General features: G+C 57.8%; 4 protein-coding genes across 6 annotated transcripts; 2 read left to right on the top strand and 2 right to left on the bottom strand.

Annotated features, from left to right (window-relative positions):
- The first annotated feature begins 24,132 nt into the window (after positions 1–24,132).
- Positions 24,133–32,120, top strand: GBGT1 (globoside alpha-1,3-N-acetylgalactosaminyltransferase 1 (FORS blood group)). The gene is made up of 7 exons (XM_069477042.1): positions 24,133–24,139; positions 24,410–24,609; positions 25,163–25,228; positions 29,087–29,137; positions 29,218–29,253; positions 29,845–29,979; positions 30,838–32,120. The coding sequence occupies exons 2-7, from the start codon at positions 24,539–24,541 to the stop codon at positions 31,520–31,522; spliced, it is 1,044 nt and encodes a 347-aa protein (XP_069333143.1). The 5' UTR covers positions 24,133–24,139; positions 24,410–24,538; the 3' UTR covers positions 31,523–32,120.
- Positions 32,121–51,245: 19,125 nt separating this feature from the next.
- Positions 51,246–77,627, top strand: RALGDS (ral guanine nucleotide dissociation stimulator). Of its 3 annotated transcripts, none has more exons than XM_069477040.1 (18): positions 51,246–51,422; positions 66,400–66,510; positions 67,431–67,624; positions 68,166–68,261; positions 69,006–69,199; positions 69,384–69,808; positions 70,038–70,253; positions 70,535–70,638; positions 71,062–71,146; positions 71,369–71,437; positions 71,815–71,901; positions 72,234–72,266; positions 72,558–72,679; positions 72,880–72,975; positions 73,262–73,463; positions 73,653–73,895; positions 74,936–75,050; positions 76,678–77,627. In XM_069477040.1, exons 1-18 carry the CDS (start codon positions 51,246–51,248, stop codon positions 76,851–76,853), a joined length of 2,745 nt encoding a protein of 914 aa, XP_069333141.1. In that variant the 3' UTR covers positions 76,854–77,627. The 3 variants fall into 3 exon arrangements, with proteins under 3 accessions (XP_069333141.1, XP_069333142.1, XP_069333140.1); XM_069477041.1 differs by lacking the exon at positions 51,246–51,422 and adding an exon at positions 57,607–57,789 and having other exon boundaries at positions 68,202–68,261; XM_069477039.1 differs by lacking the exon at positions 51,246–51,422 and adding an exon at positions 57,607–57,789.
- A 6,051-nt stretch (positions 77,628–83,678) lies between these two features.
- CEL (carboxyl ester lipase) lies at positions 83,679–91,180 on the bottom strand. Its single transcript, XM_069472173.1, has 11 exons — positions 91,115–91,180; positions 89,017–89,167; positions 88,795–88,917; positions 88,326–88,523; positions 87,607–87,737; positions 87,349–87,456; positions 87,076–87,193; positions 85,787–85,973; positions 85,374–85,577; positions 84,295–84,492; positions 83,679–84,027 (listed from the first exon to the last, which is right to left on the bottom strand). The coding sequence occupies exons 1-11, from the start codon at positions 91,178–91,180 to the stop codon at positions 83,679–83,681; spliced, it is 1,833 nt and encodes a 610-aa protein (XP_069328274.1).
- Positions 91,181–96,484: 5,304 nt separating this feature from the next.
- GTF3C5 (general transcription factor IIIC subunit 5) lies at positions 96,485–113,210 on the bottom strand. The gene is made up of 11 exons (XM_069474786.1): positions 112,870–113,210; positions 110,599–110,818; positions 108,584–108,782; positions 103,438–103,633; positions 102,252–102,356; positions 101,049–101,163; positions 100,471–100,551; positions 100,167–100,264; positions 98,864–98,946; positions 98,057–98,199; positions 96,485–97,173 (listed from the first exon to the last, which is right to left on the bottom strand). Exons 1-11 carry the CDS (start codon positions 113,020–113,022, stop codon positions 97,013–97,015), a joined length of 1,554 nt encoding a protein of 517 aa, XP_069330887.1. The 5' UTR covers positions 113,023–113,210; the 3' UTR covers positions 96,485–97,012.
- Between the last annotated feature and the right edge of the window lie 949 nt (positions 113,211–114,159).

Below are 114,159 nucleotides of genomic sequence, written 5' to 3'. Positions count from 1 at the left end.
CTGCAGTCTACTAACAGGTGAACTACAGTTTTTCTTCTGAAATAACTTTTCTTTTGAAATACAATTTTTATCTACTGTTATACTCATTTTTCCCAAAGATATTAAAAATAAGGCCAATTCGTTTGGTCAATACGTTTAGCCTCATCAAATTTGGCCTGATTATTTACATAAGTACGGCAAGGCTAACAACTGACCACACAGGAATCTCAGCTTTCAAAACCTGTTTAAGGTTAGGAACCCATATCAAGGCAATTTTAGACTTTGTCTGCAATACCTATAAATAATTTAAATATGACATCCCAGTGAAATCTTTGTGAATATAATCAATATTGCCAATTGTATCCTGTTAGAGCAGACTCCTATTGAACTTATGCTCAACAACTATTTGCCATATAAATAAAAATACTCATGAATAATTTCCAGTTCTGAGGGAGTCAGATAGAGAGCAAAGGTAAATGTTTCAAATTTGTTCATGAAAGTATACTTTACCAAATTGTTGGAAACTATGGATAGCTTAAGAGAAAAAGTTTCCTTAAATCTGGAAAACAAAACATTGAAATAAAGAACTGACAAGATTTTGAATAAAAAGTAATAAACACATTATTTTCATCAGTTATTTAGTCTCATGTAATCAATTCTTGCTCTGCTTGATCGTGGTTAGCAGCTCTCTGAATCCAACTGTTTCTTCGTTAGAGTTCTGGAAATTGTTACTTGCTCCATTGATCTTAAAGTCATCAGAAATCGATATTCAAGAGAACTTGTCAGGGTCTTTTCCATGCTTTCCATGATGGAAAACGCAATTTTGGACTGTAATTTGGACTGCAAATGCATGTAGAGAAGAATCAAAACTGTAGATAACAAAAACTTAGGCTGGCCACGGTTAAAAAACTGAGAATGCATTATACTAATGACGCAGCTGACAAGGAAACGCCACTGCATACAGGTGTGTACACTTATTGCTACTATGTACAGCGTTGAAGGATGGCAGCCAGAATCATGACTGCCAGTGTCACACCAGGACCATCAACTCCATAAATTTTATATAATCTTTAGGACATTCACATCAATAATGTATCCATATAAATATAACTTTGAAAGATTTAGCATCACCTTAGCATTTGACAATGCTTCCCATGCAATTCAGCACATCAAACAAGCCTAATTTGTTTACTATCTCTCTTTTACAAAGTGAGAGGCGCATCATTTGGGGTTTACAGGGGTCCAACAGAAAAATACTGAGGTCAATTCTAGGTTTAAAAGATTTCATTTAGAATTTGGTTTGCGGGAAGTTTGTCAAAATCTCAAAAGGTCTAAAACATTTGATCAAAATAGGATCACAAGTCACTATGAAGAAATGCTTAGTTATCCAGTTAACCGAAGTGACAAAAGATTTTAAAAGCAAATCCAAAAATTATATAGATGTTAAAAACAAAATAAAACAAATCAAACAAAAAAACTCCTTAACTCTCAAAAGGCTCAGTGTTCCTAACTAACCAAAAACCTAATAAAAACAGCACATAGCCTAAGAAATTATATTATATCTTCACAAAACATAAAATCTTTGTTTCCTAGGGAAGTTATTTAAGAGGTAATAAAAAAACTCCAATAATTTTTTATTAAGAATAGTTAATACTCTACTTGGGAGCTGGAGAAGCTCAGACGGGAGGTTCACATGAGCCCAGGAGTTTGAGTCCAGCCTGGGTAAGACAGCAAAGTCCTGTTTCTACAAAAAAATTTTTAAAAAGAGCAGTCAATATTCCAAGAAAACCTTGTTGCTCTTTTAACATAGAAAACCAAAGTTTCATTTTGCATAAATGTACTTTTGCTTTCAAACGTTATTTTTGGTTTAGGTGTTGAGGAGGATGAAGACAGGTACAGGTGCTGAGGAGGGTGGGCACAGGCTCAGGACTCAGGATGGTGGGGACTTGTGCAGACGCTGAGAAGGGTGGAGACGGGTGCAGATGATGAGGAGGGTGCAGACAGGTGTAGCTGCTGAGGAAGGTAGAGACAGCTGTACGTGCTGAGGAGAGTGGAGACAGGTATAGGTACAGAGGGGAGGGTACAGACAGGTGTAGGTGTTGAGGAGTGTAGAGAGAGATAGTGGTTGAGGATAATGGAGGCAGGTGTAGGTGCTGAGGAGGGTGGAGACAGGTATGGGGGTTGAGGAAAATAGAAACAGGTGTAGGTGCTGAGGTGGGTGGAGACAGGTATGGGGGTTGAGGAGAAGGGAGACAGGTGTAGGTGTTGAGAAGGGTGGAGACAGGTTTGGGGGTTGAGGAGAAGGGAGACAGGTATAGGTGTTGAGAAAGTTGGAGACAGGTGCAGACACTGAGGGTGGTGGAGATCACGGGTAGATACCGAGGATGATGGGGACCACGTGTGACACTGAGCAGCCCCCAACCTGGCAGGGGTTACTGAGCTCCGGCCAACCATGCCCTGTGTAATATGAACTGACAATTGCAAATAGTTTGATTTTTAAAGAGAAATCAGAAATCCATACGTTCGTGTAGACCCTCCCGAGTTCATAAGCACTACAGGGGCACGAAAAGGAATTGCGGGTGAGGTCTGAGCTACAGGTTGAGCGCACCTGAAGTCAAGGCTGCCGGGCTGGGGCCGCATGTCCTCCAGCGGCTGCCAAGGCTAAGGCTGGTGCCTGCACAGGCTGGCCCTCGGGAAGAGCCCCTGGGGACAGCTCCAGTGAGGACTCGGAGCCCTCTCGCCTCTCAGTGGAACCGTGTGTTGTGCCCTGAGCCCTGCACAGGCAGAGTCCCCTCCCAACCCGCCACACGTGCCCACGGACAGCACCTGCCATGCCAGGGTCCTGGGACAACTGCACATTGTGTCCAGTCTAGTCTCAGAAATGGAGAAACAGTGAGGAGAAAAACATTTACATTTTATTTGCATGGTTCTGTCCTAGGTCTTATTTAAAAAGTAAAGTATGAACGAAACGCTGGACTAGTTTCGGCCGGATAAAGTGTAGAAAACTGAGGACTGAGACACACGTGAAAGGCAGCGAGTGTCCGGGCATCGTTTGCAGCCACGGACGTCCCCGTCCCCAGGAGGCCCCAATGCGCCTGTCCTTGTCCACCAGAAACTGTGTCCTGCTCAGATTCCGTCCGGTCTAGTGTCTGGCTTCTTATCTGTTACAAAACCATATGGATACATAGGGATGGATCACGCATGGTATTGCATTCTGACTGGGCGACATACTTATTGCAGAGAGTAAGAACACTAGAAATGCACAGTAAGAACACAGAAATGACCCATAGTCCCACCACTGAGAATCTGCCGCCCCAAACTCCCAAATTTCTGGACCTTTGCATTTGAATGTGAATCCGACTTTGGAAACAGCCTTTGCCCTTTGGACGGCCTTTCCACCGCACCCCCGCCCTGCACCGTGTAGCTGGGAGGACTAACCCGCTAGCGGTGACCTGGTTAATTCAACTCTCCTGTTTACAGATGGGCAGGACGCTGAGACAGGGAGTGGGAGGGACCCCAGGCCTCTGGACTCTTCCTCCCGCCCCGCAGCATCAGTCTGGTCTGCTCCCCCCAGCCCGCACCTGAGAACGTCTCTGGAGTCATCAGCTCACTCTCTTCACCACCCCCCACCCCGGGCTACAATCCGGTATCTCCCTAATCCGCTGAACAAAGCACAGCAAAGACAACCACGGGAGCCATGATTTCTGTGTCTTGCTGGCACAGGACTAAGTCCTCCCAGAACTAGGAGCGAGGTACCATAATCAGCCCATTTTACAGATGAAGAAACTGAAGCTCAGAGAGTCACTTGGCCAAGGTCTCCTAGGGAGGAACAGGTTAGGTCCAGGATATGAATCTAGACGCTGCAGTTCCGGGGTCTTGAACCAACCACTGTGCTATCAGGCCTTGAGAAGAGACACGAAAGGGTGTTGAACCGTATGTTGTTTCTGCATCACTGGCATCACTGGGGGGTTTTCTCCTTCATTCTGCCAATGTGATGTGTACAGATTAATTGTCGTATGTTGACCCATCCTCAGGGTATACTCCCGTATGTCCAGCTTCCTTTGTTACCCTTGCAAGGTTCACACGGGGCGGGCTCCATTCTCAGCTCTGTGTCCGTGTGTGCACCACGGCCTCCCTGCTTTGACGCCTGTGGCTTTACAATAAGTCTGAATATCCGGTACCATCAGTCCTCCATCCTTCTTATTCAAGATTCTTCTGACCCTATTTTGGCCTTTTGCGTTTCTACATAAATTTTGCAATCAGCTCGTCAGATTCCACAGAGCGATATCTGCTGTGGTATTTTCAGAGAGATGTCTTGAGCGTGCAGACCAGTTTGGGAAGAATGCAGCTCCACCATACACGGTGGGGCGAGACCACACCGTGAAAGGCAGGGAATGAGTCACTGGGAACAAAGACTGGCAACTCGTATCTCAAATAACATGCCCCAGACCCCCAATATATAAAGAGCTCCTAGAAATTGATAATAAAAATATCAGCCACACAGCAGGAAAATGAGCAAAAGACATTATCAGATGCTTCACAAAAAAGAAATATAAACAGCCTTAAACATATGAAAACATGTTCCATTCTCAGTCACAATATTCAAAATTGCCAAATCCAAAGGTTTGGAAATACACTCTGAGGCTGCGTTGCTGATGGAAACACAAGTTGCCCTCCATGGGAGCAGCTTGATCATACCTACCCAAACTGCAACTCTATTTAAGCTTTGATGCCGCAAGCCCAGTTCAGGGAATGCAACCCACAGAAACACCTCTGCACGTGACACATGTGCCCGGTTATTCCCTGCAGCCTTAGTCGTAAGAGCAAATGACTGGGAACAACCCAATTTCCTCCATCAAAGGTCTGGCTAAATAAATGACCACTATCTACGTGAAGTACAATGTAGTCGGGAAAGAAAGTAAGTACAAGAGTGAAGGGAGGAAGCCCTCCATGCACTAACCCATAAAGGTCTCTGGCAGGACCCAACCGCCAGCGAGGCCGACCCTCGCTGGTCCGCGTCACAGACACCCAGCTGGCTTTCGCAAGCACCTTGAGGAGCTCCTCTGCCAGTGTGCCTCAACACCTGGGTCACCGTGGCCACTGAGCAGCCGGCTCTAGTGCTCCCAGCACAGCTCAGCCACTGACCAGGAGGGAGAGAGTCACCAGTGCCCTGGAGGAACATCACCCAGGTCCCCCCCTGAACTCTAATCCTGGCCCTCTGGGGCTACCTGAAGGGGGACAAACCACAGCAAGATCTACTTTGTGTGTCTGGAAGGATCCAGACCACATTTATTATGGAACCAAGGAATGGATTTCCTCACACGCCCATTTTACAGATGGGAAAACTAAGGCCCAGCCAGGGGCCAGCCAGTGGGGACTGTGGGTAGCCTGGCCGTTCAGACCAAGGATCCCACATCCCCTCCACCACAGCACCTCCCCAGGCTGGCCCTGAGCTGCTGCATAAGCTCCCACTGAGCTTGGACCACATGCCCGAGACCTACACTCCCTCAGTTAAACTCTGCAGTCAGCTCCAGAAGGGGGACGCTAACTAGTCCCCTGGGGGGGACATAGCCCAGGTCCCTCAGCGAACTCAAATTCTGGCTCTTTGTGGTGACCTGAAGGGGGACAAACCTCAGGGAGTTCTGCTTTGTCTGTCTTGGAGGATCAGGGCCAACTTTAATAGGAAACCAAGGAGTGGATTTCCTCACACACACATTTTACAGATGGGAAAACTGAGGCTCAGTGAGGGAAACAGCCAGTAGGGACTGGGGGTGACATGGGCATTCAGACCAAGGATCCCACATCCCCTCCACCACAGCACCCCCCCAGGCTGGCCCTGAGCTGCTGGACAAGCTCCCACTGAGCTCAGACCCCATGCCTGAGCCCCATGTTCTCCCATTTCAACCCCGCTCAGGTCGGCTCCGTGCCCGCGGGGATTGTGCTCATCCACTGCTATATTCCAAAGCCTCTAGAACAGTGCCCAGTACACAGTAGGCATTTAAGTCATTATTGAATACATAGATGAATGAATCGATATAATCCATCCAACAGCCCTATGAGGCAGGCGCCGTTATTTTATAGAGAAGCCTGAGAGACAAAAACACATTGGGTTCATTTATGCACGCATTCTGCACCCGTGTCCTGCACCTGAAATTCAACGGTGAAGCACAGACCGCATCCCTGCCCTCAGTGCTTGCAGCCTAACACAACGTCTCGCAGCCTGGGTGGGGCTACGGAGCTGGCGCCATCTCCAGTGCCAGGTCTCCTTCCAGATGTGGAGGCGGAGCTAGGACCTGGGCCACCTGAAGAGTCACAAGCACCTCTGCATTACATGTTGCACCAGCCGTGGAGCTAGTGCTGCTCCGGACCAGCTGTACAGATAGAACTAGGGACAGCTCCGGAACTAGAGCCACCTGCAGCTCCAACACTTGGACCAGCTCCAGAGCTAAAGCCATCTCCACTGCCAGTTCTCACACCAGTTCTGGCACCACCACCAGGGTTAAGGTCAGCCCCAGAACCAGAGCTAATTCTAGAGCCAGCTCCAGCACCCGCTCAGGCCCCAGCTCCCGTGCCAGTTCCAGAGCCAGAGCTCCGTGGCTCAGGCATGAGCCAGGGCACTGGCGCCGGCGCTAGAGCCAGCTGCTGCCCACAGCCAGCGCCAGCCCCCGTGCCAGAGCTTTGCTGCCCCACCTGTGATGGCAATACTTTTTAAAAAAAATTTTCTATTTCATATTTTTATGGTTTATTATATTTTATGTTTTAAAATTTATATACAATAAAATTTAAGTTTTTAATCATTATAAATCATTTTAAATTATATAATTCAGCAGCATTAACTGCATCCCTAATGCTGTGCCACAATCCGCACTATCTCCAGCACCTGTTCTGTACAACCTCAAGAGCCGCAGACACAGTGACAGACCTAAAGCCTGTCTCAGAGCCAGAGGCACTGCCACCATGAGAGGGAGTGCCAGCCATCAGAGCCACCATGAGAGCCGGCTTCTGCACCAGCTCCAGGAAGAGAGCTGGCGCCAGCCGGGGCCCCTTTGTCACTCGTGGCGCTACACCCAGCTCTGGCACCGGCACCCCTGCTGGAGCTGACTCCTATAAAGCCAAAACCAGCTCTAGTGCCAGACGTGCCGGCAGCCATGGCGCCCGCGCCAGCTTCTGCGCCAGCTCCCGAGGGACAGCCGGCGCCAGCTCAGCACCAGAGCCATTGTCCTGCTTTCCCGTGATGGTTTTTCTTTTTTTACTATTTCATATTTTGTGGTGCTTTATACTTTAAATTTTAAATGTTATTTATTTATTTATAAGTTACAATTTTTATGCAGTGGTGTTTACAACTAATTAATCACCAGTTACAGATTCCTTTGTTCCTTCTCTACTCCCACTGCTTCACTTGACTAGCCTTAAGATAAAAATATTTTTAAATTGTAATCATTTGAAGTTATCCAATTTAGGTGCATTAAATGCACTCACAGTGCAGTGCAGCCATCACCACTGCCTAGTTCCAGAGCATTGTCATCCCCCCAAGCGGACACCCTGTGCTCACCCAGCAGTCACTGCCTCCCCCCGCCCAGCCCTCACACCACTCATCTGCTTCCCGTCTGTGCAGCTCATCTCTCTGGCCTGCAGCACATTCGCCAGCAGAGGTGACCATCCCTCTGCCCCTCTCCTCCAGAGCTGAAGACCCCCTTACAACATCAATGTCTTCTAAACCATGGACTCTACCACCCACCATGACTTTGTCCAGAAACAGTGACCTTTACCCAGGGGCACAGGTCAGGCATGGAGCCAGCTCAGCCCTCCTTCACATGGAGCAGAAAGGACTCAGGAGTGCTACAAGCATCCCCTAAGCAGCCTCCAGTACTGCCCTCCCCAGGGTGGCTAAGTTCTTACAGACCATGGGGGACCAGGCCAACCCAGGCCACCCAGACTCCAGTGTTACCTGAACCTCTCCTGCCGCCGGGCATGACGCCTGCCAGTGAGCAGACTGACCCACCCTGTGTAGACCACTCATGGCCACAGGCGCCTTCTGTGCTCTGGGAAGCAGAGGACTAGCAGGTGGGGCATCGCCTTGGTCCCCTCACTCAGACCTCTCTGGATCCAGATCTCTCTTCAAGGGCTGTTTCGACAGGCGGCCAGCTCTGGGCCATCCAGGCAGACGGCCACCACAGTCCCCACAGTCCACAGGAGAGCATGGAGGCAGGCCTCACCTAGAGCTAAAACCAGCTCCCAACACAGTGGTAGAATTGGAGCCAGTGCCAGATACAGAGCTAGACCCAGGTTCAGAGGAAGAGCCCACTGTGGCACCGGCTCTAGCACTAGACCCAGAGATAGAGCCCAGGCCGGCACCAGCCCCTGCACCAGCTCCAGAGCCAGAAATGGCTCCAGCAATAGGTCTAGCACTAGCAGCAGCTCCAGTATGAGCTCTAACAACCAATCCGGAGTTAGAGGCAGCTATATCACACCCCCTGTGCCGGCTCCGGTAATAGTTCCAACACCAGCTAGAGAGCCAGAACCAGCTTCAAACAGATTCCAGGATTAGAGCCAGTGCCGGGTCATTTGATGACCCATTGCAGAGGAAGAGCCATTCCAGAACCAGTTGTAGCACCAGTTCAAAGCTAGAGCCTGTGTGAGCTCCAGAACAAACACCAGATACAAGAACTCTACCTCTAATGCCAAAGCCAGAAACAGCTCGCGTGCCAGGATCCCCAAAACTGCAGAGAGAGGGGCAGCTGTCTCACCAACTCTGATCCCAGCTCCAGCGCCAGAGCTAGCACCGGTTCTAGAGCTCTGACCTGCTCTAACACCAATTCCAGAGACAGAGCCAGTGCAAGTTTGAGCTAGAACCAGCTCCAGAACCAGCTTTCGCAGTGCCTGCTGACCAGCACCAGTTCCTGCACCCGCTCCGCGGCGAGGGCCGGTGCTGTGTGCAGAGCAAAAGGCGACTCCAGCGCCAGCTCCAGCCCCAGGGCCAGAGCAAGAGCCACAGCTGGAGTGAGCTTGACCAGCAGCCGCAGGGCGAGAACCAGCCCCCCACCCCTCCGTGCCACCTCTGGAGATGCAGCCAGCGCACGTTCCAGACCAGACGGCCTTCCTGCCGCTCACCTATGAGCACGTCCTTTTTGTTTTTCTCTGACTGGTTTTTTGTCTCTTCGTACACTTTCTGGTTACCTGTATTTTATGTTATAAAATTCACATAAAATAAAGTTTGCCTTTAAAAACCCTGTAAATTGTACAATCCAATGGCGTTGACTACATTCACTACGCTGTGCACCGTCACCCCTGTCCAGCTCCACAACGTTTTTATCAGCCGGACAGAAACCCCATACCCATGAAACCGCCACTCCCCACTCCCCACTCCTGGGCAGCCACTAACCTGCTGCCGATATCTGCTCACTCGGCTATTCTAGATTTCTCACACACTTGGAATCATAAAATTCGTGGCCTTTTGTGTCAGGCTTTTTCACTTAGCATAATGTTTTCAGGTTCAGCTACGGTGCCGCAAGTGTCAAGACCCCACTCCTTCTTACGGCCGAATAACATTCCATGGCACAGCTATGCCGCATTCTGTTCAGACACTCCTCTGTTGACGGACACTTGGCTTGTTACAACCTTTCGGATATTGCGACTAATGCTGCTATGGATATATACGCACAGGTGTCTGTTTAGATATGTGTGTTCAATTGTTTTCACTATACGCCTAGGGGTGGAATTGCTGAGTCATTCATAATGCTATGCTTAAATTTTGGAGGAACTGCCAAACCATTTTCCATGGCGATTCCGCCATTGGACATTTCCCCCAGCAGTGTATGAAGCTTCCAATTCCTCATCTTCCTTTCTGACAGTTGTTATTTCCTGTTTGTTAAATTACAGCCATCCTAGTGGGTGTGGAGCTGCAGCTCATTGCGGTTTTGATTTGCATTCCCTAATTCCTAATGATGTTGAGCATCTTTTCATGTGCTTATTGGCCATTTGTGCACCTTTAGAGAAGTGTCTATTCAGGCCCTTTGCCCACTTTTACTTGCATTGTTTGTGTTTTTGTTCCTGAGTTATAGGAGTGCTTCATATGTTCTGGATATAAGACCCTGATCAGATTTATGATTTGCAATTATTTTCCACCACATTGCGAGTCCTCTTTTCACTCTGGGGAGTGTCTTTTCATGCTAAAAAGGTTTTTAATTAATTTTTTTGTCAAAGTTATCTTTTTTTCCTTTTGTTCTTGTGCTTTTGGTGTTATATTTAAGAAACCGTTGCGGCCAGGCGCAGTAGCTCACACCCGTAGTCCCAGCACTTCGGCAAGCCAAAGGCGAGAGGATCACTTGAGTCTGGAAGGTTGAGACTAGCCTGGGCAACATAGGGAGACCCTATCTCTACAAAAAATTTAAAAACTAGCCAGGTGTGCTGGTGTGGCCCGTAGTCCTAGCTACTCAGGAGGCTGAGGCAAAAGAGCCCAGGAGTTCGTGGCTGCAGTGAGCTATGATTGTGCCACTGCACTCCAGCCTGGGTGACAGAGGAAGAACTTGTCTCCAGAAAAAAAAAAAAATGCCAAATCAAAGGGCATGAAGATTTGGATTTGCCCTTGTGTTTTCTTCGAAGAGGGTTATGTAATAGTTTTCTTTCTCAAATTTAGGTCTTAGATTCACTTTGAGTTAATAATCTGTAGGGCATTAGGTAAGGTTGCCTGTGGGTATCCGGTTCTCCCAGCACGACTTGTCCAAGAGCCTGTTTTCCCTGCCTGAACAATCCCGGTACCCAGGTTCGAAATTGATTGACATTCACACACGGGCTGATTTCTCGAGTCTCAGCTCTAGTCCTTGCTCCGTAGGTGTCAATCATCTCTGCTGAAACTCTGCTGAAGCTGTTTATTAGCTCTAGCAAATTCCATAGGATCTTCCACATGTAAGTTCTTGTCATCGATAAAGAAATAATTTTACTTCTTCCTTTCCAATTTTGGCGCCTTTATTACTTCGTCTAACCTAATTTCTCTGTCCCCACCTGCATTACAAAGTCGAAATGAAGTGGTGAAAGTCGGCATTCTTGTCTTGTTCCTGGTCTTAGGGCAAAGGTTTCCGCCTTCCACCCCTGAGTACATGGTAAGTGTCACTGTCTCATAAACATCCTTTGTGCTGTTGCGGAAGTTCCTGTCTACTTCTATTTTGTTGAGGGCTCTCATTAGGAAGGGATTTTTCCACATAATTTTCCTGCATCCATTAAGATGATCACGCAGGCTTTTTTCTTCACTTCTTTGATGTGTTGTACTACACTGGCTGATTTTCCAGTGTTGAACATCTCTTGCGTTCCTGGGATACACCACATTTAATGACCATGCATAGTCCTTTCAACGTACTGCTAGATTCTGTTTGCTGGTATGCTGTTGAGGAATTTTACATCAATATCCATAGTGGATTGTGGCATGTAATTTTCTTTTCTTCTGAGGTCTATTCTTGTCTTTGGTATCAGGGTCTGACACTGGCCTCATGGACTGAGTGAAGAAGTGTTCCCGCCTCTTGTATGTTTTTACTTTTGAAGCACATCAGAGGCTTGCTGTTACCTCTCACATGCTCGGGGGAGTCACCAGTGAAGTCATGTGTCTCTGCACTTCTGTCACGCTGCTCTGGATGACTGACTCCATCTCCTTCCTTATTACCGGGCGGCTTAGATGCTCCCCTCTTTCTCGAGTCAGTGTGACTTTGTGTGCTTCTGGGAAACGGTTCGTTCCATCTAGGCTACCCAAGTGGTTGGCATACCACCGTTCACAATGTTCTACTGTAATTCCTTCTTTTTTTCCTGAAGTATCGTTAGTGACATCCTATTGACATTTCTGATTTTAGCAATTTCAGTCTTCCTTTTTTCTCAGTAAGTCTAGGTAAAGGCTCGCCAATTTTGTAAATCTTTAAAAGAAGGAGCATTGGGTTTCGCTGACTCCGAGTGCTTCTGTTCCGTATTCTGAGCCTCTGCCCAATCTTCACTCTCCCTCCACCTGCCAGCTGGAGGTTTGCCTGGCTCTTCTTTCTCCAGCTCGCCAAGACTGTTTTCTCACCGGCCCCTGGCAGTTCAACCGGTGGCTGAGCCCCTACAGACTGGAGGGAACCAGACCAGCAGGGCACCTTCCACCTACCGGCCACCCCAGTCCACCCCAGCCCGTGTCACCTGAACCTCTCCAGCCACTGGGCCACTCGCAGCCATAGGTGCCTTCTGTGCTCTGGGAACCAGATGACTAGCTGACTTTACCAAGGAGCTCTGCCCACCACAGGGCACTGCCCTCCGGACACTTCCCTCACGCCCTCCCAGATGCTAGCCACCGCCACCCATGCCCATGGGCATCCCAGAGCTCCCACTCACCCAGCGGTCTGAGCACTGCAAACCTGGCCCTTCCCTCTGGCTTCCATGCCCCCAGCATGGAGCCCAGCACCAGTGGCAGCTCACACTGCTGGGACCAGCTCTGGTGTGGCCCCTCCCTTGGGGGGGACATTGATGACACGCTCAGTGTGCACTTGGACAGCTCCTCCAGCTCTCATGGAGAAGATCAACATGAGCTCTGTCCTGGAGTCTCCCGATGGCCAGGAAAACAAGGTGACTGCCACCCTTCCCCGCAACACCCTTCCCTAGCCCTCCATCCCAGTGCCAGCTCCCCACTCTGCACCCACACAGGAGCCAAGAAGCCCCAGTTCTGAGAAGCCTCTGAAGCCGTCACTGTCCCGGGTGCCCTGCAGGTGCAGGACTTTTGTTGATCTTGACGTTCCCCAAATCCTTGCCGTCCCTGCTGAATCTCCTGCAAAAGCTCTGCCTCCAGCAGCACTTCCTCCTGCTCAGCGCCCACCAGGACAGTGACGGCCTCTGCAACCATGGCTCCTGGAGGCCGAACCACATCCAGCAGGTGGATGACGCTGCATCATCTGAGTCAGCCTGGACAAGGAAACCTGCAACATGTATGCGAGCACCCTGGTGAGCTGGGTGGGCGGGGCATTCCCTTGGTCCCCCGCTCACACCTCTCTGGGTACAGACCTTACCAGAAGGGCTACTTTGACAGGTGGCCAGCTCTGGGCTGTCCAGCAGGGTGCCCAGCCTGGGAGAGGCAGACAGTGCCACAGCCCCCACAGTACACAGGAGAGGACTGGGGCAGGCTCCTCCCTGGCTACTGGCTCTGATGAAACCACGGGGATTTGGTGCCCTGCCCCCCATGGCCCCCAACTCCTTGCCCAGCATTCAGACCCTGTGTGATCTGGTCCCCCACACCCAACTCCAGCCTCCTGGAGCCGTCCTCAAGCTGGCACCCCAGCAAGCCTTTGCCCCCTCAGGGCCCCCTGCAGCAGTGCCCCTCCCCACACCCCTTCCACGACAGACTCACCTTCAGGGCTGGGCTCAGAGGCCACCTCCTCAGGGCCCCCGTGCAAAGCACAGCCTTTGGGGTTAGTTCACCTGGGTTCAAACCCACAGCTGGGCCACGTCACAGCCCTGTGACAGGCAAGCTCATGCAGTGACTTCTCAGAACTTGAAAATGGGGTCAGTGACTCGGACCCTGTAGAATGTGCTGGGCTAGAGCTGCAGAGGAAGGCGCCCCAAGTGCTGGACTCAGGGGGTCCCCGGGCTGGGGAGGCCCCAAGACAGGATGAGGCCTTTGATGACCAGCGCCAGGATGTGTGACAGGAAGAGCAGTGATGCTGGGGACCCACCCACGGTCGGGGTCACTTGGTCACTTGGAGCCCTGTGGCCTGGGGTATGGTGCCCCTGCTCAGGCATAAAATGGGGCAAAATCCTTGAGGGCAGGGGGCTCGCTAATAACAGCGACCACCCAACACTGGCTCAGCCCCTGTTGTGGGGCCCCAGGCTCCCTGTGGCCCCTCCTACACCAGCCAGGGGGGCAGCCAGGGACAGGCTGGGCCTTGTGGAAGACAAGGAGGGGGCTGGGGAGGAGGAGGGGAGGGGCGACCTGACCTCCCTACCCAGGCTCATGTCTGCTGTCGCTTCACGTCCCCTGATCCCAGGGTCCTCAGAGTAGGGGGCAGATACAGGGGACATGCGGGAACGGCCGTGCTTGGAGCAGTTGGTGACGGCGCCGGCACGCGGAGAGGCGGGTCATGTGCATGCGCAGTCCGCGCTCCCGCGAAGGTCAGGTGTGCGGTCCAAGCATGGGAAGAGCCCGCATGCGCCCGCGTAAAGGAGACCAATGCAGGGAGCGGGCGTCTAACCCCTCCTGAGACCATCGGTAAACTGAGGAGGCAGGGACTTGCTGGGGCGACAAGGTGGGCAGAGTCCAGAGAAGGGAGGGTTCGGGGTTCCTAGGCCAGGGTCAGCCCTCCAGTGGGGTTTGCTTTGGGAATGAGAGCTCCTAAGGTCCTGGGGACCCCTGCCCACCATCTCTGATGAGGTCTCTTTGGGCATCCCCACGCACGCACAGGCGCACACAAACCGCAGGCTTCCTAGCGATGAGAGGAGGACTGGACAGTGGGGAGGTGACAAGGGGGAAAGAAGAGAGAGGCTGGAGACAGCTCTGCCACGGTGGGGGCATCCCAGTCTCCTAGCCTCGTGCCCAGGACCCACAGCTGGGAGGGGGAGACATGCCAGGCTGCTGGGCAGGGGAGCCCCAAGGTCCCCAGGGTCTGCCTGGGCGGGAGCCATCCCCAGGGCAGCTTCCAGAGGACAGGGCGGGGGTCCTGCGTCCAGCACTCTGGGCACCGGGAACTAGGCTGAGCTTCCCTCCTGAGCACGGAGGGGGCTGAAGGAGAGAAGGCCTGTTTCCTCCTCTGCAAATTGGGGTGCTTGGCCTTGGTGACCCCAAGGGTCCCCCAGGCTCATGGACGTATGTGTTGGCCTGATTCTCCATCGATGACTCACTGCCCACTGAGGTCCTTGGAAAAGACTTTCCCCTCCCTGGAGCTCCTTCTGAGCAGAGAGCAGCCTGGGGTTTGGGGGACGGAGGACCTGGGGTGGTGCAAAGACTGGCAGAGCACTGAATCACTCCTCTGGGTCCAGGGACAAGACTGTCCTTGTTGGAGCCTCGGGGTCCTCATGTGAAGTGGGGTGGCGGTCATTGCCCTGGTTGGGGTGAGGAGCCCTCATGGGTGAACTGGACACCCCAGAGCCATGAGAAGGAAATAGGGGAGCAAGGGAGGCTTCTGACGTTCCTTGACTCACTCCTGGAGCCTGCTGGTCCCGCTCTTTGCCAGTGGGAGCCCCACTGCCCTGAGGACCCACCACAGGTGTGTGTTTTGTTTTGTTTCCTGTCTGGGGCTGCAGTGCTAGCCCTGGCCACCAGGGGCGGCAGTGCCCGTTGTGCTCCGTGGAGCAGCTGGAGCCAGGGGAGAGCCCCAGGGTCGCCGTGGGGTCCCCTGCCTCCGCCCAGCGAGTACCACCCCTTGCTAGCAACGGTCTGCACAACGTGAGCTGCTTTGTGGTGGGGAGGGGGCTCCGATGTCCTTTCATCTTAGCATTCAGCATGTGTCTGCACGCGGCCTGGATGAGGGGAGGTTAGAGCTGGCGGGGTGGGGGGTGGGGTTCCGTTAAACCCAGGTGGGGTGAGCCAGGGGAAGCCTTCCCCAGGGGAATGGCTGCCTGGGGCTGGGTGGTTCACAGTGTGATTTTCCTCTCCCCCAGGAAGAAGCTCTGGGCCTCAAGCCTCATTGTGCAAGGCCTGTGGCAGGGCTGTTTTACATTTATAAAGCAAGTTCCAGATTCCATCTGAGGGTCCTTGTACAGGTCCTGGGAGTAACCAGAACAGGGCCCCCTGGGGAGGCTGAGGGGCCCAGGCCTACACAGATATCTGGGAAGGAGCTGGCTGGGGCCCATTCATTCAACAAACATATGAAGCACCTACTGTGTGCAGGCACTTAGCTAACTCAGGGAACAGACAAAAATCCCCACCCTCCTGGCTTCAGTCCAGTGGGGGGTTGGCCAGGCCCACTAGACACCTGGCAGGCAGTGGCCCTGGATGTGCCATCCTCCTGGCCACTCCAGGTGTGGGTTCTTCCAGCCTATGAGGCCTGCGACCAGAAGAGGAGAGTGGGCTTTGGGTCAGGAGGGGGCTCCTGTCTCCGTGGTGGGGGCATCTGGGGTTGGGTGGGGCTGGGCAGAGCCTGGGCTCCCAAAAGTCTCCATGGTTCCCGTTAGAGAGCTAAGATCTGGGACTTCACCTGCAGGAGGAAAGGAAACAGAGAACTGGGGCTGGGGGCCCAGCCAGCCCCGTGAGGATCCCTTCTAACCAGCCCCGCCCATCTCTGTCCCGTGTGGGGCCGGCCTCTGGGGGACCCCCAGGGGAGCCAGGAGGGCAGGGAAGGGGAGGCCAGGCCTCTGACTATACCGCCACCCGCCTGCCCCAGCAGGCCCCTCCTCCGTCCTGGACACCTGTCTGGACCAGTGTCCGGGGATTTCTGTCAGCCCCAGACCTCCCCAGCTCCCCATTCATTCATTCACTCACTCATTTGTTCACGTACTCAGCAAATATCCACTGGTCCCTGCCATGTGCCCAGCACTGTAGCTTCCTCAGCAAGCCTGGCCTGACTGTCCTGCCCACAGGAGGCTCAGGTCCACTCTGTGCCTTAAAAGGGGGTGGTCCACAGGTTAGCAGGGATGAAGGGCACCAGGAGTCAGCCACTTTATTAAAAGAGAGGCTTGTATTTAAAAGAAGTAACAGAGAAAAATCTTGCTTGGCACTTCATCTTGAGAAATAAAATAATTGAAAGTTACAAAGAATAAATGTATCTTCTATTTAACAAAATATAGGTCATGATTTTATTATTTTTTAATTTTATTATTTACTTTAGAGACAGGGTCTCACTTTTGCTCAGGCTGGTCTCAAATTCCTGAGCTCAAGTGATCCTCCCGCCTCGGCCTCCCAGAGTGCCACGATTACAGGTGTGAGCCTCCATGCCCAGCCTATGATTTCAAATATATACTCATTCCTAGAACCAACAAAGGATAAATCCAGGCCAGGCACAGTGGCTCAATCTACAATCCCAGCACTTTGGGAGGCCAAGGTGGGAGGATCATTTGATGCCAGGAGTTTGAGACCAGCCTGGGCAACATAGTAAGACTCCATATCTACAAAAAATAAAAATAAGTAAAAAGAATAAATCCAATGTTGATTGGGTATTTGTGAAACAATCTTTCTCCACAAGTTACAGCAGGTCATAAAAATCTTCTAGGGCCTCATTAATTTTCCTGAGGGCTCTTCAATCCTCTGATGCTTAAATCTTTCTCTTAGGAAACCTCTGTCCTCTCCTCTTTGTCTATTGTCTAACCACCCGGTAGCTTTCCACACTATCTGGAGATGCTGCCTGCAGTCCTTCCTCTCGGGGTTGAACTCCTGTCTCTTCCCACGGTTTGCATTTCCGTTTCTCAGTGAGTTTGCATTTTGCCTGTGCATCACTATGCATGTTCCCGCTGTGTCTCTGCTGTGACTGTATAAGATACAGCCTTTGTCTCCATTTTACAGGTGAGGACGCTCAGGTCAAGAAGGCAGACTGACCTGCCCGAGTCACATAGCAATGTGGAACCAAGAGCAGACAAGGACCTGGGGGCACGTGGTTTGCTGCAGATGATTCCAGCTAGCCCGAGTGAGGTGTGGGGAGGGGAACCTGGAGCAGGAAGGGCCAGGGAGGGGCCCTGATGAGTGGCCCTGAATGGGCACCTGGGCTCAGGCTCCCTGGGAATCATGTCTCACCTGAGTGGCTCTGTCCTCATGGGAGGAAGGTCGTCCCTGGGGCATTAATGTTCTTGCGCTGGTGGCTGGTGCCTGCATACAGGAGAGGAAGCTCCCGGGTGCTTGAGAGAGCCCTCAGACAGAGAAGAGGGATGTAGATATTCCAGGGGACACTGTGGCCTGCAGGGGACCGACTCCCCCAGCTGCAGATGGACCCAGGTGGGCCAATGGGACATGCACAGGTCACAGCATCACGGGCACCTGAGGCTTCCCAGATCCAAGGCCAGGGCCATTCGCCCCAGTTTGCCTGGCCACTCCTCTTTCTCAAGACAGCCACTCCCACCTGCATAAGCCTTTGCAGCTTGCAGCCTGCTCTATGCAGACACAATGCTGCGCCGCCCAGATGGCATGGTCACCACTTGCATCCCCTCTGTTGTAAACAGAGAGGGCCAGAGTTGTCTCCAAAGTCGCTCAGCCAGAGAGTGGTGCACCGACTTTCCCACCCAGCTCAGGGTGCCTCCAACTCAGGGCCTGGAGCAAATGCACTGGGAGCTTGGCAAGTAGGAATCCCCCCATCACAGCCAGGGGGATGCCTCCCCTCTGCCACCCTGGGTCTCCACAGGCATCCCCCTTGTGAGAGGCAGGACACAGCCTGCTGGGGCCAGGACAGCTCAGCTGGGAGGGCACCTGGTGCCTGAGAAGTAACCATAGCACCAGGCCAAGCTTGGAACAGCCAACCCCGTGAAGTCACTGCCTGGTACAAGGGTGCAGTCATCTACCAGCTGCCATTAGTTGTGCCAGGAGCTGCAGGGCAAACCAAAATTCCTCTGCACAGGAGCCTCTGAGGTCCCCTCACTCCAGGTCTCCCATGCTCTAAGTGGGAAATGGAGGCGCCGAGATCCCTCTGTAAGTAGCAGTGCTGGGGCTCAAGCCAGGTCCCTCTGGCCCAAAGGCACGAGGCTCCCTGATCACCCAGGAACACACCGTGCTGGGAAGTCGGAGGCCAGGACGCATCACACAGTGTCCTGGGCTACTCCCACCCCTCCCCGCACACACTAGACACAAGTGGCCAGTGTTAGCTGTCACCTGACCTGTCCCTGGCCTTTCTCCTGGCCTGTCCCCATCTGGAACTCATGCCCCTCAGCCACTTCAAGGGTTTCTAATTTCAGGGGTGTGATCTTATGATTTATACACATGTGTGTGTGTATTTTTGTCTGCGGTTCCTGACTCATAACTCCCATAGCCCTTGCTAATGTTGGGACATTTTAGGCCTCAGAGATAGACCTTAGAAAACAATCTCTCTCTCTCTCTCTCTCTGACCTCCTGCCCTTCTCTCCCCTGCTCCTTTTTCTCCCCAAGGCAGCCCTTAGAAACTGCAAATACAATCTTCCCCTGCCTGTGGCCATAAAGAAACTCTCTGACTTACCTGGTCGGACCGTAGGTCACAATTTCACGTGGGGTCCTGCCCCATACCCAGGAGGAAGGACACTGCTCAGAGAGGCCAAGAAGAATCTGAACACACAGGCCTTGCTGGGTTTCCACTCAGTCTGGTAGTGTTAGATCCAGCTGTTCTGTCCACTGACATTTCTACACGGTTGTCAACCATGCCTGTCCGATGCATTCTCCATAGAAGGCCCAAGAGGACAGGGTTTGGGAGCTTCCAGATACTGAACACATACTGGAGCTTCCGGAAGGGCGGCGCCCAGCGAGGGCATGGAAGCTTTGAGGCCCTTCCCCAGCTCTTCATCTGCATCTTGTGAAGTATCCTCTATAATAAACCAGCAAACGTAAGTAGTTTCCCCGAGTCCTGTGAGCCGCACTAGCAAATTAATGGAACCCAAAGTGGGGTCGTGGGAGCTCCAGTTTGAAGCTGGTCGGTCAGAAGTTCACGGCCTGGACTTGTGACTGGTGTCCGAGTGGGGGAGGCTGCCTGTGGGACTGAGCTCTCTCCCCGTGGGGTCCGAGGCTATCTCCAGGTGGACAGCGTCAGCACTGAATCAAATCAGAGGACACTTCGCTGGTGTCCACTGCTTGGTGTGTGGGGAAAAACTGTCACGCATTTGGTCGCAGAAGTCTTCTGCATTGACTGTTGTTGTTGAGAGAATAGAAAAAACCCTTTAAGTGTGTTTTTTTCACTCAAGGGGTTTTGGGGGAAATAGCTGCAGGTTGGGTAGGTGAGCTATTATGTCTAATTCACTGTCTTATTTCATTGTCCTAATGAGGAGGCTGCATTTTCATCTCTCACCGTTTCACGAGTGCAGCCCATTCCGGCCTTGGGGGAGCCCGCTGAGCACGCTTTCTCCGGGCGTCCCCAGGGTCGAGGTCCGGGTCTGGCATCCAGCACAGCCAGGAAGCTCCTCTCCGGTCTGCTCCAGGAGCCAGAGCCGAGCTCCTGGTTCCAGCAAGCGCTCAGCACATTTGTTCCCCAGCGCCCGGCACCTGCTGGGACAGGGACGCAGTGGGTGCTGCCTGCACCTGGGCCGGCCTCAGCCAGTACAGAACGATGGGCTTGGATTAGAGACAGAATCCTGGATCCTGCTGGGCTCTGGCTGGGCCAGGTGTGTGGTCTGTGAACCCACTCGACCCCCTGAACAACCAGGTCAAAGAGGAACAGAGCGCAGGGGGCCCAGAGGGGCAGGGCTGGCCCAGAGCCCACTGAAGCCTGTTGTCTTTAAATCTCACGTTTCGGGGGCAGTTACACGTCGTTCTAATGATACATGATTCAGACCCCAGTGTGTCAAACACAGAAAAAGAGCTGTTCAGGGTGAAGCTGGGATAAGGCCTAGACCCCCCAATCCCCAAACACCCCAGGGTCCCCCACACACACACTCCCGGGGCTCCAAGGGGCACAGTTTGACATGCACTGAAGGGAGCTATTATCTCTTTTCATTGCAGGGAAACTGAGGCTTTGTCCAAGGTCACCGAGCAAATCAGGGGCAGAAGCCTGGGTGGATGGGCTTAGACTTGGAGTCTGTCCTTAGGACTCCCCTGTTGCTGCCCACCCCCAGGTACCAAAGCCCAGGAGAGCTAAAATTGGTATCTGGGTCCAAATGGAGCTTTGCAGAGATGTCTGCTTGTCACCTGGGAGAAGGCTGGCTCTTGGTCCAGACAGAAGTTTCTCCCTAAGGTAAGGAGGGTGAGGCCCACAAGGTGGCTGCAGGGCCTGCCTCCACCCTGCCCAGCCCCCCGACCCAGCTCCATGGCCCGGGAAGCTCTGCACACTCCCCCACCCACCTCGGAGATTAAAGGTCCAGAGAGTCCTGCTGCACCTGCACACTCCAGAGCTCCCGGACGTATTGGGACGTGGCATCCCTTACTTTCTCTGGCATCCCAGAGGGAGGTCATAGCTGGGGACCAAATTGTGGAGGGTCTGTGCATGGTGGGGAGCCTGAGGACTGGGTTTGCTGTCAAGGACTCCCAGCCCAGCTCTGCCACTAACCAGAAAGGGGACCTTAGCCAGTTCCTGGGAGGACATTGCCCAGTTCCCTTCATGAACTCAAAGCTCAGCCCTCCAGGGTTCCCAGTGGGAAGACAGGCCACTTCTGTTTCTGCCTTGGAGGACCAAGACCAACTTCATGGAGGAACCAAAGGATGAATTTCCTCACATGCCCATTTTACAGGTGAAAAACTGAAGACCAGTGAGGAGAATGGCCACATAGGGATACTGGGTAGCCCGGCTGTTCAGACCCAGGATCCCACAACCCCTCCACCACAGGCCCCACCCAGGCTGATCCTAAGCTGGTGGACAAGGACTTGTGTGCGACCTGCAGATCCCGGCAGCTGCTCCCAGTGAGCTGGGACCACATGCCTGAGACCCACGTTCCCTCATTTAACCCCTGCTCGGGTTGCCTCCACACCAGCAGGGACACTTGATGTTTATCGGATAAATAGACGGATGAATCAGTGCAACCCTCCCAGCAGCCCCAGGGCAGGTGCTCTTATTTTACTGCTTTGAGCTATGATTGCGCCACAGCACTCCAGCCTGGGTGACAAAGCCAGACCCTGTCTCTAAAAAAAAAGTCTTGGGTTTGTTCATTAATTCATTCATGCATGCATGCATCTAGCAGGCACCTAGCATACAACAGCGAGCCCCAGCCAACATCCCGCCCTAGGAGCTCACAGCCTAACAGGGAGGACAGGGCCTGACTTCAGTGACCCACCTTCCAAAGATATTTATTTAGATAATATCTAATAAGAGTTTTTAAAAAGTCATATATACACACATAGACAGAGAGAGAGACAGAACTGGAAAACTGCTCCCCTCCCCGGGCTTGGGTTGGATTTGTCCTTCCCAGTGGGTCCTCCTGCTGGTTCCCCAAACACTCCAGGTCTCTGCCCAGCTTCCCAGTCCAGCCCACTCACACTCGTCGCGGAGAAAGGTGTCCGAATGCACCAAGTGTGCTTTCCCCTATCTTGCTTTTCCCTCCCAGTTTTTGATTGTGATATTTTGAGGTCATAGAGGCCTCTTTTGTCTTCCCTCACTGTTTCACCCAGCGCCTTCCAGGCCAGGGCTGTCACTAGGCTGAATTTGTCCTCCCCTAGGGGTGGGGGCCAGCGATGGGCCAGGAGAGGGCTGTGGCGGTGGCAGAGCACCCTGGGATTGCCTGCAGGGCCATCGGGCTCGGTCTATCCTGTCTTGCTCAGCACTTATTAGAGAACAGTTGCCAGGGAGGCACCAGTGTCTGGCAGGCAGACCAGGGAACGTTGTAAACATAAACCAAGTTTGGAAAATGAATCAGTAGGTCCCAAACCAGGTCCCAGGGAACCAGTGTTTGCAGCTACAAAAATGGAAGCATGGCCTTTCAGCCAGCATTCACCAGCTCTGGGGGCCTGTGCCCAGGGGCCAGGCGGACCTGGGTTTCCAACTTCAAGCTGCACTGTGACCTTGAGCAAACTCCTAAGGTCTCTGAGCCTGCTTGTCCACGTCTCACTGGGTCTGCCACTCTGATCTCATTCTACTCTCGCCTTCCCTTAGGGCCGCTTCCTTCTGCCCTCTCCCCCCAGCCCTCCCCTCCTTCACCCTGCCTAGCAGCGGCCTCTGCCAGGGAACCCTCCACCCCCTGGGCTTGGCAGACTGCTAGTGAGCTGTAGGAGGGTCCCTCTCAGGGTGCCCGAGTCCCCAGGGTGGTCCCTAGGGTGGTCCCCAGGGTGAACAGGGGCAGCCCGTAGTGGAAGGGCCCAGGCTGCCCCTCCCGCCGTGGGAGGAAAGTATGGCCAACCCGATTTTACAGAGGGGGAGCCCCTGGCTCTTGGTGGCCTAGCCAGCAGAGGTGCCTGGCCCGGAGGCTCAGAGGCTCGGAGCAAGGAGGACCAATCACAAACGCCACAGTAGGTGCGACGTCCAGCTTGTTCTTCCTCTCCGCGGCTGCTTCTAGCCTCTTCTAAACACAGTAGTGTTTTCCCCTTACAGTTTCTCTCACTTGTCTGTGCGCACCCCGCTCAGGACCCTCGGACCCGCGCTTCTTGACTCTGAACTGGGTCGGCACCGCGGGCCCAGTCCAGGCAGCAGCAGAGGCCCGAGCCCGGGTTCAGGCGCTCGGCCCCCGGGACGGGTCCGCGGCCTGTGGGCGGGGCCGTGGCTGTGGGCGGGGCCATGGCTGTGGGCGGGGCCGGGGCCGTGGGCTGGTCCTCGAGCTGTGCGCGGAGCCGAGCGGGGCCGCGGGCGGGCCTGAGGCGGGGCGGCCGGCGGGCGGGGCGCACCGCGCCTTTTCCCAACTGACTTCCTGCGCCCGCCTGCCGGCTGCCTACCTGCTCCACGCTCCTGCCGGGTACTGGGGAGACCCAGGCGAGCCGAGCCCCTGCTTCCGGGCCGAGGTGCGCCCCTCCATCCGTCCTAAGGTCGGCCGGGCCGCAGGGAGTGAGTCTGCACCACGCCCCACCCCGCGCCCGCCCGCGCGCGGGAGAAACGGCGCGAGCCCAGGCGGAGCGGGTCCCCGCCCCAGGCTCCCGGGTCTCCTCTGCAGGCTGGGGTGGGCGGGGCTCGGGCCTGGACTCGGCTTCCGTCGAGCGGCCCCAGCAGCCCGAGCCCCGCAGGAGGCTGGGGCTGATGGGGCCCAGATGGGGAAACTGAGGCTCGAGAGGGAGCTGGCTTGCCAGAGACTCCCGGGCGAGCAGGGGCCTTACCTACAGGACCCTGGCCTCAGGTCTTTCTCTAGTCCGGCAGGACTGCTGGGGGCCCGCGGTCACTGGGGCCCGGGCACTGTGCCAAGCGCTTTACAGCCATTCGCGCGCGTCATCCTCATGGGCAGTGCGTGCTGTTCCCCCACCCGACTCCAGCCCCCTTAGTCGAGAACAGGGAGGCTGAGGGAAAGGGGATTATGACTGGCCCAAGGTCACTGAGCCAGGGAGTGTTGAAGCGCGTTCCCGCCGTCCCCGAGAAGCCAGGCCCCGCCCCCCGGAAGAGTGTACTGCTGCCCCCTCTTTCCCTACGGGAGCCCCGGCGGGACTGGGTGTGTCCCGGCTGTGCCTCCGGACTTGACGTCTGGCGTTCTTGCTGTGGCCCAGGGAAATCCTCCTGTAAGCCCTGCCCATGCACCCTGCCCTCCTGCTGCTGTTCAGCCCTGGGCTGGCCTGGGCGAAGTGCGCCCCAGCCCCTCTCCCAAAAAGGACAGCTGGAAGCTCCAGCAGAGCACTGAGCCACTGCCACCCTTCTGCCTCCCAGAGCTGCACCTGAGGTCCAGCTGGACTGAGAAAGACCTTGGATCCACATTATCCCGTGGGCAACTGAGGGGAGGCCAGGGCTGCAGGAGTGGGGCCACTGCCCCGGATAAACGCATTCCTTTGCAGGTGTTCCCCGGACCTCAGAGGACCTCAGAGACGCAGGCTCAGAGCCTGACAGCCCTGGGAGGGGAGAGCCTGATTGGCCCAGGCCTGCAGAGTCGCTGCAGGTGCCCACGCTCAGGTGCACCCTCAGCAATGCACCGCAGGAGACTGTCCTTGAGCCTGGGGTTGTGCCTATTGGCTGGCGCAAGCCTCTGGGTCCTGTGGTGAGTCTTCCCTGTGGAGCTCTCCCTCCCTCCCCACCCGAGATTCCTCCCTGCCTTCGCATGTCAACCCCAAAACTTTGCTCCCTTCACGGGATTTCCAGGTCCTACTAACCTCTCCTGGCCACCTGTTCCCCAATCCCAGCCCCAGCAAGACCAAACTGGTTCTGGCTTCTAAATTTTGCCTTCTGCTGGCCTTCTGGCTTTTGACCTGCTCTTTCCTCTGCCTGGACCATCTTTCACCTGGTGTTGAGGAACTCTTGTTCATGCTCCCAAATTCACCCCCTGTGTCCTGTGAAGCTTCTGGGGCTGCCCTTCACCCTGCTGTTTTTGTGAGGGGCTGGCATCAGGAATATGCATGCCCCAGGAATGAATGACTGCATGCAAAGCCCTGTGATTCAAGGAATTCCAGGAGACTCTGTTCTCCAAGGTCAGCCAGACCCATAGAATGACAAGGGACCCCCCCCAAATGCATCATCGGGGGGCCTTCACTCCCAATGATGTGTGCCGAGTTTCAGCCTCTAGAGTGGAGTCAACAGGTGTTTTTCCTTCCCAGGGTGTCTGTTGAAAACTGGCTGCCAGTCTCCTATGTCCCCTACTACCTCCCCTGCCCAGAGATCTTGTAAGTACAGATGGGACTAGGGGAGTTGGGGGCCTTGGGGGCTGCTCACAGCTGGGGAGACAGAAAGGTTTTTAAGGTCACTTTGTCTGCAGTTCCTGAGTGATAAGCTCATGGTTTTGTTTTTTCTTTTCTTTTTTCTTATTATTTATTATTTTTTAATGAAGGGGGAGTGAGGAGGGGGTTCAATTTCCTTTTTTTTTTTTTGAGACAGAGTCTCAATCTGTCACCTGGGGTAGAGTGCCATGGCGTTATCATAGCTCACTGCAGCCTCAAACTCCTAGGCTCAAGCGATTCTCCTGCCTAAGCCTCCCGAGTAGCTGGGACTACAGGTGCACACCATCACGCCTGGCTAATTGTTCTATTTTTAGTACAGACTGGGTCTTGCTCTTGCTCAGGCTGGTCTCGAACTCCTGACCTCAAGCGATCCTCCTGCCTCAGCCTCCCAGATTGCTAGGATTATAGGCGTGAGCCGTCGTGCCCAGCCAAGCTCATGGTTCTGATAAATGAGATAGAGTTTAGGTAATTTAAGGGCTGCCACAAATGTGGAGTGAAATCCCCGTTTCAGTCTTGGAGCATCTTTGCAGCCCCCTGCATGGTTTGACCTTGGACATGTTGCACAGCTCTGAGCCTCCCTTGCTACATCTGTAAAATGGGATGGTAGAGGTGCCCTACGCAGGCCACTGGAAGCATGGAGTGCACCGTCACCTACAAATGGCCTGATGTTGCTCCGGGGGCATGGTGGGCATTCAAGACACAGTGCTTTTAGGTCTTGACCTTTTTGCTCAATTTTGTGTTCGATGTGGATACAAGGAACAACTTAACATGTGACCAAAGACTTCTTCACATAATGAGTCTGACTTTTTGACAGTTAATGTAAAGAAATGGATTGAGACAGTCTCAAAGGGGCGTCTGGCCCCTTGGTCTTTGTTTTTCATGCCAGCTAAAGGAAAGTTAAGCCTCTGGATCACAGACTGCTGCTAATTAACTCTGAGGCGTGTTTTATCATTACAAATATAGAATATGGTAAACTAGGAAGCCAGAAAATGGAAAAGATGAAAGAAAAAGGAAACCCTCTCAGGTCCCACCTGAGCTGTACTCGGCTTCTCAAGCGTGTCACCGGGTTGCTTGTTTGCTGTTCCTTCTGATTGAACAGATTCTCCATTTACATGGCTCTAAAAGCAAAAAGCCTGCTTGCCGTTGAAAATGGTGTAATCATACTGTTTTTTGCAATTTTTATCCAGTTTCCCCAGAATGGACTTTATGTCCCATGTGTGTCCCCACTGTTCACGGGCTCCGGCATCCCATCCCATCCAGGCGCTGGCTCATCATTCCTGAGCCCCCCAAGCCCCCGCCTTTCCTGCCAGCAACTGCTGGGCATTTAGGTTGTTCCCAGTTCTCCAGGGGCATAACCCTTTTTCCATTTCAAAGATCATTTCACTCAGATATGTCCCCTTCCTGGGCCAGAAGGTATAGATAGGTTGCGATCCATCTCACTAGGTTGTTTTCCAGAAAGGACTTCGGCACAGCAAACACTCGCACTCATGCATACACCTGTGCCTGCGCAGTGCCCAGCGAGGCCACCCTGGTATTGCACTTGGGCTGGAGCCGGAAGTACCAGGTGTTATAAAAAACAGAAATGAACCCACCTTGCTGAGTTAACAGATAGGAGATGCGATCTCTGGTTTAAATTTAATTTCTTTGATTACCAGGGAGACCCTCAGTCCGCGTGTCTTCTCATTGACTTTCCGCTCCTGTGAAATGCTTACTCTGCCGCTTCTCTCTTTGGTCTGCTCGTGGCCGAGCGTATCTGTTACACTTTTTTTCTTTCCAGTTTGTCTGTCTTTCAGTTCTACTGAGTTTTGCACCACCATAATATTATTTTTTTAATAGAATGAAGTTGAAAATTTTTGTTTTAGGTGGTCAAATCTTCGCCTCTTTTCCTTTGAATATCTTCTCTTACATTACATTTACTTTCAGTTTCATTACCTTCAGAGGTTTAGAAATGTTCAGTTTCTTTGTTTGGCTGTGGCTCTCCTGTGGCTTTTGTATTCTTGTGTCTGACTCTTGAGTGCAGCTGCAGCGTGTTTGGGCTTGTGGAGAAAAGAGGCTTCCGGCTAGGGAAGCAGACTCAGGCTGGCTGGGGCCAGCATCCCAAGGCTGTGTCCCCTTCTCACCCCTGACCACCTGCCTGGACTCCCGTCGCTCTCTGAGCAGGGACCTGAAGTACGGCTGCTTGGAAGCAACAAGGGCAGATGGCCGATGTGATGAATCGCCACTAAAACTTTGTTGATTCAAGAATAGGGACAAATCGCAAAAGGACAAAGACTGCATGATCCCACTAAAATGAGGTGCCCACAAGAGTCAAGTGCACAGAGGCAGAAGTGGAAGAATCGTTCCCAGGGGCTCTGGGAGGGGCAAGGGCGAGCTATTGTTTATTGGGGACCCAGTTTCCTTTTCGGATGATGAAAAAGTTCTGGACACGGAGAGTGGTGATGATTGCACGACAGTGTAGATGGATTATACTTAATGCCACTGAACCGTATACATAAAAATGGGTGAGAATGGCAAATCTTATGTTTTATATATTTTACTACAAATAAAAAGTAGCAAGACTAAAGGTGGGAAAACTGAAGGAGGCCTCAGCCGTCCCATCACATGTGACACATTGAAGCACACGAGTAGCTGACGGTAACTGTGTCATCAGGTGGCCAGAGCCTTAGGAGCTCCTGCCTTGGGACAGTCAGGCCTCTTCTGAGCCACCTCTGGTGCTGGCTGGGCCCCCCCTCCCCCGCAGAGAAGCACTCTGGAGTGGTTTGGTTGTCCCCAGTTTATGGATGAGGGAAGTAAAGCCCGTGGAGTCAAACGTCGGGTGTCTTTCCAGTTGGTGGCAGAGTCAGAGGCGAGCCCAGGGGTCTGACCCTGCAGCCCTGCCACCTCCTGCTTCAAGGACTCCCTTCTTACCTCCCCCCCTGGTTTGACCTTTGTTGAAGCTAGGAGACGCTGACCACACAGGCTGCCTGCAGAGATGCGGCCGGGACGCAGCCTTACTGCGCACTTGCCTCGTGCTGGGCGTGGGCTCAGAGCCGCTTCCTCACATACCTCATTTAATTGTCACTTCAACTCCAGGGCTCGGGGTGGTCGCCCATTTTGCAGATGAGGAACAGTGGATGTGTCAGGCCGAGTTCCACTGGAGAGGCAGAACCAGTCAGAGATGGGTAGGCAGGTGGTAGATAGGGAGACAGAGACAGATCTAGCCCCGGGCGTCTGCTTGCGTGATTGCAGGGGGCCAGCCAGGCTGAAGCCCCCGGGGAACACTGGATCTGGTAGGTGGGAGCTGGTGCTGTAGTGCACAGGTAGAATTTCTTTTTCCTCAGGGAGACCTCAGCTCTGTTCCTCAGGCCTTTCTGCTGACTGGCTCAGGCCCACCCAGGGTCCCCAGAATACTCTCCTTTACACAAAGCAACTGACAGAGATGTTAATCACATGCACAGAATCCTTTCACAGCAACAAAACCAGGTACTACAGCCTGGCCAGGCTGGCGCACAGCTGACCATCACAGGGGCTCACTCAGGTGCAGTGACTCCCCCAGGTCCCTGGGTCACCAGGCCTTTGCAGCTTCTCAAACCTTCTACCCACTGCCAAGGTTCTGCAGAGCAACCAGTTTTGGTAGCAAGCGACACTCAGTTCGAATCACAGCCCTGTTGCTCACTCAGTGACCTGGACAGACCCCTCCTGTAGAGGGTGGGGCTATGGGGAAGGACAGGGGGTACCTGTCCATGGGGGCATCTGAGTCCTCCTGTGTTTATAACCTCTGCCCTCAGCCCCACACTGACGGCTTTTTCTTGCCTCTGCCACCAGCAACATGAAGCTGCAGTACAAGGGACAGAAGCCGTTCCAGCCAGTGGCACAGTAAGGAGACTCGTTTCCCCCTTTGCACCATGTGGGGGTGGGGGCCACCTCCCCTCACCACTGGCCCTTCTGGGTTGCAGGTCACAGTACCCTCAACCCAAGCTGCTGGAGCACGGGTAGGTGTCGTGGAGAGACCTGGAGGCGGGTGAGGGAGGGGGCCAACAGAGCTCTGATTTCTAAGTTGGGGTGATGGAGGTGCCAATGTCAGCGTGGCCTTGGGGCCCAGGTAGTCTGGGACTGTGGAAAGACACAGGCTTGGAGTTAGGAACCCGGGCTGTGTGACCTTGGGCAGGTTACTCAACTGCTCTGAGATTGTTCTGTACAGGTGAATAATAATAGTACTCACCCCTAGGAGGTTGGAAGACCAGATGAGATGGTATTTGTGACACGTGCATGGTGCCCGCAGGTAGCAGGTGCTCAGTGTGTTAAGGATGATACTGTTTTGTCCTTATCGATGGTGCTCGTTTATCAGGCACTCAGCACACACAGGACCTGCCGGGCTCCCCGGACACTCGGTGTGCGTTAACTCCAGGTCCTCCCAGCCCCGCTGGAGGTAGCTGCTGTTATCCCCACTTCCCACGTGAGGAAACAAGCCCAGAGACAGGGACGAAGTTACCCTGGGTCCCGTGGCATGAGAGGCAGGGCTGGGATGAGGCCCGGGCTTTCACAGGGGAGGGTCTCAGCGCCCACGGCCCCCGTGCCGCCAGGCCCACAGAGCTGCTGACACTCACACCTTGGCTGGCGCCCATCGTGTCCGAGGGGACCTTCAACCCGGAGCTTCTGCAGCACATCTACCAGCCGCTGAACCTGACCATTGGGGTCACGGTGTTCGCCGTGGGGAAGTGAGTAGCGGGCTGGGTCGGGGGAAAGGGTCTCCCTGAGCTTACAGTCCGGGGGAGAGAGGGCCCTGGTGCTGAGCAGATGGAAAGCACACAGTGGAGTGTCACTGTGGGAGGGGTCTTCCAGAGGGAAGGGGGTCTGGCCCTGGCATGGAAGGGTGATGGACACAGCCCAGGGCAGGGAACGGTAGCCTGTATCAGGAGGCCCCCGTGCCCCTCCCTGCTTCCCCGGATCCCTCCTCTGCCTTCCCTGACCCCACGTAGCCTTTCCTCGAGAAGCTGCCACCTGGCAGCTTCCCTCTGGGCCCCTTCCTGGGACTCCTGAGAGAGGGACCATGATGGGACCCCAAGGCCTAAAGCACTTGCCAGGTGATAAATGGCCCACTTGGGGTCAGGTGACACCCTCATCCAATCAGTTATGACCTGGGGACAGGCCCATGCCATCTACTTCCCACTCCATGCCCCAGCATCGGCACAACTCGCCTTCCCTACCTGCTTCTCGGCTACTCTCCTCTCCCTGATCCTCAGTGTTCCTGCCTATAGAATGGGCAAACTTAACAGGCAGCCTGTGAAGATCAAAGACAATCAGCGTTCCTTAGAATGCTGCCTGGCGCCTAGCAAGTGCTCAGTGCGAGTTAGCTTGGTTTATGCATGTTGACAATCACCAGTAAGCATCATTCTTACAACAGTCCCAATGGGATTTTGGGAATTTGACAGATGAGGAGACAGGAGTGATTTCTTGAGGTGGGGAGCTGGGAAGTGGACCCCAGACCTCATGCCCTGCATGGTGCCGGCACATAGTGGGGACCCGGGCAGTGGCTCTGCTGGGGTAGCAGTGGATGACGGGGTTTTTATCACCAGGTACACTTGCTTCGTCCAACACTTCCTGGAGTCAGCCGAGAAGTTCTTCATGCGTGGGTACCGGGTGCACTACTACGTCTTCACCCATGACCCTGCAGCCATCCCCAGGGTCACGCTGGGCCCCGGCCGGCACCTCAGCGTCATCCCCATCCGGGGGCACTCCCACTGGGAGGAGATCTCCATGCGGCGCATGGAGACCATCAGCCTGCACATCGCCAAGAGGGCGCACCAGGAGGTGGACTACCTCTTCTGCCTCGATGTGGACATGGTATTCCGGAACCCGTGGGGCCCTGAGACCTTGGGGGACCTGGTGGCTGCCATTCACCCGGGCTACTACGCTGTATCCCGCCAGCAGTTCCCCTACGAGCGCAGGCATACTTCCACTGCCTTTGTGGCAGACGGCGAGGGGGACTTCTATTACGGTGGGGCGGTCTTCGGAGGGCAGGTGGCCAGGGTATATGAGTTCACCAGGGGCTGCCACATGGCCATCCTGGCGGACAAGGCCAATGGCATCATGGCAGCCTGGCAGGAGGAGAGCCACCTGAACCGCCGCTTCATCTCGCACAAGCCGTCCAAGGTGCTGTCCCCCGAGTACCTCTGGGACGACAGGAAGCCCCAGCCGCCCAGCCTGAAGCTGATCCGCTTTTCTACACCGGACAAGGACACCAGCTGGCTGAGGAGCTGACAGTGGAGCCAGGCTACCGGGGATGGGGACCCACAGCCCCGCGGCCAGCTCCCCAGTGCTTCAGTTCGCCAAGCCTTACTCGGAGCCCAGCCCTGTCCTGCCCACTCGGTCTGTAAGGAGGACCTGATGGAAAATGGGTGTGGAAAGGCCACCGTACACTGTAAAGGGCGGCGCACACACACGAGGAAATCACACAGTAATGCAGCATAAAAGCAGACAGGAGGGGAGACTGGAGGTTACCAGGGCGGGCCTGGGCAGGCCTTGCGGGTCCTGCCAGCGTGTCTTCGTCCTGCCGGGGCAGGCTCTGCAGTCTCAGCCCATTCAGAGTGGTGCACGCCCTTTTGCTGCGTAGCACCCTTTAAGTTGCACTTCTAACGCCCTGGTGGGTAGGCGCCCCGGGCCCCTTTTGTCTGGCTGCAGGGGTCTCAGGTACTATGCTGTCCCCCAGTGGTCCTCACTCAGGACCCCTGAGCCAGCCTTTGAAGTGAGCTGGTCCAGACTCCCTCTGGTTCCCCGCAAGCCAAGGTGAGCGCACTCTCTGGGACGAGCTGCCTCCTTTGTAAGAGGGTTTGGAGCAGTTTTCTTTAATAAAGGTGGCATGTCAGGCCCTAACCAGGGTTTTGTTACCAGCACATCTGAGTGTCTTCTGCCGGGCACGGGGGATACAGGCAGACTGGATTTCAAACAACCAAGCGGGGTGGGAGTGCGCAGTTACTCTAGAAAATCCGGGCTAAAGCTGGCCACTGCAGCAGACAGGGTTCATTCCGATTCTTCAGGGAGCCTGGGTGAAGTGGGGTCATGCTGACGGATTTGCCGCACCCCCGCCTGAGTGGAGGGAAGCAGGGCCTGGGGAGCCCCGTGGGCACTTAGGCCCCAAGCACACGGGGGATGTGTCTGTCTGCCTCCCCATATCGAGTGTCGCCCCAGCCCTGCAAGGCCTCTTGGTGTGGGGCTCTGAGGCCGTGGTGCGGGCCAGGACTAGAGGGCCTGCGAGGGTGGCTTCTCCAGCCTGGACCCAGAGGGACTCGGAGGCCCATGGTGGTTCTGTCTGCCTGGCCATGCAGGGGTGCCCACTCCCCTGGAGGCAACAGAGTCTTTTCCATGGAAGGAAGGGACCCAGGGTAGGTTGGAGTGTACTCTGTGGTTGCACCAGAATGGGTAGACACCCACCTGGCCCCCCTAGCAAAGCTAGGGCCGGCCCTGAGTCCACTATTCCTGCAACCTGTGATTTGGCCAGTGAGAAGGGACAGATCCCAAGAATGTGACCAGTTGGAGGAGACAGACTGGGCTGGAGAGGACTGCAGGTGCTTCCTGGGCAAAGGGGCAAGAAAGGCCCCATGGCCTCTGTGTCCCCAGGAGGGAGCAACTGCCCAAGGCCCTCTGGGCCTGCCCCTGTGGAAGGAGGGTTCTGTAATGAAGCAGCCAGCCCTGCCTTCAGGAAGCTTCCATTTAGAGCAGACAGGCCCCTGGATGTGCAGACCAAGGAAGTGGCCCTGAGGCCTGGGCAGCCTCAGCCTGGCAGAAGAGGAGGTTTCTCTGGCCTCCTCCCCAGTATACCCTCGAGGGGTTGCAGTTGCTGACCCATTTTCAACTGAGGGCACTGAGGCTCTGACATGTCATCACATGAGCTTGCCTGTGACGTGGCCCAGCTGTGGGTTTGAACCCAGGTCACAAAAGCTGCTTTTGACCCAAAAGCTGTGCTTTGTGCAGGAACCCCAAGGAAGTGGCCTCTGAGCCCAGCCCTGAAGGTGAATCTGTGGAGGGGGTGCGGGGAGGGGCATTGCTGCAGGGGGCTCTGAGGGGCAAGGGCTTGGTGGGGTGCTGGAAGGACAGCTCCAGGAGGCTGGAGTTGGGGTGTGAGGTGCGCACTAAGGAGGGCCTCTGGACAGGCAAGGAGGCAGGGGGTCACGGGCAGGACTGTCCCAGCAGGGAGATGAAGGCGCCTAAAGTGCTGGACTCAGGGGGTCCCCGGGCTGGGGAGGCCCCAAGACAGGAGGAGGCCTCTTATGCCCAGCGCCAGGATGTGTGACAGGAAGAGCAGTGATGCTGGGGACCCACCCACGGTCGGGGTCACTTGGTCACTTGGAGCCCTGTGGCCTGGGGCACGGTGCCTCTGCTCAGGCATAAAATGGGGCAAAATCCCTGAGGGCAGGGGGCTCGCTAATAACAGCGACCACCCAACACTGGCTCAGCCCCTGTTGTGGGGCCACAGGGAGCCTGGGGGTCCTACACCAGCCAGGGGGTCAGCCAGGGACAGGCTGGGCCTTGTGGAAGACAAGGAGGGGGCTGGGGAGGAGGAGGGGAGGGGCGACCTGACCTCCCTACCCAGGCTCATGTCTGCTGTCGCCCCATGTTCCCTGACTCCAGCCGTCCACCCAAGTCCTGCAGGTGGCATGGGGGTACCTAGGCGACAGGACGACGGTATATATTTGGTGACGCCCACGTCTCCAGGCTCTTCACGCCCTCGCAGCCCAGCAGCCCACGCCTAGCTGGAGTGAGGGTGGCTCTAGGTCCTAGGCGGGTGGGGAGGACAGAGCAGGAGGCTGAGGCGGAGGGACACGTGAGATCGTCCGCGCAGAGCACTTAGTGCGTGAGCGCGGCGAGACGGGTCACGTGCACGCGCTGCTCGCGGTTCCGCGCAGGCCCCGTGTGCGCGCCCGGCCGTGAACTGAAGGCCCGCGGGGTCCGCTCGCGTCCGGGAGGGAGGCTCGAGCGCGCCCCCGAGCTCGCGTGGCGGGCCCGCCCCTCACACCTGCGGGCGGGCTGGGGCGGGGTCGCGGCTGTCCCCGCCCCCCGGCCCGAGCCCCGGGAGCCGGGGCGGAACCGAGCGGCGGGCCCGAGCGGCCGGCGGGGCGGCGCAGACAATGGGAGCGGCGCGGGCGGCGGCGGCGCGGGCCGCGGAGCCCCGGGCCCGGCGGGGACCGGAGGCCGCGCCATGAGCCCCGCAGCCGGGCGCCCCCCTGCGCCGCGCGCGGGCCGAGGCGAGCGGCCACTGCGAGCCCCGGGCCCCGCCCTGGGGCTGGCGATGCGCTGCCAAGGCTGAGGATGATGGTAGATTGCCAGGTGAGTGCCCCGCCCGGCCCCGGGCGCCCTCCCGCCGTTGGGGGTGGAGGGAGGACCGCACGCCCCCGCCCACACCCCACCCAGCGGGGAGGGCGCCCGGCGCCGCGTCCACGCTCAGCGCTCGCTTACGCAGTTCCGTGTCCGACCCCTCCTGGTACAGTAGGGAAACTGAGGCCAGGAGCGAGGCAAGCACTGGCCCGGGGCACATGAGGTGGGCAGAGTCCAAGGGGGAAGGGAGGGTTCCGGCCTCCTAGGCCAGAGCTCAATCCTGGGGACCACCATCAGAGATGGTGGTCTCTTTGGGCATCCCCACGCACGCACAGGCGCACACAAACCACATGCTTCCTAGCGATGAGAGGAGGACCGGACAGTGGGGAGGTGACAAGGGGGAAAGAAGAGAGAGGCTGGAGACAGCTCTGCCACGGTGGGGGCATCCCAGTCTCCTAGCAACCTGCCCGGGACCGACAGCTGGGAGGGGGAGACATGCCAGGCTGCTGGGCAGGGGAGCCCCAAGGTCCCCAGGGTCTGCCTGGGCGGGAGCCATCCCCAGGGCAGCTTCCAGAGGACAGGGCGGGGGTCCTGCGTCCAGCACTCTGGGCACCTGGAACTAGGCTGAGTTTCCCTCCTGAGCACGGAGGGGGCTGAAGGAGAGAAGGCCTGTTTCCTCCTCTGCAAATTGGGGTGCTTGGCCTTGGTGACCCCAAGGGTCCCCCAGGCTCATGGACGTGTGTGTTGGCCTGATTCTCCATCGATGACTCACTGCCCACTGAGGTCCTTGGAAAAGACTTTCCCCTCCCTGGAGCTCCTTCTGAGCAGAGAGCAGCCTGGGGTTTGGGGGACGGAGGACCTGGGGTGGTGCAAAGCCTGGCAGAGCACTGAACCACTCCTCTGGGGTCCAGGGACAAGACTGTCCTTGTTGGAGCCTCGGGGTCCTCATGTGAAGTGGGGTGGCAGTCATTGCCCTGGTTGGGGTGAGGAGCCCTCATGGGTGAACTGGACACCCCAGAGCCATGAGAATGAAATAGGGGAGCAAGGGAGGCTTCTGACGTTCCTTGACTCACTCCTGGAGCCTGCAGGTCCCGCTCCTTTGCCCCCCTGGGCCCCGGGAGAGCTGCTACCTTGACAACACCCAAACAAAGGTGTGTGTTTTGTTTTGTGTTTCCTGTCTGGGGCTGCAGTGCTAGGTCTGGCCACCAGGGGCGGCAGCGCCCGCTGTGCTCCGTGGAGCAGCTGGAGCCAGGGGAGAGCCCCAGGGTCGCCGTGGGGTCCCCTGCCTCCGCCCAGCGAGCACCTCCCCTTGCTAGCATAGGTCTGCACAACGTGAGCTGCTTTGTGGTGGGGAGGGGGCTCCGATGTCCTTTCATCTTTGCATTCGGCACACAGGCCGGCACACGCCCTGGGGGCTTCCGTGCTAGTTCTGGGCGGGGCTCTGAAGTTGAACTCGGGCCCTGCCCTCCCGGGGCCAAGGGCTGGGGGGGGGAGGTGAACAAAGCACCGAGCAAACACCTACCTGTAAGAAAGAGGAAGGGCTGTTGTGAAAATAAAGCCAGGCACTGGGCTCCCTCAGCGGGGTCTGAGAGGTCGCCCTGAGATGACATTTATGCTGTGACCAGAAGGACAAGGGAAGGCCAGCCCTGCACAAGTCTGGGGACAGTGTGCCAGGGGAAAGCTCGGGGTGGCAGAGACAGACAGGAGGTAGAAGGGAGGCCAGTGTGGCTGGAGAGAGCTGGGGGTGGGGAGAGCAGACTCCAGGGCCTAGGGACCGTGCTAGGGACCGTGCTGGTGACGGTGGCTGAGTGGCAGCATCTCCCCGACTCACAGCGTCCAACAGAGGAAGACTATCCACAGTTCCTGCTGGGGCCTCTGCCCCTAGGTCTCTGGGGCGGCTGGGGCTGTGGTCTCAGCTGAGGCGGGACTGGGCAGGACCCATGTCCTAGTCACTCACACCTGAGGGTTAGGGTTCCTCTGTAACTATCGGCCGGGCCTCTGCTGGCTCTCTGCCATGTGAACCTTGGTGCGGCAGCTCAGAACTTGCTTCCCCAGAGCGAGGGATGTAGGGGGGGGGACAGAGCAAGCAAGCTTGACAGAAGTCACAGTTGGTCGTGAGGCTGGCGCTTTTGCTGTATTCTGTTGGTGGGAAGCCAGGCACTCCGTCCAGCCCACCTGGGGGAGGCACTTAGGTCTGAGTCCAAACACAGCAGGAAGCTATGGGCAAGTTTATGCCACAGGGGCCGGTACCTGATTTTTGCTTGATTTTCAACCCCCTCGTGGTGCAGACAAGGACATGAGGCCAAGAGGGGAAGTGGTTTTCCCTAATCCCAGCCCCAGAGCCCGGGCCTGTTTTGACTGGGATTCCGTGCCACGCCTCTCCCCATCTTGTAACTTCCATCTCTGAGTTGGTGCGTTAGGGAACAGGTCTCACAGACACGGTCTCACAGACACGTGATGATGTCCCTAGGAAGGAGGAGCTGGCGTGCTCCCCATTGTGCATGTGGGGAGATGGGGGCGGGGGGACACTGACTGGTGTCTGAGCCCATCGGGGGAGTGTGGGGACCCAGCGGTTGGCCATCCCAGCTCACAGGGTGGCTGTGAGCACCTGGAAGCTCCTGCCTTGCCCCCCCACCTGCCATCACCCTCCCCACTTCCTTTAACCCCCAGCACTGCTGTCCCTTGACTTTTACCAGTGTCTGAATATGGCAAAGTACAAAGGGGGGATGTGTCCGTTGACGCAGTTGGTGCACTTTCCTGGGCCCAGGCCGTACCAGAGGAGGCAATACTGACAGTCCGGAAAGTTGTCAGGGGAAGGGGCGGTGTTCATCTGGGGAGTGGGTGGGCGCAGAGATGGATTCCGGCAGGAGGTGTCCTGTGCTCACGGAGGTTGGAGGAGGGGAGGTGTGATGATGGCGAAGAGGGGGATGGTCGGGCCAGTATCGATCGTACGAGTGTCCTACGGCTGCTGTAATGAAGCACCCGAAACCGGGTGACTCTCAGTTCTAGAGGCCAGAAGTCCAAAATCAAGTTGTCAACGGGGCCCATGCTCTCTCTGAAGGCTCTAGGAGAAGATGTTTCCTTGCTTCTTCCAACTTCTGGTGGTTGGCCAGGCACAGTGGCTCATGCCCATAATCCTAGCACTTTGGGAGGCTAAGGCACGAGGACTGTTTGAGGCCAGGAGTTTGAGACCAACTTCTGATGGTTTCGGCAACCCTTAGCTTGTCTTGTGGATGCATCACTCCAAACTCTGCCGTCGTCTTCACGTGGCCGCCTCTGTGTATTGTGTCCGATTTTCCGTTATTTAAGGACACCAGTCATTAGATTAGGGTCCACCCTAATCCAGTATGACCTCATGTTAATCACCTCTGCAAAGACCCTATTTCCAAATAAGGTCTCATTCACAGGTGCTAGGAGTATTTTGAGGGGGACACAGTTCACCCCATAAAAGAAATATTGGCAATGATTTGTCTCCGAAAGGCCAGGTACCCAAGTGTCCTCAGGGACTGCAGGAGCAGTTGGGGGTTCCAGGGGTGTGGCAGGATCTCAGCCCCCAGCTGGGGGATGGGGGCTGAGTGGAGCCTGCTCCCTGTCTGGTGCATTCTGGCGGCAGCACCAGCAGGTGGCGCTGTACCCTCCCGCGCTTCCCAGCGCTGCGCTGTGCCCAGCAGACAAAGGTCTCGCATTCTAGTTTCTAGATGACACACGACTGTAAACAGGCCAGGAGCACACTCATTTCATAGGTGACACGCACTGAAGGAAATCAAACTAGGCGGGACCGAGGGGTGGTGACTGGGCAAGACTTTGCATTGGAGGTTGGGGGGCTTGTTGAGGAGGTGACAGATGGCCGATGAGGAAGACTGCGTATTGCAGAGCGGTGTCGGGAACAGAGAGGAAGGCAGGGGTGAGTGGTAGGGGGGCCAGGACTCTGCATTTGGTTTCATTCCTCACCTGCAAGCTGAGCCAGCCCTTCTCAGCCTTGTCCGTGGCGTTGCAGCTAGATTACACCTGTGGCTTCCAAACAGCTCTCCCGTTACCACAGGGCGGCCCAGGTCTCGGGCACACGGAAGGCAGCCGTGGGCACGGGTGGGCTGGCCGTGCAGGTCGTGACTTTAGGGGTCCTTTCCCCAAAGAGACCCTGCCTGGAGGGGGAGCAGGGGCAGCCAAGCCGGCCTTACTGCACCTGGAGAGCCCAGCACGGCCCCTTAGATGCTCCTGTGATATGCAACGGGGGTGGGGCAGCGTGGGGCTGAGGAGCAGGAGTCGTGGTTCCCCGCCACAGAGTGGTAGATGTCAGCAAGGGGGAGTGGAGGCCATTCCTCACTCTGTCCCCCCCACCCCGACACTTCTGAATCCCACAAGGCCTTTTCCACTACCTCGGCCACCGAGCTGCCAGGACCGCCCCTGAGGCCTTGGTCCTCAACAGCCGGTTCAGCGATGGATTCGAAGAGCAGATGTTCATGCAGGGCCTCAGTACGCCCGGCCTGTGCTGGGCACCCAGCCCCTTGGAGCACCCTGGGGGGTCAGGACCATAGGGAGGAGCAGGAGCAGGGGTTTGGGGTGCACAGCTGGCCTCGTGGAGAAGGCTCAGACTGGGAGCCTGGGGACCTGGATTCAGTGGCCGCTCTGCCATCAGCAGCCTCGGGCCGTGTTCCGCCGAGTCCCTCCCAGGCCACTCCCAAGCCTCTGCCCTGGGCTGCGAGAGCCTGGTGATGACAGCCAGCCTGAAGCCCCTTCTGTGTGCCTGGCCTTGTGCAGCACTGTCCCATGGTATTTGCCCAACACTCTGGAAGATAAATGCCACTGCCAATCCCACTTCTGGGTGGGGAAACTGAGGCACTGGAAGGGGAAGGGACTCCCACAGCTACAGAGTAACAAGTCTAGCAGGGACACATCCCTGAGTGCAGACAAGCCTGGGAGGAGCCGGGCCCCAGGGCTGGGAGCAAATTCCTTCTAGCTACAGTGACTTCCACTGTCAGGGCTGGGCTGGACGGGGCTGGGCAGGGCTGGAGGCCCAGGTGGTGGTTAACGGCGGGAAGGAGACATAAACACAGCTAATGAGCCCCTGCCGTGTCTCCCCACTCTAATGAAGGCCTTGGACTCTGGTCTCTGTGTTTTGGGGGGGTTCTTGGTTTTTGAGCCTCAGTCTCCTATCAGGGGAGAGGTGAGTGGGCCCCCGTGGGGGTTGGAGGTGAGCTCAGAACCCTCCATTCCCCCCCAGGTCAGCCAAGCCAGGGTGAGCAGGTGGAGAGGAAAGGGCATGGGAAGCATTGTGGCATCCCCCTAAAAATGACAAGCCCAGAAGAAGGGAGAGTTTCCATGGCAACCCAGAGCAGTTGCTTGGCAACTGCAGGCCCCCGAAATACTTGCTTGCAGGAAGGCTCAGGGCTGGGGCTTTCCAATGGCTCACCCCCCTCACCTGCAAGGGCACCCACCCACCTCTGGCCCTAAGAGAAGACCCTGAGGCTCAAAAACCAAGAACCCTGAGAAAATGCAGAGCCGGAGTCCAAGGCTGTCATCAGCGCAGGGAGAGCAATGGGCCCGAGCTTCTGAGCTTGCTCCGGTCCTCATGTGGGTCCACCCCCAGCCCGAGACAGGACCCAGCAGCCCCCACCCCCTGGATCCTTCCTGAGGGAAGCCCCAGTCCACTTCCCCCTCCATCACCCCACCCTGCCAGCCACCTGGCATCAGGCCAGGCCCCCTAGCAACAGAGGCCACTTCCTGGATACCTGAGTGGGAGTTCACAGTGGCAGAATGTCAAAAGACGTAGGGTCGAAGGCACAGTGGGGCCCAGTGCCAGCTGGGGTTGGGGGCAGGCATGGGGCCTGTGCTCCGCCCCCCTTCCCCCTGCAGCCATGGGCTCCCTGGGCCTGGACCAAGGTGTGGCTGGGGTGGGTAGAGCCCCTGCAGCAGGACTGTGGCTCTGGGCCAACTTGGATACCTACTAGCTGTGTGACCTTAGCATGTCCCTTCTCACTGGCCTCAGTTTCCCCATCTGTGACCCATCTACCCCTCTGCCTGTGTGTTCACCATTCAACGCATAAACATTGCCCTATGAATTGTGTGTCCTCCTGGGGCCTTGGGGCAGGAGGGTGAGGGGGTCAGGAACAGGCCAGCAGCTGCCCGGCCCCTCCACCCACCGGCATCCATCTCCCGACTTCAGGTGAGACAAGTGGCATCAGTTAAGTGCACTGGCTCTGGGGCAGGACACCTAGGTTTGAGTTCCAGCGCAGTGCTTATTACTGGGTGTCCCAGGGTGTGCACAAGACCCCTCTGAGCCAGCTGCCTCCCCCCAGGTGCCGTGAAGATGTGAGGAAATCCTGCCCTCGGGGCTCCCTTCGGGCCTGCTTTAGTTTGTAGGCGCCCCCACTGCACCCCCACCCCAGGACACAGGGGAGGGGTGCTGAGGACACAGAGGAGGGGTGTCCAGCCTGGAGGGAGTGAGGTGAGGCAGCCCCTGACCCCAGGAAAGGGCCACGCAGCAGGACGGAGGAGGGAGGGCAGGTACGGGCCAGACTGCCCCACAGGTTGGACTTTGGGGCAGGAAGGGTGTGAGGCCCAGCTGCCCTCAGGTGTTCTCTCTGGGGATGGCAGTGAGGGGTGGGACTATTGGTGACCACCCCCCAGGGGTTTCCCGGTGCCCCTAGGGAGCCAGGATTCTAGTCTGACCACAATGATTTGCTCACTGTGACCTTGAACCATAACCTCACTGCCCCCACAGCCTCCCTTGCCCACCTTGTCAAATGGGGAAAGGATGTGTCCACCCCCAGAGTTGGAAGAGGCTCTCGTGGCACCCCCTGCCCTGTGCCAGGCGCCGGGTTCAATTTGCAGGCAGCGCAGTAGTTCCAGTGGACCTCCCGGGACTCTGCCCCACCAACCCAGTGGAGCTGGGGCGTGGGCAGCGAGGAGCCAGGGCCAGCAGTGGTGCTGGTGAAGGGGTGAGGGGTGCAGACGGGCACGGGCCCTACAGCAGCTGCCCGAGTTCACTCTGGACACCACCAGACGAGGTGAAGGAAAGGGGCACAAAGGTGCGGAGCAAAGCCTGCCCCCGCCCCCACCCCCACCCCCACCTTCTGCGCTGCTGTGGCCTCTTCTCCCTGCCGGGTGGGTGCACGACTGGCCAAATGAGGCTGCTCAGCCCTCTCAGGCAGGATTGGAGGGGACCAGGGTCCACCCCTGGCTGGAGGGCACCCTGGCTCTGTTCTTCTTTCTGGGTGGGGTTCCAAAATCGGTTCCCCTGGGGAGGACACAAGGCCTCTTCTCTGGACACCGCCTGCCATTCCAGGTATGCCCATCTGACCTTTGTGTACCAGGTGCAGGTGGAGGGGGGTGGGCCTGTCCAGCTGAGAGAAAGGACCCTTGGCCTAACGGGTGGCCCTGAGTCCAGGAACTTCCCCACCTCTCCCACCCCATCCCTCTTGGGACTTCATCTTCTGGGACTGACACCCTGTAAATGTCAATTCAAAACTGGGAGGGTGAGAATGTGGGTGTGGGTGGAGGGTATTTAAGCGCTTGGGGCTTCCCCAACCTGAAAGGAGCCAGTTCAAAGGGATTTTTGGTCCCACCCTGCAGCTGCTGGGCTGTGGCTGGAGGGAGGGGGACCAGGTCCTGAGCTGATTGCACACCTGATTAGCTTGATCATCTGCCTTGATGATCACCAAGAACTGCAGTGCTGAGGTCAGGGCTGCTTGCCTAGAGGTCAAAGGGGAGAAAGAAGCCTGGGGGCCAGGTGGGGGGCCAGGCTGGAAGGTTCCTTAGCTCCTCTGTACTCCTCTGTGCCTCCCTGGCCTGGTGGGTGAACTTAGGGATACAGAGTGTGTCTCTGTGTGTCTAAAGCCTCTGGTACCACACAGCAGGCCCTCCGCAGGTGGCAGGCAATGTCGGTTTTCCTCCATGGAAGGCCGATGGCTGGATGGCCCACCTGCCATGACTGCCCTTGGGGACCTGGGCTGCAGGCAGGGGTGGGGGGCGGGCAAACACTTGCAGGCCCTGAGTTGAATCCACAAGTTGAGTAAGTTGCCCCAGCCATATGGAGCCCCACCCGGGCCCCCTCCTCCCTGAGGCCAGTCTCCAGGCCCTCGACGGTGGGGTGCTGGGGCTGGGGGCAGGCAGGTAGTGCCAGTGTGGAAGGCTGAGCTGGCAGCACCGTCTCCCTGGCCCCCTGGCCCCTGGCAGCAGACGCTTGCAATTTTTCAAGATTCCAAGTGGAGTTTCCTTCCCGGCCGCTGGGGCCAGGAAATCCCTGCTAGGAGCACGTGCCACCTCCTCCCCTCCCTACAGCCATGCCAGGACCAGGCACGCTGGCCCTGAGGGAGTGCGCTCACCGGGTCTGTGGCGCTGGGTGGCCCTTATTGTCTGGCAGACGTAGGGTGTAGGGCATACATCCGGGCCTTGGGCCTGCAGGGGCGGGGCTGTCTGCTGCCTTGTGATTTGGTATTGTGTGTGCGTGCATGCTTGTGTGTGTGTATCTTGGGAGCATCTCCCTGCCTTTGGGTGACCTTCTGTGCTGGTGGGTGTGACAAGCCTGAATTTGGCTAAGCGAGCACATATGTGAAGGGATGCATGTCGCTGCGTGTGGGGACATGTGACTGGTACGTGGGAGAGGGAGAGCACATTGTCACAAGGTACGCGTGTGTATGTTTGCATCTTGTCTTTTCAAAGCACCAGGCCTGAGCCTTGACCACAAGGAGCCCTGAGTGTTCAGGGTCCAGCTCTCGACCTCAGGGTGTCAGTGTTCTCGTCTGTTGCTGGGTAGACCGCTGTGCCCCGCTCACAGGCTCGCGGTGGCTGCCCAGTGCTCAGCACGCTGCCCGGCACACCCAGTTGCTCTATTGCCTGACAGTGGCATGGAGACCTGGACAGCTCTTGGAGGGTGCCCGGGCAGGGGAGGACACCTGCTGCCTTGCTGTCCCTTTGTCGGGCATCCCAGGTGTGAGCAGCTGGAGGCCGAGAGGAGAGGCCTTGAGCCTTGTTTCTGAAGGAGAAACCAAGGAAGGGGCAAAGTCCAGGGGTTGACTGGGACAATGGGTGCCAGGAGGATGAGACAAGACAGTGTCACTGGGCCCCAGGGTCCTGGAGTCCCAAGGCATTGTGCCCAACACTGCCCCCCACCCCCAGTCTGGGAGAACTTCGTTGCGGTAAAAGGACTGTGGGAAAGAGGGCAGTGGGTACCAGCCCCGCCACCTCCCAACAGCCAGCTGGAGCCCTGCCCCCTCTCAGAGGCCAGGGCCACTCAGGAGGTCCCCTCTGAAAGGGCAGCCCCACTGCCCAGGCCGTCGGCCTCCTCAGGCAGGCAGCAGGCTGGTGGCAGCACCGAGCACACAGTGTCCCTGGCACGACAGGCAGCCTTCCGCATCACAAGGGCCCGTTTGTCCTGATTCCCCTGGCCCAGAGTACCGGGTGACCAGGGCCTGCTGGGCACAGGGGCCTGACTGTGGGCTCAGCTGCCATCCCCCAGCCTCACCAGGCCTGGCTGTGCCTTGGGAGGGGCTTCGCTGCCTACACCAGAGCAGCCTCTGTTACCTGATGAGAGAGACCCGTTCCCCAAGATTGTTCCTGGGCCAGAAATTTAGGAAGGAGAAAGTCCCCTCGGTTGAACCAAAGCCAACCTGACCGCCCACCTCCCCCTCCGCCGTCCCAGGGCAGGATGGCTTCTGGGAACCTCTGGGCCCCGCTTCCCAGAAAGCCTGGCTGCCTCCTTCCTGCCGCTCCCCGCCCGGGCTTGCCGCCGCCTCCGCGCTCAGGAAAGCGCTAGTGGGAGCCAGGTGAGCAGAGACGGCCACCCCTCCCGCTCCTCCCCGCCTCTCCACCTCCAGGAAGCTTTCCTGGTCATCTTCCCACAGGGAACTCTAAACATTTGAGTCCAGAAACTTGGAAGCTGCAGGAACAGTCTGGACGATTGAGTCCACTCGGTCGTGCAGCTATGTTTGGGGCACCCACTGCGTGCCTGGTGCTCTTCTGGGCCCGGATCCGTCAGGGAACAGAGTCCCTGCTCTCAAGGAGCTTATGTTCCAACTCCCCTCTTCTTCCAACTTTACAAAGAGGGAAGGGACGCCTGGGTTAGAATGCCCACGCTCTTTCTGCTCGTGTGACAGTGTGTTTGCGTGCACACGTGTGCATACATGAGTGGTGTGTCCACCCATTTACCTGTTAGCAGCTGCGAAGACTCACAATGGGCCCGCATCCTCCCGGTGCTTGGGTACGGAAGGGTGAGCAGGACAGTGTGGCTGCTGCCCCCCTGGAACATAAAGCCCGTGGCGGGGCATGAAACGATGCCACGGTAGGAGAGTGTTTCAGTGTCCCTCCTTTGGGTCCTTACCTGGGCTGTCCCCTCAGCTCACCTGGCCTGTTTGCAATTGCGGCACCTCCGACCCCAGCACACCTGGTACTTCCTTACTGTTTTTTTCCTTCTACAGCATTTTCACCTTCAAACGCTATTTTACCTAGTAAGCCCCAAGACCAGAGATGGTTTCGTGGCTGTTTTGTCCCCGGTATATCTCGGGTCCCTGAACAGTGCCTGGCACCTAGTAAGTGCTCAGTGAATTCGTGTGGGCTGGCTGTGTGGACGCCGTGGTCGTGTCCTGGGGCGCCTGTGTGGCCTGCAGCCAGGACAGGCTGCCAACTCTGTTACTGGTCCTCGCCTGCTTAGTTAGAGACGGTGCTCAGCAACCTCTGTGGCAATTTGACATTTCTGCAACATTTTGGTTGTATTTTACAAAATTATCAGCCAGCCCTGAATTAAAACCGAGAACCACTGGTTCTTCCCCAAAGAGTGTCCTAGTCTACCTTGAGATACCGTTTTTGAACACGTGGCTTGCGCCAGATCTTCCCATCAATAATTCACATTTCCACGTGGTCTTTCTGCGGCAGAGATCATCTCCGCTTATGAGCCAGGACCCAGGCTCAGCAAGGAAAAGGATCCTGCCCGGCTTCACGCAGCTTCAGCCTCCAGAAAGCGACAGGCCGGCTTTGGCCCCAGACTCCAGCCCTAAGTCCGCAGCTGCTGCTCTGCTCCTGCAGTTGGATGTTGGGCTCCCTGTGGAGCCGGGCCTGGGGGCAGGCCCGCGGGGGAGGAGCCGTCTCCTGCTGCAGTGGGAGGGGAGCCGGGCCTTGGCACTGCTGGATCCTGCTGGGCTCACAGCCAGCAGGAGCGGCTGGGCGGGGCCTGGATTCTCGGATCCTCGCCTTCTTGGCAACCTGCATGACTCAGTGGGCTGGTGAAAGGGGCCGGCAGGCAGGCAGCCAGTGCAGGGGAGCCCTGCAGTGGGTGAATCAGCCCCCGCTGAGTTACTGTGCTGCCTGGGGTGGGGCCAAGCCTCCTCTGCCAAAATAAGCTCAGCCCTCTCTGCCTTGCTTTCCCAACCCCGGCCCTCGGCACCGCCTCGGCAGGTGCATCCTGCAGGTTCCTGGGTCTCCCCAGCCTAGAGCAGGGGAACAGGCCTCACTCTGAGCCTCTGCCCACCCCCAGTGGCCCTCCTGTAAACCCGGGGCCACTGAGGTACTTGCCCTGGCCTTAGAAGGGCACCACAGTGATAAAATCACCATTGATTCTGTGACAAGCTGGGAGTTTTCAGGAAGGGACAGCTGGGAGCAGCAGCCCCAAAGCCAGACAGGGTTGGAAGCCCTGCTCTGCTGTGTGGCTTTCATGATTTTTGTGCCATCTCCAAACTTCTGTCCCCAAGCCCACCTGCGAAACCTGCCTCTCACGGATGAAGTAATACCCACACTGGCACATCAGTGCATAGTGGAAATGTTGGGGAGTTGTTGACTCCAGTTTAGGCACCGGGTTGGGGACAGCAATGATCAGGGAAATGCAAGTCGGAATCCCCAGCCTGGGTCTCGTTCAGGGGACAGACTGCCCACCCTGGTGATGGGGACCGGGCAGCCTCAAGTCTGCCTGTGCTGCCAGGAACAAATCTCCTTGTGATCGTTAACCTGACACAGAGCAGAGCAAAGCAAGCAGCCCTGTGGCCAGGTAGGCCTGGGCGTACACTTGGCCTTGGCACTAACGCACTGTGCGACCTCAGGCAAGTTTGCCCTCCCGGAGCCTTGATTTTCTGTTTTGCAACAGAGATAATAACCGTGGCTTCATTGTCTGGCAGGTGCTGCAAGAGAAAGTGCTTTGTGCCCACTGAGGGGTGCTGAAGGTAGGGCCAGCCCGGGCCCTGGGGGCTGAAGGGGCTTTAGGACCTGTCCTGCCTCCCAGGCTTCTAAATGTGGGCAAGCGTTGCCTTTGGGCTGCAGGGTGTTTACAGGGCCCCAGTCCCTGGGAGTCTCCTCGTCAGAGCCAGGGAGGGAGGGGAGGCCAGGCACAGATGCACCACGGACCCAGACCTGCGCCCTTGTCCAGGCTCTAGGGCCCGGCTGTCTCAGGCATGACTACAGTGCCATCCCCACCCGGCAGAGCCGGCCTGCCATGAATGTGTGTTGAGTGACTTGATGATGGGGCTCAGGTTCCCAGAAACAATGGGGAGGTGAGCTGGGCCGTCCCTGCATCAGGACCGCAGTCAGGTCAGCGGCAGGAAGGAGGAGCAAAAGCCAGGCCACAGCCTCTCCTATCTGCTTCCTGGACAGGATGTTATGCCTAGTAAACAGCTTCCAGAGGAGTCACCACTCTAGCTCTGAGTCACAGGTCCTAGCGACAGCCACACGTTGTTTATAAACAATGGGCCTCACGCCCAGCCAGGGCCTGCCACCACCTAGAACAGGTGAGAGCCCCCGCCCCAGAAGTGGGACTCAGCAAGCTCCCCCAGGCACACCTTCCTCCGCCAAGGGGCTTGCATCTGGGCTGGGGGGCGTGGGTTCGCACCTGCGCTCGCACGCATGCCTAGGTTGCGTTTTGCTAGTCTGGGCTTGTGTATCGCTGGCCAGGTGTGTTATCCCAGGCCACCTGGCGTGGTGGGCAGAGCACTGTGGAACCGTTGTCCGGTCACGTGACCTGGTGTCCTGGGAGAAGTGTGGGATCAGGGCTGTGTGAGCCTCGTGCACAGTAGGTGCATAGGAAATGGTTGTGCTGTTTCTGGTCCTCGGTAGGCCCAGCCCCTGTGGCAGCCAGGGTGGGCAGTGGGGTGGGTGGGGGAGGTTGGTGGCAGGTGGAGCTCCCCGACTGCCGTCATGCCCAGCCCCCGGAGCCCTGGTCTTCGTTCCAGGCAGTGACAGTGATGTGGTACATCATGTGGCCACACCAGGCCAGCAGGGAACAAAGGCCCTGCTCTCCCCCACTAGGGGCGGCGGGTGGCAGGGACCACGTGGGTGGGAGGATGGGTGGATGCACCCTGCTCCTCCCCTCCCGCTGGCCCTGCCTCCTCGGGGCTCCCATATTTCTGAGCGGCAGCTGGCCTTGCTCCTGCCTTCTGACTGTGACTCAGTCCCTCAGGGCCCTTCCCGGGGAGCTCAGGGCCTGCTGCTCCCAGGCAGCCCTGCCTAGCTGGGAAAGGAGTCGCCCCAGGATGGGGCCCTGAGGCCAGGCTGACCTACCTGCGCTGGAGGCTGAGCTGGGCGTGGGGGGACGTGGGGGTAACAGGCTTGGGAAGCTGTGTCGGGGTGGAGGTGTCTGGCAGCAGCACAGGAAGCATGCCTTGCGGTGTGACGCCCTGCACAGGACGCTTGTCCAATCAAAGGCATTAACGCACAAACACACCTAACAGGGCAGCCCCACCACCCCCGTGAAGGCTAAAACTCCCACCCCGCAATGTTCACACCGTAAGAAACACTTTTCCTGTCCCACTGATCCCTTTCCTGTCCCACTGATCCCACAGGGCTGGGTGGAGAAGTCAACTGGCAGACAAGGAAACCAAGGCTCAGGGAAGGCCCTCCCCACCTCCCCGTTTCGTCTGGAGAGCTCCCTGCTAAACCTGCAGCAGCCGAACCGCGCCAAGCAATGCCTGTGGTCACGTGGCCGGGCGGTTGGCAATGCAGGGTGAGAGACCAAGATTGGGGATGGCCCAAGCACCCCAGGGATCCCTGCCTCCTCCATCCCTACCCAACCCCTGCAGCCCGCCTCACCCAGATCCTGCCTGTCTGCACAGGGCTTGTCTCCCCACAAGACTGAGGACCCAGACAGTGGGGCCCAGGCCCGGCCTCCGGGAAGGAGTGGACTGAGCCTGGACATGCCCGCCAAGCCTCCCCGCTGCCCTCTCCCTGGCCCGGGGCTGCCTCGTGGCACCCCTTCTTGTGTTTGCTCTCACATCAACAAACATTTCCGAGTCATCTCCTGAGATCCAGTTATGAGGCCACACTCCAAGTGCCAGGCTCAGAGTGCCATCTGGAGCTTTTTCTCAGGTATGGAGCCAGGGTACAGTACACCTGGCACAGGGACAGTATCCACCAACATTTATCGAATGTCTGTTATGCGCCAGGCACTGGGACAGGCATGCAACCCTTCGCCAACTCTAGTGGCCGTGGGAGATAGTCAGTGAGTGTCTGCCAAGTGCCACCATGAGCCAGTCCCATGCTGAGTTCTTGTTGAATCCTCCACCCTCGTGCCCATTTTACAGATAAGGGAACTGAGGCACCAGTTGCTAAGTCATTGGCCCAGGGTTTCAGAGTACATGGAAGTCAGGATTCAAGTCCTAGGCAGGCTGATTCACAGCCTGGTTGGCTCTGCTGTTTCTTGAAGGTCAGAGTTGAGTATCACTGTGTACAAGAAGCCAGAGGTGATGCCTGGCTTTGCAGGGGACAGGGGCCTCAGAGCCTGGCACAGAGCAGGAAGTGTGCCAAGTGGAAGAGGACGGGGGATGGGATGGCTGGTGGCAGGGATAGTCAGGGATGGTGTTGCTGCATTAACAGAGTAGCCAGAGAAGTCAGGGGGTGGGAAGGGTGCCAAGTGCTGAGTGCCGAGGACATGGGGGAAGGCCATGGCTCCCAGCAGGGGTCACTCACTTAGAGGCCCCAGATCCAGAGGCCTCTGTGCAGCGGAGGTGGAGGTGGAGGCCCAAGGCTGGAGTTAGAGGGAGGGGCCTAGGGGCTGGGGGGCAGGTGAGGACTTGGATGATCTTCTGTGTGGGGCTGAGACTGTCGGAGGGATTTTAGTGGAGGGGAGACTTGCCCTGGCTGCGGGGACAAGAGTGGGTACAGGCAGGCAGGAAGGGCACTGCTGCAGGGCCCCTCTGAAATGCTCCAGCTGTTTCCCTGATGTCTGCCTCGCTGGGCCTGACCCCCCGCCCAACGCCCACCCACAGCTCCAGAGAACCCCCCGCCCTGAGGGTATCTCTGAAATCCTGTCTTCTGTGAAAGAGATATTCCAGTGGGAGCCACTGGGTGCAAGTTCAAGGTCAAGAGCTCTGGGTAAGGCTGGCTAGGAGAGGGGAGGGGAGGGGCCAAGAGTTTGGCTTTGAGTTTGAAAACCCTGTATCCTCCCCACCTTTCCCATCCCCCCATAGCACGTCAGGAAACTGAGGCCCAGGGAGAAGAGGAGCCTGCAGGTCCCACAGGGAGGCAGCAGCACGTGGGGCCAGGAACCAGCTCTCTGCTCCCAGGCTCTGAACTGCCTGTGCAGCCAGGTCCCCTGCGACCCACAAAGCCACCAGGACAGGATGTGAAATGCTCAGAGGAGCAGGCGAGGGAGTGAGGTGCTAGCAGGATGCTGGGCCCAGGGCCTGGTGTGTCTGCGGGGGCCCTCAGGAGCCCCTGCCCACCCCTCCTCCCCACCTCTATTCTGTGCGCCCAGCCTGGGGCCCTCCGCCCGCGGCCAGGGTCCCAGGAGGGTGGGGAAGTGGCCGGGCCTGTTGGCCACTGACTCTACCCTGGGATGGCTGGACTTTGGGATCGGGGCTCTGAATGTGTGGGAAGGAGCATCGGTGGGCTCTGCAGAGCAGGCACAGACACCCGTCCTGGGTTCTCCCTGAGAGATCTTGGGCCAGTCCTGCTCTCTGTGGGCCTCAGTTTCCCCATTTGTCAATGGGTGCGTTGTACTTGTTTGATAGCTTCCAATGTCTGGTTTGCAGCAAAATGAGAAAAACACGGATGAGGTAGTAAGTTATCCATAAAGCAAACATACTCATTTCGGGACTGCCCTTTCCGATCGCAGCCCCTCCTGATTTTGGTGATGTCTTTTCTGAAATGATGGGAATGGTGGTGGTGACGGTATTATATTCTTGACCACCCTGCATGGTGAGATGAAGTCGGCAGCCCTCAGTCAGACCCGCTGGTTTAAAACGAAGTCCTGTGCCTGGGTGCCAGGGATAGAGGCACCCTGAGGTCCAGCGGGCAGGGAAGGCTTCCGGAATGAGGGCGGGCTCTCCTGCCCTCCTCCCACAGCCGCTGGCTGGACTCAGCCGCAGCCGCAGCCGGCGAGCCCTGTTTTGATCTCGGTTACTTGCACTTGCTCACCTTTTGGCTCTGTGAGGTGATTTCTAGGCCCCCAAGGCAGGGGAAGGGAGATGGGGCCTTGGGGTGGCAGGGGAGTGAGCTGGGCCCACCCGGGAAGAGCAGGTCCAGCTAGAGCTTCTGGGCCAGCTTGGGACGGAACCCTGCGCTCGTTCTTGGCCGGCCCATGGCCTGGTGCATGTGGGAATTCCTGGCCCTGCTTGTCACAGGAGCAGGTATGACAGCCACGCAGGTGACACCAGGCCTAGGCACTCAGGTGCTCGACTCCATTAGGGCAGGCAGGTGACGGGCACACTGGCAGAGGGCCTCGCGCAGAGCCCACTCCCCGCCGGGCTCCTGCCCCACGATGGCCCGGGAAGCAGGCCAGGCCGGTGTCAGTCCTGCGGTGCCCAGGGGGAGGAAGGTCTCGGTGTTCTTTGCCTGTGTCTCTGTGGTGACTGCCAGGCGGTGGGCCGTTGCCCGCCGCTCCTCTCTCCGAAGCCCGCCACCCTGGCCGGCACCTCTGCCAGCACCCACCGCCAAGGTAAGTTTCCAGGGCAATCGGTGCCTCTGCCGGGGAGAGGCTGGGTGGGTCACCGCCAGGGCCCCAGGCTCGGGAGTTGGTTTCTTTGAACTCCCTCCGCTCCTTCCTGTCAGGACTGGTTGAGGGAGTTTGGCTGGGGGCCACATGGGAACCTCCGTTGTCCCGGGAGTGAGAGGGGAGGCCAGGGTCTCTCGGTGAATGGCACCCCTGGGTGCCCACTCGGGCCGGCCTCTCCACCTGCCCCCAGCCCCGGTGGGTTGGGTCGCGGTGGCTCTGCGGGTCACAGCAGCCGCATTCGTAGGGTGCTTCTTGGATTCCCAAGGGCTTTTGTGTGTTGCTTTATGGTCTGCTCTCCCGAGCCCCCTGACAGCCTGGTGGTATTATTGTCACTGTTGTCCTCATTGTACTGATGGAGAAACTGAGGCCAGGAAGACACAAACCAAAGCTGGGCTCCAGATCTCAAGAGAGAGTTTCCCAGACCTACAGGAAGGCACAGCCCCTCAGGGCTGGGTCACCCGGGGTCTCCCTGTGCTGTGCTGTGCTGCTTTCCAGCGGGCACATGGCTGAACGTTTCAGAGGAGCTGGGGGCTGGCGGCTGACCACCCTCCAGGGAAGGGGATGAATGGGGAGGGGGTGCTAGCACAGTTGTGGGACAGATGTGCTTGCCTCCTGATCAGGGCCCCCGGGCTTGGGGACATGTTGGGGCTGAGACTGTGGGACCTGCCAGGCCATTGGTCCCTTCCTCGGCCACGCGTGCCGAGCACTTCCTCGCCCTCTGCAGCCCCGGCGTGGGCTCTGGGGCTGGGGGCCTCGCCCTGTCCGTGCCGGCTCCTTTCCCACACGCCCTCACCGGTAGCCTCTCCGTTCCGGGTCAGTTTCAAGGCTCCATCTCCATTTCTGTCTGTTTGCGTGTCCCCCTCTCTTTCCGTCTCCTCTGCGCCCCTCTACCTCGGGCTGTCATGCGTGGAACTGGTGGCCCTCTGGGGTGGCAGTCACTCCTTGGAGTGGGGGACAGTTGTCAGAGTGGCCCCAGTTCCCCTCTGTGGATGGCATTTATCACAGCGACGTTTGCTCCACTGTGCGCCTCCTCCTTGGCATCCCGAAGGCTTGAGTTGGGTGTGAGCGCCCATGTCCAGGGGAGGACAGCGAGGCCCACAGTGAGTACCGGGCTGATGGGAGACTTGTGCATCCCCGGCCAGGGCGTTTCCACTGCTGCAGGCATCGGCATCTCTAGTTCTGGTTACCCTGGGACAGTAACGCCCTGTGAGGTCAGAGGTTTGGGGAGATGATGATGTCACCTCCAGCAGGGTCTGGAGATTGTGATGCTTCATTTCTCGCCTCCCGGCCAGCTCTGAGTTCAGCCTCCAGCCCGCGAGGACCCCTACATCTCACCTTGCCAGGAGGAGGAGGAGGAGGAGGAGGAAGCCACTGGAAGGTCCCAGGAACCCAGCGGCAGAGGAGGTGGGGCTCGGCTGGGCCCGCCCATTGTGCTGGGAACTCCCATACTTGGTCCAGGTGCGTCACCTCCTGCCAAGGTGTGTGCTCACCTGCCCACAGAGGGACACTCCAGGACCTAGGCAGGCTAGGAATGGTGATGTCAGTGTCGGGAAATGACCGAGGAGCGTGGCCAGGCCACACCCTCTTCGTGTCCTCCCAGGCTCTAAACACAGATCACAGCAGACATATGGGGTAACCTCCACCTGCCCAGCACAAGGCGAGAGGTTTTCTATCAGGGCTGACCTGAGGCTGGATGCTTGGCTGTTGTTCCTTCCAGCCCTGGCCAAGTCCAGGCTGGACGAGGTGAGGGCCCAGGTCTATGGTCACCCAGATGTTGCTTTGTGGCCAGTTCTTGCTCTGAGCTGCTGTGTGCCTGGGCGTCCCCAGAACTGCATGCCGAGTGCAAAGCCCATTCTCTGGGACCCTGTGCAAAGGCAGGCCTGGGTCCTTATTCGGACGTCCACTGGGGTGACATTTATGAACCTCCTGTCATGTACTTGGCAAGGGGTGGGTGGAAGGGGAAAGCACCGGCCAGGCCGAAGGGACACCACAAACAAAGGCCCAGAGAAGGGAAGGCTTGAGGTGCTGGAGGCTGGCGGCAGTGCTGGTACGAGGGCCCTGGCTTGTCGTCGGGCTGCAGGAAGCTGCTGTGTGTCTGGGGACCAGTGATGGTGTGGGGGCAGGGAGAAAAGGGACCACAGAGATTTGACCTGAGCATCCCTTTCCTTACACCGCAGACCGCTGCTCGGGGGGCTAGGGAGTGATGTCAGGGGCCCAGGGGATCTGTGGCAAACCGGAGCACGTGCCCCGGCTAAAGGGGACAGCTGCCAGTCAGCTCCCACCCAGCCCTGGTGGCACGCGGGAACGCAGACCCAGTGTGGTCAGGTCATCCAGAGTTACAGGAGAAGCCGGAAATGTGGATTTTTATATGAAATCACCTAACCTTTTCCTGTTGGCTCAAAAATTTGAAAACACTTTGCAAGCCAAACAAAACACACGTGTGGCCTGGATTTGGCTTCCAGCTGTCAGTTCACAGCCTGCCTTTTAGAGTTCCTCTGTGAGCAACATCCCGACTTCCCAGAGGTCTGGACACTGTTGTTCCTGGGGGCCTGTTGTAGCCGCCAAGGAAGGGCAGACGCACTTCCCAGGGGAGGTTAGGAACCTGGGAGGGCCGGGGCAGGGGGCGGGGTGGGGGTACTGGGGACAGGAGGAGGGAGCAAGGGAGAGACACCGAGTCATAACAACCCCCCACTTCCTGGGGTTGCTTTGTGCTCCGGGATTCCTGTACGTCCCAGCAGACCTTCCAAGTGCTAAGCACAAGGGTTATCATTAGCCTTGAGCTTCAGACTCACCCCAGGTCACAGGGGCTGCCCCAGCCTCCTCTCAAGCCCTGTCTGGGCGTCGGGACTGGGTTTCCCAGCAGCCCACTGCCTCAGCCCCCAGAGGGGAGCCGCCAGCCCCTTTTGTTGTAAGGATGCCAGGGAAGCACAGAACAGGGAAATGGTAAACCTGGCCAGGTGGCACTGCCTTCCCTCAAGGGCTGCTGGCATCCTCAGGGGCATCAGAGAATGAGTCTTACTTAGACTGTGTTGTGTCCTTTTTCTTCTTATAACTTTTATTATGGATAATTCTAAATAGACACAAAAATAGAGAAAATGGCGTAAAGACCCCCAGCTTTAAGGATCATCAGCAGAGGGCCACTGTCATTTCACCTCTTACTGCCCCACTTCCCAGCCTCCACGGGGGATGATGTTTACACAAATCCAGGCACATTGTTCTGTCCACAAATAGGCAATATGTAATTCTAATAGTAACCACAACGCCATTATCACACCTAAGAAAACTGTGTCTAACGTTATCAAATATCCAGTAGTATTCAAATAATCTCAAGTGTCTCATAGTTATTTATTTAAACAGTTGCCTTGTTCAAAGCATCATGTAAAATCCACACATTGCATTTGGTTGACGTCTCTTACCCTTCTTTTAAGCTACAGCTTCCCCTTTATTTTTCCGTCTGAGATGTATCTGTTGGAGAAACCAGGTGGCTTGTCCTGTGGAGGAGAAGCTCCCACAGCCTGGAATTTGTGGGTCGCGTCCTCGTGGTGTGTTGAACCCATTCCCCTGTGCCCTGATATTCCCCCAGGTGGTGATTACGTGCAGAGGCCTGGTTGGGTTTAGGTTTGGGTTTTGGTGAGAACACTTTGTGAGTGGCACTGTGTTCTTCCATCAAGTGACATGTGCTGTCCTCATTTCCTGAATAGCCTTACCCTGAGTAAGGGATCTCCCCATAGCTTGGGGGCAGGATTTCGAGAGAGGGCGCATGAGGTGTCCAGCGGATCTCAACCCCTGATGCTGACAGTGTGGGCAGAGCCTCAGACCCACCTGATCTGGGGGCGCCAAGCACTGCGACCTGTGCAGGGTGCTTTACCTGTGCCGTCTCATTAGCAAGGAGAAAACTGTGCCTTAGACACCTGTCTGGCCTGGGGGGAAGGGAGGGGGCCCTAGAGTAAGAAGGGGGTAGGGCTCGGCTTCCCTGGGAACTAGGAGGTGTGTCTGTGTGTGTGCCCATGTGTGCATGTGTGTGCCCTCACACACGTGCAAAAACAGAGGGGTGTGCAGGCTTGCCAGGAGCCGGGAGGGAAGCCCCAAAGCAGGGTGAACAGGCAGGAAGGGGAACTTTGTAAAAGCAGACAGACACCAACCAGAGGGACTGGTTAAGTAAATGACGGGGACCCCCTACCATGTAGCTGCTATCCAGGTAGTGGGGTGGGAGGCAGCCTGGCCTGCTGTGTCTGGGGGTGCAGTGTGATAAACGCACTCTTCACCTCTCCAGCATCCTGGAGCCCCACCCACCACCCCCCCAGCACTGAGGACCATCAAGGTCAGAGAGGTGGTGACTCCTCTGTGTTCTCATGACCCACTTGCCCTCCATGGGCTTCCTCCTGCTGTAAAGCTTGCTCCTGGCCCATCTCTCTGAGGACGAGATAGCAGAGAAAGGAGATAAAGTCCGTGGGAGACAGGGTGGTGCTGGATTCTGAATTCCTGCAGGCTCTGAGAGCTTGGCCCCAGGGTGGGAGGAGAAGCTTAGAGCCAGAGGGCAGTGTCCAGGTCACCCCTTCGTGGCCCTGTGGGGACCTCCTTCCTCTAAAGGTGCCCCACCCACCCTCCCTGGTGGCAGAGCTTGGAGGCTTCCCAAACAGCCTGAAGGGATCACCACCCCAAGCCGTATCTACCCATCTTGCTTTTTAAAAAAAAAAACAAGAACAGCATTGGTTACATATAACCTAATTCTAAAAATATTGATTTATAAAAATTAGAAAATTCGGAGAAGCTAAATGAAAAAATGTGTCCACATCCAGCAGTAAGGACTATGACTTTTGTGAAGGCGGTTCTGGTCGTGTGCCTGTGTGGGGGTCTGGTTCTACAGGCATGCCCTGCACCCTGGCTTCCTCTCTTCTCGGTTAGGCAGAAGCACCCGCAGGGTGTCGCACGGTGTCGGAGGCTTGGCCGCCGCCGTAGGAGCGCAAGATATACTTGTGGAGTGTGTGGTCGTGTCCTGCCCTCTGTTTACAGGTGGGGAAACTGAGGCCCCATGGTATGAGACCAGACCCGGGGAGGTTGGTGGCATTACCAGGGCTGCTGCCTGCGATCTCCGGCCTCCGAGGCCAGGGCAGGCCTCCGGGTGGGTCAGACGCGTGGAAAGGTCCGTCTGTCCTTCATCCCTTCTCCGGACCCTGCGGTGACCCTCCAGGCTCCGCCCTCCGTCCTCAGCGGCTTCTGGAGAGAAGCCTGGGCACAGCAGCCTCGCTGCCACCCTGACTGCTGCCCTGAGACCCCTCCCCTGCCCAGCGTGTCACTCTAGACCCCTCCCTGCCCGAATGTCTGTGGGCCCCACCCCGGCGACCCGCTGTCTGGTTGTCTCCCATCCCCAACAGCCTGGGCCTCCTCTCAGGTGTCCGTAAGGCTGAAAGGGGGTAGTGGAGGCCTCCCCGCAAACGTGGGGCCTCCGCCTCCCCACACACAGCCAGGCGCAGGCTCGCTCAGGGCTTTGCGTCAGTTACCCAAGGTCCTCCCCTCAGCTCTTTGAGGAAGTCATTTTCATTACCCGCTTTTCCCGATGAAGAAACTGAGGCTCAGAGAGGTTAAGCAACTTGTGGAAAGGCCCAGAGCTGGGGAGAGGCTTAAGTGGAATTCGGGGCAGTTTACTCCGCACATCAGCACACGCACACCTCACACCTACACAGCGCGCACACGCCACCAGCGCGACGCCCGCCACTCGAGACCACAGCGCACCCGGGGGGACGACCCTCGGCCGCCGGTCCCCGGCCCTCCGCGCTCTCGGCCCCGCCCCCGGCCTGACAGCGGCGGGCGGGCGCGCACACGCCCCTCGGCCGCCCCGGCCCCGCCCCTCCGCACGCTCAGCCCCGCCCCCGGCCTGACTGCGACGGGCGCGCGCGCGCGCGCACACGCCCCTCGGCCGCCCTGGCCCGACCCCGCCCCCGCGCCGCCCCGCCCCTCCGCGCTCCCGGCCCCGCCCCCGGCCTGACCTCAGCCGGGCCCGGCCGCGGGCGCAGAACGCGGGCAGCACCGAGCCGCGCGGGCCGCGCCGCCGTCCCCGCCGCGCTGGCCGGGCCCCGCGGCTGCGCCGCCCCGGGTTCCGCGGCCCGGCCGGCCGTGCGAGCCATCCATGGTGCAGCACATGTGGGCCGAGGCGGGCGGGCCTGCGGGCGGCGCTGAGCCGCTGTTCCCTGGCTCCCGGCGGAGCCGCAGTGTGTGGGACGCTGTGCGCCTGGAGGTGGGCGCGCCCGACAGCTGCCCCGTCGTGCTGCACAGCTTCACGCAGCTCGACCCCGACCTGCCGCGCCTGGAGGTGGGTGAGCGCGGCCGCGCAGGCTGGCGTCGGAGGGCCCGACGCTCCGCAGAGCTGGGCGGGCCTGGGGTCTGGGGGAGCCCCGCTCCACATGGGGGTCCTTCCGCAGAAACCCCCTCCTTGCTCCAGCGCCAAGCCAGCACGGCGGGCACGGGGGTTGCCAGCACGCCTCGAATGATAGTCTAGGGACCACAGCTCGGTTCTTTGCTCCCCTCAATTCCGTCCCAGGGCCTGCAGGGCACGGTTAGGCTTTACGGTGCGGGTGTGCACAAGTGGCGGAGGGTGGCAGAATCCTAGAATCCTTAGAGGTGATTGGGACCCCAGGGGCCTTCCAGTGTGCCTCCCTTGGGGCAGAATGGGTCTGATGACCAGGGAGACATCGGGGCTGCCCAGAGGAGGGTGGAGACGGTGGTGGAGAGCAGCGGGCCTCCAGCATGTGGGGCTATGTGTCCGGGTGGTGAGGGGACCAGAGCTTCTCAAGCCTGGGGCATGACTTTTTTCTGCTTGATTAGAAAGAGCAGCGGCACCCTGAATCTGTTGGGGCTTGAGAGAACTCAGAGAAGGGGGCTGTGTGCCTGTCATAGATGCAGCAGGGGTGACTAGATGAGGGCTGGGACTCTTGTTTCTCATATGCCCTGGGCAGGGGGCCATGGGTCACGGGCGGTAGTGCCCCCTGCCTCCTGCCTGACTGTGCACCTGACTCCATGCAGCGGAGGTAGTGGGACTCAGAGATGGCCCCTCACCCTGCTCTGCCTGGGTGTGTGGCCTGGACAGAGGCCATCCCTGGTTCTCGGGATTCAGGGCATGTCAGGGCTCTGGCTGGGCCAAAGCCTTAGCGGTGAAGCCTTGCTCACACTTGCTCACCCCAGCCCATGTGCTGTTTAGGGTCCCCTTCAGCACTTTAGGCCACAGTTGGTTGTAATTGCTGGCGTTGTAATTGTCATCCTGGGTCTTGAGCCTCTTCAGGTCCCAGTTCCTAGACAGGGCCTGGATAAAGCGCCTCTCTCTGCCCAGCTTAGGGGAGAGCTCTTGCTGGGGGAACCCCAGGCCTGGGAGACCCTTTCCTCCTGAGTGAGGCAGGTGGCTAGACCAAGAGTGTTCCCCCAGCCCTCATCCACCCAGAACTCTGGTCTTCACTGGCAGCCGGAGAGGGACCCCTGAAGTGGGAGGCCTGCCACCAGCCCCGTGCTCATCTGGCTTTCATCACGCCTGGCAGCGGCTCGCGCTTTGTGTGCTGGGAGGGTCCTGGCGGAGAGCGCACAGAGGCTGGGCAGGTTCCTGCCGGGGTGGGGCCGCTTTCTCTCCACTCTCTGTCTGTCTGCATCCCTGAGGAACCTGGGGAGAGGCAGAGCTGAGCTCCACCTCTGCCAGGGGGCTGGGAAAAGACTTTTCTCCTCGCCCAGCCTCAGCACTGAGATCCAGCCTGTGGCCTCTATTTGGAATCAAAGGGGAAGCTTCTGGCCAGGGCAGGAAAACCAGGGTCCTGGCAGGAGAGGAGGCCACTGCCGGAAACCGAACACAATGACCATTTACCAAGGGCCCAGGGGAGGGGTTGGGGAAGTCCCTGTCCCTCTTGCCAGCACCTCCCCCCTCCCCATCCTGGGCTGATTTCCTGGTGGCTGGAGCGTGCCAGAGCTGAAGCGGCCCACTTGTGGTCCCTGTCCTCTCTGGAAACCACCAGGCAGTTTCTGCCTTCCTTCCCCCATCCGTGTTTCCCTACCAAGCCTCCACCCAGTCCTTCCCTTTCTGGGCTGCCAGATGTCCTCACACATCTGGGCATCCGCTTGTCATCTCAATTCTGAGCCAAGCCACCACTGACCCAGCTTGGCCTGCGCAACTCTGTGCTTTCTAGAGGTCAGGTTCCACGCCTCTGTCTGCAGGCAGGCCACTGCGTCAGCCAGGCAAGAGCTGTGGGCACCATCACCTCATTCCACCTGGCTTAGACCAACCCTACAGAGTAGGTGCCAATCGTATCTTCTAGGAAACTGAGAGTCTCTGACCTGAACACCCGCACAGTCAAGAAGGGTCACAGCCAGGATGTGAACATGGGCTGTGTTCTCTGTGGTCTGCCTGCTGTGTGCAGGAGCCATCAGGGGTCAGAGAGGGATAGCGCAGAGTTCGCTGGAGAGGCCCAGCCAGATAGCCCGGAAACCCCTTGGTCGGGTAAGGGGTTGGGATGCTTCTAGCCCAGAGGAGAAGGAAAGTGCTTTGGGCCAGAGGACATGGGGGAGAACTTCCAGGAGGAAGCAAGGCCACAGCTGCACCTCACAGGCTTAAAATACTGGCTAACAGGAGTAAGCATGTTTTGGGAGGCCCTGTGCTAAATAATGTGCATGCATTATGTCCTTGTGAGGTCGAATAGTCCTAGCCATTTGACAGACAAAAATACTGAGGCGCCAGAGATAATTAGACTGCACAAGCTGTTCAGCGGCGGTACAGGCCTGAGGGCAGTGTGTGGGTGAGGAGGGCTGCTCTGTATTCACGGTGGACAGTCCCCCTCCAGCCTCCTGCCCACTCGCTCTTGTCTCTTGTTCACATTGCGTGCAGGTCTTAGGTTTAACTCCCAGGCTCATCAACGCCTTTGACACTGGAGGCCCAGAGGCTTGGCCTGAGGGGCCTGTCCCTGCGTGGGCGCAGCCTGTGCTCAGCCTGCGTGCCAGCGCGTATTCCAGTGTGTGCACTGTAATCTTCCAGGAGGGCTTCGTGGCCCACGCCAAAGGGGCGGCCCCCAAGACCCTCGGGTTCCCCCCTTGCTTTGCTCCTCAAGTGCCCTAGGAGAAGAGAAGGGAGGGGCCAGGCTGGCTGGTACTGGGTCCTTATTCCTTGTCTAGGTGGGGGACACCTGGGCATGCTGGCCTGTTTCCCAGGAGGCTCAGGGATGGCCCTGGAGCAGGAGTGGGTGACAGCCCCGGGAGATGTTAAACTCCATCGGCAGGGCTGGCGTCCCATTCTCAACCCATAGGTTGGATGTTTCCAGGCCCTGTCTGCATTGCCAGTGAAAAGGGCTTGGGTAGATTTATCAGTGGCCCTCGGCAGGCAGCTCTGAAGGAGGCTGTGGGGGCTGTTTCAGGAGGCTGTGCCCAGGCTTTTGAGGATTAGCTCCCAGGGGCTGCTGGCTGGCTGCCCAGACGGCTCCCACGGCGTGGCACAGCCATGCTGTGGCCACTCTGTCCCATGGTTAGGCCTGCAGGCTTGCAGGCCCAGAAACGCTGTGTTCCTAGGCAGACAGCTCCAGCAAAGGGACTGAAGACATAGGAGTTGAAACCTGCAGGCTTAGGCAAGAGAAGCCGAACTTAGAGCAGACCCGAATGCCCACCTCTGCACATCTTGGCTGCCCATGGGCCAGGGAGGGAGCGGGATGACAGTCCAAGGTTGCAGCACCCAGGGCAGGAGGACCTGTGTTGGGAGGGTCCTTGGCTGAGGGTGTAGCGTTGGTGTTTTTCTCTCCTCACGGGGACTCTTTGATGGCCTTTGCAGCCAGCACTGCAGTCACGCCTAGAGGCGTGTTGTCCATCTGAACCAAAGGGCAAGGAGCTCAGCCCCTTTGCAGTCCTAGCTAGACCTGCTCCTGCTCCCTGAGCCTTGGTTTCCTCATCTGTAAAATGGATGCAATGCCAGTTCCTCCTTTAGGGTTCTGGGGAGGACCAAGTGAGACGGGAGGCCTGAGAAGCAGTCTGCACAGTGCCTGGCACAGCATCAGGGCCGGACAGGGAGCAGCTGCTACAATTAATATTTTCTGACTAGGTGCTGGGGGAGTGGCCTGAGCCTTCCAGGTGCCCGGACCCTGGGCTCCTGGGGCATGTTGCCCCATCAGCACCGGGCTTCCCTGGCCTGGGCCTTACCGCCGACCTCGGGGAGCGTGGTGTCTCTCAGGCCTGTCCCCAGGGCATGTCCACAGACCTTCCCTCCTTCCAACTTGCTGTGCAACCTGAAGAGCTCCTTCCTCTGTCTCTGGCCCCTCCTCCGCATAGGGGCTGGACTCTGCTCTGCGGCCGTGACCGTGGCAGAGGCAGCAATCAGGCCTGGGTGTGTCCCGGCAGGCCAGGGTTCAAATCCCTGTCCTGGCTGCCACTTCCTGGCTCCCTACCGGGCGAGTTCCTGCCCGCCTGTTTACCTGCCTGTGTGGCGGGTGTTACGAGGACTAAATGCAGGGCCCGGTGCCCAGGAAGTGCCCACACATGCTGTACACTGTGGTCATCCATGTTGGTGTTAGATCTGGACCTTCAGCCTGCCCCACCCTGCACCCCCTTGGAACCAGGCCACCTTCTTCCTCAGCCACCACCAGCTCCCTGGCCTGGCCCCGGGGTGGCCTGCTTGCCTGATAGTCAGGAGCTGAGCGTGAATAGACGGCTGACCTGGAGGGCCCTGTCTCCCCGCCTGTGCTGGGGGCATGTTTTTCGAACCCTGCGAGTAGCAGGGCTGGCATGGAGGGTTTCAGAAGAGATGGAATGGCTGGTCTCCACACTCCATGTCCGGGAATCGTGGCGCTCTCGGGTTGCCCTGGCAACCAGGCACATTGTATAGACCTGGGGAGGCTGCCTCTGTGGGCTGCAGTGCCTGGGGACCAGGAGTGTGGCCCACCCACACCCAGGGCTGACCTCATGTCCCTTCTGGGCCCCGTCCATGCCCTGGGGATCAGGGTGCAGGACACCCACTGCACCTGGGGGCAGGCGGAGAGCAGGAGGGTCGTGGGTACTCAGTGTTTCATTCCCCCTTCCTTGCTGGGGTTCATGGTCAAAGAGATAAGCCGGGACATGGACTTGAGGAGTCGTGGGTTCTCACATGGCCTGGACACACTCTCCTTGACCTCCTCGCCGGACTCTGTCGCCACCTGTGTACATGAGGATGGTGTGCAGCAGCCGTGGGACTCACTGTCCTTGGGAGCCCAGGGCTGTGCAGAGAGCAGGCGGCCCTCTCCGCTGTGCTTCACGTCTTGGCTTCTATATTCAAACAAAAGGCTAAAAAGTCAGAAAGCTGCTCCTGCCTGCAGGATTTTAGGGTGACCCATCCTCTTTAATGTGGCCGTCCTGCAGGTCCCCAGGCCTCAGGCAGGTCTCACAGAGGCTTCCCTCGAGGCTTTTCCCGCCAGTGTTTGCAACCGATTCCTGGGGGCCAGTGTGTGTCAGGTGTTGCCCGACCCCACCACCACCGGCAGTCCCAGCGCCAGTCGCTGAGCGTCTGCGTTCTCTCTTGACCCCGCCGTTGCCTGGTGGAGACCGGCTGCCATCTCCCAGCTCACAGACGCGCTCACTGAGGCCGAGGGGCTGGGCAGAGCTGGAGGTCTGACCCTTTCACGAGCGTCGGCGCACTATGGTCTAGGGGGCCCTGGGGAGGTGCCTCGTGTGCCCAGAGCCTCGGGGTGCTGGCAGGTGGCTGGTGAGGGCCCTGGGGCGACCTGTGGTGACTCGGTGGACCTGGGCAGCAGCTCAGAGGGGTGCAGTGAGGTCCCAAGGGTAATTTCATGCTCATGGCGACACTATGAGAGCCATCCCCACCCCGCCAGAGTGTGCTGGGTCTTTCCACACGCAGGCCCTGGAGGGCAGACACGAACACGGAGCTGAGCCCTCTCCTCCCTCCGCCCCAGCCCTCCGCCAGGGCTCCTGCGGGTAGAGCCATGGGGGCCTGGGGGCCCTAGTTGTTGTTTCCAAGGAAACGTGCATGTGAGCTAGACTGGAGGGGTGATGAGGAGGGGAGAAGGTACTGAGGGGCGTGTGCAGGCGTGGGCTGCCCTCTGGGCAGATGGCAGGGCTAGTGCCAGCCCTGAAGGGCGCCTGAGACCCCCATTCTACCTGCAGGGCATCTGGGCTTGGCCTGCAGCTGCTTTTCTCTGCCAGCCGGGGACACGGCATCCTGCTCACCTGTCACCCTGAGAAGGCTGATCAAGTGACACACTAACCAGACGCCACCCAAGCCCAGTTTCCCAGCCTCGTTCTCAGGGCTCCAGGCTGTTTGCCCAAGGACAGTGGGGTGTGGGGGCCGCTCACCAGGGCCCTGGGGGCACCATATCCCCCTCACCACATGGACCCCAGAGGTGGAAGGCCAGGCAGTGTGTTCAGAGGCACGGCTGCCGACTGGGTCCCAGGGCCTCAGGGACAGGCTGGGGGTGGGACGGGAGTGTCCCCTGAGGACACAGCCACTTAGCCACGCATGCTGCATTCTTTCCTCCTAACAGTCTGCTCAGAGCTGCCTGGACGCCTGCCCTCAGGGGAGGCATTTTCTCTGCATCAGCTGTTTGCTGGGCCCTCTGCTCCGCCTGCCCCCTGAGCTCCCGGTCCTGCCTGCAGGGCCCCGGGGGCCTGGCACTGCCCACGTGGGCTGTCTGCTCTGCTAACAGAGGGTGGCCCAGGGGGCCAGGGCGCTGCCCTTCCTGCCCCAGCGGGTCCCAGGGGCAGATGCCAGGCCTGTCGGTTGCTTTCCTTCTCCGCCCCTGGAAGAGAGGCCTGCCGCTTTCTGCTCAAGCCCCAGGGTGGTCGAGCCAGCGCCTCTGTCGTCCGGGGCAGATGGTTGAACAGGCGTCTGCTCAGCAGTGCTCGCACGGTCTGTGTCATGCCTGCTGCTGCCGTGCCGGGAAAGAGCCAGACAGGGTCAGCTCCCGCGGGCTGGAGCATCTCCCATCTGTGCGGCAGGGTGGCTGCTCCCCCATCCCAGGCATGCGTGGCTCTCAGCGTCCTGCCTGCACCCCTCCCCTCCACCTGGCTGGCAGAAGAGGGCCCCGGGTGGGGGCAGGGCTCAGGGATCACATGACTCTGCAGGGCTGGGCCAGCTGCTGGGCCTCCAGCCCGAGGCCCAGGGCTCACTGAGGAGCCGAGGGGGTGGCCGAGGCCGCCTGGCCCCAGCCCCTCCTGTGGGTGGGCCTGGCTGGGGACACACTTCCGTCCAGCAGGCACTGATGGGACCCAGGTGGGAGCAGGTGCTGTGTTGGGCCCCTGGGGTTCAAGTCCAGCGTCCTGTGGCAGGAGGGTCCTGTGTGAGACCTGTGCTGCCGGTGACGTGGGCGCTCAGGAAGCTGTCTGCCTCCCAGCTGGTCTAGACGTGGCTAAAATCCCCAGGAGAGGGAGAGACCCTCCCAGCTGAGCCGCTGGCCATTGCAGGAGGCAGCCTCGGACCCCTGAGGAGACCAGGGTGGTCAGGGGCCCTGGGTGCTGTGGCGTCTGAAGCTGTCCTTTCCAAGGGGGGTGACGTGCTAGACGGGAAAAGGAGAGGGAGCATCTGTCTCAGTTTTCCTGTCCACAGAAGGGCCGGACCTCCCCGGGCGTGGGCTGCCTGGCGGGTGTGGGTGTGCCCGTGGGTTCCCTGCTAGCTTCCAAGAAACAGGGCCGGCTCTCCCTCAGAGGAGGCGGAGGGCCAGGAGCCCAGGGGGATGTCTGCGGCCTTCCAGTTGGTATGAAGCCCAGAGTGGGAGGACGACCTCGGGTCAGAGGAAGTGGATTCTGAGGGGGGTGCAGCCCGCAGTGTACTGGGCACCTGGCCCCTGCCCGGGCTGTAGGGCAGGGTCTGGCAGCACGGCCCAGGCTGAGTCAGCACTTCTCTGAGCTCCAGGCGCACCCAGGTTGGGGCGCTGACTGCATCTGCCACAGAACCCTGTACCTCCCAGCTCCTCCCTAAAGCCTCAGAGGTTGTATCTTTACGCCCAGGCTCCCCTCCCCACGGCAAGCTCACCCCTTCCCTGGACAGCACAGGCGGCAGAGGGAGCTGTGAGCCTGGGGCGGCTGTGGCTAAGTGGCCCGGCTTTGGCTGGCCCCGATGATGTGGCCCCATGGCCAGCCCGCCTGACCAGGGGTGTCTTTGTGTCCTAAAACAAGGACCTTTCCTTTCTGCCCGGGGATCTGGACAGCAGCCAGATGACCCCGTCCTGTCCCAGCCAGGGCCCCAAGGGCTTGGGGTTCTGTGGAACCCAGCGTCTGCCCGGACACCGACACTGTCACCATTCACACGCACCCCTCCCCCACGTGACGATGGATGGGAACTGGGAACTCCTCTGTTGCCCAAGCAGGCACAAGGCATGAATGAGCAGAAGGGGAAGGAAGTGGCCTCAGATGTGGCTGTCGGGGATGCCCCAGACCCGTGATGCTGACTCCAGGGCTGGGCCGGGAGGAGCTGCCCACTGCTGCTGGCTCAGCAGAGGCCCCGGCTGGGCAGAGGAGGATGAGTGTGAGGTGGCCCTGGGGAGATGCCTTCTCAGGGCCGGAGCTGCCCAGAGGCAGCTGGCTTTGCCTGAGCCTCAGGGTCCCAGCTGCATCATTTACCTGAGGTGCATGACCTTCGGCCAGTTGCTCTGCTCAGCCTCCATTTACCCATCTGTGAAATGGCTGAATAACAATACCCATCTTGGAGGGGCCGGCTTGAGGAGTGGGCCAGTCCTGGGCAGGAGCAGGTCGTGGGGGGCCTGGAAGCCCTGTGGGCCCATCGTGTCCACAGCCCAGGTGGCGGTGGCCGGGTGGGAAGGGCAGTGCTGGGGCAGCAGCCTTCTGCCGTGAGGTTAAGCCTGAGCCCTCGCGCTATCGTCTGCTTTCAGCCCAGGCCAGAGGTCTATGCGGAAGGCTGGCGGGGGTGTCCCCCTGCAGCAGGCCCCTGACAAACCCGCCTGGCTGCCGGGCACTGTCTTTGCAGAGCTCCACACAGGAGATCGGCGAGGAGCTGATCAACGGGGTCGTCTACTCCATCTCCCTGCGCAGGGTGCAGCTGCACCACGGTGCCACCAAGGGCCAGCGCTGGCTCGGGGTGAGTGTGGCTTGGGTCCCCATTCGGGCCCAGGACCCAGGTACCGCCCTGGCGGCTCTGCCGGGCCCCTTCCCCGGGCTTTCCCGCTTGAGGCCCCACAGTGCTTTTCCCAAAGGAATCTGGGCCCTTGCTCTCCCAGTCCCCAGGGTCCAGCCCAGGCTTGGCCAGCTGCAAAGGCACCGTTGCCCTGTGTCCACGATGATCATAAAAGACACTTCCCTGCAGTTCTCGCTTCACGGCGGGCCGTGAATGTTTTCATGTAGTGCTACAGGTTTTGTTGTCGTAACACCGGTCCCCAGGTATACCTGCAGCCATCCCGCTGACCTCCCCCACGCCTTCTCCCAGCCTCACACGTCATCTCGCATAGTAGGGCCGTCTTTACCCAGAAAGAGCGGGGACACAAGCTATCACACGCCCTTCTTTGCAACTTGCCATCCCACAGAGCACAGCCCCGGGGCCCTCCCGGGTCGGGAGCTGGGGCCTGACTCAGCTGGGTGACATTCCAGAGGGAGGCCAGTTACCTCTGCAGCTCCGTCCCACTGCTGTGGGGCCAGGATGTGATCCTTTCTGAGGCCATTTCAACAGTGCTGCGGGGAACGTCCTGTGCCTCCCACCCGGGGATAAGCCTCTGTTTCTTCATCTCTAGAATGGGGATGTTTTGTTAGGACTCGCTCACATAACGCTCTGGCTACGGGGCAGCACTGTCATTACTCAGCCAACAGACTGCCCTAAGGTACTAGTAATTCAGTCATTCCCACACCTCTAATTCTGCTTCCAAAGCGTCTCCACCAGAGGCACTCACGTCCCGCCTCTTCCCACAAGCCCGTCAGGCTGGGGGTTCGGTCTGAGTTCCAGCCCCCAGTCCTCCTGGAGATGCGTGGTGCTGCCACCCACTGTATGTCCCCCTCTGTCCCACCCAGTATGAGAACGAGTCGGCCCTGAACCTTTACGAGACTTGCAAGGTGCGGACCGTGAAGGCAGGCACGCTGGAGAAGCTGGTGGAGCACCTGGTGCCCGCCTTCCAGGGCAGCGACCTCTCCTACGTCACCATCTTCCTGTGCACCTACAGAGCCTTCACCACCACCCAACAGGTGCTGGACCTGCTGTTCAAAAGGTGAGCGCCCGTCCCTGCACGGCACAGCAGTGACTCTGCCACCCCCGGCAGTGGGTCTTGGGAACACCGTGTCACCTCTCTGAGCCTCAGCTCTCCCTGGGAGAACTGGGTGCCAGGAGGACCCACCTCCCAGAGTGGCTGGAAGGACTGGGTGGGGTGAGCCGCGGAAAGTGCTTCGGCCACACCTGGCCCTGGGGGGTGCTGCCTGGGGCTGGGTGGCTCATGTTCCGATGTTCTGCTCCCCCGCGAGGAAGCTCTCTGCCCCTGGTCTCGCCCACGGTGTGTGGCCTCGGCAAAGCCGTTTGCCCGTTTGTAAAGGGGGTCACAGATGCCATCTGGGGCTGTCCAGGGAGCTCGAGAGCCATGATACCTGGGAAGGGGCTGGGTGGGGCTCATTCAGTAAATACACGTGAAGTGCCTACTGCGTGCGGGCACTTTTCTAGGCCCTTAGCACAATTTGATGAAAAAAGAAAAATTGCTGCCCTCCTGGGCTTCCACGCCAGCTGGAGAGCCAGGCAGTAACACTAGACGTCGTAAGCAGGTACGGTAGATGTGACGCCCTCACGGCCTCCTCTAGATACGGATGCATCCTCCCTTATTCCCACGAGGACGGCGGGCCCCAGGACCAACTTAAAAAGTGAGTGGGCGTCGAGTGAGCCCGGCGGGGGGGCTCCTGTCTCCGTGGTGGGGGCGCCTGGGGCTGGGCTGGGCAGAGCCCCGACTCCCACGAGGCTTGTTGGTCCCACTAAAGGGCTGAGGTCTGGGGTTTTGCCTTCAGGAAGAAAGAAAACAGAGAGCCAGGGACAGGGTCCCAGCCGCCCTGGGGAGCAGAGGGGAGGCTGAGACTCCATCGCACGGTGGTCCTGTCCCAGCTGGGCTTGCCAGGTGCCCTGAGCCAGGGGGCCCAGGACAGGAGGGCCTGCTGCCCCGCTCCTCAGTGAGCTCGGCTGGTGCTCACGGGGAGTCGGTGAGAGCTCAGGGGAGGTCGCAGGCCACCGTGTGGGAAAGTACTAGTAACAGCAGCAGGAAGACAGCACCCGGACGCAGCTCACAGAGAAGGCGGCCTGTCAGCGCGCGGCTGCGGGTTGAGGTGCCCCCAGGGGCCTGCGAATGCTGGGCAGGAGGACAGATCCCTCGTGGAGTTTACATTGCAGTAGGGAGGGTCCCGGGAGACAGGGAGAGGAGTGTGTCACCTTCTGGGAAGAAGGGGACAGGTGGTCATACCACTGACCGAGGGCTCCCTCCAACAAGGCTCTTTGCAGCCCCTGCCTGGACAGCTAAGGGGGCCTGGGCTGGGTGGGTGGGGGGCTCCCGATGGAGCCATGGGCGGGCCGGGGAAGGGAAGACCAGTTCTCTGACTGCTACTGCCACCTGCCCCCAGTGCCATTTCCTCCATCTTGGGCACCTGGCTGGACCAGTACTCGGAAGATTTCTGTCAGCCCCCGGACTTCCCCTGCCTCAAGCAGCTGGTGGCCTACGTGCAGCTCAACATGCCCGGCTCAGACCTGGAACGCCGCGCCCACCTCCTCCTGGCCCAGCTGGAGCGCTCGGAACCCCTCGAGGCAGAGCCTGAGGGTGAGCACGGGGGTCGGTGCTGGCCCCACGGCGAGCTGGGCAGGAGCGCAGAGGAGCCCAGGGGACCCTGGGCCGCAGCTGGGAGGGCATCCTGGTGTGGGCTCGGGGTGGTGGCTTCTCCAGAAGGTGGGGCTGTTCTGTGTGTCTGGAAAGGCTGTCATGCCGGCCAACTTCTCTCCTGCAGCCCTTTCACCAGCCCCAGTGCCAGCTCTAAAACCAACTCTGGAGCTAGAGCCGGCTCCAGCGCCAGCTCCACCACCGAGTCCCGTGCCAGCACCAGAGCTAGAGCTAGAGCCAGCGCCAGCGCCAGAGCTAGAGCCAGTGCCAGCCCCAGAGCTAGAGCCAGCACCAGCCCCAGAGCGGGAAGCAGCTCCAGCGCCACCTCTCGAGCTGGAGCCAGGTCTGGTGTCAGCACTCGTGCCAGCCCCAGAGCTGGAGCCGGCTCTGTCACAGACTCTCGAGCTAGAGCCAGTTCCAACGCCAGCTCCGCCGTCAGAGCCTTCTTGGCCGTCCCCTGTGCTTGCAGAGAACGGGCTGAGTGAGGAGAAGCCTCACCTCCTGGTGTTCCCTCCCGACCTGGTGGCCGAGCAGTTTACGCTGATGGACGCGGTGAGCAGCTCAGCGTGGCAGGGCAGGGCCTTCCTCTGGGCATCTGCCACCCACACCTGCCATTCCCTGGTCCAGAACCAGCGTTCTGGCTCAAATCCCAGCCCCGCCATTACAAACCCAGTGACATGGGCAAGTTTCTTAACCCCACAGGGCTCAGCCACATCCTCAGCTACCCAAGCGCTGCCCAGCCCTCTGCAGCAGGGCCGGTGACACTTCCCCTCTTCCCCAGGAGCTGTTCAAGAAGGTGGTGCCCTACCACTGCCTGGGCTCCATCTGGTCCCAGCGGGACAAGAAGGGCAAGGAGCACCTGGCACCCACCATCCGTGCCACCGTCACCCAGTTCAACAATGTGGCCAACTGCGTCATCACTACCTGTCTCGGAGACCGGAGCATGAAGGCCCCAGACAGGGCCAGGGTGGTGGAGCACTGGATCGAGGTGGCCAGGGTACGCTGCAGGAGGGGCCCGGGGACCCCCATCTGCCCTCAGGATGTCTCTGGCCCGCGCCCCGCGCAGGCCCCAGCCTCTCCTGTCCAGGCCACACTGGCCTCAGCGCTCCTCCCACTGCCAGACGCTCACTTCCCCCTCATGCTGTCCCCTCGGGTTGTGACAAAATCCTCCCCTTGGTGTTGCCCCTGCGTCCCGAGCATGTCCCGGGGGGCTCCCAGGGCACCCGTCTGGAGGGGGCCCGGCCAAGGGGACCGAAGCTGGCTCTCTCGCCTGCCCAGGAGTGCCGCGTGCTCAAGAACTTCTCGTCCCTCCACGCCGTCCTCTCCGCCCTGCAGAGCAACTCCATCCACCGCCTGAAGAAGACGTGGGAGGAGGTTTCCAGGTGGGCACAGCTCTCACTGCGGGGGCTTCAGGGGCACCAGGGGCCTCCCACAGGGAGCCTGCGGCCCTCAGGAGGCCACGAGCCCTGGGGCAGGGACCCTCCATCGCCTGAGTCGGCAGCCCTGCCCCAGCGTGCAGCGTCCTCATCTCAGACGCGGGTCGAGCCATGTCAGGGACTTCCTGGTACTGACGTTGTAGCCACAGAGCTCTGTGCCCTCCGGGGAACTGGGGGAACAGCCCCTCGGCAGAGGTGGGAACGGGGGCCCCGTCATGCCAACGTGGAGGCCCCTCCCTAGGCCCGTGGAGCCTGTTGGAAACCACTCATCCGGGCAGTTCTAGATCTGGGAGGTCTAAAATAAAATAGGTTTGCACTCGCAGCCCTCCCCCCATTCCCAAGTTTCTCCTTCCTTTGCCCTTCCTACAGGGACAGCTTCCGGATCTTCCAGAAGCTGTCGGAGATTTTCTCAGATGACAACAACTACTCGCTGAGCAGAGAGCTGCTCATCAAGGTGGGGGCGAGGGGGGAGCATGAGCATCTCACCCAAAGTTTCTTTGGAAAATTCCAGGCCGTTCTCCTCTGGATGCAGGGGAGGGGGCATCTGTTTGCCCGTGGGCAGGTGGGGGCACAGAGGCCTCGTGTGGCAGGTGCTGGTGGGCCCGAGGTCAGGGGTGCGCAGGGGTGAGGACCGAGGGGAGGAGGGCCTCGCTGACCTTGTCCTCACCCCTCGCAGGAGGGGACCTCCAAGTTTGCCACCCTGGAGATGAACCCCAAGAGAGCCCAGAAGCGGCCAAAGGAGACGGTGAGTGTGCCTGAGGTGAGGCCGCAGCCCTTTCCTCCCTGCCGCCATGCCTGGCACGCCCCACGAGGCCTCAGGGACCCTGGCAGGACTTCCCTGACCAGCTGGTGTCCTGGCGGACCAGCTGCAGCCACCAGAGCAGGGGACTGGAGCAGGCTCAGGGCGCGGCTGGGTGGGGCCCGGTGACCGTCTGCGCAGAGCCGGGCTGGGAGACGGCTAGAGGGAGTCTGGGGTCCATGCCGGCCAGGACGGGGCCTTGGGGAGGGGGCAAAGGTCCCCAGGCTGCTCCAAGTAAGGGGTGGGGGCTGTGGTCTGAGGCCGGGAAGCCTCCAAGGGACGGGCCTTGGAACTTACTTGTCACCCCCGACCCAATGCTGCAGGGAGCCATCCAGGGCACTGTCCCCTACCTGGGCACATTCCTCACTGACCTGGTGATGCTGGACACTGCCATGAAGGACTATCTGTATGTGAGTGAGCCTGCAGGCCCCGGGGGACAGCGGGACCTGGGTGGTGACGCCCCAGAGCTGCCTGAGCACGGAGCTGCAGGAGGGTTTGGCCAAGCTGGACACAGGCGGGAAGGTGGTCCGGCAGTGAGGGCAAGCAGTCCCTCCACTGTCCTCAGGCTTTGGCAAGAAGCCCCCAGCCTCTGGCCCAGGCCCCGCCCCGTGCCCAGGCCCCGCCCCAGTCTGGGACCGGGTGCGCCCTGCCCCCTGGTGGACGCTCCTGATAGTGCAGCGTGAGCCGAGAGGTGGTACCGGTCTTGGGGGGCACTTTCTGATGGACGCTGTCTGCCTTGCAGGGGAGACTGATCAACTTCGAGAAGAGGAGGAAGGTGAGCAGCTGCAGCCCTCGCTGGGGGAGAGGTGGGAGTCAGACCCACCTGGGCAGGACCCTCGGCTCCATCCACCTCCCTCTTAGGCTTATGGGGCCGTTTGGATAGGAGAGAAGGGGAGTCCCCTTCCACAGGAGGCTGGAATCCAGGACTCCTTCCTGGAGAGTGGCTGTTTGAACCCAGCTCTAAGAACAGGGAGGCCCAGAGGGGAGGGGAGCCCGAGAGTAAAGACCCTGAGACTGGCCCCTGCCCAGGCCCGGTCACCAACCTGTCCTGCTCTTCTGGCCCCAGGAATTTGAAGTGATCGCCCAGATCAAGCTGCTGCAGTCGGCCTGCAACAACTACAGCATCGCGCCCGAGGAGCACTTCCGGGCCTGGTTCCAGGCCATGGAGCGGCTCAGCGAGACTGAGAGGTGAGGCCGGGGCAGGAACCAGGGACGGCAAGGACAGACGCTCCCTGGGGCCAGCTCCAGAGTGCCTGCGGCCATGGGCTCTGGGCAGTGTCGGCCCCTGTGCCCGAGGTCGGCCAGGGCGCCCAGCCGCCAGCTTCTGGGCAGGTGCTGGGAGGAGACTGAGCGAGGCCCCTGTAGACGCAGCTGCCCTCTGCCTGCAGCTACAACCTGTCGTGTGAGCTGGAGCCCCCCTCCGAGTCGGCCAGCAACACCCTCAAGACCAAGAAGAACGTGGCCATCGTCAAGCGGTGGAGCGAGTAAGCGCCCGGACGGGCAGGAGCTGCGGGGCTGATGGTGGGCTTGGGGGTCAGGCTGGCGCTGAGACCCCACCCGGCCGCTTCCCGGCTCCATGATGGGGGCGAGTCCCCTCACCTCTCTGGGCCTTGGTTTCTTCCTCTGTGAACTGGGTGATACTAAACTGTCACACAGCCGGGGCGTGCAGGGTACTGGTGACTGACCAAACCCTTATCACAGCGCCTTGGGTGCAGGGTGCGCAGGGGGGTGTCCTTGCGAGGCCCCCAGGTAAGCAGGCCCTCCCTCCAGCCGCCAGGCCCCCAGCACGGAGCTCAGTACCAGCGGCAGCTCCCACTCCAAGTCCTGTGACCAGCTCAGGTGCGGCCCCTACCTCAGCAGCGGGGACTTTGCGGACGCGCTCAGCGTGCACTCCGCCGGCTCCTCCAGCTCCGACGTGGAGGAGATCAACATGAGCTTTGTCCCAGAGTCCCCCGATGGCCAGGAAAAGAAGGTGACTGCCGCCCTTCCGCCCAACACCCTTCCCCGCCCCTCCACCCCGGTGCCAGCTCCCCACTGTGCACCCACACAAGGGCCAAGCAGCCCCGGCTCCTGAGCACAGCTGCTAGGAACCCCTGAGCCGGCCGCCCGTGTCAGGTGCCCTGCGGGGTCCAGGCTCCTGCTGACTTGCCGAACCCCACAGTTCTGGGAGTCAGCGTCCCAGTCATCCCCGGAGACCTCGGGCATCAGCTCTGCCTCCAGCAGCACCTCGTCCTCCTCGGCCTCCACCACGCCTGTGGCCAGCACACGCACCCACAAGCGCTCCGTCTCAGGGGTCTGCGGCCACGGCTCCTCACTGCCACTCTACAACCAGCAGGTGGGCGACTGCTGCATCATCCGCGTCAGCCTGGACGTGGACAACGGCAACATGTACAAGAGCATCCTGGTGAGTCGGCCGCGTTGAACACCATGTGCGGTCCCTGCCCTCCTGGGGCCACCTTCTAGGGGTGGGAAGGACAGATGTCAGCCAGATGCAGAGATGAAGGAGACAGCGGTGGGCCCCAAGGGCTGGGCTGTGGGGAGGGAGGGAGCAGCCGGGCAGTGCACCAGGCGGTGGAGGAGCAATGGCGTGATGTCAGGGACACGTCTGGGTTCTGGGCTGTGGGCCCTGTGAGCACCATAAGGACCTTGACCTTCTCATGGACAGAGACGGAAGCCAGTGCAGGGTGGAGCAGAGGCAGGCAGCGAGTGACGCCGGCTTGTCTTTGGGGGGTGGGCTGGTGCCAGAGATGCAGAGAGACTGCTTGGGAGGCTTCTGGGGCAGTCCCAGCCAGGAGAGTGGTGGTTGCAGCAGGCTGGAGGTGACCAGCAGTGTCAGTCTGGACAGGATTGGAGATGGAGCCAGTGGGAATTACAGAATGGGCGTGGGTGTTGGGGGGGCTCTCCCTGTCCTCCGGGGCTCCTGCTGCAGACAGGTCCCCCCACACGCTGGGTCAGGTGCCCCATCACACGCCCACCCTGTTCTGAGCCTCTCCTTGCCAGGAGCTAGCAAGGCTGTCATTAAGCAGCCACCTGTATGACCCTGAGTCTAAGTTTCATGTGTGTCTCTGGCCCTCAGGGCCGAGGCAGCCAGGAATCAACCTGGAGTGACCACCAGTGGGCACCCGGCCACCTCCTCTCTTACCCCCAGGGCATCCCCCAGGCTCACTGGGGCTGTTACCCTGCTCCTGGGGGCAAGTGGCTTCCCAGGGCAGCATAGGAGGGGGTAGCAGGCTCTGGTAGGAGCCCCTTGGGAAAGACCCCTCATTACATGGAAGCCTCCCTCAGGGAGCATGGGGAGGTGACAAGGCCCCCCTGGACCCAGCACCTGGCCAGAGGCTGTGAGCCCCTGTGCTCAGTGGTGAGGGGACTCCAGAGGGTCTTGGCCACTGCACTTGGAGAAGCCACTCCAGGGTCCCTGATGGCCTGTCCCCTGCCCCAATCCAGGTGACCAGCCAAGATAAGGCTCCGGCCGTGATCCGCAAGGCCATGGACAAACACAACCTAGATGAGGACGAGCCAGAGGACTATGAGCTGGTGCAGATCATTTCAGATGATCGGAGTAAGTTGGAGAACCAGACAGGCGGGTGACAGGGCAGGCTGGGCCAGTGCCACACCCCAGCCAGGCCCTGGCCCCAGAAAACTCACCCGCAGGGGCAGGTGGGCACTGTGCACAGGGCAGTCCCAGGCTCCCCTGGTGTCTCCTCACTGCCCCCAGCAGCTGCTGGACCTCCCTGTGTGTGCCCTTCCCTGGGCATGAACAAGCAGTTCAAAGCTAACATTAGGCCAGGCACAGTGGCTCACACCTGTAATCCCAGCACTTTGGGAGGCTCAGGTGGGAGGATCGTTTGAGGCCAGGAGTTTGAGACCAGCCTGGGCAACATAGCAAGACCCCATTTCTACAAAAAATATTAAAAATTAGCTAGGTGTGGTGGGGTGCCCTGTAGCCCCAGCTATTAGGGAGGTTGAGGTGGGAGGATCAGTTGAGCCCAGGAGCTAGGGGCTGCGATGAGCTTTGATTGCACCACTGCACTCCAGCCTGGGTGACAGATCGAGGTCCTATCTCAAAAAAAAAAAAAAAAAAAAAAAGCTAACGTTAGCAAGGAACAAAGAAAAAAAGGCATTGTTGGGGCAAGGTGGCCAATGGCACACAGGAAAGGACATTTTCTGGCTAAGACAGGAAAATATGTGCTTCAGAAAGAATTGCAACTGCCGTGGACTGAGCATCAAATGTTAAAATCCATGAGTGTCCGACACTGAAACAAAACAAACCACCAGGGAGCCAGCCCAGTGTTCTAGAGCCAGGGAACGGGAAGATACCAAAGAGCAAGTGCAGGCTCGGCCAGGGGCCCTGGGCTCGGAGACCTTGCGTGAGTCCCTTAAGTCCTCTGTGCCCGTTTTCTCATCCCCAAAATAGAGATAAAATAGCCAGTGAGTCAGGCCTGTCCGTGTAACAGAGAGAAACATGTGGTGTAGACACGCACCGTAAAGGTTAACTGTGCTGTCACCGTCACTCTGATTTCTTTCTGATGAACTGAGCACCACTCCCAGCTGTTAGCACGGACAGTTAGCAGTGACTCCCACGTCCCCCGAGGGTGTATTTTAAATCCTCCTGCAGTGTCTTACACCATCTTGGTTAGGCAAACAAGGTAGGTGCAACCCCCCTCTTATAGAAAAAGAGGACTGAGGCCCAGAGAGGTTAAAGAACCAGAGTAAGGGCCACACGACATTGACAGGAGCACGGATTCAGCCCCGCACAGCCGTACGGCAGGCCCTGGGCCAGAGGAGCCCCGCGGGAGCCAGGTACCAAGAGCACGTGCGCCTGCCGGTGCCTGGCCCCACGAGGTGTGCAGGCCGCCCTGGAACCGGCGCAGAAGGCCTGTCCTGGGTAGGGCAGGACGGAGGGGAGGTAGTCTCGGTCCTAGAAAGCCTGTTCCAGCTGGACAGGGTGTGGGCGGGACAGGATGACCCACCGCCAGCTTCAGGCCAGGCTGGGAGGTCTCATCAGGGCCTTGGCCGAGTCTGTCCTCGGGCAGGAGTCATTGAGGGGGGTCCTTGGCGGTCCTGGAGTGGGGGATCCTGGGACTGGGGGATCTCAGGGCTGTCCTCATAGGGGCCTTTGGGTGGTGGGGGTGTCTGGTGGGGCCCCCAGGAACACAAGCGACCACCCTCTGCCCCTCCCTTATCAGAGCTGAAGATCCCTGAGAATGCCAACGTATTCTATGCCATGAACTCTGCCGCCAACTACGACTTTGTCCTGAAGAAGCGGAACTTCACCAAAGGGGCAAAGGTCAAGCACGGAGCCAGCTCCACCCTCCCCCGCATGAAGCAGAAAGGACTCAAGATTGCCAAGGGCATCTTCTGAGGGCATCTCCCCGGGCCTGGCTGGCCAGGAGCTAAGAATTGACAGACTACAGTGGCCTAGGCCCGCCGGGCACCTTCCGCCCACCTGCCAGCCCAGGGCACCCCCAGACTCCACTTTCACCCCGAACCTCTCTTGCTGCCGGGATTGATGCCTGCCACTCACCAGGCTGACCCGGCCTCCCGTGGACCACTCGCTGCCTTAGGTGCCTTCTGCTCTCTGGAACCAGAGGACTAGCTGACTGTTGCCAAGGAGCAGTGCCAATGGGCATGGTGCCCTGGTACCATGGTACCTGCCCCTGGGCACTGCCTCTGTACACTTCCCTGACACCTTCCCAGGTGCAGGTCACTGCCACCTGTGCCCAGGCACCCCAGAGCACCCACTCACCCACCAGGTCTGAACACTGCAGTTCTCTCCTCATGCCCACAGGCACTGGCCTGTGAGCTTCGCAGGGGTCCCGGCCCCTCCTCCCACCACTCTAGCCTTTCTGGGCTGCACCAAAGATCCCGTCATCAGGGCCAACTGAGAGTGGGGCAGTCTCGCCCACCACTTACCCCGCCCTCCCCCGGGAGAGGAGAGAGGAACCCTCTTCATGGACCACACTCTTCACCCAGTGAGTGAGGACGGTCCCAGCGGAGTCCCATCGATGTTGAGCCTCACGCCACTGCAAGTGCCATTCACCGCTGCATCTGGGCTTTACAAGACCACAAGAGACAGGGGTTGCTGGGGAAGGAGGGTTCGGGGTGGGAAGGTGATTGAATATTTGTATAAAAAGAAAAAAATGTTTACTGATTGGGGAGGGGCAATATTTATTTGTTGTAAATAGCAAATGCTAGACTTGAATATTATATTAAAATCCTGTTTCTACTACAGCCTGGTCATTGTGGTTTTGTTCTTTCATTTCCTGTCATAATTTAAATGACATAGACTTTCATATTCCATGTTCAAATGAGGAATCCTGCAGGATTGTCAATTTTTTTTTATACAGAAGAAGTAAAAGAGTGCCAGCCACACTTCTCAGGCACACTGAGGGGAACACACAAGTGCACCTTTCACAGAGCAGGTATTCATTTCAGTATCGCTGAACTGGGCAATGCACCGAGACAGTCCCACAGAACGCCGGGGACTGGAGGTCGGAGGTGCTTTCACAGCAACAGCCTCTGATATTTGGGTGTTTTTTAAAGATAACATTAACAACAGAAAACGGCAGAGTAGGAGGCCTCGGGGTTCAGTCTCCATAGAATCAACCATTAGGCTAGAAAGAAAATGACCAGAATCAACTATTTTGGCACTCTGGCACCTGACCAGACGCAGCAAAGCCAGGGGGCAGCTGACGAAGGGAGACACTGCTGAACTTCAGCAGTTCAGAAACCTCTGTCAAGTCACAGGCTGACAACAGAGACAACGGAACAGAGACTTCAGTGACTACACACGACAAGGAATACAAATACAAGCTGAGCAAAAGCGGTTTGGAAAAGTCACCGTGGGGACAGGAGACTGTACCCTTCTACAAGCAACACAGGCGGTTCCCGAGGAGAGGCCTGATTTCCAGAGTTACCACATTGTAATGCCCAATGTTTGGTTCTCAAAAAATGACAAAGCATACAAAGAAACAGTAAAGTTTGCTCATTCACAGGAATAAAAAGATTTGACAGAAACTATCTCTGAGGAAGCCCAGACATTAAGATTACTAGTTAAAGACATTAAATCATCTTTCTTAAATGTGCTCAATGAGCTAAAGAAAACCATGGAACCAAAGAAAACCAGAATGATGTATGAGCAAATGAGTAATGCAATAAAGAAATGGAAATTATTTTAAAAAAGTAACTACTCTGGGAGGCCAAAGCGGGAGGATCACTCAAGGTCAGGAGTTCGAGACCAGTCTGAGCAAGAGCGAGACCCCATCTCTACTAAAAAATAGAAAGAAATTAACCGGGCAACAAAAAATATATACAAAAAACTATCCAGGCATGGTGGTGCATGCCTGTAGTCCCAGCTACTCGGGAGGCTGAGGCAGTAGGATCGTTTAAGCCCAGGAGTTTGAGGTTGCTGTGAGCTAGGCTGGTGCCACAGCACTCTAGCCTGGGCAACAGAGTGAGACTCTGCCAAAAAAAAAAAAAAAAAAAAAACCAACCAGAAAATTTGAAGCTGAAAAGTATAACAACAAATGAAAAATTTACTAGAGAAGTTCACCAGATAGGAACACGCAGAAGAATCAGTGCACTTGAAGATAAGGCAGTTGAAATTATTCCGTCTGAGGAGCAGAAAGAAAAAAGGGTGAAAAAAATGACCAGAGCCAGTGGTTCCTGCGGACACCATCAAATGCATCAGCGTTCACTTAATGAGAGTTCAGAGGAGGAGAAGGGCAGAGAGATTATTTGAAGAAATAATGGTCAAAAACTTTCCAAATTTGATGAAAAACATAAATCTACATATCCAAGAAGCTCAATGAATTTCAAACAGGATAAACTCAAAGAGACATGATGAAATGCATTAGAGTCACATTGTCAAAAGAGAGAAAATCTTTTTTTTTTGAGACAGAGTCTTGCTCTGTTGCCCGGGCTAGAGTGCCGTGGCATCAGCCTAGCTCACAGCAACCTCAAACTCCTGGACTCAAGCAATCCTCCTGCCTCAGCCTCCCGAGTAGCTGGGACTACAGGCATGCGCCACCACGCCCGGCTAATTTTTCTATTTTTAGCAGAGACAGGCTCTCACTCTTGCTTAGGCTGGTCTTGAACTCCTGACCTGAAGTGATTCTCCCATCTCAGCCTCCCAGAGTGCTAGGATTACAGGCATGAGCCACCATGCCCAGCCATAAAACAAGTCTTACTAAATTTTAAAAGATTGAAATCATAGTAAGTTGTATTTTTCCAACTACAATGGGATGAAATCAAATCAACAGCAGAAGGAAACTGTAATACTCATGAATATGGGGAAATTAACACACTCTTAACCAGTGGGTCAGAAAAGAAGTCACAGGGGAAATTAGAAGATACCTTGAGAAAATGAAAACAAAAGCACAACATATGAAAACTTACCTGCATACAGTGAAATCAAGAGCAGTCTGGGAGATTTGTAGCTGCAAACACCTGCGTTAAAAAAGCAGAAAGATCTCAAATCGACAACCTAACTGTACAACTTAAGGAACTAGAAAAAGAGCAAACTGAACCCAAAGCTAACTGAAGGAAGGAAGTAATAAAGATGATAGCAGAGATAAGCAACATAGGGAACAGAAAGCAATAGAGAAAATCAGCAAAACAAAAGTGTGTTCTTGGAAATGATCAACAAAACTGACAAACCTCTAGCCAAACTAAGAAAAAACAGACTCATTACTAAAATTTGAAATGAAAGTGAGAACATTTCTACCAATTGCACAAATAAAAAGGGTTATGAGAATACCACGCACTGTTGCATGCCACAATATACAATGGAATATTATTCAGCCATGAAAAGGCATGGTGTGCTGATACATGCTACAACATGCGACAATGTTTAATTCCGCTTATAAGAAACATCTTGAACAGGAAAATTCATGGAAACAAAATAGACTAGAGGTTACCAACGGCCACAAAAATGAGGTATAGTTTAATGGGTACAGAGTTTGAGGTGATGAAAAAGTTTTGGAAATAGACAATGGTGATGGTTGCACAACAGTGAATGGAATTAATGCCACTTAATTCTACTCTTAAAAATAGTTAAATTAGCATAAGTTATATATTTTACCACAATTTTTTAAAAATAACATTTGCAAGGACCGTTTCCTGACCTGGGTTGGTGGCCGCCTTTCTGCAGCTTTGGAGGAAGAGGAACATTTTCTGCTAGTCTTGCTGGGGTTTCTTTTATGAGGGGCTTGGCAGATTTTGAGCTCAAACTCTGACACTCAGTCAGCACTAAGGGAAATTATAAACAGATAAACGTACAGGGTGAAGAGGAAAAGGCCAGAGGAGGCGGATTGGCCCGTGGAGAGGCAGGACTCTGCCCCTTAGGCTGGAATCCGAGAACCCTTGCTCCCGACCCCATACCTCCTCTTCCTGCTTGCCCTGTGTCTGGGGAAAGACGTGTGACGCAGCGTTTAAGGCTAAGTGGGTCTCATTCCGTCGGCGATCCTGCCACCTGTGAACCGGGACTTCCAGCATCCCCGCAACCCTTTGTGTGATTGATTTCACCCAGAAGTGCCGCCAAAGTCCCCCAACCCCTCTGCTGGGCGCATCGTGGCCCCTTACCCTGGCTAGGGCCTCATGAATGCCGGTGAGTGCTGGTTTGCTGGGATAAGGGTGCGGAGTCCTGCCGGCATAAGACCCCCTCAATCCCCCTTGACGGCCATGGTGAAGCCTGGGGCTGTGTGGGTCTGAGGTCCCCTGTCTCGGGAGATCACCAGCTTACGGGGCGTGTTGGTACCAACTTGTCCTAGAAGGGCAGCTGGGCCCCGAGCCCCTGGAGCTTGCAGCCCCTGGGGTGAGTGTGTTCTCTGCCCACAGCCTGGGCTTTGGTTGTGTCTCAGTGGGGAGTTAGAGCAGCATGGGGCCAGAGGAGGAGGCCACCAAGAGTGACGGTCCACAGGCACACAAGGCCACAGCCTTGCCAGCAAAGTGCTGAGGCGCGTCCTGCCTGGGTGGCAAACACCCACTCCCCGAGTTCACCCAGTGCCCCTCCGGGCTGCCCGGGACGGAGAGCTCCAGGGTCAGCGCCTGGCTGGCCGGAGCCCAGACAGCCTCCAGCCTCTCCTGTGAGTCCTCCCGACTTCGTCCCCTGGACACGGTCTGTAAAGGCAAGAGCCCGGTGGATTGCAGGGCGATTGTGAGCTGTCCCCTCTCCCCTGAGGGCTGCAGGTGTCACCCAGACACGCAATAGGGCTCACCTCTGCCAGGGAGGCTGTTTTAGTCCATTTTCTGTTGCTCATAGCAGAACACACCTGAAACTGGGTAATTTGTAAAGAAAATGAATTTATTTCTTACAGTCGTGGAGGTGGAGAAGTCCAGGGTCGGGGGGCCACATCTGGTGAGGGCCTTCTTGCTGCTGGGGACTCCCTGCAGCGTCATAGGGGACCCTGTGTCGGGGGGCTGAGTGTGCCGGTGTGCTAGCTCAGGCCTCTCCTCCTCTGCTAGAGCCACCAGTTCCCTCCCAAGACAGCCCGTGACTCCATTGGCCCATCAGTGCGTTAATCCAAGAGCGGGTTCATCCATTCGTGGGCAGAGCCCTCGCCATCCCGTCCCCTCCTAAAGGCCCCACCTCTCCACACTGCCGAGTTGGGAGGTGAAGTTCAACAGGAGTGTTGGGCGGGGTATGTTCTAACCACAGCAGGATCTTTTGGGTCTCAGGCAGAGGCTGAGCACGCACTTGGACACCTACAGCCCATCTCTGCTGACGCCGCCCAGCCATCCAGGGACGTGACTTTCTGAATGGCAGGTATGTACGGCTGTGCTTTCCCCCAGCACGGAGAATGCCTGTTCCCAGGGCTGGCCCAGGGCCGGGAAGGGAACCCGGGTTTCTCCCGCAGCGCTGGGAGGCTCCTGAGAGCGGCCCCAGCAGACGGAAACACTTTATAAGCCTTGCGGGTCCCAGTGCAGCAGAGGAAGGGACATGTTATGGCATCCTTGGGGTTCCATTGCCCAGGAGAACAGGGACAGTCACAGGAGAGGGCCCCGCTGCAGGGAGGCCGTGGCTCAGTCTTTGGCAGGGAGCCCCCTCTTCACACCTGAGACCCCTCGGCCAAACCAGGAAGCCCGGGACGGCCAAAGTGGTCACAGGCCGGCCAGGGCATCCCCTGCTCCTTGGGGCACAGGGTCTGGCCCGGTTCCGCTCTGCTGGGGAGGGCAGAGAGCGTGGCCCCCTGGCCCTCTGGGTGCTGCTGTCCCCACCACACAGCCCAGGTTGAGCTACTCAGGACTCTGGAATCTTCCCTCATCTCTGGGTGCCCCACCCCACAGAGGCCGTTTAGAAGGTGAGTAAGGAGGGGGGAAGAGGCCCCGGATGTTGCTCTGAGCAGGGGCTTTGGAGTCACAGACCTGGGTTTGAATCCTTGCTCTGGGTGACCTTGAGAATGTGACCCCCTCTCAGGGCCTCATCTCTCTGCAAATATCCATAAATGTCTAGAATGGGCTGTTCATAGTGCCCACCCCACAGGACCCGGTGAGGTCAGGCTGGTGCAGTCTGGCAACAACCCTGACTCTGACCTCTGCCACACCAACTCTGCCAGGGGTCCACTGCCCAGCAGGGGCCTAGGACCCAGCGCCCTGCACCCTGGGCGTCCTGTGTCCCTGACCTGGCATGACGCGTTATTCTGTGTCTACTCGGATCCAGCTGGAGGAGTGGACTCTGTCTCTCTTCCCAGCTGGGTCCCCAGACCCCAGCCGGAACACAGGCGCCACTCCCTGCACCCCAGAGGACCCGGGCGTGGCTGGACTCCACCGGTCAGAGGGGCCACTGCCCACCAGAGCTCCGCTCTCCCTCCGACTGCGCCCCCCGCCCTGCCCACCGTTTGGGGGCAGCCAGCAGCCTGGGCACAGGTCCCTTCAGGCTTTGAAGTGACGGTGCTGGGATCCCAGTCCTGGCTCTGCCCCTGAACTTCTCTGAACCTGCCTCCCCCTCTCTCAGACTCCGGTAGTGCTCTCTGCTTCCTGGAGCTTGGGGGTTGATGGAGCTGATGGGGTGACGCTTGGGCCCGGCAGTGAGGACGACTGAGGGCCCCTCGTCCCTGCAGCTCCGTCTTCGGAGCAAAGAAAGACGCCAGACGGACAGAGATGAGGTTTATTGAGGAAGAGCCCAGGAGGGGAGGAGGGTCCCTGGGGTCCCACCCTGTGGCCTCTTGGGGCCAAGGCTCTTGGGATACTAGAAGCCAATGAGTGTGGGCATCTGAGCCCCCACGGAGTCACCAGTGGGGGGGACGGCGGTGACCTCAGAGTCACCTGTGGGTGGTGCAGGGGTGGCCTCGGAGTCACCAGTTGGGGGGACAGGGGTGGCCTCAGAGTCACCCGTGGGGGGCACGGGGGTGGCCCCATTGCCAGCCACTGTGGGCAGCGCCTGGTAGGTGAGGGTCCAGTACCGCAGGTAGCTGGTCCTCAGGTGCTGCTTCATGGAGCTGCCATCCATCTTCTTGGTGATCTCCAGGTAGTTTCCGTTTTCCGTGGTGTAGGGTTCCCAGTGCGTGGGCACAGCCGAGTAGCCCGTGTTGGGGTCCCTGCAGAGTGAGGAGAGGCTGGAGACCCACGCTTCCAGCCCAGCTCTGCCCCCTCTGAGCTGACACGGGGCACCACGGCCCCTCGCTAGGATGGGGCTCAGGTGTAGCTCTCATCCTCACAGGCAGACAGGGACCCCGAGGCTCAGGGAGGCTAAGGGACCTGTGCAAAGTCTCGCAGCTGGCAAGCGAGGGAACAGGGACTGGAACCCAGGCCTCAGGGCCCGGTGGCAGGAGGCCCTTGGCCCTGGGCTCGACCCCACGCCTTACCCAGTTCTGGCAAAGTTGGTCCAGTAGGCAATCATGGCCTTGGAGACAGTCCTGTCTTGGGGCCGGTAGCCCAGAGGGGTGGCAAAGGGCTTCCCGAAGACGTACTGGATGTCATCGGCGTGGTCGGCCCCCACCCAGTTGGGGTAGACAGGCATCCGAGAGGGATGGGAAAACAGGTAGGTGTAGGTCTTGGCGCTCCTGGAGGGGCAGGGAGAGACCCACCGAGGTAGGCAGGGTGCTCACCTGGGGCTGCCCAGCTCAGAGAGGGACCCTGTAGGGAGCACGTGGCGGGGCAGGGGAGGGTCTGGGGAACTCCCACAGACTCACGGGGAGACTGGGATTCTCTCACCTGGGGAAGAGAAAGCTTCGGGCCAAATTTTTGCATTTGTGGGTCCTACGATTTCGAATGTATTTACACCTCACCTCTATAAAATGTTCTGAGGCATCTTCCACCTATAATTCAGTATCAAGAAGGACATTTTTCTCTCCAAGTGAATTTGCATTCTTCAATTGATTGCACAAGGTATATGCCCTCAGCTGTTTCCCTTTTGACCTCAACTGACAGGAAGCTCAGAGCTAAATTTATTTGCTTAGTTGCTGCAAAGCTTTCATCCTAGACTTCTAGGTATAATTTTAACTTCCTATCTTTTAAGTGTTCCTTACTTATTTTTTATTTTAATTGGCATTATTATATGGAGGTCTTTAATGTGGGTTATGGGCTTAAATTACTTTGTAAGTTGCCAAAGGGGAGGCCCGTAAGAGTCAAAGAGCAGAGGCCGTCATCCAGTGTTCTCTCCGTCTACACAGCGTGAGAAGTGGAAGGCAGACTGGAGAACTCCGGCGGGAAGGACTGAGGGTGCAGAGCCAGGCAGGGCAGAGCGTGGGGGGAGGGTGGCAGGAGAAGAGAGGCCCTCCTGGGTCTTGCAAGGACTCAGCAAAGTGGATCGTGCAGGCGCAGGTAAGAGCACCACATTCCCAGGCAACCCGGCCCCCCGTGAGCTGCCCATGGCGAGGCCACAGCAAGAAGCTGCAGCAACCCAGGCGGCCCCCAGGGCGCCGCCCCCTGCCCGGGTCCTCACTTGGCGTTGGCACTGTGCTGGGCCAGGGCAATCTTCGTGGGCACCAGGAAGAGGATATCGGTCTCAAGGTCCACCACGGTTTTCTTCTTGGTCTCCTGGGACGAGTCCTGGGCCCAGGGCTCAGTGTAGACATCAAAGGCAGACTTGGCACCTGTGAGCCCCTTGGTGATGGTGAGCCCGCTGACCAGCTTGTAGAAGGACTCACTGCAGGGACCAAGTGGGCACTGACACTCCCTCTGTTCCAGTGGGAAGGTGTCTGCCCCGCCCCCACCAGCCTGTGTGAACCTCCTCAATCCCAACCTCCCCACCCCCATCCCCGCTAATGCCTGCCGCCTCCAGGCTGGCCCCCAGGCCGAGTCCTTCCCAGCAGCCCTCCAGCATGCATTGCCCTGGGTCCTGCACCCCCTGCTCACTCCGTGACATCCTTGTTGTTCTTGTTGATGACTGGCATGTCGATGCCGGCAAAGATGTGGCCGTCCATGTTGTTGGTGCCCGCTATGTAGTCAATGTCGGCGGCGTTGGCGTACAGGTTGACAGGGTCGTCGGGGATGAAGTCTCCGTCGATGACAGGGGTGAAGCCCAGATAGTGCAGCACGGGGTCTGGGGCAGAGCCAGCAGGTTCCTCACCTCCCAGTGTCCACCTGACCCTCCCCGTGGCCTGTTGGGCGGTGGGTGGAGACCCCTCCCTTCTCTGACCTAGACCAGCGTTTCCCGGCCTGGGCGCTGCGCACATTCAGGCAGGATGATCCTGCTGCGGGGCGTCCCGAGCAGCGAACCTGGCCTTGACCCGCTCGCTGCCAGGAGCACCCTCTCCCCAGTCTGTGATGACCAACATCTCCAGACTTTGCCCCAAGCCCCCAGGGGGAGAGCCACTGGTCTAGGAGCCAGGTCTTTCTTCTGGCTTCAGTGTCACCCTCTCTGTCCTCCCTCTCTTCTCACTGGACTGACGTCAGGAAGGAGGAAGACCCAGACGGCATTGAGGGAACTAACAGGGAGGGAGGCGCCCTCTCTCAGGGCTGGCTCCAGTCGGTAGCGGAAACTGTGCGAGGCCTGCACTGCCCTCCTCTGCCCTGGACGGGCCCTGGAGGACCAGGCAGCTGGCTGCTCGGGGCGGGGGTGCGCCGGCTGCCCTTAGGCACAGCCCAGTCTTCTCCCAGTGGGCTGAACTGCGGCTGTGCGTCTTGCCGAGCGCACACGGGCCGGTTGCCGGTAATGCAGGTGGCGGCCTGCGCTGCCCTTCGCCTTAGATGGACGAGCAGGAGAGAACTGGCGCCCGCCAGCCGATGAGGCCGACACTCAGGCGTCTGCAGACCGCCCCCAGCCTTCCCGGGTACAGAACAGTGGAGCCGGAAGGGCCAAACGCTGCCGCAGGTGTGCGGTGAATGTTTGCGGACTGAATGAATGAATGGCTGGGTAGCACGCAGGCTCTGGGTCTGGGGTCTGTGAATCTCCCCGAATTCTTTGCTGTTTGCTGCACACATGTGCATGGTTGGTGGAGCGGGGTCCAAGCGCTTATCAGCTCCCCAAAGGGAGGCGCACGTGACTCAGGGAGGATAGGAAGAGAGAATGCCCCCCACTTACGGCTGCAGCCACTGAGGCCTGTCAGGGGGCTGGCAGCAGCTACCTGGGGAGGCCAGCGGTGGGTGACAGTGCCCTCCCTGAACCTCGAGACCCCACACACCGCCCGGCAGTGCCCACTCACAGTCCATGTCTGTCAGGGGCATCTTATAGGCCAGAGTCACGGCTCGGGGGTCGGTCAGCTTCAGGCACTTGGCCATCCTGGTGGTATTGTCCACGGGGCAGCCCACCTTCTCAGCAATCTGGGGGCGGGGCAAGGCAGGCAGGTAGGTGAGGCCGGTGCTCAGGCAGAGGGCGATGTGGGGCCAGGAGGGGTGCAGGGCAGCGAATGGAAGCTAGGGAGCCCCTGGCCCATCCGCAGCGAGCCCTGCCCACCCTCCCACCCTCTGCCACTTACCTTCGTGGCCCAGAAGAGTGGATTCTTCTGGATGACCCAGGGGCTCAGCGCCACACCGCTCTGACTGATGGCTCGCTGGATGAGGCCCTTGTTGTAGGGGGACAGGGTCTGCAACACCCAGAAGTCCCGTCACCAAGGCTAAGCCCACCCTGCCCACCCTGGGCTCGGCCGAGGACACCCCAACAGCTGAGCTTCAGCCCCACCCCCCAGCTTCCCCTCAAACCCCGGGGTAGGCTGTCCTTCAAGGGGTCCCCAGACCTGCAGAGAGACGCTGGCGCCTCCAGCCGACTCCCCAAAGAGGGTGATGCTGTTGGGGTCCCCCCCGAAGGCTGCGATGTTCCTCTTCACCCAGGCGATGGCCATGTGCTGATCCCGAAGGCCATAGTTACCTGGGGGCAGTGCAGCGGGGGCAGGGCCTTCATCCGGGCCTCACCATGGCGGGGGATGGGCGGCTAGAGAGGAGCAGCCCAGGGGCCTGCCCGCGGCAGGTGTGGGAGGGGTGGAAAGGTCCTCAACAGCGTGGACCCCCCCGGGAGAGCCCAGGGTGCTGGATGGCAGGTCCCCAGGGTGTGCAGGGGGTGGGGGTCGGGGCAGGGCAGGGAGCAGGAGGCCAGGCTCCCGAGTGTCCCCTCCCTGCCGCTGTCCCTCCTGTTGTCTGCACCCTGTGGTGTCTGTGTCTGCTGTGTCTCTTGCCTCAGCATGTCATTTTCTGTCTCTCACTGACCCTGCCCGCCTGGCCTCTCTCTGAGCCTCAGTCCGTCCGCTGCCTGTCTGTCCCGCGGCCCCTCTGATTCCACAGCTGCTGGGGGGCTGCAGTGTCTCAAGACTCATCTCCGGCTTCTGGGCCTTTCTGTGGGACTGTCAGGAGTTGTTTGGGGCCCGGCGCTGAGGAGTGTCCCCCTGCTGGGCTTGGCACTCTCGGGGTCTTGACACCTGCTGCCCCCCCCCCCCGCCCCAAGGCCAAGGTTCTCACACACCTGGCAGGTTGGCGTCCCCAGTGCTGAGGAAGCCGAGGGGGCCAACGCGGTAGTTGAAGGTGACCACGATGACGTTGCCACGCGTGGCGATCTCCTCCCCATCATACAGGTAGTTATTGAGGAAGTTGGCCCCATGGCCAGCCCCCATGAGGAAGGCGCCTCCGTAGATCCAGACCATAACGGGGAGGTCCCGGGAGACTGAGAGAGGGGAGTGGGTGGTGACCCCCGACAACTTGTCCAGCCCTCTCCTGAGCAGCAGGTGCACCCCACCCCCCCCCGGGCCTGTGGCTGGGGTTGGGGAGGGAAACTTGGGGTGCTGCCCTGCTTGAGCTGGGGGACCGCCAGTGGGAGCCCCTCCCATCTCTGAGGATTTCAGACAGGTTCAGCCTCGCTGGCCGGAGACACAGCCAGGAGCAGGGCTGGGCTCTGGCTGCCTGGGGGGTTCCCATGCGAAGTGGGAGAGCCAGACCTTCCTTCCTGCCCTGGGGGACCCAGATGTTGAGGTAGAGGCAGTCTTCATCCCCGTAAGTGTTGTCCTGGGTGATGGTGGCCTGCAGGCATCGCTTCTTGAATTCCTTGGCCTTCAGGGTCCCTGCGGGTGGTGGGCGGGGCTGGAGTGAGGCCGTGCCCACCGCACCACCCCCAGCTCCACCCTCAGCTCGGGGCAGGCCCAGCACCCGCCCGCTCCCACCTTGCCAGCCGGGGTGCGGCTGGGGGTTCTCCAGGGCCTTGGTGGGGGCAGCGAAGGGGATGCCCTTGAAGATGTCGACAGAGTCACCCAAGAGGCCAAGCTTCTTGTTGACACCTTCCACGAAGCCTCCTTCCGTGTACACGACGCCCAGCTGGGAGTGAGAAGGGTGAGGCTGGCTCAGGCCTGGTTGGCCTGAATCCAGAGGGAGTGACCCGCACAGGCCTCAGAGGGGACAAATCCGCACCTGAGGCCAAGGCAGGACCCCCTGCCACTTGCCTGAGGAGCGGCTTGCTGGCCCCGCCCCCCGGGGGGTGTCTGCTCCGTCAATACTAGTGTTCCTACCCGGGAAGCCTTCCGAGAGGGGGTGGAGACTTGGGCTCTGGCTCTGGCTGCCTAACTGTGACATTGAGCCTTAGTTTCCCCAGCTGTAAGACGAGTGACAACAGTGTCTCCCTTGTGGCCTGTTTGCATCAGATGGGAGGCCTGTCCCGCCGCCGGCTCACTGTGCACTGGGCATTTCAACCCAGCCGTGAGCTTCCCGAGCGCCCTTCTTTCTTTCCCCTTCCCTGTTTGCCCACAGGGAGCCCAGCTGGCTGGGCATGGAGTCGGCGGCCCGATGCCCAAGTCCCTGTGCGCCCTGTGTGGAAACACCTCGCTGGGGTCCCCCCACCCGGCCACCAGCACTGCCACTGTGTGCCAAGGCACCCGACCCCACGAGGGGCCTGGAGGCTGGCACGCCTCCGCCCACTGTCCCTGGGGGAACGGAGCCTCAGACGCTCTCCTGCTGCAAGTCACCGTGCTGGGAAGCAGCTGTCTGTCCCAGTGCCACCTCTGTGTGTCCCTGGTAAGTGGGGGAGCAGCTCTGCTCGCCTGGGCAGCTCATGGTGGGGGCAGATTGCTGCTGCCTGCCTCTCACCTGTGCCAAGCTCCAGGTGGGTAGCACAGGGCAGCCCCACACCCCCGGGCCCAGCCGGGGTCCTAGACTGGGGGCCCCCTGCCATGCTGGGGTGGGAGAGTGGGACAGCTGGAACTGCCGCCAGGAAGCAGCCAGAAGGGACACCTGCAGGCGCCTCGGGCAACACCACAAAACATCGGAACCTTTGTTCCCGCCCCCATCCCCCAAAGGGGCGGAGGGCCAGGTCAGCCCTTGGGGACAGGGAAGTCACCTCTCAGAAGTGTCTCTGTGTGATGGAGGTGGGCGGCACCCCAGAAATAATTCGTCCGAGGAGAGGGGCCTCCCCTCGGTGGCAAGAGCCCAGGGCCAGTGCCTCAAGCTCCAGGTTTGAGGGGCAGGTCCCAGGGGCAGGAGGGGCAGAGGGCAGAGCCTGGCTGGGCAGAGGGGCCCCAGGGCCCGAGAGACAGCAGGTGGGAGAACAGCGTGGTGAGGGCCGGGGTCCCCTGTGGGAGCCCTGCTGGGGGCGGGGACATCGCGGAAGCACAGACTTATAGGCGCCCCAGGGGAGCTCGTGTGGCCTCCTGGCTCTCACTCTGGAGGGACCCAGGCGCAGGGTAGGTGGGGGTCGACCCCCTCGAGGGAGGAACACGAAACCAAGGAGCGCTGGGAGCCAGAGCCCTGGGTTGGGGTCAGCGAGGTCTCAGGTTCCCGTTCAGGAACAGGAAGTGGTGGCTGTGTGACGCTGGGCAAACTGCTCGTCTGTAAAATGGGGACATTGACCTCGGCGGGTGCTGAGCAGAGGGAGCTCACAGGGGGCTGGGCATGTGACTTCTGGGACAGGGAGGGCTTGTGGCTACTGGTAGAATCGCCAGCTTCAGCAAATAAAACTCCAAGGGGCCTGGTTACATTTGGATTTCAGATCAACAGTGAATCGTTTTTTAGTATAAGTAGGTTCTAAATATTGTGTGGAACGTACGCACGCCAAAAATTATTGGTGGTTTAACTGAAATTCAAGTTCAACTGGGCGCTACCACGAAAGGGAACGCACGCAGGAACCGCTGGTGGGATTGGTGTGGGTTCTCCTTCTCGGGCCCGTGACTCCGTCTGTCTTCCCTCCTCCAGGCCCTGTCCCCACAGTGACCAGACCTGGTCCCGTGGGGGGAGAGACAGGGACCCCCGCCCCTCTGCCGGGCTCTCGCTTACCTTCGCGGTGCTCGCCACCGCCCAGCAGCAGGTGAGGCCCAAGACAAGCAGCTGCAGGTGTGCCATGGTGTGGGTCTGCCTCCGGGCGCCCTCCCTGCGGGCCTGGGGTATTTATGGAGCCGGAGCCAAGGTCACATGCATGTGCATGTGCTCTGGGACACACACAAACACACATCCGTGCAGGGATGGCCCAGGGCCGGCTGCTCCCGGGCGCCCTGGTGCCCACGGTGCACCTGTGCAGGTTGCTGCCCACCTGGGAGCAGAGGCAGGTGGCACGGGGGGTGGGGGGCTGCAAGGCCGGGGCCTGGCTGGGCTTGGCTCATTTACAAGGGCTCGGTGTGACCCTCAGAGAAACGGGCATGCTTCCTCTCTGGGCCCTGCCTGTCCCCAGCTCAGCAGAGCGAGTTCACAGGGGACGGGGCATGTGACTTCTGGGACAGAGAGGGCCGTAGCTGCTTACTGGGCACCAGCGTGGTTGGCGACTGTTATCTCCATGAGCTTTCAGCCAGGGCCCCCTGCAATCCCGATGGAAGGGTGTGGGGGAGATGTCACCATCCGGCGTGATGAGTCCCGGGGCGGGGGGTGGACAGGAGGCTCTGGGTAGACTTGGAGGTGGCGGTGGTGGCAAGGGGGCTCTAGCCCAGCCTTAAGGGCTTCCCTGAGGAAAGAAAGGGCCCAAGCAAAGGCCCTGGGGCACACGCAAAGGCCCTGGGGCACACATGGGCAGAGAGAGACAGAGACAGGGAGGGAAGGAGGCAGAGGGGGAGGGAGGAAGGGAGGGAGAGAGGGAAAAGTGAGCGCAGAGGTCTCAGGTCATAACTGAGGAGGCCACTAATGTTTTCTGTGAACGTGGGTTACCCTGGTGACCAGAAAAGTTTGAGAAAAGTGAAAGACCACCATGAACAGTCTTAAGATGGTGCCTTTAAGAAGCTCAGAGCATCTGAGGTCACCTCTCACTGAAGACACTCGGGGTGGCCCTGCCCACTGCGCTTTTCTGTGATGTGGGCGGTGGCAGCACTCCCAGTCAATGGCCCCTCTGGCCAGGCCCTGGCAGCCCTGTCCCAACCTGGAGCCTGTGCTTCCCACACCCTCCACAGCCCCGCCCACGCCACCCCTTAGGTGCCGGCCAGGGCCGCACTGACCTACAGATCCACCGCTGTGCCTCGGTCTGCCAGCGCCTTCTCTGGGGTTACTGGGCAGAGAGGGCTGGGGAGGGGTGGGGAGGGGTGGGAGGGAGAAGGGGCCCTGCAGGTGTGGACTCGTGGCTACGGCCCAGGAGGAAATGCATTTACACCCACCTTTTGCCCAGTTTAATTCTGAGAACCTGTCCTTAATAAAGGAAGTAGTTCTGAACTGGGGGTGGGTGGAGGAACTTTTGTGCTCAGGGACAGTCATTGCAGCCTTGTGTATAGTGGCTGAGGAGAAACGGGAGAGACAAGGAAGGTTGGGGAGAGGGTTGGGGGCAGGGGGAAGAGAAAAGGAGGTCTACTTTTTGCTTTGTTTTTGTTTTTTAGAGACAGGGTCTCACCATTATGTTGCTCAGGCTGATTTCAAACTCCTGGCCCCAAGCAGTCCTCCTGCCTCAGCCTCCCAGAGTGCTGGGATTGGGCCACTGCACTCTAGCCTGGGCAACAGAGCAAGACCCTGTCTCTCAGAAAAAAAAGAAAGAAAAAGAAAAAAAAAAAGAGCTGCTGTAAACATGTATTTGTGTGGACGTAAGTTTTCAACTCCTTCGGGTAAATACTAAGGAGAGTGATTGCTGGATCATATAGTAGGAGTATGTTTTACTTTTTAAGAAGCTGCCAAACTGTCTTCCAAAGTGGCTGTACCATTTTTTATCCCCAACAGCAATGAATGAGAGTTCCGGTTGCTCCACTTCCTCACCAGCAGTTGGTGCTGTCGGTTCTCTGGATTTTGGGCATTCTTATGTGTGCAGTAGCATCTCAATGCTTTAATTTGCATTTCCCTGACGACATACGCTTAGGGTATCTTCTTATATGGTTATTTGTGTATTTCTTTGGTGTGGTGTCTGTTAAGGTCTTTGACCCATTTTGTAATTGGGTTTTCTTATTGTTGAGTTCTAAGACTTCTCTGTATATTTTGGATAACAGCCCTTTATCAGGTGTCTTTTGCTAATGTTTCTCCCAGTCTGTGACATGTCTTTTCATTCTCTTGATAGTGTCTTTGGCAGAACAGAATCTTTAATTTTAATGGAGGGCAGCTTATCAATTCTTTCATGGACAGTGCCTTTGGTGTTGTGTCTAAAAAGTCATCGCCGAATCCAAGGGCATATGTATGGATTTTCTCTCATGTTATCTTCTGTGAGTTAGAAGATACAGTTTTGTGTTTTACATTTAGGTCTGTGATCCATTTTGAGTTAATTTTTATAACGGGTACAAGCTCTGTGTCTAGATCCATTCTGTTGTGTGGCTGTCCAAGTGTTCCGGCACCACTGAGGCCCACATTTTAACAGTATGGGGCGGCTATTAGTTTATTTAACAAGGGGCCCACATGGTCCTGCACAGAGGAAATGATCAATGAACACTGAGGACCGAATGACTGTCCTCGCAGATACCCCAAAGAGACTAACGTTGTCCGTCCAATAACAGAAGTCACCAGCTGGCTTCCTGGATACATTTGTCCAATGTGTCCATTAGTGGATCCTGCTTTTGAGAACTGACTTTCTGGGGCACTGATTTCAACCAAAAAAGATTTGGCTAACGTGTGAGGTCTCAGGACCTCCCGGGAGCCCTGGGAGCCCGCCCCTGCGTGCCCCGGCCCCTGCCCTGGGGTGGACCGTGTGGGACCTGCTACGCCACAGCCCGGGCTCTTCTCTGACTCCTTAGTTCTCACAGAGGCTGGGCAGGGAACTCGAGCAGAACTAGGGGCAGCGTGTGGTCGTTGCACACCCACTGCCCTGTGGTGACTCAGTGGACAAACTTAAGCTGAAAGTCCAGACTTGCTGGAAGTATCAAAGTTTTAGATTGATGTAAGTGATAAAACATCACATAGAGCTCAGGCAGATAATTTTTTTAAAAAAATTGTTTTGGGGGGCTTAAAAAAAAAGGAGAGTTTTCCTGTGAGGGCAAGTGCAGGTGTGTGGACGTCACACAAAGCAGAACCGCAAATCCAACACAGGTCCAACCTGCCACTGCCACTTCCAGCTGCGTGGCCTGGGCCTGTCACCTCTCTGAATTTCCATTTCCCTGGTATCTTCTCACAGGGAAACTATGGATGAGGTCTTGGCACAACAAATATTACCGCCTACATTTCCAATTGTTTACAAGATGCTCTAAAAGGAACACTTCAACTTTGTTTTCAGGCAAAGAAACATCCACTTAAAAGTTGTAAGGGACCTAACTGAGTGTCAGTAAATGGCCTAACCACACAGAGAAAAGTCACTTAAGTGACTACTTAGAAGCACAATTGTGTAACTGTAGCAGGATTTACCCTAAGGAGAAAGAGCAGAGCAGCCTACAGCCATGCTACGCTGACTGCCCGATCCCGTCTGACTGTGGAAGGTAACAGGGTCGGTCGGGCCTGGCTAGTACTTGGATGGGAGAAAGCGCAAAGCAGTCCCAAACCATCCTTAGTGGCCTTATTACTTTATCACATATTACTTATATGATTTATAATTTGTTATTTAAAGCCATATACTTTAAATGTAATCATTATATGACTTATTATAATATCTTATATTTTGAAACCAGCACGTCTGTTATCGGAAAAAGGAAGTAAGCAGTTATGATGGTGTCGCCAGGAATCAAGATTTTAATTGGAAAATATCTGTATAGATTCATAACTTATTTTTCTCTTTGTAAAAAAAAATACATATTTCCTACCTCTATTCAAAAGCCCTAGCAGGAAAGAAGCCCCACTAGACCGGGGTCTCTCCACACCGCTCACCCCGAGGGAAGGCACCCTGGCCGGGGGCAGGAGACACCTGGGGCCCTCGTGGCGGTGGAAAACCAGGCACCAAGGACCGAGGGTTGTGTCAAAGGACAACAGGAGCTGACCTGAGGCTGCCCTCTGGCCAAAGATGGACAAGTTGGGCACCAAAATCCTGCGACTGCCAGAGGCAGGCCTGAGAGCTCCCCAGGAAGCCCAGGGCCCCCACCCCGACCCCACCCCCACCGTCACTGGCCACTGCGAGGCACTAACTCATTATTCTGAAAACTGGTAGGGGGGAAAGTCAGGCATTGCCCCACCTTTCCTGTCCAAATGGTATTTCAGGGTCATCAAATAGAAGACGAGGAAGAGTCCTTTATAGCATTCCAGCTAATAAATGCTTAAGGACAACAGGATTCTAAGGCTCCGCATTTTGCAGCCCCTAAGGAGGCGGTAGGTCCAGGCAGTCATCAAGGATTGTTAGAACCATTAGATAAAAGACCGCTGGATCAGCCTGACAGCACCTGGACCCGCTGGTCAATCCTAGTGTCACCAAAGGGACCCCGCAGCCGTCCTGTGCCTCCGACTGGATGCGCCGCCTAGGAAGAGGCCTGGAACCCGAATCCGATGGAGCCTTGTCCAGTTCACAGGAAACACGGGCGGGAGGAGCACGTCCACCGCCACAGGGAAGAGACCAGCCAGTCCGGAGCGGGGACGTTCTGTAGAACAAGTGACCTGTTCGACAAAGGAATGGCAGGGCTGGTCGAAGGCCGCGAGCTGTCGTTACTGAATGGTCAGTCGGCTACAGATCGGACTTCCTGGCCCGCTCTCCCCGCTTCTCGCTACCACTCCCGACTAGTCTGAGAAATGAAGGCGGATGAACTGCATGCAAATGGGACAGGTTGGGGGTTCTGCCACAGACTCGAGGACACATGGCAGCCAAGGGCATGCGCAGAGCCGCGTCCCAGCAGGTCAGCGGCCTGCTCCTCCCCAGGCAGGTTCCCGGGACGGCCACTTCAGCTGCCTGAGCCACTGGGCTTCCAGCTCCTGTCATGGGAGGCGCTGCCCAGGAGCCAGTCAGCAGGATGGGGCCTGCCTGAGGGGGCCCTCAGAATCAATGTACGCCAACTGCCAAAAGGACTCCGGGTCACACTAAGTGGTGGGGTGACAGCCCATCTCTAGCCTGTGTGCTGCCCGGAGGCTGTGGGAGGCAGGCTTGGCTCCACGGGGCCTCAGCAGGGCCTGTTTCCGTTACCTTGTCAAGAACACATCCATTTGGAGAAAAAATGAGTCCAGGCTTGAGGTACTCCTGGCTGCCCTCACCCTGCCCACTGGAGGTGGGGGGACGGGCCAGCACTGCCAGCACGAGGCCACTGAATGCAGGAAGGAACAAATGAAGGCACGGGGGCGCCCCAAGTCCCAGGCTAGAAGAAACTGCCCTGTGGCTCCAACATTCCAACTGAGAAACCAAGACTCCTCAGGAACATCGATTTAATAGGACAATTCCAGCTGGGCATGGCCTTTGCCAAAGCTACCCCAAATGGATGGGGTCCACAGACAAGGGCAGCCTCTGGCCACAGTGACCATGGACCAGGCTCCCCGAACCGTCTCTGCCACCAGAGTCATGAGACCCCAGCTGAGACCAGCCCTGCCCTAGGTGGGCCAACTCCACCTGCAGCTGGTCCCCAGCTTGTCTCAGCCAGAGAGGTGGTAGGTGCCAGCTCAGCCGGATGCTAGGCTGGTTCCCATGTGCGCAGAGCCAGGGCACGACTTCAGGGATGTCCCCAACCACCCAGGGCCAGAGTACAACACGGAGCAGCAGGTCCTTGTGGCCAGCGCTGGGTAAGCGGCACCCCTTGCTGGGACCCCCAGCTTTCCTGAGAGGGGCCTCCGAGGGCCACTGGCTCTGTGTGGGTGGCACAGGGGAGCTATGGCTTGCCCTGGCTCCCTCATTAGGCCGGTCACCAATCTGGCCTGGTCAGGAGGCCCAGTCTTGGGCCCAGGGCCCTGTCACACGTAGTCCAGAATCTCCGTCTCCATCTCGTTTTCACTGCCATCCGACGGCTTGAAGTCCTCCTCCTCCTCCTCATCGTCGTCCTCCTCGTCCTCTCCGGACTCGTAGGTCAGCTGCTCCTTCCCACCGTCAGCCTTGGTGGGACTGGAGAAGAGAGCTGCGGCCAGGAGAGGAGACAAGGCCAGTGTGTCCTGACGCAGCGCCCAGGAGCCCGCGCCCTACTACAGCTGGCAGGGGATGGGCTGGGGACACCGGGGGTCTGTAGTTTAACAGGCACTTCAGGGGAACACTGAGGCAGGCAGCTTTGACAGCCACTTTCCCAGAGGGGCCACAGGCAGCTGCAGCGACCCATGGACCCCCCAGGAGTATACACTCCTTTTCCTGGGAGAAGGTTCATTGCCTCAATTAGAGCCTTAATCTTCATGCTCAGAACCTAAAGGGGGCCCAGTCCGTGTCCCAAACAAGGCTAAGAACCCTGCTCTGGTCAGGTCTGTGGGGTGTGGCTGGTCCAGGCCTCCCCCCAAGCCTGGGCGGAACCCCTGAGAGAGCCCCAGCTCTCCCCAGCCTCACCAGGACCACAGCCCGCAAGCGCTCACCCCCTCGCTTCCTCAGTGCTAGTGCCCGTCCCCGCCAGGCTGCCGGGTCCCAGGAAGGACCCAGGCAATGCAGAGTAGAGTGGCTGGCCACGGCTCCCACTGTCCCTGCCCCCCCATGGAAGAAAACAGAGGCAGAGCGTGCCCACGTGTGGCTGGAAGATGTGGGCTGGTGTCAGGGCATGGGGTGGGGGCCCGACTGCAGGCCAGGCTAGCTCCTGCTGTAGGCCCCAGGCCGAGTGCCACAGCCCGGGCCCCAGACAGCCTCAGCGGGCAGCTGGCTCCTAGGCTGGGCCCAGACTCACAGGCCTCCCTCCCACCAGGGGCAGGGGCAAGATAAACCCACTTGGGTGCAATTTCTTGGAAATGGGCCCATAAGGGACACTTCCTATCCGCAGAGTGGGTCCCTTGGCATCTGGGGCCCCCTTCACCCCAAGCAGTTCTCACCAGGCCTCTTAGAGCGGATGGTCTGCCGGGTCATGAGGGACATGGCATCCCTCAGGTCGTCGCTGGTCTTGGGGAGGCACCACCCATCCCGTTCTGTGCACGAGTTCTCCGCCCCGTCGTTGCGGTGAATGATCTTCTGCAACCTGGGGGCAGAGGGAGGGACTGGGGTATAAGGTCCCAGGGTGCCAGTGTCCAGTTTTGGCAGAGGGGGAGCTGTACTGAGAAAAACAGCACCGAGCATGAAGCCAGCAGAGCCGAATGTGGCACGAGGGCAAGCGTGAGAGCTGTGTGCTCCCCGCTGGGTCCCTGAGCCTGGGTGGTCCCGGGACCCCTGGCGCTGCATGCAGAGTGGGGGGTGTGCCCACGCGTGTGTTTCTGCTAAGTCATGGCTTCACCAGAGTTCAAGCCACGGTTAACAGGCTCCCACCTCGCGGCCCAGTGCCCAACCCCTGCAGCTTTTAAAACTTGACTAAGAACAAGCAGATAAAAGGTTTCTGGGATCTGATCAGCCCCAGGATTAGGACCCGCCTCATGGCCCTTCATGTGGGCAATGGAGGGGGAGGGGCAAAAACACAACAGCAAGAATCGCCTCTGCCCAGCGCAGAGTCGCTGCTCAGAGGGCAGCCACGGCGTGGGCCACCGGGCAGGGCAGGGCCCTCAGCAACACCAGCCGGGCGAGTCTCCTTGCAGAGAGGAAGGCTGACGAGAAGCGGAGGAGCTGGCAGCCAACACTGCGACCCTGGCAGGTTCCCAGCACTCTCCGAGTCCCACGGGCCCCCCGCGTCTCAGGGCCCCCCCCGTACATACTCTTCCACGTTCAAATCGCACAACTGGTAGAACATTTGTCGATAGGGCGGCAGGCCCCCCTCCCGGAAGATGTAGACCGAGTCCTGGTGAAAGGAGGGAGAGAGACAGGGAAAGTGAGCCGGAGCCCTCGGGGCAGGCGGCGTTGGAGACCCCCACGCTGCGCTGCGGGCTCCCGTGGGGGATTCTCCCAGGAGCTGGCTGCCACCAGCACAGGCCGGGCAGACAGGCCGGAAGGCTGGTGAGCAGATGTGCAGAAAACAGGCTCTGACTCCCCGGGGGGTTCTGGGAAGGGGAGGGAGCAGCCAGGCCCTCCCAGGACCACCAGGAACCTCGAGGCGCCTGCGTGACGGCCACGGTGCGTATGGTGTGGCGTCGGGCTAGTCTCCTGCTGGGCTCTGCTCTCTGCGCCTCCCTGCACAATCTGACCTGCTCATTCCTCACCGACTGCCACTGCTGGTCATCCTATGTCCCCCCACGCTGCCTTGACATCTTGTGTGGGAGGAAAGCAGGGTTTTCTCCTCTCCCTGCCTACGCACACAGTTCCTGAGGCAGGGACGATGGCCTCCAGTGTGAGAGTCCTTGAGGAGGAGGCCACGCAAGCCGTGACATGGTTCCCCTCCCTTCAAAGACAGCAAAGGTCTGGAACACCTGGAGGCACAGGCACGGGGCCCAGCAGCACCGACGACAGCCCGTCTCTGCTGCACGTACACGCTGCCACCCACGGCCCTAGGCAGGTGATTCCAGGGTGGGGGACGCGCCCTGCCTGGCCTCCCCCAGGACCGTGGAGGGGCTCACGGGAGCCCCAGTGTGGGGAAGCCTTTGGGAACTGCCAGCTCCTGCCGAGCGACCGCAACGATGCAAGCGTGAGCCCGCGAGGCTCCTGGCCGTCCCGGCGCCGTGCCCAGCCCGCAGCTGCAGCCCAGCTGGTCTGCTCTGGCCCGGCGCTCACTCAAGTGCCCAATTCCCGTCATTCCATGGCCGTCACGTGGCTCGGTGGGGCCCGAGCTCATGGAGGGCAGCCACACACAGCTGCTGGTGTCAGGTTTCCCTCCGAGACATGTCACCACCTCTTTGCCCAGATGGTCCTCAACACCCGTGGCCCCGAGTGGCTCATGCCCCAGGTTCTCACTCTCCCAAAGGTGGGGTGGGGCCAAGGCACTGGGAGTGCAGAGCTGCCTCAAAGCCCCCCAGATGTCACCCACAGGGCATGCGGCCCTGAGATGAGATGCCACCTCATGCCCTCCCTCGGCCTTCACCCTCAACCAGACAGGCCGCTCCCTCGGGGGGCTCACAGGGCACCCACCTTGAGCTTGTACTTGTTGGAGGCTGATTTCCGAGCACCGGCTGTCCCCGATGGGCCCAGGCCCTGCTTCAGGTCATGCATGGTGACGAGCTGGCTGGCTGCATGGGGACAATGGCAGTGCTTTGGCATATGGGGGTGGGGATGGAGGTGTCTCTCCCAACCACCCTCCCTGCCCCCCGCCTGCCCACCCACCTCTGCGAGAAGTGACCCCAGGAAGCACCTCCCCATCTGCTGTCCAGATGCCCCCTTCCTTGGCATGAGGGCAAATCACTGCTGACCCACAGAATGGTCCCGGGGCACTTACGCGTCTTTTTGACGGTGATGGGGAGGCTGTAGTTGTAGGTGCTGCGCTTTGCTTTGACAGGCAAGTCGCTGGGGGCGTAACCTGCAGACGAGGGCGGACATGTCGGGCAGGCGGGCACAGGGCCCATCTGCAAACGGCACTGGCTTCACGCTGGAGGCGGGGCCTGGGTTCCAGGGACCAGCTCCTGAGAAAGGCGACCCCAGGCCGCCAAGCCCACCGCTGGAGTAACAGTCAGCAAGGTGGCCCAGCGCGTCCACACGGGGCGGGTGCACTGTGGCGCTCACTGCAGTCCTGGGCTTTGACACTCACTAACTGGTACCCGGCCCATGTCACAGGACCACAGGTCACCATGAAGCAAGTGAACCGGGGACTGTGGTTCAGAAATGGAGGGTCAGCAGTGGGGGCGGGACAGAGCTGAGCCTTCGTTTCAACGCTATCCTGCATCCAGCATATTCTCACCAAGGGGGAGAAAGGCTTTCTCTCGCCGGGCGAATAGGGTCTTATGACAAAAGACAAAGCTAGAAACTGAAAGATACAAGGAGAGAAAGAAAGCAAGCTAAGCTTTTAGTAGTTTTTACCGTATTTCATTCCACAACGGATTCGGAAATCAAGGACTTGATAAATCTTGGCATCTGGGTTTTTTCGGGGGTCATACCCAAATCGAATCCACAGGCTTCGCCAGGGGCCTGTTATCTGGAGACAGAGCAGGTGCGAACGTGAGGCGAAGTCGAGGCCCAGGCAGACACAGCCCTGTGCCAAGGCAGGACAGCCTGAGCACCGGGGACACAGCCCTGGACGCCCAGCTCAGCTCTGCCCTGTGCCTTTCCAATCCTTGGTCTTCGTGTCACCCGGAGGTGACAAGAGCACACTTTCCCATGCTTTGGGGGAGGATTAAGTGAGATAATGCCCTTGGCGCCTTTACCATGGTGCCTGGCACACAGCAAGTGCCCGATGTCACTGCTGTCCTAATGGGTGGGATATCTCGTCTCCAAATGGTGCTTCTGAAGTACTTATATCAGGAAGCCAATGCCAAGTGACAGAGGGGGCTCTCTGGAGTCCAGAGTCTGAAAGGGTGGGAGGACCGACTCTTTCTCATGCCCACCACTCATCATCAGCCCTCACGGTCATGCCACACGCTGGCCTCCCCAAACGCTCTGCGTGGGTGCCTGGGCAGGGACGATCCCTTTCCCATCTGCACCGTTTGGAACCTCAGCTATGACACCCGCTCTCTATCCCCCTCCTGGACCCACGGAACCCATCAACACGGTGGGAGGAGCTGAGGCAGCCGCGGTGGGCAGGGGCCTGGGCTCTGCAGCCAGACAGGCTGGGCTCTGCCACCTGCAGCTGGCGGACGTGGCACCTCATGGTCATGCCACCTCTCTAAGCCTAGGCTCGTCCTTTGAGTTAAAAAGGGATCCCTGCTGTCACCTCCAGGCAGGAACAAAGGATCTGATGTGCACACAGTGCTGACCCAGCACCACAAAGTTCTCGCTGAGAGGTCATCCTACGTTGCGTGATCCCTTTACTTACAAGTCAGGTAATTAATCCTTGATCCCCAAATCACCCAAATATGGCCAAGTAAGTTATTAGGAGGCTGTGGGAGCCCCCTGGACTCCGAGAGCTGGAAACCTTTCTCGTTGGCTTTAACAAGCTATCTCAGGGTGCTGGATGGGGACAGGTATAGGATGCGGGTTGGACAGGCGCCACCTGCTCTCACTGCAGTTCTACGATGTCACATCAGGGACGAAGGCCCACACGGCGAGTGTGCAGCCGGCACTTACCATGTAATAGGCCAAGTAGGGAAGCAAGACCTTGAGCTTGTCGGGGTGGACACTGATGTTGGCCTTGACGGCATTCCGGGACCAGATGGGACGGATGTCAAACAGCTGGGGAAGGCCAAGGGCAGAGGCTGAGACAAGCCCAGCAGCTTCCGCCCTGCTTCCCCAGGCTCCCCAGCACGGAGTGGGTGGAGGGCAGGGGCTGAACAGGCCGAGCCCAGCCCCGAGGCCCCTGCACTCCCTCCCTCCCTCTTCCTGCCCTCAGCAGACTGGGCTGATGCCTGGCATGTGCAGGTGTGCGGCCTGGGGGCCTTGCAGTGACCACAAGGGACATGGTCCCTGCCCTCATACAGCTCACACTACAGCAGGGGAGCAGGGACGGGGGAGGGTGTGCCAGAGCTCCAGGGTCCCCAAGCAGCCCCAACCTAGAGGGCAGGTGCCTGAGGTGGCACTCCACCAAGGCTGAAGGGGACAGCCTGGCCCAGGGAGGACAGCAAAAGGCCAGTGTGGCCAGAGTGTGGAGGGCCAGGGCAGAAAAGGCCTCGGGAGCCACTCTGGAAACATGCAATGTGTCCAGAGGACAATGAGGAGCCACAGACAGTGCAGCCCAGGGACTGCCAGAAATTCAACAAGGTACCACTTGGTCTCTGGCAGAAAGAAACCTGCCCACGGGAACAGTGTGTGACTTCAGCTTAATCAAGGGGAGAGAGATGTGCCTCACTGTGAACCTGCTGTTCACGCCTGAGGGGACACAACAGCCAGAGGCCCCAGCCTCAGACCGGAAGCACCTGCAAGCCCGAGGGGAAGGCGGGTGCCCGGCAGCAGGGCTGCAGCTCTCACGGGGAAGAAAGTGCTGGGCCCTGGCACACAGCAGGTGCCCAGCTGGCTGAAAGTTCAGTGGGTCCCAGAGCTCCACATTTAAGTCACATTTGAACAATGCACCCATTTTTTTATGACCCCCAAAGGGACTTCTTAAGAATGCTAAGAAGTACTTTCAACCTCGGGAATGCAGGGCTTATACCAACATGGCTTTCAGATGTGACAACTAGAGATGAAAAATTCCATGTACTAAGGAATGAGTTTGACCAAGTTAAGCACAGCCAAGCTACCACCTGGGATGGGGAGCAGCTGGGTAAACACAGTGGTCAGAACCGAGGCAGCGACGGCGGGGCTGGCAGACAGGACTGACCTTCCTCAGCTCCTCCTCCACCTTCCGGTCTATGGGGTTGGTGCAAACTCTCTTCCACGTCTGGACTGCAGCTTCCAGTGGCTTCATGGGCACCTCGTCCTCCTCGAAGTTGACAAAAATGGCATTGTGGGGGCGCCGGGCCCTGCTTAGGCCAATCAGATTCTCGCCTGAGATGGGGGGGTTGTTGTAGCCTTCCCTGGGGGCCAAGAGTACCGGTAAGAACAGGATCATCAAGGATGATCCCAGGCACAGGCCGGGCCAGACCAGGCAGGTGCCCAGTGGCACAAGTGTGTGCCTTTTCTCTGGAAACCTGGGTTCAGGAGAGGACTACAAAGCTGGCTGCCGAAGGAACCTGTGTTCTCAGGCTGACGACCAAGGAATAGAAGCAGCTGTGACTGGCAGTGGCAGCTCAGAGACCGGGGCAAGGCCAAAGGCCCCAGAAGCTGGGGTGCGGGAAAGGGCACCTGTCATAAGGTTGGTGGCCTCGCAACTGCACTGAGCCACGAATAGCACCATGTAGCCAGTGAAACACCGGACACACTCTAAATGCCCATCAGCCAGGAACGGTGAAATCGCTTAAGGCTCAGCCACACGGAGAACACGATCCGCTGTCAAAATAGTGACAAGAGCTATACTTACCAACATTAACTTTTATGTGACTCATGTATTTAACTCTCCAAACACTCCTATAGAGAAGGAACAATTTTCTGATGAAGCAGCTGAGGCCACAAAGATTAGGAAACTTGCCCAGAGCAGTATCACGGTGGGTTTGTCATCGTGACAAGGGCACCACTCTGGCGGGGGTGCTGACGTGGGGGAGGCCGTACATGGCGGGGGTTATATAGGAAATCTCTGTACCTTCCTCTTATTTTGCTGTGAACCTACAACTGCTCTAAAAAAATCTTCAAAAAGAAAAAAAAAAAGGATTCTAGAACACTCTCTCTCTGTGTTGGCACAGGATACACTTAGGCAGATGTCTTTCCTGAAATACTTGTAGTGGTGACCTCTCTAACACTGGATATCAAACATCAAACTTACAAGGAGCAGGGATACCGGGATAAAGAATCCCCGTGAGCCCATCACCAGCTACAACGATTATCACCACGTGGCTGATTTTGTTTCACCCACACTCTGCCCCAACCCACTAAATCATTTTGAAATACATTAAAGTATGTCCTGGACATCACATAATTTCATTCAGGTGATTAACACCTAATTTTCTACACACACACATACACAGAATAACGAAGTGACTTGCGCATTGGGTAACAAAATTTAAAAGATGAGATTTTTTTTTATGTGCCTCCATTAGAAACCACCCCAGATGGGTGCAACATTATCCTGTTTTCAAAGACACCCTCAAGAAGGAAAGCCAGGCAGCCCGCCTGTGCCCGTCCCTGCAGGGAGAGGCCCACAGCCGCCTCCCCTGGCAGATTCAGGCTGTGGTCTGGGTGTGTCACCGTGATTCTAAGTGCGTGGAGAACTGCTGGCAGGGCCTGAGGGGTGCCAACGGCAAGGTCAGCAGGCCCACCCTGGAGGGCTCCCCTAAGGAACAGGAGGGGCTCAACGTCCTTCAGCAGGAGGGACACTGTCAGGCCAGCCTCCCAGCCTGTCCTCTGCCAGCCTGGTAAGCTTGACCTCCCCAGACCCAGGGAGGGGCCCACGAGGGGCGGCTAGGCCTCCTCCCTGCCAGTCCTGGGCAGCCGGGAAGGCCAGCAGAGCATAAGAATCGATAGCAGCCCTGGGAGAAAAGGCAGGCTCTTCCCACATGGTGGAAAACCAAGAACCCACATGGGGAGGAAGCAGGGCCAAGGGCAGCTGCCCGCCTTCCTTTGGGAACAGCTGTCTGCTGGCCCCCCGGGGCACAGCGGTGACTCGGAGGCTGCCATCCAGCACCAGGTGCAGCAGCCTAGAGGGCGCTCTGTTCTTCTGTATATTTTTGTTTGATTCTGATGAGTAAATTGCTGGGGGGGGGGGGATCAAAACATTTTAGAATATGTAACTTTAAAATATGTAACTTTAAAAAGGGATCGTATCACCCCCTGCTTAAAACTCTCATACTAAGTATAATATATCAGAAGATCCTATCATTCCACATGCACTCTACAGGCAAGGTTTTCAGCAGCCAGGTGACGTGACCTGATTCTGTTTAGTTATATATTTCCATAGTTTTTTTCTTTCCTAACAAGCGTAATTTACTCTTACAATCAGAAAAAAGGGGGGGGTGGGGGTGGCAGGGGATGTTACATGTTAAACAGACCTGCGAGTAATCAATCAAAAGCAACGTGTGTGGACCTTGTTTGGCTCCTAAGTTGCTTTTGAGACAATCAGGACAAACTGAACGGGAACAGGGTCTGGCTGGTATCAGGGGGCACTGTCACGTGTTCGGTACGACACGGATCACAGGCAGGCTTGAAACACGAGTCCTCCCCTGCTGGAGACGCGCACGGCTTGCTTCTGGAGGCCGTGCTGAGCTGCCGGGGTGGCGGGGAGGAGGACATGAGCGCAGAATGCTGCTCACCGGGGAAGCACGTGATGGGCACGCGGAGGCCACGCTCTGAGGTATGTTAGAACTTTCCATACCACTTTTCAAAGGCAGAGAACAATACACCTTCTCCTCAGGATAAAATCTAAGCCTCCGACCATGGTCTACGAGACCCTCCCCTGCCACTCTCCCCAGCTCGCTCTGCTCTGGGGCACCAGTCTCCTGACGCTTCTTTTGCATGTGCAGATCCCCCGGTCTAGAACATTCTCCCTGGAGCTTCACCAGCCCAGCTCCGTTCTCTCTCAAGTCTGTTTCAGGTGTCAACTCCTCCGAGGTCCACCCTCAGCCCGGTTCCACCGGCTTGCCCCATCCGACCCACTGCCTGTCACTTCCGGCACCCATCTGTTCCTTGTGTTCTCTCTGGCTCCCTGGCCCCTGAGCGGTCCCTCATCTGCCATGTGGTCCAGGGACCCAAGGCTCCAGAGAGCGCCCTGGGCCATGACCCAGGTTCCGTCAGGACTTGTTGAAGGAAATATTTAATGAGGAACGAGAAAGTCCTCCCACCCCCTGAGAGAAAAGTGTTCTGAGCCCAATCTTCCAAACTTTTCTAGGCTTCTATTATCAAACCACAATTTATTTTTATTCCACAAATTCCACAAAATCTGGTGTAACACCTGCCTTTTCCACAGAGCAAGGGAGGCCCTGGGACGTGTGCTACGTCAGTCCTCAGAGCCCACTCTCCTGAAGGCTGCGTTTTTGGAAGATTAAAACGTGCTACGGAGCCATTCTTCACCACACAGCACCCTGCAGGCAAGTTTTAATCTTTTTCCTTTGCTGTCCTTGCTCCCCAAATCTTCGCACCGGGCCCACAGAGACTCACCGAGTGCCTCTCGCAGGCCAGGCCCTGCCCTGGGCACGGGGGTATGAGTGAGGCCAAAACAGGCCAAATCACTACCTTCAGGGAGCTTATGTTAAAATGAGAAAGTGTTTTAAAAATTGCCTCTTTGTATGTAATTTTAAAAAGTAAAGCTCACAAAAATAACAGTGTGGCACTGAGCAATGCGCAAGGCCAGGGAGTGGGGAAGACGGTGGGACGTGGGCTCTGAGCCCAAGTTCTCACCTCCTCGCGTGCGCAGCGGGGGTGACGGGACCCTGGGGAGTCACTGTGAGCAGGTAAGGCACACACAGAGCCCCGCTCCACAGCATGCGGGACGCTTGGTAGTGAAGCTGGTGGACATTATTCATCTCAAGTTGGGGTCTTTCAAACTCGTTTTCGTCATTGTTTTCCCCCATACTATTCAGTCTTGGCTTTTATGCAAAGGAAATCCTATTCCTTCGTGTCAATGTGGGCTGGTCTCCAGCATAAAAACCAACATTTGACAATGCCCAGGCCTGCCTTTCCAACAACCTCTGGGGGCTCGAATTACGTTGAGAGCGTCTAAATTAAAGAATTCATTTCATTTGAATTACATGCGGTCTTGATAGGGATGTGCCCTTGGGGGGTGGAGGCGGGTGGGGGACAGGCTATGAGCCACGTCCATCTGGCTTCTCACGACCCTCATTGTAAAAGAAACCACCGATTCCAGAGACACCATGTGCCTGTCCTCAGGTGTTTACATTCCAGAGGGAACGCAGACCGTACCCAAGTACACAATAGGCAAGATCTGTGTAGAAAGTCAGAGACCCTTGAGGAAGATGGCACCAGGAGATGGGCCAGGGGTTGGACGGTTCTCTGAAGCCACCTCCAGCCACAGGGCAGGCCAGGAGATGGCAAACAGGTGGGATGACTGGGGCCTGAGGTTTTGCAGGTGAGTGTGGCAAAAGGAGATGGGCAGAGGAAGGATGGATTATGAAGATGGCCATGAAATCTCTTCCAGGAGCGTAGGAAGTGCGACAGGCCTGGGGTCAGAGTGGGACATTCACAGGTGGCCTTTCTTAAGTAGTGTCATTACTGGTGACAGCAAGGTCCAGAGAGTAGCTGGTCAGCAATGACCAGGGGATTAAACCAAAAAGGACATTTTTCAGCAAGAGCCCTCAAGCCCCACAGCCAAGTTCTCTGTGCTGTAGGAGTCCCTGGGAGTGAAGCTGATCTTGTGACGACACAGGCCACCACCTACGACACAGGCCACCACCTACGAAGGAGTCATTCTGTACTTGGCCCTGCACTGAGAACTACATGTGCTTTTTAAATTCAATCCTGGCCAAGCGTGGTGGCTCATGCCTATAATCCCAGCACTTTGGGAGTTGGAGGCAGGAAGATTGCTTAAAGCCAGGAGTTCAAGACTAGCCTAGTAGCCTGGTCAACATAGTGAGACTATTTCTACAAAATATAGAAAAAATTAGCCAGGCGTGGTGGCACACGCCTGTAGTCCCAGCTACTCAGGAGGCTGAGGCAGGAGTTGGAAGCTGCAGTGAGCTCTGATCACGCTACTGCACTCCAGCCTAGATGACAGGGCGAGACTCTGTCTCTAAATAGATAGATAAATAAACTCAATCCTAATACTTCTGTTCGGTAGGTACTGCTGTCATCCCATTTCAGGATGGAGAACTAAGGCTGAGAGACGAAGTGGCATGTCTGAGGCTGCCCAACTAGTGAGTGGCAGAGTCCAGCCTGGGACCCAGGCCCTCTGACCCCGATGCCGCAGTGTGGAGGGGCCTTACCGGTGCTGCGTCTCTGGTCGGTAGAAGTAGTCCACTGGGGTGTCCAGCCGGGAGAAGATGGGTGGGGGGATGTACAGCGGCAGCTCCTGGTGGAAGAAGCCCTCTTTCTCGGGCCGCAGCATGAGCACCTTGTCATACATCGACGTGTGCCTGCCACCTGCTTCCGTGTGCACAGCCAAGTACTGGAAGTCGGACATTCCTGGGAAGGGAAGTGGGCAGATGGCAGATGCTGTCGCCAGGAATGCCCATCCCGAAACGGGCGGCTGCTGTGCATCTACGCCCACATCCTCTCAGGGACGTGCTGAATGGGCCGCTCGGCGCAGGCTGCCAGGAAACAGTGGCAGGAGCTGAAACTGTACCTTACAAATGCTTCTGTGAATTTGGCTCAGTGCTCTCCAAGTCACTTATATAAAAATTATTTTAGCGGGACTGGGGAGCCATGCGATAGGTGAGGATAAAGTCTAGGTCGGTGCTTAAGACACAGTATGCACGTGAATCACCTGGGATCTTGCTAAACGCAGATTCTGAGATTCTGCATTTCTAACAAGCTCCCCGGTGAGCTGACGCTGCCGGTGCAGGAACACACAGAGTAGCAAGGTGCTGGCTCACGAGAGAGATGAAAATATGAAGCGTGAAATTTTACATTTTCATTTTTTTGGTTGTTTGTTTTTTGTTGACAGAGTTTCACTCTATTGCCTCGGCTAGAAGAGATTTTATGAATCACATGGAAAACCTTGTCCCACAAAGAACAGCCCTCTTTGGTGAAGACCATGTTCCACCAAAATGACGGACATTCAAAATGCCCCAGCCCATGGGACCCTGGGTCCTGTTTTCCCTTCTTTTCACTTTCTTTTTCCCCTTTTCCTTTCTCAATCTTTATTCCTTCCAGGTTCTGTCTCAGAACTGCAGCTGTCACCACAGGCATTTCTAAGGCCAGTAACCTGCCAGGTGCCTGGGCCCAGCCCCTTAGCAGGCATCATCTCCGCAGCTCCTCCAGGGCCTACCGGACTCAGGGTCCTGCAGCCCTCACTGCAGGACAAGGAGACTGAGGCTGAGGGAAGCCAAAGCTCTTGCCCAGAGGACCTGGCAGAGCTCAGGTACGCACACTGCCACAGCCCGTGCTCTTTCCTACCCCGCCCCCTGCTCCACCTAACAGCCTCCTCACTGGGGTTCCCTGTATGTAGGGAACTTGATTGAAGAGCCCATGGGAGACATGCAGTCTGTTAAGAGTTCAAAGGAGCATGAGGTCCCAAGGGGCAGAGAGAGCTGGGAAGGCTTTGGAGGAGGCGGCCAGCAAGACCAGCAGTAGTCAAGACCAAGAGGAGGTTCTAAAACATGGGGGCGGCCGGGCGCGGTGGCTCACGCCTGTAATCCTAGCACTCTGGGAGGCCGAGGTGGGTGGATCGCTCAAGGTCAGGAGTTCGAGACCAGCCTGAGCAAGAGCGAGACCCCGTCTCTACTAAAAATAGAAAAAAATTATATGGACAACTAAAAATATATATATAGAAAAATTAGCCGGGCATAGTGGCGCATGCCTGTAGTCCCAGCTACTCGGGAGGCTGAGGCAGGAGGATTGCTTGAGCCCAGGAGTTTGAGGTTGCTGTGAGCTAGGCTGACGCCACGGCACTCACTCTAGCCTGGGCAACAAAGTGAGACTCTGTCTCAAAAAAAAAAAAAATAAATAAATAAAATAAATAAATAAAACATGGGGGCAAAAACTGACCAGCTTTATTTGGCCCCACATAATGGTTTTATTAGCAATTAGGAGATTTCTCATGGAACTCTACATCTCTAGCTTGAGTATGTCGAAGGTCAGTGAGCCTGCAGCTGGAAGTGGAGGAAGAAAGGCTGACACCTGCATGGGGCCTCTGTCTGCTGTTCCCCGCACCCCTGCCCCCCATGCCTGGCATACCCTGGCCCACTTCATGTGTGCAGATGACCACAGGGTTCCTACAGGCAGTTGAGATAGCAAGCCATGAGATAACCCATGCTGCAAAAGCAGATTTCATAGTTACCCTGAAATTTGTAAATGGTGGAGATGATGCCAAGGATCTCCATGTCAAATGTGACCTCGGGGTGGGCCTCGGCGCCTGGCACCCCCTTCCGCCGCCTTGTCTTCTTCCTGATGCGGAGCAGCAGGCTGCTGGTACTGAAGCGGTTAGCACACACGGGGTGGCAGTACGGGTCCTTGGGCCGGAAGTACAGTTCCAGTCTCTTGGTGGGGTCTGCATAGATCTGTGCCAAGGCCAAAGACGACAGGGTAAGGCAGTGACCAGCTAAGCAGCCAAGAAGGAGCTGCTCCTCTCTCACCAAAAGCTCGATGGTGAACCAGGTGACCCAGGAAGGGCCAGGAGGCTTGAGTTTCATTCTGAGCTCTTAATTCCTAAAGACTCATTTTTTAAACCCAAATATCTTAGCTTTTATGTAGTGGAGAAAATGAGGATAAAGAGAGGTTGTAAAGTTGGCGATAACAACCACTAATTACATAAAAGCCACTGTCTATCAAGTGCCTGTTCAGTGTGGGGCCTCATGCGAGTCTTCTGGCAACACTTCGTAGGAGGTATTTTTACCCTTGAGTTTAACTCTGAGGTAACTGAGGCTTGGGGGAGGGGAGGGGGGCAGCTTGAGCAATTTGTCTAGGGCTACCCACTCTAGGAACTACCAATCCCAAAGGGTCCTGGTATTCAGTCTCATATGCAAATGTTTCTAGGTCCAAAGGAGAGTAAATCAATCAGTAATAACCATTTTGGCTCTGACGTGCTGACCTATAGCTTTTCAAGCATACGAGATTGAATACCAAGACCCTTTTTGGTCCTTCTCCTTGAAAACCCTAAGAATAGTACCTATCTCATAGGGCTATTAAGATGATTAAATATGCATCAATCACTTAGCCTGGGGCCTAACTCATGGTAAATACTCAACACTTGCCACCTATATACGAATAAATGCTTGCCCTACATCGAGTAAGAGAGACGAAATGAGTGTCAGATGTGTGTGGATGAAGGCACCACCAATGTGCACCAGGACCAAATCATGCATGTGCTAGTGTGCTGGCTCGTCACCACCCAGGACAGGGCAGGGCCCTTGGGAAGTGCTCAGGAACTACCTAGGGAAAGAATTAAGGTTGTCTGGAATCCCTCTTCTCATGAAACACACATCCCTGAGACCTGATGCGGGGGAATGAACCCGGCTGTGGGCCTCGCACAAAGAAGGTGCTCGAGAAACATGAGTAGAATTAATGAATGAAGGTCCCTTCCTGGGCTCACACTGTAGTTGGGCAGTTAGGGAGAGTAAGGGTTTTATCAAGGCTACAAGTGAAGTGAGTAAGTCAGTATAAAAAGAACAAAACATGAATGACTGGGGCTCTATTGGCTTCCTGTCCTTAAAGATGAGTTCAGGGCTTTTCAATATTCATAAAGGATGAGGAAGCAGCAGTTAAGAACTCAGAAGGCATGGATGAGTTCAAATCCCCACTGTACCATGTAGGAGCTGTTTGATCCAACTGTTCTTACCTGTGTCTTTATCTGAATAATGAAACAAAAATAGTATCTAACTCACTAGACTGTTGTGAAGATTCAATTGTGCATTCAACATATATTCATAGAACTAGGCGCTAGGAGTACAGAAGAGAACAAGAAAGGTCCCTGCTCTCATGGAGTTTACTATCTCAGGGCCAAGGGACCAAGACAGACAATAAAAAAGTGAAAACATAATTTCAGATTGGAATTAACAGGATGAAGGGACAGATAACTGCTAGAGACCACTCTAGTTAGGGTGGTCAGGGAAAAGCTCTCTAAAGAAGAGACATTTAAAGATTTGGTCATGTAGAGAACTTACACAGACCTTCATCTCATCTCCCCTACTTGCTGTGTGAGGCTGAACAAGCCGTGTTCATGCCCTTGTAAAACGCAGACACTGACAGTTCCTACATGGTAGGGTTCTAAGAAAGACGGAATGTAAGTGAAGCACCTAGAAGCGTGCCTGGCACAGGATAAAATGTCAGCTATTACTGAGCTGCGTTCATGGCACGGATGCTGAGGCTGCGGCTCATACTTGGAGATGGGATGTAAAAGAGCCCCTAGGATCTCCCCTACAGTCCTTTCCTTCCGTTCTCGCGATTGCCCACGATCACGGAAAGCAAAGCCCCCGCCCACCGGGCGCCCGAGAGCCAGCTACACTCTCCGTTGCCAAGGAAACCACACATGCCCCGAGAGATCCCGCCCCTTGGGCCGTTGTCCCGCGACTCGATCCCTCCCCCGGTGTTCTGGAGATTCTCAGCTTCTTACACGGGAGACGCCTTCCTCGCCGCCTAGAGTCGGCAGCATCTTAGCCACGTCGCGTATCACGCCCGGGTACTCCACGCACACCATGCGCCGATCCCGCCGCAGCTCCACGGGCACTGCAGCCCCTAGCCTCGCATCGGCCGCCTGCGCCGCCATCCCTGTCGGTCTGGCCCGGCCCGCCACGGTTCGTCTCTCAAAGTGCTCCCAGAGGCCTCGCCTCAATGGTTCCGCGAAAGACTCGTTCCGGGCTCTCTCACCGCTTGAGTCTCCCTAACTCCCCGAGCTCAGCGAGACTCAACCCTCCCGGGGAGCAAACACCCGAGAGGCGACCACCATGTCTTAACTTTTTGTTTAAAATCTAGATTAGTCTGAAGGGCGGGGCCAGAACCTGTCTCTCCCACAAGCCGGCGGGGGACGCGGACAGTAAGACACCACCCTCGACTTTAGCCAATGAGAACTCGAGGGCCAAGCCGAGATTTTAGCCAATGAAAGTTCCGGAGGAAGCCAGGTTCCACCTTCTCCTCCTTCTCCATAGACTTTAGCCAATACGGAACCAAGACTTGGCCAAGTACCCGCCTTCTTGCGAGGATTCTCCCAATGACAGCTCGGGGGCGGGCCCAAGACAGACTTCCGGCCCGCCTCCTTCCGTGGGGAGAGGTTCCTGCCGAGAATTGATTTCCGGGTCGGGTCCACCAAGAAGAGATTTTGTTATGGCTCAGGCTCTCTAGCTCCCGGCTGCCTCCATCCTCCCCAGGACGAGGTTTCTGACGGCGCCTGCAGGGAGGCCGCGGGGAGCTGGATGCGGAAATGGCGAGCAAGCGAATTGTGCGCTAAATGCTCGCCCCACCTCCACACAGAAAACCCCGAAGCGCGGTCGCCTGAGCTGGGGCGAACTGCGGGCGTCCCCCGTTCGTTCGTTAGGCAGGCGGGCATCAAGCGTCTGCTGTGTGCTGGGCACTACTCAGAACCTGACGGGGGGAAGAGCATTGAGAAGCGGCTGTGTGGAGGCGCCGAGGGGACGGCTGATGCGGAGCCCTGAAGCGAGGAGCTTGGCCCCTTCTAGAAGTGACAGGAGGGAGAACTCTGAGCAAAGTGGGGGAGGTGAGGGGTCAGAGGCCGACACAGGCCAGATAGGTCATGAAAAGGACGGGCCTGGCAGTTGCTGTTTCCGAGTGCGGTGGAGAGCCCTTGAAGGTGTACACCGGCAGGGCTATGATCCCGTGTATGCATTGGAAAGATCTCTCTGGCTGTTGCGGGGAGAAGAGATCAGAGAACAAAAGTGGACTCAAACCA

This window comes from Eulemur rufifrons, chromosome 7 (assembly GCF_041146395.1).
Source record: "Eulemur rufifrons isolate Redbay chromosome 7, OSU_ERuf_1, whole genome shotgun sequence".
NCBI lineage: Eukaryota > Metazoa > Chordata > Mammalia > Primates > Lemuridae > Eulemur > Eulemur rufifrons.
The sequence above is the reverse complement of the archived record's forward strand: the minus strand, read 5'-3'. Positions and strand labels throughout refer to the sequence as shown.

Coding starts and splice junctions, on each gene's coding strand:
- GBGT1 (XM_069477042.1), top strand. CDS start 24,539: ATGCACCGCAGGAGACTGTCCTTGAGCCTGGGGTTGTGCCTATTGGCT. Junction 24,610..25,162: donor GCAAGCCTCTGGGTCCTGTG/GTGAGTCTTCCC, acceptor TTTCCTTCCCAG/GGTGTCTGTTGAAAACTGGC. Junction 29,138..29,217: donor CCGTTCCAGCCAGTGGCACA/GTAAGGAGACTC, acceptor TCTGGGTTGCAG/GTCACAGTACCCTCAACCCA.
- CEL (XM_069472173.1), bottom strand. CDS start 91,180: ATGGCACACCTGCAGCTGCTTGTCTTGGGCCTCACCTGCTGCTGGGCG. Junction 85,578..85,786: donor AACAACAAGGATGTCACGGA/GTGAGCAGGGGG, acceptor TGGTCCCTGCAG/TGAGTCCTTCTACAAGCTGG. Junction 84,028..84,294: donor ACCAACTTTGCCAGAACTGG/GTAAGGCGTGGG, acceptor CTCACTCTGCAG/GGACCCCAACACGGGCTACT.
- GTF3C5 (XM_069474786.1), bottom strand. CDS start 113,022: ATGGCGGCGCAGGCGGCCGATGCGAGGCTAGGGGCTGCAGTGCCCGTG. Junction 103,634..108,583: donor CGACCAGAGACGCAGCACCG/GTAAGGCCCCTC, acceptor CTTGGCCCCCAG/GGAAGGCTACAACAACCCCC. Junction 102,357..103,437: donor TGGAGGAGGAGCTGAGGAAG/GTCAGTCCTGTC, acceptor GGCCTTCCCCAG/CTGTTTGACATCCGTCCCAT.
- RALGDS (XM_069477039.1), top strand. CDS start 57,607: ATGGTGCAGCACATGTGGGCCGAGGCGGGCGGGCCTGCGGGCGGCGCT. Junction 57,790..66,399: donor CCGACCTGCCGCGCCTGGAG/GTGGGTGAGCGC, acceptor CTGTCTTTGCAG/AGCTCCACACAGGAGATCGG. Junction 75,051..76,677: donor GATCATTTCAGATGATCGGA/GTAAGTTGGAGA, acceptor CTCCCTTATCAG/AGCTGAAGATCCCTGAGAAT.